Here is a 139,433-nt window from a genome sequence, read left to right on the forward strand (position 1 = left end):
AAACGATAAAGTAATGGAAATGAATGTGGATGAAAAAACAACTTGCCGCAGGTGGGGAACGATCCCACAACCTTCGCATTTCGCGTGTTAGTGTTTGTTGGCTTCCTATGATATGACTAATAAAAATCGGGCCCCTCGGTTAACCCCCTTTCTTCTCGTTTAATACGTAAGAGACTTGTAATTATTAGAAATAAATTACTTGTAATCACTTACGTTCTTTTGGTGAATCTGTAAATTAACGATAAATTTGGTTACTCAGTAAACGTCGTTGTAATTGAATTATCTTGTTAAAAAAGAATTGCATGTAATCAGTTACATTTTTGACCAATACAAGCAACAAAACGCGACGCAGCTTTTGGCATTTAAATTTGGCTAAAACTGTTATGTCAAATGGATAAAAGCACATACGTGGGTTACCGCCTCCCACAATGAGCGTCCTGCAGCTATGCCTCTATCTCCTGAACATGGCAGTGTTGCGGATTGGCTACACTTGGGAGGTTGATGACTGACAGGAAACTCCCGAAGTCCCTATTGCTATCGGGAGCGCTTCCCCTACTCCCAGGACAATGAAACACTTGCGCTTCGTATACGACCCAGATTTGAGCACCGCGGCACTCAGTAACCTAAATTGTGCCCAATTTGGTGAGCAAGGTTTTCGTACGTTACAACGCAGCGCATCCCTTCTCCGGCGCGCACATTGAACGGGTTTTCAGTATCGCTGCCACATGTCTTCACAAGAAAACGAGGGGAGATGATCAAAAAAAATTTGAAGCACAATTCCTGGTGACGATAAAGAACGTGTGAAGGGTTTATAGTGGACGCCTTGAAAGAGCCAGGCCACCTCGTTCCATGTACAGTCGGCGTCGCCCTTGTGTAGAGCGTGCGAACGGCGGCCGCCTGGCCGCTCCGGAGGCAGCCAGCGACGTCTAACGATAACCGCTGGGCTCGAGATAAGAAGTGCCTGGGCACGTGCGGCCGACGCATCTAATCTCGGGCCCAGCCACTACCGACAGACGTCGCTGGCTGGCTGCGGAGCGCCCCGGCGACCGTCGTTCACGCGCTCTACACAAGGGCGACGCCGACTGTACTGTATTTGTGCAATCCTAATAAAATAGGGATTACAGCAACAGCAAAGTAATCGATGACTTTTTAGCAATTGCTCTGTTTTTTCTGGGTGAGTAATTAGTAACCATAATTAATTAGTTTTGAATCACGTAATTGCAATCGCAATCACTTACGGTTTTTGTGTCGTGTACAAGTCTGAGTACAACCCGTCGGTTCTTCTTGGTACCAGCCCATGGAAGATGGCCCCACAGGAGAATATCACACGTGAAGGGCGCCGCGCGTCGAGCATTGGGGTAAATCGCGTGCACAGGCGCTTGCAGTGCAGATGCTGATGTTTTTCGGCTCTTGTGATGTGAGCGGTTTTCGTGGATCGCAATAATGCATCATTTCTACAGATTCCCGTCAGACAGTAACGCTGTACTTCGTGGCAGTTCTTCGCCGCCACACGTCTCCTCGCAAGAAATGTTTCGTTGGCTGCGACAAGAGAAGCACATTGCGCAGTTCGCCTTATGCCGATAAGTGTAATCGTGTTCGTTTTGGACTTCTTGCTTGCACTTGGGTGTCACCCTTATGAGTGCAAGTGCCGCTTTCATCATGGGTGCTAAGCTCTCATGGCCAATGAAACATATCGCTCCGTTTCTTCGTCACAGATGCCAAGAGTTCGCAGTTCTTACTGCATCTTTATTCTCATCACATGATGCTCGTTAGGCTCCGAGGTGAATATTTCAAAAAAGGCTCGGAAAAGTGACGTTTGGTGGTGCCTTTTGCCGACCGGCTACATCCCTGTCAGGAATGCCACGTTTGAACATTATGATTTCGGTATGTTAACTAGCTCGTGTATTTGGCCTGTTCACGTAATCTGCTTAACTAAGCGCTGAAGTACCGCCAACGCGACTTGTGCTATAGTACGCATATGGATGTAATTAAGCAGGTATACGCGCGGAAAACTAATCAGAAGGCAGTGCAGCTTTATCCCGTAAAAAAAAGAAAGAAAAACGAGGAGACAGAGAAAAGCAGAAGCAGTGCTCTTCCTGCATGCGTCTATTAACATGTGTCTGTGTTTAGTCCAGAGCTACGAACCGTGACACACCACCAACCAGCAGTGATCGATCCACGAAAGAAGAAAGTGGTTCTTAGAGAAATGAAGCTCGCGGCAAGCGCCAGCGCGGCAAGCGCAAGGTATTAGCAACATATATTTGCTAATACCTTGCGACTTTAAGTTGTGCCGGCTACTGCTTGTTGCGTAAAGCAAATACTCTGGAATAGCAGATTTACACAAAAAAATAATACAATAAGTAAGGCACAGTTTACACGCTACGGTTCATATACACTCACAGTACAAGTTCATACATGCACAGAGTTTATTTGCGGGTCTGTGTAGAATGATGAATCACATGGTGGCACAAGCACGTGGAGTTAAGGAACATCATCCTGTAAGCATGCAATAAAGGCGATACGGGAAAACAGAGAGAAACAGTGTCCGGTCACGCCTGCGCATAAACACGGTGGTCAACCTTAAAGTTGGCGGGGCAGAAAACCTTCGTCCTTTGTTTTTACGAAGTCGTACGTGCACGAAATGAGAGTTCGAGTGAAATGTAACTTTTATTTCTTTACTCAGATTTTCGAGCGCTTCATGTGCTGGGAAGGGCGCAGAACAACTTCTCGGCTTACATATGGCAATGAGCAGTGGTTATTTGTGGTTGCAAGCTTTGATCCAAGATGAGAGATATAAACTAACACACTGATGTGCGTTGAAAAAGCTGCCGCATAAGTTACGTATTCATAAAAATTGATAATATTTCTACCCCAAAAAGCCTAAATGTCAATTCATATTAAGAAAAATTTCCCCTACATTTCTGGCCATGCCAAGTACATGCTATAAAAATGCAGAAAATCCAACCAGTTGTAATCTATATACAGCGAACTTTTGTGGGCGTGCCTAGAGACTCAACGAGTACACACACGCACACGCACACGCACACACACACACACACACACACACACACACACACACACACACACACACACACACACACACACTTCCTCATTACCGTGCAGCCGCGGTTGCACAAAGGCGAGCTTTCAATCTTTTTTGCTTGTCTTTTTTTCTTTCACCCGCACAGCCGGATGGATGGATGAACGTTATGAGCGTCCCCTTTGGGACGGGGTGGTGGCTTGCGCCATCGGCTCCGCGAATGCGAGCGACATCTCGTGGTGGTGCAAGCACACCAGCGGCGCGCCCAGCGCGCGTACTTTGTTGTGATTGGTGTGCTTTTCCTTTAAGGGAACAGCCGTGCCACAGTCATGGTCACGAAAACTGGCAAGGTTCGCAAAAAAAAAAAAGCTTCGGTTTTAAATTTTTTAAACATTATTGAAGTAGCAAAATAATTTCTGGATTACTTAAGCATTTAGTAATTGGTTAGCTAAACTTAGAACAACTGAAAGGTCGCTGCAGTGTATCCAAAGTATTACTATGGACATTCCGCTAGGTTCCACGCTCTTAAATCAGAATTCTGAAATACCAAACTCCAGGTAGCGGTAATTATGGGTTAAAATTTATGGTGCTAATGTTGCATTCTGCTAGTTCTTACCAGTGAAGGATGCACAAGCCGGACAATATCCAAAGAATCCAAATATCCAAATATCTACAATTTGCATTGAAGTACATGACGGAAGCACCTAGACGAGGTGAGCGAGATGTTTAATGCAAGAGGAGAACTCGAGAAGAAACCGTGGTTGGATCAAGCAGGCAGAGAGCATTTACTTTCACTGAAATGGTGTGGAAGAAGTGCAACAGATGATACATCGAGTGCGACGCGTGCTCGCGTTGCCCACGTTAACGCTTTGGGCAACCAAGCTCGGCGTCTGTGAGACTCTGCACGCTGCGTCCTCGCAGTTTGTCCGGAGAGTGGCAACGGGCGCGCAGCCGCCGGTCCGAGTGGCGCCGAAGGTGGCCCAGCTTGCAGTCGCAGTGGAGGCGGTTGTCTGCGTCGTTCAGAAAGAGCAAGTTTGCCAGCTGGTCTATTTCATTTCGGTAATTCACTACAACACGAGACAAACAGCCTCTTTGAATGCACAATATGAGCATCTACGGTCACGGTGTACATATTTGTGCACGCGACTTGTTCCAGCCAAGTGTCAGAGGGTCGCCCTAGAAAACAACAACAACCCGGAGATTAAGCATTTATAACAGTGTGAAAGACGGGGCAAATATGTAAAAAAGAAAGACTAACGACGACGCGCTCACCTTCAACTTAAATTTATGTTATGCTGCGCACGGAATGTAAACGCAAAAAAAAAAATCTGGAAAGGGGATCGTGACGCTAGTGCAAGAGAGGTTGTATCACTTGCCGCATCCCAGCTACATTGAGCTTGAATAGGGGTAATATGCTCAGAGGCGCCGCGCGAGTGAAGCCGCCGATGTTTCATGAAAGCGAAGGCGCGTAGTAGCTCCACTTGAGATTGAAATGTAGGGAGACTTCATGAATAGCCGTGTTATCGCAGGGTCCTTACAGCAGTGAAACCATTGTTATGACGTCATAACAGTGTGGTAGAGACATTGTACACTCGGAACGCTTGCTGTATTTTTGTGATCTATCTATCTATCTATCTATCTATCTATCTATCTATCTATCTATCTATCTATCTATCTATCTATCTATCTATCTATCTATCTATCTATCTATCTATCTATCTATCTATCTATCTATCTATCTATCTATCTATCTATCTATCTATCTATCTATCTATCTATCTATCTATCTATCTATCTATCTATCTATCTATCTATCTATCTATCTATCTATCTATCTATCTATCTATCTATCTATCTATCTATCTATCTATCTATCTATCTATCTATCTATCTATCTATCTATCTATCTATCTATCTTCTGACCCTCACCAACTGGTCGAAGTTGTCACCAGCTTAGGCCTGTAAGCAGTGCTCTTGGTTGGGATACGGTCGTAGCAATTCCATAGTCGTCAAACTAGCTTCGTAACCACGGTGTGGCATTTCCATAGTCATCAATTCAGCTCCGTGACCTGAGTGATCTGGGTCTCGTCAGGGCGTCGTCGTCACGCCTTCTACGCCAGCGGAGTGGCCAAAGCATTCTAATAGATTGGGCCACTAAGCGTGTGCTCCTGATCGTTATGCCATCGTTTTCATTGCATCATCGCCATTCCAGCTTTGTCATCCGGCTACCGTCATGCCGTCACCTTTATACCATCATCCTCATAACGTCGGCATGCATTCGTTGTCACACCGCCAAAGTGATGCCCTGGGGGGTCGTTCAATCATCCTCATTTGAGCTTCGTGATCTGACTCGTGATCTGTAGACGATCCGTATGTAAAAATACTGAAAGATATCTATAGCGGCTCTACAGCCACCATAGTCCTCCATAAAGAAAGCAACAAAATCCCAATAAAGAAATGCGTCAGACAGGGAGATACGATCTCTACAATGCTATTCACAGCGTGTTTACAGGAGGTATTCAGAGACCTGGATTGGGAAGAAATGGGGATAAAAGTTAATGGAGAATACTTTAGTAACTTGCGATTCGTTGATGATATTGCCTTGCTTAGTAACTCAGGGGACCAATTGCAATCCATGCTCACTGACCTGGAGAGGCAAAGCAGCAGAGTGGGTCTGAAAATTAATCTGCAGAAAACTAAAGTAACGTTTAACAGTCTCGGAAGAGAACAGCAGTTTACGATAGGTAGCGAGGCACTGCAAGTGGTAAGGGAATACATCTACTTAGGGCAGGTAGTGACGGCGGATCCGGATCATGAGACGGAAATAATCAGAAGAATAAGAATGGGCTGGGGTGCGTATGGCAGGCATTCTCAGATCATGAACAGCAGGTTGCCATTATCCCTCAAGAGAAAAGTGTATAATAGCTGTGTCTTACCAGTACTCACCTACGGGGCAGAAACCTGGAGGCTTACAAAAAGGGTTACACTTAAGTTGAGGACGACGCAACGAGCTATGGAAAGAAGAATGATGGGTGTAACTTTAAGGGATAAGAAAAGAGCAGATGGGGGTGAGGGAAAAAACGCGAGTTAATGACATCTTAGTTGAAATCAAGAAAAAGAAATGGGGGGGGGGGCATAGGCAGGACATGTAATGAGGAGGGAAGATAACCGATGGTCATTAAGGGTTACGGTCTGGATTCCAAGGGAAGGGAAGCGTAGCAGGGGGCGGCAGAAAGTTAGGTGGGCGGATGAGATTAAGAAGTTTGCAGGGACGACATGGCCACAATTAGTACATGACCGGGATTGTTGGAGAAGTATGGGAGAGGCCTTTGTCCTGCAGTGGGCGTAACCAGGCTGATGTTGATGATGATGATGAATGATCCATACGGGAGGCGTTGTTATGACCCAAGGACAGTCGCTTTGTGCATTTGCTTATCGCACAACGGGACGCGTTCTAACAAAGGCGTGAAAAAAATTCAAACGATCTTTAACGGCCATTCGGGTGTCTGCCATCGCCAGTTTAATAACTCAATCTCGAGACAGGGCTTTCAACGAGACAGAAGGTGTACAGGGGCAACAATACCACATCGTGCCGCCTATATTATGTCTCTTAGATGCTCGTCTTAGGCGAACACGTATGCTCCTACGTTTGTGAACTGGAAAAAGGGAAAAAGTAAGGCCTTCTGTAATTCTGTACATTTTGATAGCTTCTTCGTTCGCGTCGAAAGCCAAGTTTTCTTTCTGATGTTCTGAACAGGCGCTGTGATTACTTGCTGTCCGAAGCAGTCTTCCCATGTGATGTGTGTTTAACTAAACAAATCATTACCCAAGCACTCCGTACAGATGGTTAACCAGCGAAGCTGAGACATGCGACCCCGGTGTTTATCACTGGGTTAATCCCGACGGTTCATTAAACGAGGGCTTGGTAGGCTGCCTGATCCTCGGTACGCAGTTGCTGCTTGCGCTCGGCTGCACGAACCTGTTGTGCCCGGGCAGCAGCATCGGCACGGCGTAGACGAGCTCGTTCCCGGTTCTGCCAACACCACCTAGATAGCACAAGGCCTGTTTACTACGATCCAAAACGTCACGCTACCTGGCCCTAAGTTTCCATTGACAAAGCTGGCGCGGTGAAAGCGGTGACGTCAAGATCACTGTTGCCTAGTCGGGAACATCCCAATTAGATTCTATGGCAGTCGGGCCAGGTAACATGACGTCATGGATCGGAGTGAAAAGACCTTGTGCTATCTAGGTGGTGTTGGTTCTGCTCGCGGCGTTGTGGCCGCGAGCAGAATGACTCACTACTGGCGCAGCCAATCGCGCACCTCCCTTTATCTCTCTCTCTTTTTTTTTTGCGCATGCGCATATGGTTGCGCCGGAGGAGTTTTCGGCATACAAGCGACAGACGGACGGACGAACCGGCTAGCCATATACAGCTTCGCTATAAAACCCTTAGCACGAAGATTTTGAATAATTATTCGTAAGTGACATAGTTTCGCATCCCAAAGATACGCCTGGAGAGTGAGGAGACAATTGTAGTGTAGGGCCCCGGTTTAGCCTAGATCAGCCTTGATTCCCCTACATGTACACTGATCTTAGAAGATGGACATCTTGCACCCAGCTGTCATGGGAAAGCGGTAGCTACCGGATGGATGGATGTATGTTATGAGCGTCCCCTTTGGAACGGTGAGGTGGGTTGTGCCACCAAGCTCTAATGCTACCTACATGCTAATGTCCTACCTAGGTTAAACAATAAAAAAAGAAAAAAATGCTATGAACTCACACAATCAAATTTTCTTATCCCCAAGTGCGAACTGTGCTTTTGTACGTCTCCTTCTTTTGTCGTTTCCCCGTTTTTCTTCCACCAATCATCCAATCGCCTCTTACTAATGCCTATTGCGGACATGTTTGCTTTACCACTGCTCCTGCTGAACCCAGGGGCTTCAAGGATGCCAGTGGTGCCTAAATCGACCGCTGGGTAGACGTCTTCACATTCTAATAAACATGCTCCATAGTTTCCTTAGCTTTACCGCAGCAAACACATGCTTCTTCCTTCTTGTATCTCGCTTTATAGGTGCGTGTTCTAAGGTATCCCGATCTCGCTACCACTAGCATGAGAAGCCGCCACCTCGTGCTCAATGGCAGAATATGCCATCGCGGGGGCTGCCAAAGGTAGCTAGGGCAATGCCTTATATATTTTGTCAGGTTTCCGCCATGGTGAGATAGGCTGGGATGGCACGGCATGATTTTGCCTAACTGAATGTAAGCCAGTCTTTCCGATAATTTTGTTTATTATCTCCTTTATATTTACTGTATTTCCACATTTTTCTAGCTTCTGCGCGTTCCCTTGTTATCTTGTCGTAGCATAATCATTTTCATGTGTGACCGTTCAAGCATCGCCCTTCGTCCTCGCTAATTATGGCAGTGTAAGTCATATGCTCATGCATGTGATTCCAACGGGTGTGACTCGTTGCTTCACGCCATGGAGCTGCATGAAATGGTGCAATTTCCAGGTCACTGTCTCTACACTCTACATCTATAAGTGACATTCCCTCGTCGAGACTTACTTCCAAGCAGGACAACAGTCCCGGTGTCACTCAGCACACCGGCAAGTTCCTGTTCCTCGATGGTGGTGATTTTGTTTCCCTCCAGGTCGAGGAACGCCAGTGCCGGAAATCCATCGCCGAATCCATCCGGAATGAGGCTCAACTCGTTGTAGCTTGCAGCGAAAGAGAAATGCGCCACTGTCATTTTAGTAAGAAAACATCTAAAACCCATACGTTACCACGTACAGTTCAAAAGAGAGAGAGAGAGACAGGCGATAAGGTTAAGGCAGGGAAGTTAACCAGGATGAGCCCGGTTGGCTACCTTGCGCCTTGGAAGGAGGTAAGCAGACTGAAAGACGATAAGGAATATTTACATTCAGTCAATGCCCGCAATAAAGCGTTCATCGTTAATTTTGTTCGACAGCAGCGCAACGTTGCTACAGGAAGGGGAATGAGGGACAATTAATGTGATGCTAGCACCCATACAGGGAACCAAGGCGCCTATTCCCCCAGAAAAGCTTCGCGAGGGAAAATGAGATGTCAGTCACGCTCGAAAACAGTGTAGAAACCGATCCACTTGATAGGCATTCATGGAGAACTACACAAATTTAACAGAGGGGCTAAAAAAGAAGGCAGCACAAAAGATAAAAGCGGGCACTTGCTGGAACTGTAACGGCTGCTTTACCTCCTTCACTTGTCTGTCCCTGTTGAACTAGCCACAATACAGGAATGAAAAGATTGACATAATATGAGTGAATTTGTCCAAACAAGTTAGCATCGTGACGAGGCCGAAAAACATAAACTGGTCCTGAAGCAGAAGAAACCTCACGTGTGGTGGTAAGCTCTTAAAAAAAATTAAGGCCATTTTACTGCTGAAGCGCACTAGTTGAACATAGAAACTGCGTGCGGCCAACCATTCGCAGAAGGCAGAGCTGGAAAATAGTAACAGAATAAACCTTGTATTTCACTTGAACTATGCGATATCGGGGTTCACGAAATTCTCTGAGATCGTCCGCACCCCCCTGTCGCAGGTGTGCACTGTTAATGAGCTCGAGACAGTCTTGCGGTAGCTAAAAACGTTTACATAAATTACACATATTTCTCATGCTTTCATTTGCGGCTACAAAATATACGCACGCACATTGTATCGTGCCGAAGGCAACACGGATCAATGTGGCCTATAATTGTAACTCTCTACAGCGTGTTAATTGATACATCTGCAATGAGAATAGTAATTCACAGTCGCATAAATAATTATAGTTAACTAATCGAATGTTATCGACAAAATTAGAACTGGTGGCTGCTAGACCCGACTGCGAATATGTACGTGCTTGGTTTTGTTCGTGTAGAAGTGATCCACCTTATTTTCTAAAAGAGTCCCCGGGACTGATAATTGGAACACCCTGTATTGCGGGAACGGTATGCAGTGTACAGAACATGTTATAGGCAAGCATTTTTCTTGCTCTCCGTCCCGCATTCAGACAAGGCTTGCATAATTCACATTCTAGTCGTCATCTGTCGGCGAGGCCAGCGCAGGGATGGCGGGTTTTGTTGCTGATGTCGAGCGAACATGGAGGTAGTAAGTTTAGCAGAAGGCGTGGCCTGTACCGTTACCGAGCCAACCTCGTCTGAAGCCGTTCCCTCCTCCTTTCCGCTCGCCGTTCAGCGCTTCGCACGGCGGGAATTTTCCCCTAGTCGGAGAATGAAAACCAAGAACGAAAAGTGGAACCCGCCTGAGCGGCTGTGACAACTGCGCACCGAGTCCGGGGCTGCGTTTAGGGCTGCGGCGCACCGCCTGCCCTCTCGTGTCACACGATCACGTGGTTACGGTAGAACTCTCGGAAAGCCCCTGGATTTTCCTCCTTTCTTTCTTTCTTTCTTTCTTTTTTCTTGGGTAGGGCTTCAACGTTGTTGCGTAATGTACCCACCTATCTTTTCTTTACTCCGTGGTAGTGGACACTGACGGCAAGCATGCGGTAAGAGCAGGCTGAGCGCTACAACGGCAGTTTGTTCGCCTGTTTTTCCAGTTCCCGACAGAACATAGCTGGGAGCTACGACAACAGAAAATTCTTGTCTATAGGTACAAAAGGGAAACTGCTGCACTCGAGCACACTGCGCGCCTTATAATTCTGACCAGTCCGCCAGGATGAGGGGCGCCCTGACGCTGGCCATCAAGAGCATAAATTTTAAAGAATTACCGACGGCTGAGTACAATATCGACAGGGGTAATTACACCAGCCGTTTTTGTTCTAGAAGCGTTAAAATGACCGCACCCTTAATAAATACAAAGCGAAGCAATAACTAGAGTAATGTTGCTGACTATTTTGCTGGCTCCTTAGTATATCCCGTGGCTTCTAACATAAAGTTGTTGAAGTAGCTGGATTAGAGAGCCGTTACGTAGGCAAGCATCAACATGGATAAAACTCGTAGCACGTACATCGTGCTTGTACAATGCGCAATTTCTTTTAACACGGTCGCCGAATGACGCGTGATATTGCTAAAGATGACATGCGTGATTGCGATACATTATGATACGGTGCAGAAAAGGCTGCAGAAAATGACGAGAAACATCTTGGCAGCATTGTTTCCAGGCATTTAACCGTTAAAATGATGGTGAGCCGTCATTTTGTGAGGCATACACCATGACGCATTGCAAGCGGTATCAAACAAGTTGTATTATTATCACGAACAATTTATTATTATGATTATTATTATTTTCATAGGTGTTCGTAATTCTCGTTTTTTCTGCTTATTCACAGCGATAGAAATGTCTGAATTTCGCCGATGGCTTGTTAAACATAATAAAACTGTGACCAATAAAAGTGATGGCTGTTTTTTTTACAGCGTACGTCATGACAGCGCAAGAAGAATAAAAGTCGCAAAATAGCGGGGACCCGCCGTGGTTGCTCAGTGGCTATGGTGTTGGGCTACTGAGCACGAGGTCGCGGGAACGAATCCCGGCCACGGCGGCCGCATTTCGATGGGGGCGAAATGCGAAAACACCCGTGTACTTAGATTTAGGTGCACGTTAAAGAACCCCGGGTGGCCGAAATTTCCGGAGTCCTTTACTACGGCGTGCCTCATAATCAGAAAGTGGTTTTGGCACGTAAAACCCCATTATTTAATTTTTTAAAATAGCGGGACGCTGGTATTACCGCATGTAGCGTTTCATAGCCGTCGTGTATAATGCGCGAATTGAAAATCTGAGCTCGTAGTTGTTCCTAACAAATGCCCCGCCAGTTGTATTGTTGAACCAGTTGTCTATAATTATGTTTTTCGGGAAAGCGAGACAAGGCTCCCAAATTAGCATCATTAAAGAAATTGTAGATGATCCCAAAAATATTTTAAACGTTGTCATCACACGCAATAGCACACGACAAGTTGTACCGGGTAATCGCGTTTGCTAAGTGAACATCGACGTAGCTTATGGATAGCTCGCGCGTTTGAGCTTCGGATTTATTATAGAGTCAGCGAATGTTACGCAAATGAAGCGGTATAGCTACTATTTTAGAATCTTTTTTTTTCTTTTCTGTAGCGTGAAGCGCAGGCACCTTGCGACGAAGTCACCCCCTCAGTTTGTCAACCGGCATTTCCCACTCCGACGCCCAGCAGCACCGTGCGGGCGCACTCACTCGAGGTCGATGCTCCGCAGCTTGAGCGCGGGCGTGGGCAGCATGCTCCGGGAGAAGCGGGCGAGCTTGGAGTCTCGGATGACCACGTACTCGAGATCGGGCAGCTCGGCGAGCCAGCCCTCCTCGACGCTATCCACGCTCGAGTGCAGCACGCTGACGCCACGCACGGTGCGTGGCAGGAGGCCAAAGTCGCGGTCCAGCCTCAGGCCGCTCATCTTGACCAGCCCGAGAGTCTTGAGGCGCGGCAGCTTGCGCAGGGTCTCCCAGCTGGCTGGAAGCGTGCTGTCGTAGCTGCGCAGGGAACACCAAGACGCTCGGCGTTTGCCTCTCGTGTGAACACGTCGGGCACAACACACAGCAGTCGGACTCTATGTCATTGAACGTAACTAAACCAACTGAATACCCCGGGAAAAGCTTCAAAGAGTTCAAGAAGCGGCGTAGATGCTAGAAATTGGTTAGGCTGTGTCTTTCCGTGGCGTCTATTCTGCTGCGCCGAGGGCACCATCGTGTATTCCTGGTCAGGCCACCTGTCCATTATAACCTCGCCACAGGTCGAAGCGAGCAAAAGTAAAGCCTAAAGAAGTGAGAGAGCAGAAGCAACAAGAAATGAAAGGCAGAGAGATTAACCAGGGAAATTGGCCGTTTGGATACTATGCCAGAGTACTTCCATGTTTCGCAAAATGGCCACGGGACTGGCCGCTCGAGGCCCTTTGCGTGTATTCGCGGGCTTCTTTCACGCTCAGAAAAAACGCTTTTGTGTGACACGTGCTGAGCAACGGAAAGCTGCGTGGGGAGTTTTTCATGTTGCTCTACCATTTTCTCATCGACACTTTTCATCTACTCGTAATATTTGATAAGTGTATAATTAATCAAGACTAATTATGCGATTAGGCGGAAGGCAAAAGTTAGTCTGAGTATTTCTAAGAGACGACAAACAACATTACCTTGCTTCTGACCAGCTATGCGGCATTTGCATATTTTTAAATCTTGGTACGTGAGAGTTGCGACACCCTGTATGTGTGCCTGAACATGAGGCATCTCGCACATTTTTCAACGTTTGCGCCTCTTCCACTTCGAACCTTATTTCCCACCAACTTCAATAGTTTTTTTGACCCACTTACTGCCAACTACCCAGCCATTTGATGCAGTTCGGTAGTATCTGCAAAACGCGTAGAACCTTGTAAAAATAGTCGAAATGGGCGCAGAATTACAGTATTGCTTTAGTGCAAACCACATTGTGAGACAAATTACCGGCTGCCAATGGGGAAGAATAAAAAACACAATTACTTTTCTAGCATCTGCGAGATATTCAAGGTACTCCGTGTATATATTCCGGCGGGTGTTTTTTTTTGTTTTTTTGTTTCGCAACCTACGTTGCGCTCACTGTGGCAACATTCAAATCGTTGGTAGCAAAACTTTTTTTTCTTGAAAACATAGCCAAGGAGGTCAAATAGTGCACCAAAATGATTGCCCGCAATTTTTGGAATAACATTAGAGAGCGTCGAGCACAATGTCTAGGACGTTTGGCGTGGAATCGCCCATTTTGTTTTCTTTTGCTTATCAACCTTCAACCCAACTCTTACAACTTCTCGTTTATGGTCCTCAATCATTTCTTTCCCGTATACTCAATCGTAGTACATACATGCATGCATATAGTACATGGATGCATGTAAGTACCTGGTACACACATCGCTAAACGCACGCATCGACCACACGTATACCTGAAGACCAGGCGCTCGACGGAGGACGCCGGCGCGTCTCCGGCGAGCCCGGACAGCACCGCGTCGTACGACTCCGGCGACGCGAGCGAGACGTTCTGAAACTCGAGCAGAGTGGCGTTCACGCCCTCTAGCCAGCCGACGGGGAAGTCGCGCGGACGCGAATCGCGCAGGATGAAGCTGAGACCCCGCGACGAGCGGGGGACGTGGCCGCGGTCCAGGTGGCGACCGAAGTCCCGCGCGTCCGCGAAGCCCTCGCACGTGTACGACGTCTCGTAGGTGCCGCTCGTGTCCTTGCAGCCGGCCTCGTCGCCCAGGCACAGCGAAGGCGCCAGGGCGGCGACGGCGAGCAGGAGTGCGGCGCGAGCGTGGTGCATGGTGTCGTGGGAGCGAGGGCGATCCCTGGTCCTGTGAAGCCGCGGTTCTTGACGGTTTCGCCGCGCGTTTGCGCTTGCTGCCTCTTTTGCTTGCGCTTTACGGCGTCGCCTCCTGTGCACCCGAGCTTATTACTCGGGGGTTGCTAGCTCCGCCTCCTTCCGGTTGTCGACGGCGGCGGGCGAATCGAGCGTGTGAGTGGGGATAGCTGCGAGAGGGGACACTTACATGAAATTATATCAACTCTGAGGAAGGAAGCAGGAGTGGATAAGGAGCACGAAGCTCTTCTTTCGCTACTTTATCGCGCCGTAGATGAGGCGAAAAAAGAGAGTAAACGCTTCCGCTACTCTCGCTAGCATATCATGAAAACTTATTCGGTTGTGTTTATCCATGATTGTTTATTTCACGGCGCTTTTCTTTTATTTTGCTTCCTTGTGAAAAACCGTTTGAGCGTATGTTTCATTTCCTTCTTCTCCAGTCTCAATTCACTTAGTTGGCAGGCTCCTCGTCTACGTTTGACGGTTGCGTAATCAGCCAGCTGATTACGCAACCGATACTACGCTACCTACGATAATAGAGCTACCTACGCCTTCCGCGTCCAATATGTGACCGACCTTGCTCTCAACGCTGCTAAAAAAATTTAGAGTGGGCATAACCAAATTTTGAAGATATGGAAACCGGAAAACGGTGGGCTCGTTTATCATGCCACACAGGCGCTTAAAAATATATAGTAAACAATAACTCAAGTCTGCCTTAATAACCCAATGAAACAAAGAAATACAAAACTTGCAAAACATATGTGATATAGGTGAATAGAGATCATTAGATAAAGGTTTTAGTATTACTTTATTCGCGATGCTTACCGCTCATGTATACTGTGACGTCAAAGCGATCGAAGACTGCCATTTTTCAACGCGCATATATTCCGTAAAACTCTGTGCCGCGTGATTGGGCGAAAATTTCCGCCGTAGTATGCAATTGGTCAGCCCACTTTTGAAAAAAAGGATAGATTGACTATATAGTCTGCTGGGATGCTGTTGGGGTCATTGCCACATTCCGCAAAATTGTCTGTTCTCATTGGCCCACAAAGATGCTACAACAACGGGGATTGATGATGATGAATTTGTTGTTTTATGGCGCAAGGGCCAATTATGACCAAAGAGCGCCAGGTCAGTGTTGATGGGTTTGCAGTGGGTAGGTGAATTACGTGAGTGATTGTGACGTAAGTTGTAAAGGGTCTAAAAAGCAATCTCTGTAAAGCGCATAAAAGCTATATGTAATAAAGTTATGGCAATGACTAGTCAGTACTACTAAGAACACAAAAGATACATTGTGATAGAATGATGATATTTAAAAATACATGAAGGTAAACGTTTGCAAGAAGCACTACTGCCTAAGAGAGCCCTTAGAACAGAAGGGCCTGAAGGCATGTGCTATACAAAAATATATTATCGCAGCAGCGTCCTCTGGAGAGAGGATGTGCTACAAATTCGTAAGGCTAACAACATGTAAGACAACATCGTTTATGAAATTTAGGACTGCTCTGGTGTCAAACAACGGTTCTTTACCAAGAAACATTACAGGATGAAGGGGGATGTACTGCCGGTATGCTAGCGGAAAGTGTTTCTTTCTCTCTGTTTCGGCTTCCCGACACTCCAGGAGAGCGTGGAGGACGGTGAGCCTTTCACCGCATCTACCGCAGGATGGTGGTTCATTTCCAGTTAGCAGAAAACTGTGTGTGGCATATGTGTGTCCTATTCTAAGACGACAGAATAGGACATCTGTTCGTCGTGTTTTTGTTACGGAGGGCCAATAACCTAGTTTTGGTTTAATCAAGTGAAGCTTATTATTTGTTTCAGCATCCCATAAGCGCTGCCAGTGGCTTCTGAGTTTCTTTCGGATGAAAGGCTTTAGATCTAAGGCAGGCAGTGCAGTCGTAGGATGGATATCTTGTGATGCAATTGATGTGGCTATTTGGTCAGCCAGCATATTACCCTCAATGCCCCTATGTCCGGGTACCCAACATATGACTTGCTGCTGAGACATGTACGATTTGCAAATGACGGAATAAAGCTCGGTAAGTACAGAGTTTCGATGATTGCGGAGGAACATTGGGGCTTTTACGACGCTTAGAGAGTCCGTGTATACAATGGCTTTGTGCAACTTTGCTTTCTTGATTTGTTTAACAGCACATAGAATTGCATAAGCTTCCGCAGTGAATATGCTTGTTTCCGGATGCAGTCCGTCGGACTGGGAGAAGGATGGTCCGATTGCAGCATAAAACACGCCGGCATGCGACTTAGAAGCGTCAGTGTAAAATTCTATGTACGAGTATTTAGATTGAAGTTTCAAGAAATGCATTCGAATATGTGCTTCTGGAGCGTGTTTCGTCCCCTCTACGAATGATATATCGCATTCTATGGGCTTCCACTGCCATGGCGGCAATGGTTTAGCTGGGGCCATCAGGTTTTGCTGTAGAATTGGGAGTTGCATATTCTCAGCAAGCTTTCTAACGCGCAGAGAGAATCGTTCTGTAGCTTCAGGTCGATTATTAAAAAGCATTGCAGATGCCACGTCGTTTATGCTTACATAAGAGGGATGGTCGCGGTTTGCGTTCACTTTTAGAAAGTACATGAAACTGGAGTATGACCTCTGAAGATGAAGCGACCACTCATTAGCTTCAACGTAGAGGCTTTCTACAGGACTTGTCCTGAAGGCACCGGTCGCCTAGCGGATACCTAAGTGGTGGACAGGGTCAAGCATCTTCAAAGAACTTGGGCTGGCAGATTGATATACTATGGCCCCATAATCTAACTGTGTGCGTATAAGACTTTTGTACAGGTTCATCAGACACTTCCTGTCGCTGCCCAATGTTGTATGTGATAAAAGTTTAAGAAGGTTCATTGTTTTTACGCATTTCTGTTTTAGGTGCTATAAGTGTGGAATGAAGGTCAGTTTTCAATCTAATATGATTCCTAAAAATTTGTGTTTGACAACTGGTATGTGCTGTCCATGTAGTTCTACACTGGGCTCTGCAAATAATCCTCTTTTTTGTGTGAAAAGGACTCCAGCTTTTAACTGGATTCAGTTTAAAGCCGTTTTCTTCTGCCCATTTACAAACTTTGTTCAAGCCAAGCTGGACATGTCGCTCACAAATAGAAAGGTTACATGACTTGAAGCCTAATTGTACGTCATCTACGTATACCGAATAAAACATGCTCTGCGGTATAGATAAGCGCAAGGAATTAATTTTGATTATAAAAAGGGTACAGCTTAATACCCCTCCTTGCGGCACGCCAGTTCCTTGTGTATATGGCCTGGATAGAGCGTTGCCCACCCTAACGCGAAATGTACGGTTTGATAGGTAACTTTCAGTTACATTAAGCATATTCCCTCGAATACCCATTTCTGAGAGGTCTTGCAAAATCCCATATCTCCAAGTCGTTTCATATGCCTTTTCCATGTCTAAGAAAACAGAAAGAAAAAACTGCTTATGGATAAAGGCGTCACGAATGCCTGCCTCAATGTGCACGAGCTGATCAGTAGTCGACCTACCCTCTCTGAAGCCGCATTGATAAGGGTCGAGCATTTTATTCGATTCAAGGAAATGTAAAAGACGACGATTTATCATTTTCTCGAAGAGTTTGCATAAGCAACTTGTGAGTGCTATTGGACGGTAACTTGAAACGTCGGATGGGTCCTTGCCTTGTTTCAAGACCGGTACTACGATAGCTTCTTTCCAGTAGGATGGGAGGTATCCAGCAGCCCAAACAGAGTTAAAGAGTGCCAGAAGTGTCATCTGTGTATCACTGTGTAGGTTTTTAATCATGTCATACATGATTCTGTCAACTCCAGGGGCAGAGTTCATACACGAGCGCAACGCAGCTCTAAGCTCGGCAATATTGAAAGGGCAGTTGTACGGTAGATTAGGTCTGCATTCACGGTTTATTGACCTAAGTTCTGCCATTTGCTTATATTTAAGGAATGTTTGTGAATAGTTTATGGAACTTTATACACGAGCAAAATGTAATCCAAGGGCATCGGCCTGGTTTTCCAAGGTATTTCCTCGCTCATCAATCAAAGGGAATGGGTTGATCTGCTGCCCTTTTAGCCTTCTCAGACCATCCCATACTTTAGCCTCCTGGGTATAGGAATTGATGCCTGACAGTAACCTCTCCCAGCTTGCTCATCTAGCCTGCCGTCTCGTGCTCCGTCCTTGCGACTTGATATGTTTAAATGCAATTGTAGCGAAGAGATTGTAGAAGAGACGCTAGTGGGTTCAGCGCTACTGGCTCTAAACGCTAGTGGGTCGAGCGCTCCTGCTCAGCAACGGCTCTCGTGCTTGGAAGCTGTGACTGCCCTGCCCGTCGACGTTGCGCTGCTCCCGAGCTCTGCCAAATAAACACCTTTAGAATTGGTGGAGTGTGCGGGGTAACCTCAGACGATCATCCTGGAACTCCGGTCCCGTACCCTACCATCTGCCATGCCCCAAGACGCCTCCCAGCAAACGCCTCCTCCTGCACCCACTGCGTGTCCCGGGGTGCCTCGTCATCGCGACCCTCCTATCTACACTGGAGCGGACGACACTGACGTGGACGAATGGCTCACGGCGTACGACAGGGTAGGCGACCATAACAAGTGGGATGAAGCAGCCAAATTGAGCCATGTTGTGTTCTACCTCGCTGGAGTGGCCAGCCTGTGGTATAACAACCATCAAGCAGAGTTCCAGACATGGTCGGAATTTAAGACTTCCCTCGCCGATGTATTTGGTCGCCCTGCTGTTCGCAAGCTGCGTGCCGAGCAACGTTTGCGAGAACGAGCTCAACAGCCAGGCGAAACATTCACCAGTTATATCGAAGATGTCCTGGATCTATGCAGGAAAGTCGATTCGACCATGGCGGAGTCTGATCGAATCCGAAACATACTGAAGGGCATAGAAGACGACGCCTTTAACATGTTGCTGGCCAAAAGTCCACGCTCTGTGGCTGAAATTGTCACACTGTGCCAGAGCTATGAAGAACTCCGCAGGCAGCGGTCACTGACCCGTCGATCTCTACCGCGTGACGAACACCTCGCTGGTTTGGCTGCCATGTCCACCCAGGCAGCGTTGCTCGCAGAAATGAAGGCGTTCGTCCGCGAGGAAGTTGCCCGGCAACTCTCGTTGATGGATTTTGCACAGCCGCAGTCGGTACACGCGCCTACGCCAAGTTTTGCGCCTCCGCTTCGCCGCGTCATAGCGCAAGAACTGCACGAGGTTTTGCCTGAGCACCACCAGCGTGTTCCTGCGGCTGCACCTCACAGCTACGCCGAAGTCATGGCCAGGCCCCAACAGATCCCGACGGCTGTGCCACTCAGCTACGCGGAAGTCGTCACCCAGCCTCAACAACTCCCTCAACGGGGACCTCTCACGTACGCCGAAGCCCTCGCTATGCCCCGACAACAGCCTGCTATGCAATCACTTCACCAGGCGCCACGTCCAACGCGTCCTTCCACATGGATGGGCCCTGCCGCAACGACTCGGTGGCGTACAGCGGACAATCGACCAATATGTTTTGCGTGCGGCTATGCAGGCCACGTCGCACGCTACTGTAGTCGCGTGCAGTCACCTAGCGCTACACCTTATGGGCCAAGTTCTATGGCGGGTTCTCCGCGCCCTTATTACGACGACGAACCTCGGGCTGCGTCACCACCATTCCGCCGGTCCGCCAACATCCGCCGCTCAACTTCTCCACGCCGACGCTCCCCATCACCGATGCGGCCTCGTCCCGAAGCTCGGGATGAGGAAAACTAATTGTCGCAGTCCATGAGGCAAGGGCTGCGACGCCGTCGAAACGCGGAAGTCCTCAACGTAGTCCGACCAATGTGATAGACGTGTTAGTTGACGGTGTGCGCACATATGCCCTCGTGGATACCGGAGCCGCTGTATCAGTTATGGACGCAAAGCTTTGTCGCTTCCTTCGAAAGGTTACGACGCCCATTGCTGGATTCGCCCTCCGCACAGCAGGCGCACAGCGTATTCACCCGATTGCGGCGTGCACCGCTCGTGTTCTCATCGAGGACGTTGTATACGCCGTCGAATTTATTGTGATTTCCTCGTGCTCCCACGAAGTTATCCTGGGGTGGGACTTTCTCGCCCGCCACGATGCCGTCATTCATTGCGCACGGGCCGAACTAGAACTGTCGCCGATCTCAGATATGACGCTTGCCGATAATGCTTCTTTTGCAAACAAATTACTCGTCAGACACGACACCAACGTTCCTCCCAACTCGTCAGTGATTGTATCAATGCATTGCAGCAGCCTCTCTGACGCCATCGCACTACTTTCTCCATCAGGCCGCTTTTACACTCGAAAACGTCTGCTGCTGCCTTTTGCGACTGTGAACGTCAAACAGGGCTCCACAGCTATTTTTGTCTATAACCCGTTCTCATACCCTGTGATGCTGCTTCAAGGCGAATGTCTTGGCCACGTGGAAGTGATCGACGCCGTACAAATTACGGATGTTCCCGAAGACACGTGCTGCGCCTGTTACAACACGCTCGGTTCTCTCGCGACGTCCGACCCTTTGCCCACAGGTGTGTTCGATTCATCTATTGCCGATGGCCTCACCCCACTTCAGCGTTCGCAGCTTCTGCGCATCTTAGAAGAATTTCGTTCTTCTTTTGATGTCGAGCAACCTTCCTTGGGCCGGGCGTCTGCTGTCACGCACCATATTGACACTGGCTCCCAACCGCCATTGCGGCAACGACCATATCGCGTCTCGGCCACGGAACGTCGTGTGATTAATGAGCAAGTGGACGATATGCTTCGCCGCGAAGTGATCCGACCCTCGAACAGTCCATGGGCATCCCCTGTCGTCCTTGTTACGAAAAAAGACGGCTCGGTACGGTTCTGTGTAGACTATCGCCGCCTGAACAAGATCACTCGCAAAGATGTATACCCGCTGCCGCGAATTGATGACGCCATCGATAGCCTACAAGGAGCAGAATTCTTTTCATCTCTAGATTTACGCTCCGGCTATTGGCAAGTACCCATGGCTGACGTCGATAGGCCGAAGACAGCCTTTGTCACACCCGACGGCTTATACGAATTTAACGTCATGCCGTTTGGACTTTGTAATGCGCCAGCAACTTTTGAACGCATGATGGACACAGTCCTCCGCGGTTTGAAGTGGCACACGTGCTTATGTTATCTCGACGACGTTGTTGTTTTTGCCTCTGACTTCACCACGCACCTTCAACGCCTACGGCATGTTTTGACTTGCTTAGCGAACGCTGGCCTTCAACTGAACCTAAAGAAGTGCCGATTTGCAGCGCGGCAGCTCATGATACTAGGTTATGTCGTCTCGAAGGATGGAATCCTCCCCGATCCAGCCAAACTTCGTGCCGTAGCTGAATTTCCTAAACCGACGTCCGTCAAAGAACTGCGCAGTTTTGTAGGTTTGTGTTCCTACTTCAGGCGCTTCATTCGCAATTTCGCCGCCGTCATATCACCCCTGACGAAGCTCCTTGGCAGCAACGGACCTCTCCATTCGTGGTCGTCCGAGTGCGACGAGGCGTTCACTAAGCTCCGTCGTTTGCTGACGTCTCCTCCCATTTTGCGCCACTACGATCCAACGGCACCTATTGAGGTACACACAGATGCCAGCGGTGTTGGCCTCGGCGCTGTATTAGCACAGCGCAAAGAAGGGTTTCCTGAATATGTTGTGGCATATGCCAGCCGTATGCTTACTAAAGCCGAGACCAATTACACCGTCACGGACAAAGGATGTCTGGCGATCATCTGGGCGCTTACCAAGTTCCGGCCCTATTTGTATGGTCGCCAATTTGATGTCGTCACGGACCACCATGCACTATGCTGGCTGTCGTCATTGAAGGATCCCTCAGGCCGTCTCGCCCGCTGGGCGCTTCGCTTACAGGATTACGATATCCGCGTACTGTACCGCAACGGACGCCAGCATGCTGATGCTGACGCCCTCTCACGTTCTCCCTTGCCAGACGACAATGCCTGCTGCGCAATATCCCAGCTTGACGTCTCTTCCGTCGACATTGGGACCATCGCTTCTGAGCAGCGCAAGGACCCCTGGATTGCCTCCATCATAGACTGCCTTGCTGATCCGTCATCGCAGCCAACCACTCGTGCACTGCGCCGTCAAGCTCGCCATTTCGCCATTCGCGACGACCTGCTTCATCGACGCAATTACACCTCTGACGGCCGCCAGTGGTTATTAGTTGTACCTCGAACCCTGCGTTCTGAAATCTGCGCATCGTTCCACTCTGATCCACAGTGTGCGCATTCGGGACTTTTCAAAACCTACCAGCGCCTCCGACGACGCTACTACTGGCGAGGAATGTACAACTACATTCAAAAGTTTGTTCGTTCATGCCCCGACTGCCAGCGCCGAAAATCTCCACCCCACCTCTCGCCAGCTGCCCTGCAGCCTCTACCCTGCCCTACCCAACCGTTCGGGCGCGTTGGCATCGATTTGTATGGACCACTTCCCCTGACGTCGGCTGGTAACCGCTGGGCCATTGTGGCAGTAGATCACCTTACCCGATACGCTGAAACCGCCGCTCTCCCAGCAGCTACAGCGCGCGATGTTGCATCCTTCCTGCTTCGCCGATTCATCCTGCGGCATGGTCCACCCCAAGAATTGCTCAGCGATCGCGGACGCGTCTTCCTGTCGGAGGTAGTTGAAGCGATTCTCAAAGAGTGCCACGTTGTTCATCGTACGACTACGGCGTACCACCCTCAAACGAATGGCCTCACAGAACGCTTCAACCGTACGCTCGGCGACATGCTTTCCATGTACGTTGCCTCCGACCACACGAACTGGGACGCCATTCTGCCATTCGTCACCTACGCGTATAATACCGCTACGCAGAGCACCACTGGATTTTCCCCCTATTTCTTGCTGTATGGTCGACACCCTTCGCACACCATCGACACCATTCTTCCATACCGGCCGGATGCATCCGAGTACGTCCCTATTTCTGACACGGTCCGACATGCAGAAGAGTGCCGCGACCTCGCACGGGCCTTTACTTCCGATGATCAAGAGCGCCGGCGGAGCACTCGCGGTGACGCCACTGCCACGGTCACCTTCAATCCGGGAGCGCTCGTGTGGCTCTCAGTCCCTTTAACTGCCCCTGGCCTCTCATCAAAACTGGTCCCTAAGTATGAAGGCCCTTATCGTGTTCTCGAACGCGCATCTCCTGTAAACTATGTCATCGAACCAGTTGAGCCATCTGAAGACATGCGCCGCCGTGGACGAGACATTGTCCATGTCGACCGTTTAAAGCCTTACTACGACCCGCTCATAGTGACGAGCTCTTAGGTCGCCGGACGGCTCCCTTCTCGCTGCCGGGGGGTGGTTGTAGCGAAGAGATTGTAGAAGAGACGCTAGTGGGTTCAGCGCTACTGGCTCTAAACGCTAGTGGGTCGAGCGCTCCTGCTCAGCAACGGCTCTCGTGCTTGGAAGCTGTGACTGCCCTGCCCGTCGACGTTGCGCTGCTCCCGAGCTCTGCCAAATAAACACCTTTAGACAATGTAATTTTCCGCCGTAGGGTATTGGCGCAATCTGCCCCATGCCTTAGTTTGTCTTTTTCGTGCATCTCTGCAGTCTTCATTCCACCAAGGAACACGTTTCTTAGATGAGTGACCATTTGTTTGTGGAATGAACGTTCCAGCTGCACCAATAATAAAAGCGGTAAAATATGCTACAGCATCGTCTATGCTAAAATCGCGCATAAAATCTTGTGATAAGCAAGTACATTCCTTAAAACGCTTCCAATCAGCGGAGTCAAGTTTCCAGCGAGGTACCCGTGGACGAGTATCGGGTCGTGTTAGTAAGCTTAAAGTTATAGGAAAGTGATCACTCCCAAACGGATTTTCAATGACATTCCATTCTAAGTAGGAAAAAAGTATGAAAGATCCAGGCGCTAAATCTATCGAGGAGTATGAATTATGCGCAATATTATAGTAGGTGGGTTTTTTCCTTTTAAATAGGCATACACCGGACGTAACAAGAAAGGATTCGATCAGTCGTCCCCTCAAGTCAGTCCTGGAATCTCCCCAGAGACTGTTATGAGCATTAAAGTCCCCAACAATAAGAAACGGCTCAGGAAGTTGATTAATAAGTTCGTAGAATTCTATTTTGCTCAAATGATAGTTTGGAGGTATGTAGATGGAGCAGACGGCTACTAACTGATCAAAAAGAATTGCGCGAACCGCAACTGCCTCGAGGGACGTCCGAAGCGGCAAGTGTTGGCAAGCAACAGTCTTATTGACAACTATGGCCACACCGCCGGATGAGGTGTAGACCTCGTCACGATCTTTACGAAAAATATTATGTGACCGGAGAAAATTGGTCTGTGTCGCTTTTAAGTGCGTTTCCTGTACACACAGTACTTTCGGATTAAGTTTGTGTAGAAGTTCGGTTACGTCGTCAAGATTATGGATGAGACCTCTCACATTCCATTGTATAATTTGTGTATCCATTTTGGAAGTAAATAGGTGCTGTGTGTACGGAAACGAATGTTATGCCTTAGATTACAGAGCTCTTTCGAGGCCCTGTAATCGGGGTTTTGCCTTTTCTGGAGCGTTCGATCGAGGGAGCCTCGCCGCTCCTTAGGCGCTTGGCGCGCCGTGGGAATAGGTGTAGTGTACATTGCCTCTTGTGAGGCGCGGGACACGTGCTCTTGCGAGCGAGAAGTTACAAGATAGAGTCCCGCCTTGGAGGGCAAGACCCCTGCGCCCACCAGCCCGGAGGTCGATGGGGCTCCCTGAGGGATTTGGCTGCGCCGGCTGTTGCCAGCGCTGGAAGGGGCCGGGGAGGTTGGGGCAGCCTCGTCTGCGCCCACCTTCTGGGTCGATGGCCCCGTTTGCTGAGTAGGCGGAGCAGCGCTAGCTGCAACCACCGTGGGGGCAGATGGCGTAACTGCCGACTCACTGCCTGTGGGTCGGACCGCCGGAGGCCGTTGTGACACTGCCCCCTGACGCGCCACTTCGGCAAAGCTTTTCTTTGGCAGGTATGCTACCCGCCTGCGTGCCTCTTTGAACGATATGTTTTCCTTAACTTTGATTGTGACTATGTCTTTCTCTTTTTTCCAGGACGGGCACGGCCGCGAGTATGCGGCGTGCTCGCCTTCACAGTTTACACAATGCAGAGTGTTCTCGCAAGCTTCAGAAGTATGTTCGTGGGCACTGCCCTTCGTACAGGTTTGACGGCCTCGGCAGCTCTGCGAACTGTGGCCGAAGCGTTGGCATTTGACACATCTAAGGGGATTTGGCACATATGGCCTAACACGGAGCTTGATGTACCCGGCCTCTACAGACTCGGGCAGAATACTTGAGCCGAAAGTCAATATGAGGTGTTTGGTCTTGATTTCTTTGCTGTCACACCTGATCTTAATTCCTTTAACATTGATAACATTCTGGTCACTGAAGCCCTCCAAGAGTTCATCCTCAGTGAGCTCCAGCAAGTCATCGTCCGAGACAACACCGCGGCTTGTGTTCATCGTACGGTGCGGGGTTACTGTTACTTGGGTCTCCCAAAATGACACAAGTTTCGGCAGTTTCTCATACTGCTTCTGATCTTGGAGCTCCAAAAGGAGATCACCGCTTGACATTCTCGACACCTTATATCCTGTACCAAAAACTTCGGTCAAAGACTTGGAAACAAGGAACGGTGGAATGGATCGCACTAGTTTGTCTGGTTTTGCCGAGTGAATTACGTGGAATCGAGGAAAGATGTGGACTTGTCGTCCGAAAAACTGAAAAAAATTCTTCGGTGCGCCCTCGTTTTTGAGGGCGATCAGGTAGTTTAGGAAAAGCATGTTCCATAAGTAATGTTGGGTTTTCGGCCGCGATGCCAACCACCCACCATGGAGCCCAAGAGGGGGACGTGACAGAAGTTCCTGCTAGAGAAACCCTGCCAACGCCAGCCGTACATCGCTGCTATAACCAAATACAGCATAACCAAGGCTGGCTAGCCACACAAGGTTAACCCTTGCTGCCGGGAAACTTGGAAGTGAGGAGAAGTGAAGAGAAGACAGGAAAGATGAAAAAGGCGAGAGAGAAAGACGAAGATGGAGAGGAGGACAGGAAAGGGCGACTACCGATTTCCCCCAGGTGGGTCAGCCTAGAGGTGCCGTCTATGTGAAGTAGAGGCCAAAGGGGTGTGTTGCCTCCGCCAGGGGGCCTTGAAGGTCCAAACACCCAGCATCGGCTCAACCCCCAGGATCCCCCTTTCCCCAGACACGGCTAAGCCGCGCACGGCTACACGCGGTATGGTCCAATCCTCGTGTGCTCGGGTAGGTGGTGTCGCAACACACCAAACGCCTGCTGACGCAGACGCCCCTGCGGGGAACAACGGTGATTGACTCAAAACGCCGACATGGAGGAATTTCGCAACATGGCGAAATGTCCCCAATAGCACCCCTGAGTGACTTTGTATAGCCCGTTGCTTTGGCGTGCGAGGCTGCTTGAAATTAGGATTTATTTATTTATTTGGAATACTGTAGGCGCAAAGGGCGGGTACTTGTAGGAGGGACACCGAAGAGTTCATACAAAAAACCAGTGGTGTAAAACTTCAAAACGGTAGCACATTACGAACCATGAATTGACTTAAAAAGTACATCGTGACGCAACAGTGTGCGCCTGATTAATCGTGACAGAAAATGCTCCAGACATTTTAGTACAGCTCATGCTAAAAATAATTGCTGGGCTAATTGGTCTTGCCTTCAGGAAATTAAATGATCGGGTTTTACTTGCCAAAGCACGATCTGATTACGAGGCACACCATAGGGGGGTACTTCGGATAAATTTCGACCACATGGCGTTTTTTAATGCGCCCCCAATGCACGGGGCTCGGGCATTTTTCTTTTTTTTTTTTGCATTTCGCGTCAATCGAAATGCGGCCGATGCGGCCTGGATTGGATCCCGCGCTCAGCAGGGAAACACCATAGCCGTTATAATCCACTGCCGCGGGTCTGTCTTGCATTGCGTGATGCGGAAAATTAGCGCACCAAAAAAGACAATGCGCTTAAGAAGGGAAAGCGAAGACAAGAGCTACTCACGACTGTTTATTGGCGGGAGGGTTTTCGCCTTTATATCACCTTGTCACGCATGCACGCAATAAAGAATACAGAAACATCGCAAGAAGGGCATTTGTACGTCAAAGAAGGTTGCGCAAGAAGTCAAACTCTGAATTAAGAAGTGCAATTGACTGCTCACTTATACAACGATCTCTGTTGTTCTCGATTAAAAAAAATAAAAGGCTTCCAATGCAAGTGTTGAAAAAATCCTTACCGCTCCTGCTCAGCTTGTTTGTCTACTAGAGACGGGCCTCACAACCACACGCAGTAACGAGGGCCACCATTTTTGCGCGCTTGCCCTATTTCCTACCTACTTTTTGTGCAATAAGCGGTCGTTCACCTAACGTTTGGTTTGGCCGATGTGCACTTTACTGCAGGACACTGGGATGGCATGAACTCCACCTCTGGAGCACTTAAAGACGGGCTTTTCATGCCATGTGCGGCAACCTCGTCTGCTTTTGGAGCAAATTCGAGGAGACAGCAAAAATCAAATGCCCACCTTGCGCCAGCAACGAGGGCCGACAGACACGCGCTCTTAGTATCGCGTTTCAATCGCTGGGCAGTGCTCGGCGGCCGCAAACCGCCAGCATAACATGTGTTTCTTTCGCGACAGGGTGGAATCAATCGTCGATACATTCGATGCCGAGCTGGCTCGAACGCCGAAAATGCACCGTGTGACAACCGTATGACATTCGCGTATAAGACAGCATTTTGACAGGGCGAAAGGGGTCTCCACACCCTCTTTCCCTCTGTTGAGCTCTTTTTTTCCTCTCCCGCGCTAGGTCACGTGGCCCCTATTTAACGAAGTCTGACAACGGCGGCACAAGGTACGCATAAACAACTTTTCTGTTAAAGAAAGGGAAGAAAAAAACTGAAAACGTTTCTTTAACAATGTCTCTTCATCCCCTCACCAAGTCGTGCTTCAACCGCTGCTCCCATAAGTACTCCTTGCCGGTGTCAGTGACAATTGCTTCTATAGACCACTTTTCGCCCCAAGTGTCGCGACAAATTTGCGTTGGCCTTGTGAATAGTGCAGTCGCGATCGTCATAGTATGGCAAACTAGACCAGTATTTCACGATCTTAAGGTTTCGGTAATCACTGCAGGCAGACACCACCCAGTGGGCCGTGGTATCTTTTTAATAAGAAAGAAATTAATAAAATTTTTATGTTTAGCGTGCGAAGACCGCGATGATTATGAGATTGGGGGGACTCTGGATTAAATATTGACCACCTAGGGTTCTTTAATGCGCCTCCAATGCACAGAACACGGGCGTTCTTGCATTTCGCCCCCCCCCCCCCCCCCCCCCCATCGAAATGCGGCCGCCTTGGCCGGGATTTGATCCCGCGACCTCGGGCTTAGCAGCGCAACTCAATAGTCACTAAGTCAGCTCTTTCAAATTTCGTGAGACTTCTTTTTCTGTCGCAAGTAATCATGCTCAAGCAGTGTAGTTGTGGTATTTGCCAGGGATAATTTAAAAAGAATACGTAAAGATAAAAAAAATGGAGTGAATACTTCCGAGTTTGGGTTAAATTTTCGTGATTTGGTTCATTTCTATTTAGCAGGCATAAGTGGCCAGCAGGAAATGGCTACACCCCCCTCCCCCCCCCCCCCCCACATGGACCTCGGCCTCACAAATTTAGGGAGGGCATTTGCTGTTGAAAGTCGCCGACCAATTCGTGAGGCTTAACCGTAACACTTTTATTCCTCTTAATTCTCAGGCCTGCGCGCACACGCTTATTTTGCACGGTATCAAACGCACGTCTACTAGGGTACACATGGAGCGCAGAATACGGATGGTAACCCTCAACAACAAGAAACAACGAAACTTGAAGGAAAAGTGCGTAATGAGTTGGAACGCCTTCCGCTTGTATGAAGACCTCAGACGCGCCACTTGCGCGGTGTCCGGACGTTTAAGAAAGGCCGCCGCACTCGGTCGACGTTGGCGCGAATGACGCCATGTCGCATTAGATTGGCCTACGCGGAAGTGGTCTGAGTCTGCTTGCGGAGACGGGGTCAACGACCTTCAGTGATGCCGCGGGCCTGCACGAAGAGACCGTTGGCGTAAGCCCAGGCTTTTTTTGTTTCTTGTTTCTCGCTGGATTGCACACGCGAGGCAACTCTCGGCTTCGCCTAACTCAAAGCGATGAAGCCAGATGTCTGCGCGCCTGTCCCGACGTGCGTTGCGCCCGGAAGGGCGCTTTCTCGTCTGGAGTGTCAACGATAGCTGCAGCCTCACCGCCATTCAGCGCTTCCTCGCCACTGCATTGAGGAACAAGGCACTCAAGTAGAGATGACGACGTGAAAGCTCGTTGACAGCTGAACCTGCAGTCGTACTTCAATCGCGAAGTATGATGAACCGTCGATTAACATGACAAAGTTGCTTCATCTTCTACCGAGGCGCTGCAGTTTCCGTCGAAAGACACTCGAGGTGGTAAGATGAGGTTTTGAGCATTTCCTAGTAAGTGCTGATAATTACCGAGTAAATAAAATCAATTTATTGCACAGTCAGTTATTTCGTTTTTTTTTTCATCATCAAAAAGATTCAATTACTGGCTCAGAGTACATGCGAGCGGTGAGAGTTTATGTACCGAAACTCTCACAGCAGTCGCCTCCTGATCGCTGCCTGAAATGACGTCAGTAAATGCCGACAGTATGCGTTTTTTCCACTCACAGCAGCCATGGGAATTTTTAGTGCTGAATTTTTTCACAGCAGTCAGCGCCAATATTGACATATGCAAATTCAATGCCGAGCCAGCGGTCAAAGATGCCCCCGTGTCACAGGGGCAATCTATTCAGTTGAATATCTTACGACAGTTAATGTGGCGAGCTGCCATCGCTAACCGCCGGTAGTCAGCTACGTACAGTCGTGTGCAATACGACTTGCAACCCCCTTGTTCGTGGTCGGAGGGGCTCCAGGGCAGCGCGGTGGCTCTGACATGCGAAATAGCGGTTCAATAAATGCTACTAATTGAAGCTGTGTTTAGGCCTGGAACTTACCCCTGTGTCTGCGCAGCCGTACAGTCTTGAAGCCCCTTGCAGGTCATATTGCACGTGACTGTACGTGTGAATCAGCCCGGTTGCGGCAAGGATTATTTTGATGAATTTATCACTGACGTCGCTAACATGCCTAACTACCGTCACAGACTGCCTGTACCAACTACTACTTTCGAGCGCGATCGGGATCGAATTCCCTGATCACGATGCCGCACCTTGTACATAGAAGCACTAATCGTGACCTGGAAATTTATTATCGAACCCGCCATCAAAACTGACGCTTGGTGGTATGACACCGGTATTATTCTGTTAATTTATCTCGCCCCTCGCTAATGTGGCTACCTGCCGCCACCAACTGCAGGTAGTTAGCTAGGTGCCAATCCTCGCAGTTGCAGCGAGAATTACTGTTTGTTTATTGTGACACATTCTGACTTGCTGGGTTTGACATAGCGTTGTCGGTCAAGTTCGACCTGTCCTCGCAGCATGCCATCGTTTCTTGCGCCAGTGTTGTGAGACAAGCCGAGTCCGTCGTTGCGTGGGCGCACAGATCGGTAAAACAACTACCTAAATGCGCGAAATTGTTAAACTACGTAGCAAGCTCAGCGTCTTCGACAGAGAGGCTGAAAAAAAAAAAGAAAGCGTTCCCTGCATGCCACCACGAAAGAGAGCCTGTTAAAACATAGTTATCCATCCGGCCGAGACGGCTATTCTGTGACGTCATTTTACGTAGCGAATGGGAGGCGACTGCTGCGAGAAGTTCGTTGCAGGAACTGTCACGGCTGCCGTGAGAACAGACGCTGTCTTAATTGTTCGCTGTTAACATTACCAGAACGAAAAAAAGTCTATCTTTCTCGTGAAAGGCGAAGCATCCATTACGATCGCAAATTCGTCAACATCTAGGTATACGAAGTAAGGATACTGGTTTTATCGATCGTATAAACTTCTAAACATAGACATACTAACTAAATTAACAAGCATGGTGCCATGCGCGCAAAAGCAAACATGAACACATCTCGCTCGATGACCGCGGAAACTCGCTGTCTGAACGTTGGAGCGAGGAAGCGCGGCAGCAGCAGCGAACGAATTGACCTTCGTGCTGCGTCTCGCATCAACGCGAACTAAGCGGCTAAAACATAGCGGCGGCGGACTCTGTACTTGTCGCAGATGGCTTTGAAGGTACAGCGGCCTGGGCGGGCGCGCGCTGCCGCCCGGGGTTAGATGCCCCCCCCCCCTCTTCCTACCCTCCACCGAGAGTCTTTTGCGCGCAACAGAAGACGGCGCGCTTCCTCGCTTTCTTGCGCGAGATTGAGACGCGATCGCTGGCTCACCCTCGCACGCTTTCACTCGCACATGCAGCATGCGGCACTCGGCGACGATGTTACCGCCCTTGGACTTTATTTATTTCTTTATTTCTTTATTTATTTAAGTACCTAAAGATACCCCTGTTCCAGGGTTTTACATGAGGAATGGTTAAGCGTACATGGAAGCAATTCAACAACAGAAAAAAGGACAAGCTACAAAAATGCAATATAATTGTGAATAACTATTTCAAACGAGTAGCAAATATAAGGCGTATAGCAGTAAAATAAATAAACGTAGACATGTGTAATATTTCGCGCATTAAAAAAAAATGTTTGTTCACTCGACGTATAAATATAAAGATTTACATGCAGCGCGTCACAAAATAGAAAAAGCGAGTAAGGCATAACATTACTTATAAATCAATAAAGGGAAAATTAGACATCCACCCAATGGTAGCAATTGCTACAAAGGAAACTCATACGGGTTCCTCGAAAGAAAAGCCTCGCAGTTTAAGAAAAAATTGTCATGGTTCGGGACTGGAACCCAGGACCACGGCCTCTGCGGGGCAGTCGCTCTATCATCTCCGCTAACCAGGTGGCTAGGAGATGTCAGGGCGAAGTCGAATTCATCGACAAATCTAAGCGAAGGCAAGAGTTTGACGTAATAGTTGACGCAAAAGTTTGACGTAATAGCTTGGCCCGGGATTTTAGTGCTGTGACGCTAGTTAGATAAGAGTGGTCTTAATAAATGAACCTTGCTGCACGATTTTGGACTGATTCCAACGTGTTTAAAATGTTAATGTGATACGGGTCTCAAATGGGCGCTGGCGTACTCGAGCTTCGGTGGTACCAGCGTTTGGTAAGCAAGTATTTTTACAGAGAAGGGAGGGTGATTGAAGTTACGACGTAAATAGGCGAGGGTGCGGTTATCATCATTTATGATAGTAATTACGTGAGGCGACCATCTAGAATCACGAGGTAGGCAGCCACCAAGATACTGATGAGTGTAAGGAAGATATCGAATACGAGGACCTATGGTGGAAGGGAATGAGTGAGTTTTATTTGTGTTAAGGGACACAAACCCCATGTCGCACAATTTTTCGACGCGATGCTGATCATGTTGGAATTCGGTAGAGTCGAGGTTGTTATTGACGCTTCGGTAAAGAACCCAGTCGTTCAGCAGAACCCAGTAAGAACCAGTAAGTTCAGCACTAACGCGCTCCGCGACTTCTGCCGGTACGCTTAGGGAAAACGCGTACAACACGCGCTAAGAAAGTCCTCCGTAGTACCTACTCAGAGTCATATATTCAAGGAGCAAAAGTCCCCACATTTCCTCTCTGGCACCCCCACTCACGCATGCGCGCAAACGTCCGGCGTCTCCGCAAGTGCCTCGACCCGCTTTACGTAACGGTTGCATATACGCGGCGCGGGCGTGCGTGCGCGGCCGCCCGTGCCGTTGTATCCTGAGAGACATCTGCGACGGGGACAGAGGGCGCTGCGCGCTGTGTTTTGGCGGCTTGATTCGCGTTGATGCGAGACGCAGCACGAAAGTCATTCACTCGCTGTTGCTGCCGCGCTTCCTAACTGCAGGTTTTGAGTACGAGTTTCTGCAGTCATCGAGTGAGATGCATTCATGTTTGCTTGTGCGCGCGTGACAGCATGCTTGAGAATTTAGTTAGAATGCCCATGTTTTCAATAAATAAATAAATTATGGAGTCTTACGTGCCTAAACCACGATCTAATTGTTAGGCACGCCATAGCGGATGACTCCGGATTAATTTTGACAATCTGAGGTTCTTAATGTGCATATAAATAAAGTACAGGGGTGTTTCTGCAATTCGCCCCCATCGAAATGCAGTCGCCGTGGCCAGGATTTGATCCCACGACCTTGTGCTTAGCAGCGCAACACCATACCCACTAAGCAACCACGGGGGGTGTCTATGTTTACAGGTGTATACGGCCGATAAAACTACTATCGTTACTTGGTATAGCGGTCCACTAATTTTCTATTGCAATCGATGCTTTGCATTTCGGGCGAAACAGCGACAATTTTTTTTATTGAAAAAGTTGATGGCGCCACCGTCGCCTTCCCCTGAATGAGCGGTACCGCGCGCCGACCGGACGCTTGTCGCGTAGGGCGCCCTACCTCAGCTGCATGGAGCTTTGACAGGTGTTTCACTGTGCTGCATCCAGTTTTGATACTCGGTGGCGAAAACAGTGATTTTATTCCCCACCGATCTGCAGGAAATCAACTGGGGAAATAGCGACGGAAACGACGCCAACGACACAACAATGACAGTGCGTCGAGCAGACAACAGCTATACTCAACCCGTGGGCTCGCCTCCGGGCGCTGCCGAAACAGCCTGAATTTCAGGATATCAGCGCCGCCGAAATATCAGCGCGTCTTTAGTATCACCCTTTAGCGCTTGCCAAGGTGTCCGCTGGACCCACTCCCCTATTCAAGTACACTCTACTGAAACTTCTCTCTACCGGAAACACAGGACACGCGAGAACGACAGCAGTTCGTGATAGAGCTTGAGAGTGTACGTGCGATTGTGGCTAAATGGTTAGAGCATCGGGCCGCTGTGCTTGGGTGCCGACGTTCCATCCGCACCATCGGGCTGCGCCTCATTTGCCTTAGCTGGCTTACAATTGTTGTCGTTCCTACACTTCATTTCAGCGGCCGATGCTTTGGTGGTTGCTTCACATTTCGTCATGCACGCTACCCTACCTGCGAAAAAAGAATTGGGAGAGACTTGCTTACCACATAACACAGCACATGTGTAAAGAGTGCATCGTTAGGAAGGTTTCGTTTCGCATTACAAAATTATTTGCAATGTTTGCTCTACGCACTGCAATATAATATCTTACAAAATGCACTCTACACATGCTGCAATAAACAATGCGAACCTTTACAATGAGCATGAGGTGCTGTGTGTCATTTTCATTTTCACAGTGCAGCATATCTATTACCAGTTGCACCAGTAACAGAATTCATCACTTCATTTCATCCAAATAATGCAGATGCCACGCACTGTGGCAATCCATGTTATGAGGAGCATTTTGGAGTTAGCTGGCTATCTATTATTGTTTGGGATTGTGCATATTGTTAGAAGATAAACCAACGTTTTTTTCATATATAAGGCAAGTAATTCTCTATGTGACTCGAGCGTAACGTTTGGCAGAGAGCTGGAGAAAGTTGAAATTTCGACATTTGATGCATTTCGAACGCCCAAGGGGAAACAGCAAAACCAAGAGAAGAAAGGATAAACAGAACAGAGAGGACGCTGTTCTTCAACTGTCCAGTGGAAGACCAGCGCCATCCCTGTCTTGTTGTGTTTGTTACTCGTGGTATTTTACTGTTTGCCCTTGAGGGCTGGAAATGCATCAAATGACTCTAGCATGTGCGTCAAGACAGCAGCAAGAAGACGGCAATGATGACGATAGTATGACGGCAATTTCATGATGACTGCTTTTTGTACCCTTGCGAACAAACATTGCAACAAGCTTCGTTACGCCATGGGGCGATTCCGAAGGCTGTGCTGTCACAGCGCGTCAATCAGCTAGCTGCCTTGAAGGAAGAATGTGAGGAAGTGGCACACAGTTTTGCAAATCGTTACTGTACGACGTCACGCACGCGAAAGACAGTGGTGAGACTGAGTAAAGACCCCCCCCCCTACCCCCCGCCCCCTCGTCCACGTTTAACTTCTATGGAAAGCCTGCAAGGCCACCTATTACTCTCGCCTTACATCCTCGAGGCCGGGGCTAAGTGGAAACTGGCACCTGTGCATAAGCTCGAGCTCAAGCGTTCCCGCGTGCCGCATGCGCAAATCACCTTAAAGAATGAATGAATGAATGTTTGATGTTTTGTGGCGCAAGGGCCAAGTATGGCCAAAGAGCGCCATGTCCGTGTTAATGGGCTTGCAGTGAAATTGAATGAATGAATGTTTGATGTTTTGTGGCGCAAGGGCCAAGTATGGCCAAAGAGCGCCATGTCCGTGTTAATGGGCTTGCAGTGAAAGTATGAGTTCGATGAAGTTGGTGTGACGTGGCTGTAGAGGGGCCTTAAAAACGGTCGCGCTAAAGGGCGCAAAATCTGTATAATAAGATTATGGCGATGACTTATGACGTGTACTATGAACATTAAGATACATTTAAATAGAATGATACGATGCGTAAAAATATCTAAGGTTATAAGATATGCTCGAGCACTACTGCCTCCTTAGAGCCCTTGAAAAAACAAGGGCCTGGAGGCATGTGCTAGGCAAAACTGTTATCGCAGCGGCATCCTCTGGAGCGAGGATGCTCTACGAATTTCTTGGGCATATAACGTGTAGTACGACATCATTTAAGAAGCTCAGGACTGTCTTGTTGTCAAAAAGCGGTTCCTTACCCAGAAACATAACCGGGTGTAGAGGGATGTGATGTTTGTAAGCAAGCGGAAAATGCTTCTTTCTCTCCGTTTCGGCTTCCCGACACTCCAGGAGCACGTGGAGGACAGTAAGCACCTCACCGCATCTACCACAGATTGGAGGTTCACTTCCAGTAAGCAGATAATTATGGGTGCCAAATGTGTGTCCTATTCTGAGGCGACAGAATAGGACATCTGTTCGCCGAGATTTTGTTGGGGAGGGCCAAAAACCTAACTGCGGCTTTATAACGTGCAGTTTATTATTTATCTCTGCGTCCCACATGCGTTGCCAGTGGTTTCGCAGTTTCTTTCGTATGTAAGGTTTCAGATCTGTGAGAGGCACCAAATCAGTATTATTAACAGCAGGGAGTGCAATTGACGTAGCCATCTGGTCTGCCAAGACGTTACCTTCGATTCCCCTGTGGCCGGGTACCCAGCATATGATGATTTGCTGGTTAGATAGATAAGTTTTGCATATGTCGGAATAGACCTCAGTAAGTACAGGATTTTTATGTTTGTAGGGTGACATTAAGGCCTTCACCACACTTAGGGAGTCTGTATATATTACGGCTTTTTGGAGTTTTGTTTTCTTTATATACTTTACAGCCGACCATATAGCGTAGGCCTCTGCCGTAAAGATACTTGTTTCTGGATGTAGTACATCGCATTCCGAAAAAGAAGGACCGACGGCTGCATAAGATACTCCGGCATGTGACTTGGAAGCGTCTGTGTAGAACTCTGTGCACGAGTGTTTGTACTGAAGTTCTAGGAAATGCATTCGAATTTCTACATCTGGAGCATGCTTTGAAACTTTTAGAAAGGATACGTCACATTCTGCGACCTGCCAGTCCCAAGGAGGTAATAGCTTGGTTGGGCGCATTAAGCGGTGCTCCAGGAGTGGGACATGCATTTCATCGCTAAGCTCCTTCACACGCAGCGAGAAAGGCTGTCTTATAGACGGACGGTTGCGGAAAAGTGTAGCATACGTCATATCGGTAATGGTATTAAGACATGGGTGTTCAGGAATGGAATGCACTTTAAGGAAATAAGTAAAGCTGACGTATGATCTCTGTAAGCGGAGCGGCCACTCATTCGATTCGGCATATAGGCTTTCGATCGGGCTTGTTCTGAAAGCACCAGTGGCTAGGCGGATACCTAGATGATGGACAGGATCCAGCATCCTTAGCGCGCTCGGGGCGGCAGAGTTATACACTACGGCCCCATAATCCAATCGTGACCGTATTAGGCTCTTGTAGAGATTCATTAGACACTTTCTGTCACTTCCCCACGTAGTCTTGGATAGAAGTTTTATTAAGTTCATTGTTTTTAGACATTTTTCTTTGAGATATTTGATGTGTGGAATGAAAGTGAGTCTATCGTCAAGTATAATACCTAGGAATTTGTGCTCTTTGTTGATAGGAATTTGTTGTCCACACAGTTCTAAGCAAGGATCCGGGACCAGGCCTCTCTTTCGTTTAAAAAGTACACAAGAACTTTTGTGAGGATTGATTTTAAATCCGTTTTTCTCTGCCCATTTTGATACTTTGTTTAAACCATGCTGTACCTGTCTCTCGCACACTGCGATGTTACAGGATTTAAAAGCTATTTGAATGTCGTCCACATAGATAGAGTAAAAAATGGCCGGAGGTAATGAAGCACGGAGCGTGTTCATCTTCACTATAAAGAGCGTGCAGCTAAGGACGCCTCCCTGGGGTACACCAGTTTCTTGTGTAAAAGGACGTGACAGTACATTGCCGACTTTTACACGGAATGTGCGATTGGACAAATAGCTTTCTATGAGGTTTAGGATATTACCATGAATGCCCATTTCTGACAGGTCTCTTAAGATTCCGTATCGCCACGTTGTGTCGTATGCCTTCTCCATATCGAGGAATACGGATAGGAAAAACTGTTTGTGTACAAATGCGTCACGGATGTTTGCTTCTATACGTACAAGGTGATCAGTTGTGGAGCGCCCTTCCCTGAAGCCACACTGATAAGGATCAAGTATTTTGTTCTGTTCAAGGAAATGGATGAGGCGCCGATTTATCATTTTTTCAAATACCTTACACATGCAACTTGTGAGGGCTATCGGGCGGTAGCTTGCCACTGAGGAAGGATCTTTGCCTTGTTTTAAAACAGGGACCACAATGGCTTCTTTCCATGCAGTCGGAAGGTACCCTGCGTCCCAGATAGTGTTGAAAAGTGTAAGTAGTGTAACTTGCGTGTCATTGTGTAAGTTTTTCAGCATTTCATACATGATTCTGTCAGATCCCGGTGCAGAGCTCTTGCATGCGCTCAAGGCAGCTCTGAACTCTGCAATACTAAAAGGACGGTTGTATGGTTGATTTTGACGACATTTTCTGTTGAAAGGCTTACGTTCTTCCCTTTGCTTGTATTTGAGGAAGGATTGTGAATAATTTGATGAACTTGACACGTTCTCAAAATACTCCCCAAGTTAGTCTGCCTGGTCTTGTAGTGTATCGCCCTGTGTGTTTACCAGGGGGAGTGAATGTGTTTGCCGCCCTTTAATCCTATTAACTCTGTTCCAGGCTTTGGCCTCATCCCTAAACGAGTTAATACTCGATAAAAACTTGTGCCAGCTTTCTCTTCTGGCCTGTCGGCGGGTTCGCCTGCCTTGGGACTTTATTTTTTTAAAGTTTATAAGATTCTCTGCAGTGGGAGAAGCGCGTAGCAACGCCCACGCCTTGTTCTGATTCTTACGGGCGATCCTACATTCGCTGTTCCACCACGGTACACGTCGTTTGCATGCCAGACCACTCACTTCGGATATGCATTTTGATGCGGCATCTATTATGAATGATGTTAGATACTCTACAGCAGCATCAATTTCTAGAGAAGACATGTCGGCCCATGAGATGTTAGTGAGAGTTCGAAATTTCTCCCAGTCTGCTGTGTCTACCTTCCACCTAGGAGCTTGCGGAGGATATTCGTTTTCTTTAGATGTTCTGATCAGTATGGGAAAGTGGTCGCTCCCGTAAGGATTCTTCGTAACTTCACATTCAAGTTCGAGCAGTATAGACGGGGAAACTATACTAAGATCTATTGAAGAAAATGTTCTGTTTGCTAGAGAGTAATATGTGGGTTCCTTTTTATTCAGCAAGCACGCACCGGAAGAAAAGAGGAACTGTTCAACAAGACGACCTCGCGCGTCTGTACGAGAGTCGCCCCACAGGGAGCTGTGCGCATTGAAATCGCCAAGAACAACATAAGGTTCTGGCAATTCGTCTATAAATGACTGAAATTCATGCTTGTTTAATTTGAAGTGTGGGGGTACATAAAGCGAGCAAATGGTGACGAGTTTATTTAAAAGAACAACTCGAACCGCCACTGCTTCAAGGGGCGTTCGTAGCTGTAAACGTTGACAGGCTACACTTTTTTGAATTATAATTGCAACACCGCCCGATGATGCGACAGCATCATCGCGATCTTTCCAAAACGTAACATATTGTCGAAGAAAGTTTGTGTTTTTTGATTTTAAATGTGTTTCCTGTAAACACAGCACTTTTGGATTGTGTGTATGGATGAGTTCTTGCACATCATCAAGATTCCTAAGAAGACCTCTGACATTCCATTGAATGATTTGTGTATCCATATTTAAAGAAATATAGGTGCTGTGTTTACGGAAACGGAAGAGATGTCTTACATTACAGAGCCCTTTCGAGGCCCTGTAATAGGTGTTTTGTTCTTTTTGAAGCGTTCGAGCGAGTCTCGACGCTCCTTAGGCGTTTGGTGCGCCTTGGGGACAGGTGTAGTGTCCATTGCCTCCTGTGACACGCCGGACAGGCGCTCTTGCGAGCGAGAGGTTTTCAGAGGGAGTCCCGCCTTCGAGGGCAAGACCCCTGCGCCCACCAGCCCGGAGGTCGATGGGGCTCCCTGAGGGATTTGGCTGCGCTGGCCGTTGCCAGCGCTGGAGGGGGCCTCGGAAGTTGGGGCAGCCTCGGCTGCGCCTACCTTCGGGGTCGATGGCTCCGTCTGCTCGGTTGGCGGAGCAGCCCTAGCTGCAACCACCGTGGGGGCAGATGGCGTAACTGTCGACTCACTGACTGTGGGTCGGACAGCCGCCGGAGGCCGTTGTGACGCTGCCCCCTGACGCGCCACATCGGCAAAGGTTTTCCTGGGCAGGTACGATACCCGCCTACGTGCCTCCTTGAAACTTATATTTTCCTTTACTTTTATTGTTACAATTTCCTTTTCTTTTTTCCACGATGGGCACGACCGCGAGTACGCGGCGTGCTCCCCATCACAGTTTACACAGTGGAGAGTGTTCGCACAAGCTTCAGTGGCGTGTTCAAGGGCACTGCATTTGGCGCATGTTTGGCGGCCTCGGCAGCTCTGCGAGCTGTGGCCAAAACGCTGGCATTTGAAGCATCTTAGGGGATTTGGCAGATATGGTCTGACACGGAGCTTTATGTACCCGGCCTCTACAGACTCGGGCAGAATACTTGAACCGAATGTGAGTATCAGGTGCTTTGTTTGAATTTCTTTTCCATCCCTTCTTATCTTAATTCTTCTCACATTGACAACATTCTGATCACTGAAGCCCTCCAGGAGCTCAGCCTCTGTCAGCTGGATCAAATCGTCATCCGAGACAACGCCGCGGGTGGTGTTGAGCGTGCGGTGTGGAGTCACTGTTAATGGAACATCTCCGAATGATACTAGACTGGGCAACTTATCGTACTGTTTCTGATCATGGAGCTCTAGCAGGAGATCACCACTTGCCAGCCTTGATACCTTGTAGCCTGGACCAAGGACATCAGTTAAAGGGCCCCTGAAACGGTTCGGACAAATTTTGTAGACGCGTGGGGTACAGCTTAAGTAGAACATTCGCACCACAATTTGAGTGAAGCGTTACGTATTAATGGAGCTACAAGCGATTAGAAGTAACCCTCCTCCCCATCCACGCTTTTCCTCCTCAACTCGTTCGCCGAGCGAGCGGGGCTACGCTCCGCCTTCACTGGTCCTGCGTCACGATGCGACGTCACATCGTCCACTTCCGTTTGTTTTGGAGCCCGCCCCCGCCCGCGCGAGACCTCTCCGCTAGCCGCTTGGCTGTCGACCCCAAGCGAGAGCTATCGAAGCAGCGTGCGTTGCGAGCATTCTGTCGTAGCGCCGAACGTGTCTGGTATTCCGTTAACCACAGGCAAGCTGGTCATTTCGGCAAATCATTGGAGGCATAAACTCAAGCTGATGAAGGAACTGTGGCGTAGACGTACGTGAGCGGCCTGATCGGTCTACACGGTCCAGACACTTGTTGGCGCAGCGCTTAACCAGCCAAACAAAGCGCTAATATTGCTCTAACCAAGTGTAAAACATTTTAAACATTTATAAAAACAACGTGTCGATGATTACACTCCTGCGAAAAATACGCACCAGCAGCAAAGAAGAATACGCTTCGTTGCTGCTACTGTGTATGGTTGCGCTCTATGCCACCAGGTGGCTGCACCGTGCAGACCATTCACATTTGCCCTTCTGCTCATCTCGGCTCATCCCGTTACGGCACAGTCAAGCGGCCAGACCCTGTCCCCTTGCGCTTACGTTTGCCCTAATACGGGACTCGCGAAACGCTGTTGCGTTAGTAATCTTCCGGTGTAAAGTGACGGCCACAAACGCGCAAATCCTGGCGCCGATCGGATAGCGGTAGTCCGATGCGCAGCAGCCAGTTCGCTCGTACGCTGCCTTGCAGAGGGACACGATGTCGCAGCTTAACATATTGCCAGTCGCCACGTTTGCAGTCCACAAGGCAACAAAGTCGAATCATAGTGCTCGCGAAAAGACTGAGACCAACTGTGACCGCGGAGCTCTCGTCAAAATGGAGTACGTTGTAACACAAGCAGACGACACTTGCTGTGTGCCGGAAGTGCTTAATGTACTGAAAAATTGTTCTTGTGCATTCTCTTTATGTTACTTTCTTTTCATAAAAACAAATTAACTAACATTCCAACTATTACGAAGATTATTTGTTTACCATAAAGTTGGAAAAATTATCGATCACGCGCCCTTGTCAGCCAATCGGATAGCTCGCCCCACTGACGTCGTGTGGGTGATTTCGGTCATATGGGTAGGGGCGGCTTAAAATTCCGCCGAGCAGTGCGCTGCGATCGGCAGCGATGTGCATTTTTAAAACCTTATAATAAATTACACGCTTTACGCAGAGCACTTAGATGTGTCAATTAATGATCAGCAGGACCTACTCTAACGACTCAGTACGTTTGTAGAAAATCGTCAAAAGCGTTTCAGGGTCCCTTTAAGGACTTTGAAACTAGAAAAGGGGAAATGTTTCGTACTTGTTTTTCTGATTTTTCTGAGTGGATCACATGGTAACGTGGGAAGTTCTGTCTTTGTCGTCCAAGGAACTGGAAAACTTCATCGGTGCGCCCTCTTTTGTGAGGGCGATCAGGAAGCGGAGGGAAGGAGCTAGCCATAAAGGAATTGAATTTTCGGCAACAACGCCAGCCACCCACCATGGAGCCCTACAAGGGGACGTTACAGGGACTGTAAAAACAGGTCCTGCAAACGCCAGCTTTACGTTGTCACTATAACCAAATATGAGATAACCTAGGTTGGTTATTCACACAAGGTTAACCCTTGCTGCCTGGAAAAATTGGAAGTAAGCGGAAGCTAGGAGAAGACAGGAAAGATGAAAAGTAAGAGAAAGACGAAGATTAGAGGGAGAGAGAGACAGGAAAAGGCAACTACCGATTTCCCCCGGGTGGGTCAGTCCGGGGGTGCCGTCTATGTGAAGCCAAGGCCGAAGAGGTGTGTCGCCTCCGCCGGGGGGCCTTAAAGGTCCAAACACCCAGCTTCGGCTCAACCCCCAGGATCCCCTTTTCCCCAGACACGGCTAAGCCGCGCACGGCTACACGCGGGAGGGTCCAACCCTCGTGTGCTCGGGTACGTGGTGTCGCAACACACCAAACGCCTGCTGACGCAGACGCCCCTGCGGGGAATCACCTTAAAGAGCCAGTTCTGATGGGCACGAGAAATGTAGGCGTGCGATCGTAGTATAACGGTTAGAGAATCAGGCTGTTGCTCTGTGAGGGAGAGGTTAGATCGCACCGTCGGACACTTGAACGTTTTTTTTGTTGAAGAGACCCGAAACGAAGCTGGAAAGGAACCTACCTACCGCAATGTGGCTGGGATGAGCCAAAGAATGCCTAACGTGAAGAATGTCTTTATCTATTACTTTGTGGAGCCGCCTACCTACATTAATCACGCTGTCACTTTTGTTTGCAAGATGTCGCTATCATAACCTAATTTGTTAGAAATACACGATATAAGAAGGAATAATGTTCACTGAAAGCAAGAAACACATGCTAAATATACAGTGCGAAATTCTCGCCAAGTAGCCAACCATGCGGCATTTGGCCAGCCTTGAACATGTGATGTAGGCTGCAGTCTGCAGTCATGCCAGATGAAACAGCCCTGAGTGCTGCCGGACCACTTGACTGTTATCGGCGGCAGTTTCGGCACCGTTGTTGCCGGCACATTCCCAGAGCTTGTGTAGCAGCGTTGTTCTGTGTCCGCACGCTTCATACGCATCAGTTCGGGTATATATAAGCCTGGGTAACAGTGGCGAAAGACGGCTGGCTGGGTAAGTGTATGTTTGCAGTAAGTGTAATCTGTTATGGCCTCGTTCCTGTTTAATTTAGTCCGTAGTGTTGGGTCGTGTTAATTAGTCTGTACTGTTAGGTGAGGTCTCTGAACGTGGTGAGGCGATCACCCCACACCGTTGTGGTTCTTGTTGTTGCTGCGTTTCTATCGTAGTGTCCCGATCCAGCAGATCCGACCCCCCGCTCACGGGTGCGGAGGCGGCGGCCACATAATCTGCCGCGGATCGGCGAGTGAGACCTCGAGCCGTGGCTGGGCCCGCTCGGTGGCCGCGAGCGGGACGTTGGTGTGAGCCGGGGTCCAGAGTACGAAGACTGTAGAATTTTGGGTTGCGAGGGCGACGTCACGCCACCGTCGTCACAAATTTGGAGTATGCGGGCCGCTTACCGCGAAACACGGCCGCGCGCGAAGCAGTGGATTACCTCCTGCGAGTCACTGATGACAATCGCAGCGTTTGGCAATGCGGCGAGTGCTAGGGCTATCGCGACTTCTTCGGCCGCCTCCGTGGGTCCTGTGGTCACTGTGGCGCTGGCGAGGCATTTGCCCGTGCGGTCTACAACCGCGATCGCGTGTGCGCTTCTTCCTTCTCCTTACCGTGCGCTGTCTACGTACACCGCCTTGTTGCTGTTACCAAACTTCTTTTGAAGGTCGCTTGCTCATTAGTTGCGTCGCCCAACGTGGTGCGTTGGGTGCATGTTCTTGGAAAGCGGCGGGATGATGAGGCCGTCGTGGACCGAGGCCGGAACCGCCGTCTTTTCTCCATGCTGGGTGTGGTACGTGAGGCTGAGCGACTCGAGAATGCGTCGACCTGTCTTTGAGTTGAATAGTCGTTCGTATTGCGCAATGTCGTGCGCCTCGATTAATTTGTGGAGTGAGCTGTGGAGTGAGCTGTGAAGTACGAGCTCTTGAAACTTGTCAGTGTTCGCGATGAGTGGAATACCGACTGCCCACTTGAAAGCTTTTCGTATCATGCACTCGGCCTTGTTTTCTTGCGACCCTATACACTTGAGGTAGGGGGCAAAGTACGTTGTATGTGCGGCTTATCGCGTACGCCTGCACGAGACTGCTTGCCCCACCCACGCCTGCGCCGCTTCGGCGGCTGCTGCCACTTCTGTCCCTCTCTCGCCCGTTCTTTGATTCCCTTTCCCCCTGTGCAACGCGGTTGAGGTGCCCTCTACGGAGAACCAGTAAATGCGCTGCACTTCATCCCACATTTTCAACCCCCTTCCATTAAGATTCTCTTTTGCGCATATCATTGCGTCTATTTGTGATGCAACACAAGAGTTGGATCATGTCATCCACCGAACGACGGTCTTCGCACCGTCTATCCGTTATGGCCATTTGCCTGCAGGTGTAACCCCAGAGTTCTAATTTTGTCTACGTACGATATGGGAGTACCGTCTCGCTTACATAATGCGTATTGCGGAGTATTCCCATTCCTCGTCGCGCAGGGTCTTGCGACCTCTGCTCGTGCGTTTGTAGATAAATAGTTGGGACTTGGTCGCCGAGCACTCCAAGCCCCTTCCTAGAAAGTACTCCTGGACAGCATCTAGTCCCGCCTGCAGCGTTCGCTCGATGTGACCGTAACATCCTCCCTCGGGAACCCAGAGGGTGATGTCGTCCGCGTAGAGACTGTGATACAATCCTTTTATTCTTGTTAATTAATTGGGCAGCCCGAGTAGAACTAAATTAAATAGTAATGATGATATGACGGAGCCTTGCGGCGTGCCCGTTGGACCCGTCTAAAATTCCAGAAATTTCGGCAAGGAAATAGAAATAATTCCCGGACGATTTGGATACTCCGTAATGCGAAATTTGAGCGCAGCTGTATACGAAATGTATCGAAAGAACATGCCAACCACACGATCCTACATTTCTCTATATTGACACGCGTTGTTACGAACGGCCTGCAGAGATACCGACCTACAAATTACCCCAGCCCACCGACCTGCGGAGGCTGGCGTTCTTCGTGGAAGCGACCGACGGAAAGGCGCCACTAGGTCTGCTGCGATGACTCGCTTTGAAAGGACGACCACACGTCAGTCCCCAGACCATCGGCGCCACCATGGCTGCGGCGACAACCTGCTTTTCGAAGACAAGAATGCGCCGCGTCAACCGGGGGACGGCGCCGAGATGGCTAGACGCAGTCGGCGGAGCAAGTATTGTTAGTGTGTACGCAACCGCCTTCACGGTTCGGTTTAGAGCTGGGGAGCTCCTGGAAGATATTTGGCGGTGCCGTCTCACGCAGCTTAGAAGTCGTCAGTGAATGGACGGACGCGGCGGCCATTGTCTGCGGCGTCGACTCTGGGATGAAGAGGCGCCTGCTCGGGTCAAGCACCGTGTCTGCGAGAACCCTCTCACCTTGGTGTGGTCAGTGCAACCTGTGCGGAAGTGAATGCGTAACCCCTCCCCCCCCCCCTCAAAGGCGGGTCGGCTACAATGACTTCTTACGCTCCAAATTGGTCGGTGAACTGTCGTTTTCCCTAACCTAGTTATCTAGGGAGGACAGAGTGTATTTAAGGAGCCATTGGCAGCTCCTCAGGGTCATTCCTCTTTCAGTCATGTTAGACTGATGAACTGTAACGTCCTGATGTAGATACTGTAAATAAATCCCATATTCCTCGTTCTCGATTAGAACAAGTATCTCCCTTCAACAAAGTCCCCAGCGTGGATAAGTTGGACGACGGCATGGGCCAGCTACCATCTATTTTATGCCTAACTCCAACCATCACAGTGTACAGTGCTCAGCGATTGAAACGAGGTACTCGGAGCTTGTGGCTGCCGACCCTTTTTGTAGCGCACTAAAGAAAGAGCCCTTGTGATGCATTGTGTCTGCATACTGACCCCTCCCCCCCACTATTCGAGCGATCGCCCAGCACCCACCGCTGGCGCAAAAAGCGCCGGGTTCCAATCCGTCTGGTGTTACGTTTCGCCTACGACGCGCGGTTTAGCCGGCGCGACTGCAACAAAGCGGCAGACATTTTGGCCCGTTCGGCGTCACCGCTACGCTCCCCGCCAAGCGCGTCCAGGCATGTTCCGATGCCACGTGTCTTCATGTGCGTGTGTGAGTGTATGTCCATTGTGCCCGACCGGCGGCGACACGACAGTAGGAGTCACCTTCTCCTCCCCATTGTGCCCGACCGGCGGCGACACGACAGTAGGAGTCACCTTCTCCCATTGTACAGTCACGTGCTCGTCTATAGAGGGGTTCCTTCTTGCCCTCAACTGCGAGAGTATAAAAACAGCTGCCCCCGGACGCCAAAGGGAGGGCTCCGATTTCTTCTGTTGAGTAAAGTGCACTCCCGTCTCTCTACTTCGGTCGTCCTGACCGCCAACTCTTTGCGATGTTAGAATAAACAAGTTGTTTTGTTGTTACCAGTCGACTCATGCTTTGCCGGGACCTTCGGATGCTTCCAGTTGTACCCCAGGCCGCCAGGCCAACGCTACCCTTGGGGCTTGCGACCCAGGTGCAACAACGGGCGTCAGCGCCGAGTTCCCAACAAGTCGTACCAGCGGTACGACCACAACAACTGTCTGCCAGCGGTGAGATCGCGACAACGGAGGCCAGCAGCGAAGAGATGCAGTTGACTGTATGCTGAGCAGCTCAACGACGATCCGGGAGCAGTGCAACGAGCCCTGTGTGATGACTGGTTGCCTGCAGCGGAACGACTGCGCTGAACACTTGGCTGCGAGGTTTGGTGAGTGCGGGACTTTCTTCTTCTGAGTTTTGCCAGGCTTTTGTTAGTGTCAGAAACAGAGCTGGTAGTTGTGGTTGTCGTTGCTGCCGGGTTAGTTTGCGGCAAGACAATAATAGGCAGTAGAGAAAGCAGCATTCAGAGCAGCCATGGATTTGAAGTCGTTGCGCAAACCGAAATTGTTGGAGCTTGCAAGAGAGTTGGGTCTGGATGTCTCGGACAAACTCAGAAAACCAGAACTGCTAAAGGCTATTCTTGAGTTAGAAGCTGAGGATGACGAGCTGTCGGAATGCCTTGAGACCATTGAGGAGAGGGAGACTGCAAAAAGACAGGAGAGCGAACTTAAAGAACAAAAAGAGCGAGAGCAACAAGAGAAAAAAGAAGAGCGCGACCGTCAACACGCGTTGGAAATGAAGCGTCTCGAGATTGAGATGGAACGCGCTCGTAATGGAAGTCAGGCACACGGTGCAGGAGAACGAGTATTGTTCAAAATGACTGACCTGATGCGGCCGTTTAAGCTTGGAGAGGACATTGGTTTGTTCCTGGTTAACTTCGAGCGAACGTGCGAGAAGCAGGGGTTCTCTCGGGAAACGTGGCCACAGCGCTTGCTCACTTTGTTACCCGGCGAGGCGGCCGACGTAGTCGCTCGCTTGAATAGAGAGGAGGCAGAGGATTTCGACAAAGTGAAATCGAGTCTGCTAAAAAAGTACAGGCTGTCAGCGGAGGCTTTCCGTCGGAAGTTTCGGGAAAATGAGAAAGGCAAAAGTGAGTCATATACGGAGTTTGCGTACAAGCTTATGTCAAACATGCAGGAGTGGCTCAAAGAAGAGAAAGCGTTCGGTGACCACGATAAAGTTCTGCAGTGCTTCGGGCTGGAACAGTTTTATAGTCGGTTGCCTGAGAACGTGCGGTACTGGGTCTTGGATAGGCCAGACGTTTGTACGGTGGCTAAAGCCGCTGAGCTAGCCGAGGAGTTTGTGACGCGTCGGGCTCGCGGAGCTAAGGACGGTCAAAAGGGTGAATTTGGCTCGAAGTTTGAGAGGCCGAAGTTCACACCCATGAGAGCAAAGGGGAACACACGTAGTGCGGATGCGAGAGAAAGCAGTGCGACCGAACCTAAGGAGACGGCGGCAGCCGAAGCCGAACGCAGAAAGCGGTTCGAGACGAGGCAAGCGCGCGTTTGTTATACGTGCCAGAAGCCGGGTCACTTTTCGGCGCAGTGTCCGGAAACAACACCAAAAGTTGTGTTTTTTTCATTATGCAGCACTGACGAGAACATGAAGCTTCTCGAGCCTTACATGCGAGACCTCCTCGTGAACGGGAAAGAGTGCCGAGTGCTTCGCGATTCCGCAGCTACGATGGATGTAGTTCACCCCTCTTACGTAGAACCCCATATGTTCACGGGCGAGTGCGCATGGATCAAGCAAGCCGTGGAAGCTCATAGCGTGTGTCTGCCGGTAGCAAAAGTGCTTATTGAAGGACCTTTCGGAGCGCTTGAGACGGAGGCGGCAGTGTCATCTATGCTGCCCCCACAGTACCCGTACCTATTTTCGAACAGGTCCGATCACCTCCTGCGCGAGAAGGGGCTTTTGTTTGGTGAGGCTAGCGTTCAGGCCTTAACCAGGTCGAAGGTTCGGGAGCTCGCTGCAAAGGCGGTAGTTGCGGGGCCGACGTTATCAAACAATGAAAAAGGGTCAGAGGCGCAGCAAGCCGATATTCAGAGCACGCCTGAACTGAATAAAATTGAGTATGTAACGTTAAAGGCACCAGATACTGGAGAGGAAAATCCCGATGCGGGAAAGTTAGAAGAGCTATCTGCAGATTTGCTCATCGCGCCTACGTCGGATGGACTTAATAGGTTGCTAAAAGTCAGCCGGTCGGCTTTGATAGCCGAGCAAAAAAAGGATGGCAGCCTAGAAAACGTACGCTGCATTGTCAAGGAAGGTATCGCCAAGAAAAATGCTCGCTTTGTGGAAAGAGGGGGAGTCCTGTACCGGAAGTATCTAGACCGCAGGGGAGTGGAGTTCGATCAGCTGATCGTGCCTCAATGCTATCGTCAGGATCTGTTGCGCTTGTCGCACGGGGGTTCGTGGTCCGGACACCTAGGAGTTAAGAAAACTAAGGACCGTCTCTTGCAAGAGTACTATTGGCCAGGGTGTTTTCGGGACGCAGACCATTTCGTGAGGACATGTGACACCTGTCAGCGGGTGGGCAAACCAGGGGACAAATCGAGGGCGCCGTTGAGATTGGTACTTATCATTACGGAGCCTTTTAGACGGCTCGTTATTGATACAGTGGGACCTCTGCCGGTAACAGCCACGGGGTACAGACACATTTTGACTGTGATCTGCCCAGCGACAAAGTTCCCTGAAGCAGTGCCGCTTAAAGAACTCAGCTCAGTTGAGATAGTCAATGCACTACTGTCCATATTTCGCGAGTTGGTTTTCCTGCGGAAATCCAATCAGATCAGGGCACAGTGTTTGCTAGCGCTTTGACGACAACTTTTCTCGAAAGGTGTGGGGTAAAGCTGCTACACAGCTCAGTGTACCACCCACAGTCGAATTCCGTTGAGAAGCTCCACTCCGTCATGAAGCGCGTGTTGAGAGCATTGTGTTTTGAACATCGAACTGACTGGGAGCTGTGTCTGCCTGGGGTGATGTTTGCATTAAGGACCGCGCCGCATGCAGCTACGGGGTTTTCGCCAGCTGAGCTGGTGTACGGTCGCTCGCTTCGGTCTCCGCTTCGCATGCTTCGAGAATCGTGGGAAGGCAGGGGCGACGACCCAGTCGTGGTGGAGTACGTGCTTAAGCTCCTCGAACGCTTAAGAAGGGCACAGGAGTTGTCAGGTGAAGCAATGGCAAAGGCCCAGCAGAGGGCCAAGGTTTATTATGATCGGACCGCCAGGGCCCGTCGTTTTGAGGTGGGCGATGAGGTCATGATATTGCGCACATCGCTAAACAACAAACTAGACGTGCAGTGGGAGGGCCCAGCACGAATTGTTCAGAAACTGTCGGACGTTAACTACGTGGTAAGTCTGCCAGGAAAGCGGAAAGCACAGCAAGGTTACCACTGTAATCTGCTCAAACCTTATAGACAAAGGGAAGCAGTGGTGTGCATGATGGTAAACGTTCCTGAAGAGCTCCCGGTCGAGCTTCCGGGACTAGGCTCAGTGACGAACAGGGAAGACACCGGTCAAGTCATTAGTGACTTAGTCAGTGGAGCATCGCTGTCGCGTGAGCAGAAAACCGAACTACACCAGCTCTTACAAGAGTTTCAAGGTCTGTTCTCTGAGAGGCCTGGTAGGACTTCTGTACTTACTCATGATATAGAACTTACCTCCCCAGAGCCAGTACGATCCAAGGCGTATCGGGTGTCACCCCACCAGAGCGATATTATGGAGGCTGAGGTAAAGAAAATGCTACAGCTCGGTGTTATTGAGGCAGGTGAGAGTGATTATACCTCCCCTTTGATTTTAGTTGAGGTACCGGGCAAGGAACCTCGTCCTTGCGTCGACTACCGCAGGCTTAATTCCATCACTAAGGATCAAATTTATCCGATCCCTAACATCGAGGAGCGCCTTGAGAAAGTTAGTAGCGCTCAGTTTATTTCCACCCTAGATCTTGTCAGGGGTTATTGGCAGGTTCCACTTACAGAAGAGGCTAGTAGGTATGCGGCGTTCATTTCACCAATGGGAACATTCCGTCCTAAAGTGTTGAGTTTTGGTTTGAAGAACGCGCCATACTGTTTTTCAAGCCTCATGGATAAAGTGTTGCGGGGACAGCAAGAATTCGCTTTACCGTATCTAGACGACGTAGCGATATTCTCCGCATCCTGGTCTGAGCATATGGCACACTTGCGGGCAGTGCTAACCCGCCTGCGCGAAGCGGGCTTGACAGTAAAGGCTCCTAAGTGCCAGTTAGCACAGGCCGAGGTTGTCTACCTCGGTCACGTGATTGGTCAGGGTCGTCGCCGCCCCTCTGAAATAAAGGTGGCCGCTGTGCGAGACTTCCCGCAACCGCGCACGAAGACCGATATTCGGTCGTTCTTAGGTGTCGCCGGCTACTATCAGAGGTACATCCCCAGGTACTCTGATATAGCGGCTCCCCTGACGGATGCTCTAAGAAAAACAGAGCCCCAAACAGTCGTCTGGGACGAGACAAAGGAAAGAGCTTTTAGCGCCCTAAAGAGTGCCCTAACAAGCCAGCCTGTGCTACGATCGCCAGACTATACAAAAGGGTTCGTTGTTCAGTGCGATGCTAGTGAGCGAGGCATGGGCGTTGTACTGTGCCAACGGGAAAATGGAGAAGTAGAACACCCCGTCCTGTATGCTAGTCGTAAGCTGACCAGTCGTGAGCAGGCGTATAGCGCCACCGAGAAAGAGTGTGCGTGTCTCGTGTGGGCCGTTCAGAAATTGTCATGCTATCTAGCCGGCTCGAGGTTTATCATTGAGACGGATCACTGCCCTCTCCAATGGCTGCAGACCATCTCTCCCAAAAATGGCCGCCTCCTGCGCTGGAGCCTCGCTTTGCAACCATATTCCTTTGAGGTGCGTTACAAAAAGGGGAGTCTCAACGGTAACGCCGATGGCTTAAGTCGAAGCCCCTAACGTAGGAATCAGCCTCAAAATTGTTTGTTACTGATGTTTTTCTTCCTGAGGCAGGATTTTTAACATATTGCTTTTGTTTAGTGTTTCAAAGTGATGACATGCTTTCTAGTGCAATTTTCCAATTTGTGGACGCGTTCTAAGTGCTGCTAGACTACTGTAAGGAACTAGGCAGTGGTACAGAAGGGGAAAGAGCCTGGCAGGGCTTAGTGAGGGTTGTGCCGTGCTTGCTGACTGAGCGGTTGAGTTTCAGCGTAGTTCTAACGCTTGCCGGGAACGAGAACAAAAATGTGAACTCTCCCGAAGTCACTTTGCAGTGTCCTGTGCGAACCTGAACGAGAGAACGAGGCCTTCTCTGTGCGCTGCGCTCAAGAAACGTCGAGGGACGCCCGACTTCGGTTATGAGCATCATCGAGCGACATCCCTCCGGACAGCGGATGCAGTCCCCTGTCCATCGGGATCTCCTTCCCCCGGCGGGGCGGTCTGTTACGTTTCGCCTACGACGCGCGGTTTAGCCGGCGCGACTGCAACAAAGCGGCAGACATTTTGGCCCGTTCGGCGTCGCCGCTACGCTCCCCGCCAAGCGCGTCCAGGCATGTTCCGATGCCACGTGTCTTCATGTGCGTGTGTGAGTGTATGTCCATTGTGCCCGACCGGCGGCGACACGACAGTAGGAGTCACCTTCTCCTCCCCATTGTGCCCGACCGGCGGCGATACGACAGTGTGAGTCACCTTCTCCTCCCCATTGTGCCCGACCGGCGGCGACACGACAGTAGGAGTCACCTTCTCCCATTGTACAGTCACGTGCTCGTCTATAGAGGGGTTCCTTCTTGCCCTCAACTGCGAGAGTATAAAAACAGCTGCCCCCGGACGCCAAAGGGAGGGCTCCGATTTCTTCTGTTGAGTAAAGTGCACTCCCGTCTCTCTACTTCGGTTGTCCTGACCGCCAACTCTTTGCGATGTTAGAATAAACAAGTTGTTTTGTTGTTACCAGTCGCCTCATGCTTTGCCGGGACCTTCGGATGCTTCCAGTTGTACCCCAGGCCGCCAGGCCAACGCTACCCTTGGGGCTTGCGACCCAGGTGCAACAACGGGCGTCAGCGCCGAGTTCCCAACAAGTCGTACCAGCGGTACGACCACAACACTGGGTATCGCGTTTCAATCCATGAGCTCTGTACGCGTGTCAGTATAGAGAACTGTAGGATCGTGTGGGTGGCATGCTCTTTCGATACATTTACTTGCTGTCCAGGTTACGCTCATGATGAAAATGAACCAAACTCGTGTAGGCTTTCTTGGTATATTACAGCGATCACCGGTATGATGAAAGTTTAAAATACATACCAGATATCTTGCAAAACGTGCGTTTAGTGCATAACATGTTTTTCGAGTGTTCTTTTCTGCAAACGTCGGAGCCACTTATATCGAAGTTGCCTTTAATTTCCTCAAGGATTTTAAAAACGGACCACCGGAGTGGTTCTTCAGTGGGCACGGCAGAGCCGCAGGCATGAGAAATCGTTAAGCTTTTCTATTCTCCTTGGTACAGCTATTGTCAGCCATCACAGGATGCATGACCGGGTCGGCTTGTGGTGCAACGCAATTATTTGGGGGTATCCAGGATACACGCGTGAAATTCCTTATCTACAACTACAGCTTCGACCCGTCTTCCGAGCTTACAAGTGACAATGACGCTACAGCGTTGCCCAGCCTCAGCCACCGAAGACTGCGTTTTCTTTTTCGTGTGTTCTGGCCTGCAGACGCCGACACCACCTTTATCGAGATTGACTATGTTTTCCGGGGGGGGGGAGCACTTATGCACGATGCGTCAGCGTTGTTTTCCAGAGGCCATGGCAGAGTAGCAGGCCCACAGAAGCTTCAAACTTTTCTGTTCTTGGTACAGCTTGGTCATGTTCCTTCATTGCACGATCAACGAACGAGGAATGTGAACCCGACGCTCTTTCAAAGCCCATGTATGCTCTTTGCCCTTATGTGCGATTGTGATGACGTCAGTAAATTACTACTTACGCAGAGATATTCAGGTGAACCCAGGGCTGCAGAAATAAGAACAGAGCAAGAGCGGTATATTTACGAAAATGGTTTTGAAGTTCCGTTTAGGACCCCCATTTACATATCAATAATTAGTCGAATTCAACGAACCCGGTCGTTATTATCACCCTTTAAACGTCGAGCATGGTGATCAATGGACGTGCGTTTCCATATATTCCTCCCTAAGTCTAAGCATGCGTTGTGTCACTCCCGGTGGCTGTTGCCAGCGTGACTCCTCCCTATTTTTCTAACTGTCCTTAGTTTATGCGTGTTATCACACCAAATATAACCACAAAAATATAGCCCGTTCAGATAATGATGACATAAAATGAACTGTTTTCTTCATGCATGTCTAAAATAGTCAGCAGCAGCAACATTACCTGAGCAGCTACCACTCAAACCAGCTCTTCGACGTACTTAGCAACACTGCGCTAGAGCCTGTGTATTTATAAAAGTATTTACGCGTTGATAATACCGCTAATCTCACTTGATCAACCTATGTCGACGTTAGTAAATATGAAAAAAAAAGCAAAAGAGTCGAACTGTGGGCTATATGCTCCACTACGTTTATAATGCCACCATCCTCTCTCAAGTTAGCACTATAGAAAACAATAGTACGAACAGAATTAGAGTTTGCATCTGCCTTATGGGATTCTTTTAACTTTATTACCTCGTTAGAACTTCTCAAAGTTACTCCACTCGCTTTATATTTTCAACTGATGATCGAATAGCTGCCGTAGTCAGAAATAAAACTAACCCTGAATTCCCAACTCTTAAACTGATATCTCCATGGCGACATATATCTTGTTGTATTGATCAGCTGTTTAAAGCAGATATCAAATCTAGTCACATGAACTTTCTTAAGTTCTTTTTCGTATTCAGTGGATTTGCCTCCCCAAAGAAATTCTAAAGAGCACTAATAAAAGCAAGTTTCGTGCAACATGAACTAGCGTACGTTGTGTAATCTGAACTCGTTAATTACTGATTATGTTACTTTATAATTCTTTGCAATGTCAGGTAATATTGTATATCTGTAAAGCTGCCTTACTGGTGCACACTTATTTTTTTCCCATTTACCATCAGCTAAAACTGCATGATTAGAAAGTTACGTTTTAATCATTGTATTATTTCTTTATCCTTCTCCACCCACTCCTTTCCATAATGCCATCGAGCGCTGATGATATAAATAAATAAATTATTAAAGTGTAAAAAAGTATTTTTTTGGATGAGGAGCGCTCACCTCCGGCGTCGCATCATCATCATCATCATCATCATCAGTAGCAGCAGCATCTAATCATTTGTTGCTCCTAGACTTATTTTGCCTGTGTGTGAAAGTCTCTCGTCTCCATTACTGAAATGACAACCTAATCAAGGAGCCCTCAAAACTTGTACCGCAATAGCGGACTATCTCCGAAAACAAATTGCTTATGTATTTCTGGACTCACGCGCTAAAAAGAAGAAAAAAAAAGAGAAAGAAAACATGCGATGTTTCATAAATGCAGCGGATGAAATTTGCTGCGAAAAGACAAAGGCGGGCAACATATTTGAGATTTTCATTTCATGCCTGTACCCAGGAAGTTTGTGCGAGCAGACAATTGTGTAATGACATTCACAAGCGCCTACGGTATTCTCTAGACATGTGGAGAAGTCAATTTAAATGCATGGCCGAGATAACAGCTCCCGCAAAGCTTTCGTTTGGTTTCCTTTTTTCGCTGTTTCTTTTTTCTTATTATTTGTAAACCCCTGCGGCCGCCGGCTTCCGTATAGGCAGCGTTATGTTTCGTGGGTTTCCTAGAGAACCGGTTTGATGAAATAAGAGGAAGCTTTCGCTCTCCTTGCTAGACTCCTTTCCAGTCAGCTCACCGGCATTCCGGGTGAGATGCCTGGCCGAGATAACGGCTCCCGCAAAGCTTTCGTTGGGTTTCCTTTCTTCGCTGTTTCTCTTTTCTTATTATTTGTGAACCCCTGCGGCCACCGGCTTCCGTATAGTCAGCGTTATGTTTCGTGGGTTTCCTAGAGAACCGGTTTGATGAAATAAGAGGAGGCGTTAGCTCTCCTTGCTAGACTCCTTGCCAGTCAGCTCATCGGCATTCCGGGTGAGATGCCTGGCCGAGATAACTGCTCCCGCAAAGCTTTCGTTGGGTTTCATTTCTTCGCTGTTTCTTTTTTGTTATTATTTGTGAACCCCTGCGGCCACCGGCTTAAGTATAGTCAGCGTTAAGCTTCCTGGGTTTCATAGAGAACCAGTTTGATGCAATAAGAGGAAGCTTTAGCTTGGGCCTTTCTTTGATGCCGGCAGCTCAAATACATGCAAAACGCATAAATAAGAGATAGGTCTGCAACATGGAACGCGTAAACCGCTCCCTTTTGGCTACCCACACATCCACATTGAAATCACCGACAACGACAACAGAGGTAGTGTCATAGCAGCTAATTCACGCAAAGTGAGTATTTCACTTGGAACTGCCATCTCATTCGTTGATAATGTCAAATCGATGCACGTACGCCGCTGGGGGGTCGGTTGGGCCGGATCGGTGTGGCACCGCAAGGGATATGTGTGCAACACGGACCGCGTAAACAGTTCCCTGTTTAAACAGTTAAAAATATCCTTAGCAAATTTTAAACTCTGTCCACTTCGAAACGATGCATTTGAGTTCCTGCTTTGCACGCTGTACCGACTAAGGAAAAGCGAGGGAAAGATAACCAAAAAAAAAAAAAGATAAGAATAGTGAAGGGATAGCCAGAGTAGACAAACTCCAGGAGCAATGACCGCTAACAGTCGCAAGCGTTCGCGTATAGTCAGCAGTCGTTTTCGAGAAGCACAGTTGGTCATTGTGGCCTTGAGCATCTATTAGTACGAAGTACAAGTTCCCTAGACATTTTACTCCGAGCGCAGCCTGCCATCCAAGCGGCTAATACTGAGCTCCTGGAGCCGAGCGTGGAGCGTCAGGTGTTCAGCTTCCGTAGATCTAACGAGACCCCTCGGCCTAGAAACGACAGGATGGCTGCTAATGCATTATGATGACTTGGACATGTTTGTCAGGAGACCCCAGACAGCACCTTGTCTGCTAACGTCTTATTATGCTGGCGTTCCTGTAAACTCAGTTCTGAAGGGAAGCGCATCGTAACATGCGGTAGTGTTGCTTACGTTTAACATACGTAATGTATCTCTAATACGTATGTAAGTCGAGATACGCTATTCTAAACTGCCTGTTTAAGATAGCGTTTCACTGAACCCATATTGTTTGTATTCCCACAATCACAAGAGTCAAAAGTGTGACCTGTTCTTTTAGTTGTAAGTTGTCACGATAACGGAGTTGTCAGCGCCTGCCTTTAAGAAATACGCAATCGAGTATGGCCTATGACGAAATAATTGCCAAGAATGGTTTTCAGGAGGTGTTTATTACCATGAACTGCAGGCGCCTATACAACTGCAAAGGAGGGATGTTGGGTGGTGACTGCAATCGTTTGCTCGCCACATGACACATCTACACTGGAATTCAACTGGTTTCACCAACCTTGTATGCACCTCGTATTCTCTAGACCCTTATTTGGAGCTTGGCCTGCCACCAGGACTCTTTTCTGGTGATGTCACTCGCCCCTTTCGCAATGTGCTAAGACTTGCTTCTCCCGTACTCGGTACGACATTTTCTTTATAATTTATTAAATAAACTATTAAGTAATCATTACTAAATATTGCACAATTAATAAATAATGGATGCAGAAAATAGCGCCTCTTCATCTCCGTAATCATCGTCTCTCACGTTGATTCTGTGTATATTTGTGGCAACGCAGAGACAAACCTAGGCCTTAGTTTCTGCACACAGAAATCGTGAATTGTTATGTTTAATGAAAATACGAATAATTACATGGTGTCAATTCAACAGCAAGTCATACCCATAGTCAAACAATGTAAATACCTCTGCGTGTATAAAGGGTGTCCCACGTAACTTGAGCTCCACATTAAAAATATCTAAATGCAACGTAGCTGGGCAGAACGAAGGTAGTGTTGTTTGTCTTGCTTGGAGATACTCAGATATTTTTTTTTCATTCCACCTATTAGATAATTAGTCTTCATTCTTAAACTACTCAAATATTATAATTATATTGAAAGTGTCAATGAGAAAATCGTAGAGAAAAATGAAAAACTCGCGATACAGCTTTCTGTTGCTCCGCTACAAAGAAGTGTTTTTCCGAAAGTGAAAGAAGCCCACGAATGCACCCAAAGTGCCTCGAGCGGCCAGTGTCGCGGCAATTTTGCGTGCATTTGTGGGCGTCTTTCACGCTCCCAAAAACACTTTAATGTAGTCCGTCCGTCCGTCCGTCCGTCCGTCCGTCTGTGTCTGTCCGTCCGTCCGCCTGTCCGTCCGTCCGCCTGCCTGTGTCTGTCTGTGTCTGCCTGCCTGCCTGCCTGCCTGCCTGCCTGTCTGTTGTAATCTTACGCCGACCCAGTGGCGCAAGTAGTCTGCCTGCTTGGGCCTCTAGGTATGTGCTCCTTTCATCCATGATGACGCCAGGAAACCAAGCCTGGTGCCACGAATGCTCAGAAATCTATTAGGGAGAGGAAATAATGCTCCTGCACACCTTTTGTGATGTACCGCAGCGTTGAGGCGTTTCTTCTACAATGTAGGAGAATGCACTGTAAAGAAAGAGGTGTACGGTTGGGCACATGCGTTCTATGTTCATCAACTTGAATTGCGTCAAATAAACCTGGCCAAGAATTCGCACCTTTTTTATCAGAAACCTACTGCACTATCAATGTACAGGAGGTGTATTTAACGGCACCAAATTTTAAGAAATAAATCAATGTAAATCTTCCCGACACTATTGTTATTATCCGACTGTTCAGATGATAACCTCCGGATACGGAGCAAGTTTAGCAGTTGTGTAATTCACGAAGGTATATTAATTAGCTTTTAAATAAGTGATCTTGTGTGGCTAACCCAAATAAGGAGTTTAGAGCCTGCCTTCGAGACTGCGTAGTTGAATGAAATATGTTTATTAAACAGGCTCCTGTAACAGCTAATATCCAATTTTTTGCAATTAAGTCCTCCCTGAAAGCGCAACTGACGCGGAAAAAGATCGTGGGTGACATCGACCTGACCGCTTCCGGCCTTTTGAGATATTGTCATGAATGGTACGGCTCCATGAGCATGTTCCTTGCCGCCAGACGACTGTCGATTTTTTGCAATTAAGTGCTCCCTGAAAGCGCAACTGACGCGGAAAAAGATCGTGGGTGACATCGACCTGACCGCTTCCGGCCTTTTGAGATATTGTCATGAATGGTACGGCTCCATGAGCATGTTCCTTGCCGCCAGACGACTGTCGATATTTATTCACATCCGTTTTTTCCGAAGGCAAGCCGTTTAAAGTTGAAACGTCCATGTCGCAAAGAACATGCGCTGCCGAAAGCTTGCTTGGTCACGGAAACCATACACGATTGAACGATACCCGCCGTGGTTGCTCAGTGGCTATGGTGTTGGGCTGCTGAGCACGAGGTCGCGGGATCGAATCCCGGCCACGGCGGCCGCATTTCGATGGGGGCGAAAAGCGAAAACACCCGTGTGCTTAGATTTAGGTGCACGTTAAAGAACCCCAGGTGGTCAAAATTTCCGGAGTCCTCCACTACGGCGTGCCTCATAATCAGAAAGTGGTTTTGGCACGTAAAACCCCAAATATTATTATTATTACGATTGAATGATAGTGCAGGTTTAGCACGTCATTGCCCTCAAGACATTGCGCTGCCGCCGACGGAAGCAAGATAATGAAGGGGAACCGCTTGACAGCTTCTTACGGGGAAGTGCCGCCAAAGGGCGGCAATACTGGCGTCACAGGCGCTTTCTTTTCTTTTTTGTCAATTTCGCTTTCAGATATAGATAATGCTACTAATTCAGTGTCATTCCTTCTTGTCTCGTGGATTTAAATACGGGTTTTAATGGTCTCCCCATCGCGTTTGTTTCGAAGAGCAGGTGTAAGAAGGAAAATGTTCGCTCACACCCGCAAACACACAAACACCCGCGCACGCACACAGACACGCACTCTATCTTTCGCCCGAACACACCCTCTTCCTCACACGCAGGTACACACGTTCTCCATCGCACGCACAAATATCAATGCGCACACAAACAAGGAAACTTTTGTCCGCAGGCACGCATGCTGAAATACGAACGCACACGGTCGCTCACGTGCACATTAACATGCCGCCATGCATGCACCGCAAGCACGCAAGCGCATACGCACATGCATTAACCCGCGCGCACACGTTCATGCTGTAAGTTTTGGAGTCGGGCATGAATTAGATGGTAGCTGGCCCATGCCGTCGTCCAACTCTTCCACGCTGTGGACGCTGTTGAAGTGAGAGACTTGTTCTCATCGAGAACGAGGAATATGGGTTTATTTACACTATCCACATAAGGACGTTGCAGTTCATCAGTCTAACATGACTGCGAGAGAAAGCACACTGAGGAGCCGCGCAACAGCTCCTTAAATACACTCTGTCCTCCCTAGATCCCTAGGTGAGGGAAAACGTTTAACCAGAGTCATCGCAGCCGAGCCACCTTTGAGGGGGAGGGCTTACACACACACTTCCGCACAGGTTTCACTGCCCCCACCGAGGCGAGACGGTCTTCACAGAACTGGGTCTTGCGTCTTGAAAGGCGTGTGGGATGGTGCCGTCAAATACATTCCCTCAGGAACTACCCCGCTCCCGACAGACCAGGTCGGTGACGGCGAGTTCACTAACAAAGCCTGGTTCACCGACCTCGTCCCGGCATTCCGGCGTCGAAGAGTTGCTGACTCGGGGTATTGTCCTCCTCACACAGTCAGTCACCGCAGCAGACATCGTGACGCCAAGAGGCTGCGGAATGACACCTTGTCGTCCTTTGAAAGCAAGGCTCCACAGTAGACTTAGTGGCGCCGTTCGGCTGGAGACTGACGGTCGGTCCCTAGAAAACGCCAACCCGGCTGCTGCAGCTGGCTCGGAAAACTTTGCATGTCGGCACCTCTGCACGCCGTTCCTAACAGCTCCTCCATGGCCCGGACTGTCCAGCGCTGACAACCGCTGGGCAGGAAGAGAATGGCTGGTGGCAAGGGGGTGATGCATTGGCTTGCAGCGACCACTTGTGTAATGATGTCACCGCCCTAAAACATCCAACAAGGACAGGCAACTGCAAAACGAACTCCACAACACGGCTCTGTGCCGAGATGACGTATCTTGGTTCTCGCTTTAGACCCGCTAGGCTTCAAAGAAAACATAAGTGCAGAAACAAAAATACTGCATTTCATTATGCCTATTTCTTTTTCTTTTTTTAAGGAATTTCGTGCTGACCAATTGAGAAATCATGGAGGGAATCCTGCTAAATGAGAGGGGATCTTCTTGGCTTAACCAAATTAACAATAACAACCCCAAAATTTAGGCTGGATCCCTAAACGCAGAATTCTAATTAGTCTGCTCAAACCATCCGCATTGCTATGCAACTTTCCTTTCTTATATCTAACGGAGAAGTTGTACTTTTGGAGAGTGCGGCTCCATCGGAGCAAGCGGCCATTTTTGCGGGACATTTGATTGAGCCATGTCAGAGGACAGTGGTCGGTCTCGAAGGTGAACCTTGCTCCGTACAAGCAACACGACAACGTCTGGGCTGCCCAAACCAAACAAGCGCATTCCTTATCTGAAGCGCTGTACGCTTCCTCTCTTGCAGTTAGTTTACCGCTGGCATATAGGATAGGATGTTCCTCATTGTCGTCGCCGACCTTAGTACCACGCCATACGTCTGTCGCTTGCGTCGCACTAAACTATGAATTCCTTTGTGTGGTCTGGCGCGCGAAGCACAGGACGAGAAACCAATAGCGTCTTCAAACTTCGGAAAGCGTTCTCTTTGTCCTTATCCCAGTGCACGCTATTAGGTGCTCCCTTTCGGAGGGCGTCCGTTAAAGGACTTGCTATTTGCGATGAATTCGGAATGTAGAGTTGATAGTACCCCACAAGTCCCAAAATTGAACGAATGTCAGTATTCGTGCGCGGCTGTGAAAATGCTCCAATCGTAGCTGTTTTCAGCTCGGTCGGCCGTCTCGTGCCCTGGCCAACAACATGGCCCAGATAAGTAACCTGCGAACAGCCAAATCTACTTTTCCGCTTTCATCGTTAAGCCGGCTTCCCTTAACCGTGAGAACACCGTTCTGTTTGAGGTGCGATACGTGCTGTTCCCAGCTGTCTGAAAAAATTGCTACATCATCAAGATATGGCAAGGCGAACTCCTGCAAGTCTTTTCGGACAATATTCATTATCTTAGAGAAGCTAAACGGCGCGTTCTTCAGCCCGACGCTGAGTGCGAGAGGGCTAGAAGTGCCTACAGGTGAGATAAATGCGGCATAGCGGCTGACACTTTCTGAAAGGGGAACTTGCCAGTATACCCGCACGAGATCTATAGTTGAAATGTATTTAGCAGCGCTAACTCTTTCAATTCGTTCCTCAATGTTGGGTATCGGGTACAGCTGATCGCTAGTCATGGCATATAACTTCCTGTAATCAACACACGGACGAGGGTCCTTGTTAGGGGTTTCTACAAGTATTAGCAGTGACGTATAGTCACTGTCAGCGGACTCAATAACTCCCAACTCTAGCGTGCGCTGTATCGCTGCCTCCATAATTTCTCTATGTCGTGGAGACACCCTGTAAGGCTTCGATCTTACGAGTTCGGTTCATGTCAGCTCTATTTCATGCGTTATTAGTTCGGTTTTACGTGGCCGATCGCTGAATCGGTCGAGATATTCCCCTAACAGCACTCTTAGCTCATCTAGGTGCTCTGGTCTAAGAGAGTGCAAGGTTACTGAATGTTTTACCACTTCTTCCAGGCTGATTTCAGAGTTGGAAGTCGTCTTACACTCATTAAACTCGGTACTAGTGTCATCCTGCTCCTTGATGGTACCAGTTAACGACTCCGCTCCGCTCTACGTACGGCTTCATCAAATTGCAGAGGTATATCCTCACCTGCTTCCTGCTACCTGGTTTTCCCGAGCGCTGAGAGGCGTCGCATGATCTTACAGTTTTTTATGTCTTTGCAACAGCCAGGCCAGTAGTATTCCATAAGCAATCTTTCCTTTGATTTGTTTATGCCTAGGTGGTCAGACCACCAATTTCCATTACAGAGACTCAGAAGGTCCTCCCTTTACCCATTATAAAGGTACGACTAACTGATCTAGAATCCTGCCTTTTCGGTCCCTGCAGTGCCGATGCAACAATCCTCCTTTCTCTTGTATCATCACGTTGCGCCTAGCAATGCCAATTCTGTAGCTGTGTGATGTAATTTAGCTAAGCTGTCATCATTCTTTTGCTCGGCTGCCAGTGGCTCTGTCCACTAGTAAGAGCTGATCAAAGTTCTTTGAGGCCGGTGATAGTAATGATCCTGTCTCGCTTGCGATTGCATCAGCTGGCTCTTCATGCAGGCGTGAACTTTGACACCCTAGTGATACGCTCTCATTGAGCTGGTGAGCTGGCAGGCTTTCCTCAACCGTCTTTTTTCCCTCGAGCCTAGCTCATGCATTTTCAGCCGAAAGCGACGTGATTTTACGAGCTTGGCCTCGCGTCAATGCCTGTACTACGCCCTCTCCCAGTTTAAGCGCTTTGACACGCAGTAACTGATCCGACCCATTCGAAAAAAGTGTAAGGGTACTGCAGGGACAAAAATTTGGAAACTGCAGCTTCGGTAACGAGCTCCCCGAATGGTTCACTGATTTTGACTTTGGCCATGGGAAGACACACGCTGTGTTCTTCTACAACCTGTTTAATACATGCTACTTCTCCAGTGATGTCATCTACCGTCACATAAGACGGATGGACAATGTCCATAGTGGCGGCACTGTCTCGCAGCACCCGGCATGGGTTGCCATTAACTTGCAGGTCGTGAAGGTATGGGCATAAAAGTTTCATATTCTCGTCTTTTTCAAGCACGTAGGAGAAAACTACGCTAGGCTTCCCGTAGTTTACCGCGATATGTCCTAGTTTGTGGCACTTGTAGCAGCGAATCGGTCTGAAAGATTCAAATTTTCTTTTCTGCTCTTTTCGTACGGTTTCCCCGTTTGATTTCCCCTCGCTCTTTTCTGAATGCTTTTGCTCCACTTCTACAGGCTCCGATCGTATAGTCTGCAAACCCTTTTTGAACGGAAATGGTTTCCGCGGTCCATTTCGGCCGTCCCCTTTTCTGTCCTCGGCGTTAAGCTTTCTACGCGTTGCGTACTCTTCGGCTAATTCAGCCGCCCTTTACACAGTCTTTACATTTCCTCTATCTTGCACCCACAGTTTCACAGCTTGGGGGATGCTTTTGTAAAACTGCTCTAGACACATGCATTCAACGATCATGTCTCTGCTGTCGTACGCTTCTGCGCTTTTCAGCCACTCGACTAGGTTTGCCTTTAAGCTATATGCAAACTCCGAATAACCCTGGCTATCCTTTTTGCCTGTGCTTCTAAACCTCTGCCGAAAAGCTTCGGCTGAAAGGCGGTACTTATTCAAAAGACTAGCCTTAACTTTCGCATAATCATATGCGTCCTGCGCACTGAGTCTGGCGATTACTTCCGCAGCCTCGCACGGCAACATCGACAGCAATAGCAGTGGCCATGCACCCGGAACGAAGTTCATCATCTCGCAAGTCCTTTCAACATTTCCAAGGAACAAGCCTATGTCGTTCCCGACCTCGAATGGCTTTGACAGACTGTCCATGGGGTATGAGTCTGCATCACTTGATCGTCCCAGAGCCCCTTCACTTCCTTGAGACAGCTCCAAACGTTTGCTTTCAAGTTCAAGTTGCATTTTTCTTAACTCGCGATCTTTCTCGCGTTCCTCTCTCTCTCTCGCTCTGTCCCTAGTTCTCTGTCCAGTTCTTCTCTCTCTCTGTCCCGCTTCTCTCTTTCCTTAAGAAGTTGCAACCCAATTTCAATGTCTTCCTCACTGGCCTGTTCGAAAATTAGCTGCAACAATTCCGATTTTAGCTTTTCCTTGCGTACCTCTAGACCCAGTTCCTCACCAACAATCAACCATTCGTCTCGCAGCAGTGTCCTTAACTCCACGATTGCTGCTGTACTGCCTTGGTCCTGCTCGCTAAACCTACCTAGGAAAACACAACCTAGCTAAGAATCAACAATCTAGCTTCCCTACTGTTCTAAACAGAACAACCACAAAATGAAGCCTAGAGAGTCAAACCAAGAACCAAGCACTCACCGCAGACACAGCAACACGTCGCAAAGTTCGTCTCAGCGCTGTCAGTCAGTCGTAAAGCTAGGAGTCGGGCATGAATTAGATGGTAGCTGGCCAATGCCGTCGGCCAACTCATCCACGCTGAGGACGTTGTTGAAGTGAAAGACTTGTTCTCATCGAGAAAGAAGAATATGGGTTTATTTACAGCATCTACATAAGGACGTTGCAGTTCACCAGTCTAGCATGACTGCGAGAGAAAGCACACTGAGAAGCCGCGCAACAGCTCCTTAAATACACTCTGTCCTTCCTAGATCCCTAGGTGAGGGAAAACGTTCGACCAGAGTCATCGTAGCCGAGCCGCCTTTGAGGGGGAGGGCTTAGACACAGACTTCCGCACACGTTTCACTGCCCCCACCGAGGCGAGACGGTCTTCGCAGAACTGGGTCTTGCGTCTTGAAAGGCGCGTGGGACGGTGCCGCAAAGTACATTCGCTCAGGAACTCCCCCGCTCCCGACAGACCAGGTCGGTGATGGCGAGTTGACTAACAAAGCCTGGTTCGCTGACTTCGTGCCGGCATTCCGGCGACGAAGAGTTTCAGATTCGGCGTATTGTCCTCCTCACACAGTCAGTCGCCGCAGCAGACATCGTGACGCCAAGAGGCTGCGGAATGACGCCTTGTCGTCCTTTCAAAGCAAGGCTCCACAGTAGACCTAGTGGCGCCGTTCGGCTGGAGACACTGTCGGTTCCTAGAAAACGCCAACCCCGCTGCTGCAGCTGGCTCGGAAAAATTTGCATGTCGGCACCTCTGCAGGCCGTTCCTAACAACGCACGCCCGGATGCAGGCATGCACACACGCCGCGAACGCTCACACACGCATACACGCATTTGCGCGCAAGCATATGCAAATACGCATGCACACACACACACACACACACACACACACACACACACACACACACACACACACACACACACACACACACACACACACACTATCTCTGCCTCGCGCTTACACACGTTTTCTCCACCTCGCCAACAAATGCAGTCTCCCTCGTACAGAAACGCACTCTCGCTCACACGCATAAGCACCTCAAATAACCTCCGAATCAAGCATTTGCTTAGTGCTCAGCTTTGCCTCATTGGCTATACCGCGAAAAAACAAAAGCGCGCGAAACATACAAAATACGAAATAGATAGGCGCTCGCGCGCCGCTACTCAAGCGCTCCCAAGTGAATAGCCACGGATACGCGGCTTTACTAGTCGCGGCAGCTCGATACAAGGCTTCACGCCGTGCGATGGTCGCGGCACCAAGAGAACACGCCGCTGACGCATTGATAAGCGTTGCGGAGCCTTGTACGATGTGGTGATAACAGAATGCAGCTGTATATCTTTCAATGGTTGCTTGTAGGCGCTTGAGTAGCGGCGTGCGAGTGCGCATCTATTTCGTATTTCGCGTATTTCGAGGGCTTTCGTTTTTTATTGGAAAAAATAACCAGGAACACTTCAGCACGAAATAAATGCTTGACTCGGAGGTTATTTAAGGTGCCCTACAAATTTGTAATTGATATGTTTGCGATTCAAGCAATAATTAAAGAGTTCACTAATTAAAAGTGAATAATTAAGTAATACTTCGTGATGAAAAAAATGCTGGCCGTAAGTACATACGACTACGGCTACTATACAGTCTGTACGATTTCTCTAGAGCTTTTGGGTATATTTAAAATCTTGGTCCAAGTTAGCTGGGACACCCTGTATACAATAAGGGGCTCTGTAATTTCGACCGTGACTTGACGTAGATACCTTGTCGTGCTTGTTATAATCCCAGTCAGCCTATACTCACACATACAGCATTATTAATCACATCTACCATAGCCTCGGCTACATCCCAAGAAGCAACCGCCTACCTCGGTAGGCGTAACACAGGTAGGCCTAATACAGGCCGAAATTCTAATAGGAATGCGCAGTACCAAATTGGTATGGAATCTTCGGAATATGCAGTACACGCGAGTCTGTGCAGTATCGGATGGTAAGATCATTTACTCTGACTATTCATTTATCACCAGTGCCACTAAACAAAAAGCATGCTGAGCTATCGCTAATTTTTTTTAAACTCTCTTTTTTTGTACGAATACTACGCATGCGGCTCCTAGTAATTGTGATACTTTTGTGTATTTTATTTGCGCAAACTGGACGCTAATTCTTTCTTTCTCGTATGTTTCATGTAGCACAAGAACCGCACAACCGCGCCTTTTCCATGACACAGCTGGATAGGCAAAAGCATTTCTCAGCAATATCTTCATAAATCTTCGCCTTAAGAAAGAAAGGAACTTTGAAAACACGTTATCGGGAGTTATTAAAAAATGACGTTATATCTAAAGTGCAAAGGGAGTTTGGAAGCACGTTCGCATGTTCACGAAAGCAGCCAGCTATTTTTTTTTTGCGAAAATGTTGGTTTTGGGAAAACAGAAAGAAACAAAACACGAACCTGCATTTTTTAATATACCATCTGGCAGAAAAGTGCCAGACTAACCAACGACAAAGCGATGAATAAAGAGGAAGGAGCAGCTGGCTTCGAACCGACTGACGCGTGCTCACGGTATCAGTGTTTTCGATCTGCAATTGCTTAGGGCGCTTGGCTATCACTTCAACCGGCTGCTGTAAGCAAAACCACCTTTATATACTTACCACAATAAATTACGCGCATTGTTTTGAAACTGCAATTTTGGAACAACTTTTTTGCCATTTCAACTGCTGCTACTGCAACCAGCTGAAAGCTGAGTCATTCAAGTTGATAAATCCCCGGGAATATACGAATCGATGCAATAGTTTCATTGCAAACCACTTTTTACTAGCCAAAGAAATTTCATGGGAATATTTTGAAAGATGGCTTCCATTATTAGCCATTCGCGAAAAAACGACGCTCTCCCATAGAAAACGCGCCGATTTCCAGGTGCGGCCGCTAGAGGCACTGTTCGCCGATGTCCTTGCTCCTGGGACAGAAATGTCCTGGGACAGAAAGAGCGTTGACTCACAATGGCATAAAAGAACTAGGAAGCTAACCAGTAAGTATGCCAGACACGAGGACGAAGAAAGACAGAGCATAGAACGACAGGTTAAAAACGCGGAAGGAAAAATTGGATAAATTCAATGGAAAAGAAGCATAGCATGGAACTATATCCATACTGGAAACAGCAGATCAGCAAGGAAGCGTTTTATGATAACTCAAGATGCAGTGCCCTACTCTTTGAAGCTAGATCAGGATGTCTTAGAACGCGGAGCTATAAAAAGAAATTTAACGGAGAAGAAGACACATGTACTGTGTGTGCTAAATATGTAGAAACAATGGAACACCTCATACTAAAATGTGATGGTAAAATGATGGCCCGATGTCGATGCGGCCACAGTCACCCTTCCTGAGGCCCTAGGGTTCACAGATAATAACAGTCATGTAAATAAATATGTGGTGGAAATTAGCAAAAGGCGATTGGAGGATTGGTGACTCAAAAGCAGAGAGGTGACATAAGGTTAAAAGGGTAGGAAGACGTATTTAAAGAAAATCAAGAAATTCAATAACACACAACACAGATAAAAATAAAAATCTGAGCATGGTGGCAACTGCCATCACCCCGTTTCAAAGGGAACGCTCCTACCTTCCATCCATCCATCCTTGGTTGCGATGTCTGACGATGTTACTCTGACATACTAAATTACCATAGAGGGACGAGGATCAGATATCCCCCGCCTCACAATACACTCACTCAAGAACAGGCAGTTTACTGGCGAAAGCTGCAGACAGGAACTTTCCCAAATTTACATAAACTATACAAAATGTTCCCAGGTCAATACAGTGACACATGCCCGTGGTGTGGCGCAATACCCACACTTTATCACATCACATGGGAGTGCAATACGAATAAGGCATTCCACAAAATAGAAAATCCGAGTGCGGAGCAGTGGCAGAGCGTGCTCTCCAGCGGCGACCCTAGCCTCCAACGGAGGCTGGTGGATCATGCCCGAAGAGGAGCCACGCTCAGTGGTGCCCTGGAATAGGGGCACCAACCATGCAGGCCGGAGATCGGCATCAACCAATAGAAGATGAAGACATCCGGCCCGACCGCTGAATTACTCTTTCTAGGGCACTAAAGTTTACTTCCTCCTCCTCCTTCCTCCTGGTTGGTGGTTGCGCCACCAAGCTCTTGCTTGTGGCGCAACCCACTGCCTTCTTCCAAAGGCGACGCTCATAATATCCATCCATCCATGCATCCATCCATCCCAATTCCTGGTCATGTAAGTGTGTCCCAAAGTGCGTGTCCGTATCTATCTCGAGATGGCCGCCATCACCGCCGCAGCCGCAGCGCCACTTACATGGCGATAGGGAGGAAAGTTCCCCATTGACCTCGCCGGACCGGTTGACCACGTGGGTCGCCAGAGCGTGATGAGGGACGAGGTTGCCTCGGCGAAGAGCAGAGTGGTTTGGTAGACGGAGCAGCGTGGTCGTGCACAGAGAGACAGCTGAAGATGTGGGCGACAGGCTTAAATCCCCAGGCCGAAGTCTTCGCCGGTAGATCGACAGACGGTGCTACGTGCCTCCGAGCCAGCAGACCAACGCGGCTCATCCAGCGCGCCGTGGAAGCCGCGGCATCCCAAGAGATTCCCGCCGACCTCCTCTAAGCATGCGCAACCGGTCCTCGGACTGGTGCCCTCTTTTTTGGCGAAATAAAGAGTTCACCACCACCAGACGGTGCAAGTCCGTCAAGACCTTCGGCAGCGAGGTACCAGCAGCCCGACGCTTCTTCAGATCGGGATCTCGGCGAGCACGCCACAGATAAGCCTCGTGTTCCAACCTGCTCTCAGAACTTTCCGACGCACTCATTTTTTTTAATCGCGTTTCATCTTTCATTTACTTATTCATCGCGTGTTGATTCTTGTATGTTGTGTTAGTGTAGTGCTTTCCGCGTTTATTGTCGCGTGTATTTTGCATTTGTTTAGCGGAATTGTTTTTTATTTCGAGAGTGTTAAAAATTCCCACCTGGTGGGCTTTGTAACGCCCACCACGTGGGAGGTCAGAGTTGGTGTTGTGTGTGACCCGCACGCCTTCCGCGAAGCTTGGCACCATCTGTTTGCAGTTTGCTTATTCTTTTTTTATCATGTCGTTGGCGTGATCTTATTTTATTAAACTGAGTGTTTGTTTGTACGTCGCCTCCCGTCTCATGCCTCTGGTCCACGGTCGATCAGGCGTGGACCTTTTCGCCGGTCAGCAGTCGAACCATCCATAAATGCCCGCGGGGTGCATTTCTTGTCGCCCCATCCCCTCCGGAACGGAGAGTGGGGTAATCCAACCACCAATGTTTGACAGAGTGACGACCACTTGATTACGATGGAATGCCCAAGAATGACTGACGTGGGAGAAGGTGGTATGACGACAGCCGCATAACGACAAAGATGTAACGACGACTGCGTGACGACGAAGGCGCGGCGACGACGGCATGACGACAGTCGGATGACGAGGTTAAAATAATGATGGATGGACCTTCGACGGTATCACATCAGTATGGAAAGGAATGCATGATGGTGACTGTGGGATGACGAAGGGATGACGACGGTTGTATAATGACAATGGCGTGACGAAGGCTACATAGCGAAGCCTGTATGACGACGATGACATGTCAAGTGTCTGATGACGAAGCAGGAGTGACGCCGATGGAACGATCACGACAGCATCCAGATGGTGGTGTGACAATGAATGTAGGACTGTCTGACGACGATGGCGCGACGGTAACAGCGTAAGCACGGCGGCATGGCGACGGTTGGATTACAATGCTGGAATGCAACACGACAGCTGGACGATGCAACAACCACGATGGCATCCCGACGAGGAGCACGTACCTAGCGGTCCAAGCTATTATACAACGTGGGCCAATGGGTCAGCGTAGAAGGCGTGACGACGACGGCTTCACGGGAGTTAGATCACGAAGCTGGAATGACGACGATGGCATGACCACGATGGCATCACGACGAAGAGTAGCCCAAGCGGGCAGACAACTTGGGTGACTGTGCTAGTGTAGTGGATCGATAAATAGATAGGCTCAAAACCCCTGAATAGGCAAAAAAATCCTAATGAAATTAGAAGTCGTGTAACCTATCATTTAAATATGTGGTCATCTTTAGGGCCACATAACCCGTTTTGCGCAACCCCAGAAACTTCCTCAGACAAATTTTTTTCCAGCAATATGTGTGCCGGCTAACGGAATTTGTAGCTAAGTACCATGCGCCGCGAATTCGCGACATAACCACAGAGTTCATAGCGAATTCAGCCTTCACACAAATTACCGGTGGCACTTTGTTACGAGGGTTAAAAGAAGTTAAAATCTCGGGCATATTTTTTCCTGCCGTGCCTACAATAATTCCTGGCATTAATGAAATTTCGCACCTCTGCGTGACACACAATTAGTCATCTACGGCGACCAAATTTGAAAGACGTATTTGCAGCAATCCCGCGGTGACGCTGTTTGCGTCGGAGCACCGATAGATAGCCGCTGCCATCAGCGGACCGGCGAGCGCGCGACGTTTTTGCATTATCTGGTCGGTCGCGCCTCTCAAGCAAGCCGAGAACGGTCCCCGCCTAAAGAGTGCATTGCTTACACTGTGCACTGTAGTGGGCGACAGGCGCTCTAACCTGAAACAGCTTTAGAAGGTACTGCAATAGGGCAGTTTTTATTTTACAGAAAAAGTTCCGTTTTGTGCTTTACGCTTGGCTAACGTGGCCGATTTACGAGCTGGGACGAGCGTCTGTGTTACTTTTTCTTGTATGAAAGCTTAGTTCGTTCTTTTTTTGTTTTAGTTGTGCTGCTTAGACCGTCATGTCGCCTGAGGAAAAGAGCAATGGCGCCGAGTATTGGAGGCGTCGCTGGGCCAACCGCATCATTCCTTTTCACAGGCCTTCCCTTCACCCGTGAGTGCAGTGCTTGTGTTTAAGCCTGTGGCGTCCTTCTTGTCTCTTGGCATATATATATATATATATATATATATATATATATATATATATATATATGTGTGTGTGTGTGTGTGTGTGTGTGTGTGTGTGTGTGTGTGTGTGCACACGCTCTTCAGATTTAAACACGGAAAACTGAATGCATAGCCTAGCGTATAGTTTTTCATACGCTGGAGAAAGTTATCAGTTGTGGATACTTTAGCAATGCAAACACTGATTATTACGTGGTAATTACCTCCTTAGAATTTGGGTTGTCACGCGAATAACATTTCAACACTTTTTTGTACAAGCGTCTCTATAGCCATAAGTGAAAAAGAGCATGTTCTAATTTTCCTTGATGTGGAAGTGTGTGCAACCATTAAATGTTTACCCAACGTTTTATAAAGTGGTTAGGTCAAAGCTCTCTGTCGTGCAACCATTTAGTACACTATATTGCACGGTAGCATGTAAACGGAGTTTCTACGTTTTGCACAGAGTTTGTGTAAGTTTTTGTAGTTATCGATGATGATCGGTCTCACCTGACACGCAACGCAAAGTTGTGTTTCAGGTGAGAAACAACTTAAGCTCGTCAATTTGGAATAGAGTAGCTCTAAAAATTATAGTTTTATTCGTATTTTACTCACCGCCTACAATAAAACAAAGTGATTGCATCATACGAGTTGGATTGTAAATGCAGAACAAAGCAAAACCGCACTGTTATTTACCGCACTTATTTCCGGCACGCGAAACTCATATGTGTAATATATCTGGTTTCAAGAATGAGCATAATTCGCTTGTAGCATTCCCCTCCCCCTCTCCCCCGCGCGAAAGCTGCTCGAGGCACTTTGCGTACACTCGCGAGCTTTTATCACGCTCGGAAAAAACACTTATGTGGCACGTATCGAGCAACGGAAAGCTGTATCGGGAGTTTTTCGTGTTGCTTTACAATTTTCTTATTCACACTTTTCATCTTATTATATTTGAGTAGTTGATCGATTAATCAAGACTAATTATCTAATTAGGCGAAATGAAAAAAAACATTATAATCTGAGCATCTACAAGCGACGGCAAGCAGCGTTCCCTTGGTTCTGTCGCGCTGCGTGACATTTTTGCATATTTTTAATGTTCGACTCAAGTTACGTGCGACACCCTGCATATGCGCACAGGACCTGAAATATCAGGCCATGCGGTTGAGAGAAAAATAACAAAAGAGGAAGAGGAAAAGGCTTGCAATGCGATGGTGCAGAGGAATAGAAAATACATAAATCAGATTGTACTTTAAAATATTAAATGCATGGTGTCATATGTGTATGCGGAATTACCGAATCTGATGGAACGGCATCTAACTGCTTCGATGTTTCTTTTTTCTTTTTTGAGGTATGCTTGGCGGGCACCCGATATGGCGCGACTATATAGTCTAGTTTCGATCTGACAAGTGAGCTTTAAGCTAAAAATTTTGCATGAGGTGGCACAAGTGGCGCTTCAAGTATGCCAGGCTTTGGGTAGTAGATGCGATAACGTTTAGTAACAAGCTCTCGCCAAGACAAGTGCCCAGAAAGGGTGACACCAAGATATCTGAAGGACAAGAATAGTTGAACGGGGACATTAGAAATTTTGTAGGAAACGTGGAGTTTGCCGGTGAGTGAACTTTACATTTATTAGGGTCAAACGTCGCGAGCCACTTATCACACCATTCCTTCACGTGGATGAGATAAGTTTGGAGGACGGGTTGTTCTAGTCGTTAGTGATAAAAGAAATTAATTACGAGGTTTCACATGCCAAAACCACGATCTGATTATGAGGCACGCTTTAGTGGGGGACTCTGGACCACCTAGGGTTCTTTTACGTGCACACAATTCTAAGTACACGGGTGTTTTCCACCTATACCTAAATCATGTTTATTTAGCGATGCCCTGAAAATGCGCCCATGTGGTTTTTTTTCAAAGAATGGACATATAAGTACACGGGTGTTTTCGTATTCCACCTCCACAGAAATGCGGCCGCCGTGGCCGAAATTCAATCCCGTGACCTCGTGCTTAGCAGCCCAACACCATAGCCACTATGCAACCACGGCGGTTAGCTCTAGTGATTGTACGGTTTATAGCACAGTCGTCGACGAACATGTGCATGTTGCAGGAAACAGATAGCTGTAAACTGTATATGTAAATAAGGAACAGAAGAGGACCAAGAAAGCAACCTTGGGGGAGGCCTGACGTAACTGAAAAGAGGTTACAATGCTGGTCATTTATGACTACTGACCGAGAGCGGCGTGTTAAAAATTCTCCGATCCAGTTGAGTATGCTATGATGTAAGCTAGATTGTGAGAGCTTCAGCATTAGGCCTAAGTTGGGTACTTCGTCAATGGCCTTTACAAAGTCCAGGAAGATCTCATCTATTTCAAGGCTACAATGAAGGTTGCAATGGGTGTAGTGCGTGAAGATGGTCAGGAGAGTTTCGCGGGATAGAAGTTCGCGAAAATTGGAAAGAAATTGTTTGAGGATGCTGTGACGTAATCAGTCATGAGATAAGTCATTCGCATGGCATATTCGCGTGCTCGTAAGCTACTGTTGCATGCGCATGCGCCGAGAGATAGCGCGTGCTTATACACGGGCCCCGAGTATTTTTATGGGCTCTGTTGTTGAATTGAGGCTGCCAGCGTGCGCCTCGATCATCTCGGTCTTTCATCAACATTTGCTGTTGTAGATTTCGCCTCCTTGAGCAACGTGCCGGCATCAGCTCCCTCGAATGAAGCGCCCCTCTTGCATCCTTTCACCATAGGAAAACTTCCAAGGGGAGTCTCGGACACCGACAGCCGAAACATTTTCTCGAGCGGAATTTTATTGCGATAGCAACTATATGGACACTCCAGGCGCATTTCTGCCGTCGGCGTCGCCGGCGCCGTGAGGTTCCATGTAAAGTCCGAGGGTGATAAAATCGTCGCTGCGCGCCGTATACTGTATGCGCGAGGATAAGCCGGCGATCGCAGCTCAATCTGGCGTGCGCGAAGGAAGAAAGCGCAAGGCAAACGCGCCGTCTTACGTCGCGCGAAAGGCCGTGGAGGGATTGGAGGGAGGTAGGGGGGCGGCGTAGTGCTCCGGTAGCAACTGCGCATTTCGCGATAGGGCGCAAGGGGAACTGACGATCGTGACTCAATCTCGCGCGACGTATATGCAGGAAAGCGGGGGGGGGGGGCAACGCGGCAGAAAGGGAGGGGGGGAGGGCGTCCTCCAGTCTGTTACTCCGCCAACAAGTGTGTATGTTGCACGGCCGCGGGCGGCAGCGCGCCGTATCTTGAAAGGGATCTTCAGATGGCCTCATACCTTTGTACGCGCTGTATTCTCGCTGCTGTTATGTTCAAGCGATAGAGCACACGAAGGTCACTTCGCACGCTGCTACTGCCGCGCTTGCTCACACCAGCGTTTTGACAGCGAGTGTCCGCGCTCATCGAATGTGATGGGTTCAACTTTTGATTGTCTGCGCGGACACCATGGTTGGTAATTAAGTCGTTAAGCGCATGTTCCCAAGTTTACAGGGCTGATAAAGCTACTGTCCTTACTTCGTATAGCTGTCTGCTAACGTGCTATCGCAAATCCATGCTTCGCTATTCGGGCGAAACTGCAACTTTTTTCGTGAGACCTCACACAATGTTAATAAAATCGCAAAACAATCCCAAATTCGTGAAGGTTACGAAAAATGCGGAGGAGTTGACGGGTATGTTACAAGTGACATGCTGTTGCCTTTAAATATAGTGAATGATACATTACTGGTATCGGGGGCACAACTAAAGGCGATTCACTAGTAAACACACATATGAACACAAAGGATTACGAACAAGTTAAGTCAGGGCGCTCTGGTGCCTCTTTCCAAACATATCTAATCCAAGACAATCCATTAGTAGCCATTGTGCAGTTTCTAGGGCGACTCGTCTTGTTAGGCCTACGGACGCAGGAATCGCCAAACGATCTCAGTGATTTGACGCGCAATTTACTCATAACAAACGTTTCAGGTGAGCTTGGAGGAAGGGAATGCTACTTTTAAATTACTATCGATCAACGATGGCGAGAGTGTATCTATCATGAGAATTCACGCTGAAGCGGAGGCCGTGACTGCCTCCATGTTCGATAAGGCTATTTCTTAGCGTACTGACGTACGACAGACAGCTTTAGAATAGCGTTTGCAACCAAAAGTAAACGCACCATAACGTTCCAAAATGTGCTTGCATTTAGCGTACATAAGGCGACAAGCGCTGTTCGAAAGCTGTCTATTAAATAGCGTACGTAGACCGCAGAGCCGAAATAACGTACGGAGCATGCGTAGTGAGGATAACGCTATTTATTTACAAGCGTAATGCATTTACAAGTGGTTGCAAACGCTAATTGTAAAATTCGGTAATATCAGTGAATAGCTTCTACATCTCGATGTGGAGACGTGTTCTTAGTTGCTTCTACGGTATCAGTTCGTCAGGTGCCGAGTTTAGAGGGGAAGAGACCTGAGATTCACTGTAGCTGGTCCTTTTATTCCCTCCTTGGGCGAGGGCTGCTTTCCACGAACCCCGCCGCGTGTAGCCCTCTTCAGGTAGAACGACCGGTCATCCACCCCTTGATGGCCGGCATTATAGGGGTGAGGCTCCAAGTTGCGTAGGACACGTGCTCCTGTGTAGGTTGTCTCCGGCAATGCTTTCTCTGCTGCCGTCAAACACTTTGCGAAGAAAAAAAAAAGAGGTCGTTCGCGTGTTCAATATTGTTTTACGATATCTTTCGTTAAAATAGGGAGAATCGATAATGGTATGCAATTTATTATGTTTTTTCTATCACCACCATTCTGGATAATATACACTTTGGCAACTTGTAGACTCCTTGGAAATGTTCCATACAAAAATGTTAGGTAGCACGCAAGTCTACCAGCGAACATTGATGCCAATAATGTGCTAACGTGCCGTGCGTTGATGCTGTTTCTTTTATGTGGAGAACAATTGTTGCATACTGGTTTGAATTTGTCATTTAAAATAGCGTAAGCCACATCCGCGTCACTGCCGTGAAAAGGATATTCACAATTGAGTTTAACGATGCCCTTGCAGCATGTTCCCATGTGATCTTGCTTTTGCGTCTAAAACATTTAATTTACTTGTGGAACCTCTAAAACTTCTTTTTTTATTTCAACCGGTGAGTACATAGGCAGGTCGCTAAAGCACCGGAGTAAAGCGGCTGATTGATATTGTTAGTAATGAATACGTAAATCACCATTGATTAGATTGGCTGGTTGCAGGTTGGTTGTTTTAAGCATCAAATGCTTTTAGCTCCCGTTGACGACGACGTTCAAGTGAGCTCGAGCCAAAAGCCAGAGCCGTATCCGGGCACTCAAACTAAAACATCCGGGCATGTTGTGCGAACAAAATGAGAACATCCGGGCAACCAATCAAAACTTAAGGAAAATATGTATCTGGCCCCCAACACTTTGCACAGGACCGCTTTACAAAGGTTAGTTACTGTCCAAACAAGTTACAAAAACTATTGCTACAATATCACTCAAGGTGTAACTTCTGTACGCTGAAGTTTCATTTGTGATTTCCAACAGGCGACGTTCATAAGGCGGATACAGGGCACCATACACTTCATTATCATTTTTTGGCGCTGAGGCGGGGTTGCCTGTGCTCTTTTGAACGTCAGCGGTCCGTTAGTTATGCGGCGCGGGTTTACGTGTCGCCTCTAGAGATGGCGCCACGCTGCATGGCGTCTCCTTCAGGCACTCTTCTACTTCTAGCTGGGGAGTGCACTTTGTCTCCTTGGTATCTTTCCCTGCCTGTCGTGCGGCCTTCAGCCGAATTTCTTCTAGCTGGGCAGCGTCCATATGGACCAGAACGCAGTATCGCGTGGTGTGGTGTGGTGTAGTGTGGTCTGCCGTCGCCAACATGCACTCCACCCATTTTAAGATTGTGGATAGTATCATCTTCAACTAATCTGCTTTGCCGGTTGCCATTTCATGCTTACATCTACTCTCGATTATGGGAGAGCCAGCAAGCTTTATCAGATATTTCTAGTGCATGTATTTCAAGTGCGTTGTAGCAACTTGCACAGTGAGACGATTGATTAAAAAAACTAATGTTAGTATTACCGCCAAGTATTATTTTTGTAACCCGTCCAAAGAACATATCTAAGGCGAAACGAAATCAGATATGTTCTGCGTTGGTGGATGGGACGGAAAATGCAGCGATCACTTTTTATGTCCAAACTTCTTAATCGCCCTTTATATCAGAAATAAGTACGAATTATTTCGCAAGTGAAAGCATTACTCAACCATAACATGATGTTGCCGCCCCTGTGATGTGATCGGTTTAAGAAATGGGAAGTGTAGCCTGAAATTTCGAGTGTAGCTTGAAATTTCCACATTCTATCATTCTCAGAGCTAATCTTGGACGCATGCACAAACACTCAAGAAAGTGGACGATGGTTTGGTTACATGACACCTTAACTGCTAAAGCACTGCCCCCAGAATGTGATAGCTGTGCCTTCGGCTCCCCCCAGCGTCACGTTATCTTTGCGTACACTTTCAACTCCCCTCCTTGTCTTAGTTATCCATTTCAAACAAACCTATAAATTAAGCTCCTCTGGGACTGCGCTGGCGTCATTTCATGATTTTTCGTATGGTTGTAAATAACGAAAAATCGAGCGCCTTGGATCTTCTCATTCTTCTCATTCTACAGAATAAGCTAAAGCAGGAAATACAACTTTACAGTCTGCTTTCTTGGATATTATTTGTTTATGTAAACCCCATTCGTAACCGCCAGTCTGTTCAATGACTCAACGAGCGCCTAAGCCAACACCGCAATTCATTGAAAGGTAAGCCAACTTCCAATTTATCTCGGCATTGTCGGGTGTGCCGCTGCTCCCCAAGCCTGGAAAAAAACCAGGATTCTGTATAAACGCACAAACCAGCTAGCGCGGGAAATTGTTCAGATATTTAATAGGAGAAAACACGGACACATGTGTGAGCCAGATTTGTATGACTTTGCACCGTTGCGAAGAAGACTTCTTGAAGCGTGAGATGGGGGCGCAATCAACCGGTAAATTGAGGTTTCGTAATGTTGCCTTGTCCGTTTGCTGACAAGCTGTCACTTGAAATGGGCACTCATTCAGGTCTTGATATATATTTCAGTTTCAAATACAAAATTCACCGACGATTACGATACTCCCTAATGCGCAACTTGAGCGCAGCTGTGTACGTGTTTTCATTTCGCGACATATTGGCTGGCGCGGACAATCTGTCTCATGCGGCACGTTGCAAACAGAGCGAAGTGTAACGTGACTACCTCGCTAATGGCGACAGGTAGTGCGTGGGTGGCGCGTGGGGGCGATTCAGAGCAGCCGCCGCCGACAGACCTCCCCTCACGCAGTGTCGTGTTCACATATACGGTATCGCTTTATGCGCTCGCCACATGTCGTCGGTTAACAGACGACGGCGCGCTCCTCTGGCACTATCTGGTAACGGTGGCCGCAAGTCTTACGCGGCACTACGCTTTTCTTCCGACACTCCGCTCGGCGTTCGCTTTCATCTTTCGCTGTGCTCATTCGCTCGGTTACGCCTAGGGACAACGCCGACGCTCGCCGCATGAACGGGCGACTAAGAGCTGCGCTCTCAAATTTTTTATTTGTTGGGAGGCGTTCGTCCTGTGTCGCTCAGTCTTCCTTGTCCGTTCCCACTTATAAAAATAATTAACGCTCACCAAATCGCCCAGTTTGCCATTTTTTGTAAACACCAAACTTGCATTACACATCCTGAAGAGTGAAAGGCTGGGGGAAGGCAACATCACGCTACTAAAGCGAATGCAGTCAAACTCCTGTACAACAAAATGACTTCTATAACGAAGGATTAGGTAACTATACCCTTGCCAAAATTACCATCTTTTATGTTTTTTGCAAAAATTATACAACAGAGACCACTAGAACAAATCTGAATGCACATCGCCGGAATTTAGGCGTCCCCGACGGCTGAATTGTTCCTTCACAAGGAACGCCATGTAGCCGCGCTGCTACTGTCCTCCGAAGGCGCTACTCAGCTGCACGTGCACTCTGCTAACGGCCGCGCCAGCGACGCACTTGACCCACGTGTCGATATCGGCGACAGGGCCGTATATCGAGGCGAGGGGGCATTGCTCCACGAACGCATGCATCGACAAGTGGCATAGAACACTCTTACGAATTTCTCGCGGGCAAGCGAGCGCGTAGATACGCTTGGTGTGTTTTGATTTGGCCTTACCAAGGCGAAGTTAGAACGCAAATGAGAGCTTGCGCGGACGACGCAAGCAGCCAAAAAATTGCGTATGCAAAAACAGGGAGAACCTTATGAAGGGGACGTGCTGAACGCAAGCGAACTTGTTGGCGGGCAAATTATGCAAGAAAAAAAGCACTACAGCAGGATTTTCTTTCATTTACTGAACGCAAGACTGCCAGTAAAAACCACTTTATTGGGAAGATCGTCATGGTGTGCATGGTATATCTTGGAATTGCATATTTCTTAAAGTACGGCAGCCTTGGTTTCAGCGGTAGAGTATGTAATGTATTCGCCAGTAATGATCAGAAAGAATACTACGCCCTCTACGAAAATGCCCCCCACTGGGATGTTTCTGCATTAGTCATTTTTCCCTTTTTCTAATTACGACAACTCAACCAAGACCTTTCCACAACAGCGTTGTTGAGATATAGTCAAAGGATAGTAGTCTTCTTGGTTATATTCGACGAGAGGAGTGTTGCGTTCTAGGTTTTACGTTTAATAAAAAGAAACAGACATTAAAGGGACACTAAAGCGAAACAGTAAATCAATTCAGACTAATAAGGCATTGTTTGAGAACCCTTCAGGCAGTAATTTCAATACAATAGTTTGATTATTTGAGGAGAAAATGAAGGTCGAAGTATCAGTATTTAAATTTTGCCCTCAAACCCCGACGCCAGTACGTCGGTGTGACGTCAAGGATTCCAAAGTATATTTTCGCATTTCGGCCGCGTTGGCTGAGTAAAGGTTCCCGAAACTTGCCATATCTAATATTTGATTCCTTTAGAACACAATATAGTCAATCTGTACCGCTATATAAGTAGGCCCTAGAAGATCCCATCAAAATCCCTTACGTCACAGCGACCAGGTGCGGGAATTTCAAGGAGGCGTCGCCACCCGTCTTTCGTTCTTTTGCTTTTTCTGGTTTACCAAGCTTCTTATCGTGGTTAGAGTGGTGTTTTTGGCGTCATAGAAAGGTAATGTACTGATGCAGAAGAAATCATTTTCTCTTTAGTTTCCCTTAAAGAATCCGAGGACAAGCAATTATTATCGGTTGTGAATGCGAAAGCAGTAATTTCCAGTTGAACGCCGCTGAGCGGTCCTTCGAGCAATGAACTCCTCGCGGCCAAGCGAGCGTGTTGAGACGCTTGGCCAACGCCTCCTAGATAGCACAAGGCTGGTGCACTTCGATCCGCGGCGTCATGCTACCTTGCTCGACTGCCAAAGTATCTATTGGGCTCCAAAGTAAGCCGTGGTGATTTCGACCTCACCGTTTTCGTGACGCCGGGCTTGGTAATCAAAATTTCTGCCCAAGTAGCATGACGTCATAAAGCGAAGTGCACAGGCCTGCCCTGTAGGAGGCTGGTTCAGCCCAGTGGGTAAGACACTCGACTTCTGAGCGTGGGGTCGTAGGTTGAAAGTCACAACCGTCGACGTTCTTCCTTTCGAATTAGTTTTTTTAGCTTCCTTGTTGCTATTACCAAGGCGAAGTGAGAATGCAGGCGAAAGCTTGCGCGGAAAAGGAAGGCGCGGATGACACAAGCATACAGAAGGAAATTTAACATGAACGCACACTCCCATATAGCCCAGCGGCTGAATCGACTGTAGCGCTCCAAGCCGCCGTCATTATTCCTGAACCACACTTCCGGTTTCGATTATGGGCGCGCGCGTGTTAACGCGATAGCGTTAAGGAGCTCGCGTCGCAGAAAAGCCGGTGTTGTCGGCGTCGGTGTCGGCGTCCGTGGCGTTGGCCTCCGGAGACCCTGGTTCGATTCCCACCCAGCCCATCTTGGAAGTTGCTTTTTATTTATGAAGTGCCTCCCGTGAGCGATAAATCACGGGAGGCACTTCATAAATAAAAAGCAACTTCCAAGATGGGCTGGGTGGGAATCGAACCAGGGTCTCCGGAGTGTGAGACGGAGACGCTACCACTCAGCCACGAGTTCGATGCTTGAAAGCGGTACAAAAGCGCTTCTAGTGAATGCGGGGTTGCCTTAGAAACGTGCCGTAGAAAGTTATACTGCGGTGTATATCGGTAATTATGAGCATGTAACTTACGGAAGTCGCAGTTACACGAGTAGCGAAGTACGTTTCCGCTACATTTCTTCTGCGCTTACCGCACACGCAGAGCCATCTTGCGGCAAACACAGAAGACCCCCTCCTCTCAATGAACGGCGCTGCCCCGACAGGTGAGCGCTACGCGCGCATTGGGGCTGTGCGGGGACCGGGGCCAGGCACGTCGCGGCCCCCACTCCCTCTCCCCTGACGATGCTTCGCCGTGCTCCCACACGGGTTGCAGAATCAAGCGCCGTTCCTTTCTTTAGATTACTATCTATCTATCTCTCTGCCCGTGCCGATCATGACGTTTTGCTGGCGTAGATAGTTTCCCCCTCCGAGACACCGAGTTCTTTGGTTCGTTCCGTTTGCTCAGGCGCACGTTTCGTTGCCGCGCCGAACGCTGCGTTGCTCGACGCTCACCGCGTGATAGGTGGGCGAAAAGTCCGATGCGGGGCGCAACGGCCGATCCACACGACGGACCAAATTGCTCTTTTGGACCACGGTCCGCGCATCACGTGATAGGACGTCACCAGTTCGTGCGTACCGCCGTTGGCCCGCGCAAGACCGCGGCCCTCGCGGTCCAACAAATCGTTGAGGCTTTTCCCGCTTCAGTTTGTCCGGCAACAGAGTGTCCGGCAACAGAGTGTCTTCTATTGTCCGGCAACAGAGTGTCTTCAGCCAAATCCAATCTAGTTTTCGGCTCATCAAAAGCCAGTCAAGCCAGTCGTTTCATGTACGCCGTTCCGCCTACACGTGCGTGCAGCAGATATATTTTTTAAACACCGTGTCCTCTTGGAGTGACGAGGAGGTTTCTTTAGTTTGTATCCCTCGTTGAGCAGTTCACGACTGTGTGGGACTCGAGCCGGAATGATAACAATGATAACACTCTGGCCGAGAGTGCAGCTGGTTGGTCTGCTCTGCCGTCTGCTATGGCGGTCCGCCGTGTGGATGTGCTCTGCGCCGGACTAGAACACCATAGCCGGACCGGACCGTGGCGGGCCGTGACGTCGCATCACGTGACCGATCGGCCCGCAGACTTGGTCCGTCGTGTGGATCGGCCTTAAGTGATCGCTGCGCCGTAGAGCATTGTCTTACACCCCTTGGCGGGTCGACGGGAACGCTGTCGCGTTCCACTCTTGAAGGCGAAGCTTAAGCGTCCTGCAATTTTTGAACGAGAGCTGGAATGCGTTACGCCGGCTGTGCTGATCGGAGCGACATTTTTTAATCTTTTTTCTTTGCGTCTACTCAAACGCGCGCGGTCTTCGTGCCAAGTCGTTTTATTATTAGGCAAAAATGATTGCGAACGATATTTACAAGCCTGCAGTGAATCTGCCACATGCAATTTCATAAAGTACACGTAAGACGCCTTGTGAAACTAAGAAATTTATTATTTGCTCTGTATAAATGCTCGTTTCGGGCTTTTGGTGCATTCATGTAACGTTGCGGCACCAGCTAAGCAGCAGTAGTTTCCGTACGAAGCTCCACCGGAAGGCATCAGCTGAAAAAACTAAATTACAAGCCTGTGTCATTTTGACATTTAACACCTTATGGAATACTGCGTGTAGAAACGAAACGTGCGAAAGTGGTGAATGGGCGCTATGACAAACAAAAGTTATTAACTTTCATATACATGCCCCAGAAAATAAATTACCAATACCATACAATACTAACGTAAAATATAAATAAAACATCTGATTTCCAAGCCTTTACCCATTCCCGAGCCCTATTTCCTTCTCTTTTGGAGCCCCCGTAGGGGCTTCTCCGTCAGCAGGCGTTTGGTGTGTTGCGACACCACGTACCCAAGCACACGAGGGTTGGACCCTCTCGCGTGTAGCCGTGCGCGGCTTAGCCGTGTCTGGGGAAAGGGGGATCCTGGAGGTTGAGCAGATGCTGGGTGTTTGGACCTTTAAGGCCCCCCGGCGGAGGCAACACACCTCTTTGGCCTCTGCTTCACATAGACGGCACCCCCGGACTGACCCACCCGGGGGAAATCGGTAGCTGCCTTTTCCTGTCTCTCTCTCCCTACAACCTTCGTCTTTTCCTTAATTTCCACCTTTCCTGTCTTCTTCTGGCTTCCTTTCACTTCCAATTTTTCTAGGCAGCAAGGGTTAACCTTGTGTGAATAACCAACCTAGGTTATTTCATATTTGGTTATAGTGGTAATGCACAGCTGGCGTTTGCAGGCTGTGTATCCCAGGTCCTGCAGCGTCCCCTTGTAGGACTCTACGGTGCGTGGCTGGCGTTACTGCCGGAATATCATATATCTTTATGGATAGCTCCTTTCCTCAACTCCCTGATCGCCCTCAGAAAAGAGGGCGCACCTATGAAGTTTATCAGTTTTTCGGATGCGAAGTCCACAACTTCCCACGTTTCCATGTAGTCCACTCGGAAAAACCAGGCAAACCAGTGCGCACCATTTCACGTTTCGTTGTATCGAAGACTTTGACTGATGTTTTTGGAGCCGGTTATAAGGCGACCAGGATGGCAAGCGGTGATCTCCTCCTGGAGCTCCGCGATAAGAAGCAATACGAGAAACTGCCTAAGCTAGTGTCATTTGGGGATAACCAACTAACAGTAACTCCGCACCGTACTATGAACACCACCCGCGGCGTTGTGTCGGATGATGACTTGCTGGAGCTCACTGAGGCTGAACTCTTGGAGGGCTTCAGTGAACAGAACGTAATCAATGACAAAAGAATTAAGATGAGGCGAGATGGCAAAGAAATCCAAACCAAGCACTTGATAATCACCTTCGGATCAAGTGTCCTGCCCGAGTCAATCGAGGCAGGGTACATCAAGCTCCGTGTTAGGACATATGTGCCCAATCCGCTCAGGTGTTTCAAATGCCAACGTTTCGGCCACAGTTCGCAGAGCTGCAGAGGCCGTCAAACCTGTGCGAAGTGCAGTGCCCATGAACATACTTCTGAAGCTTGCAAGAACACTCTCCATTGTGTAAATTGTGAAGGGGAGCACGCCGCATACTCGTGGTCGTGCTCATCCTGGAAAAAAGAAAAAAAATTGTGAAGATAAAAGTAAAGGAAAATATTAGTTTCAAGGAGGCACGCAGGCGGGTATCCTACCTGCCCAAAAACACATTTGCCGAAGTGGCGCGTCAGGGGGCAGTGCCACAACGGTCTCTGGCGGCTGTCCGACTCACACCCAGTGAGGCGGCAGAAACGCCATCCGCTCCCCCTCCCCCCCCCCCCCCCGGCGGCTGCAGCTAGCGCTGCTACGCCAACCCAGCAGAAGGGGCCATCTACCTCCGGGCAGGTGACCTCAAAGGCCTCGTCCAACGTGCCGAGGCCTTCACGCCAAACAAAGCGCTCGGAAGAGCGCCGGTCCAGCGCCTCGCAAGAGGCGATGGACACAACCACCAGCTAAAGGGGCTTTACCACCAGCAAGACGGCGTCACCAGCGCCTAAGGAGCGGCGAGGCACTCTCGATCGCTCCAAAAAAAGATAAAAATCCCGTCACGGCGCCTGAAAAAGGCCCGTGAGCTAATCCTCGTGTCTTAAACACACAGAACTAAACACAAATAGCATAATGGATACACAAATACTACATTGGAATGAACGAGGACTTCTAAATAACCTTGACGAAATTAGAGAACTACTACACAAACACAATCCGAAGTTGCTGTGTGTTCAGGAGACGCATATGAAACCTACAAACACAAACTTTCTTCGCAATTGCTTCATCTTCCGAAATGACCGCGATGAGGCTAACGCCTCTGGCGGAGTAGCAATAATAGCGGACAAGTCTGTAGCTTGCCAACACGTCGCCCTTCAGGCGACCCTTGAGGCGGTGGCAGTTCGGGCCATTCTTTTAGAGCGCAGCTCTTTGGCGTCCGTTCCTGGGTTTCGCGTCGTCGTCGGCGTTGTCGTCGGCCTCGTAACCAGCTCCGCCCCCCTTTCATCCCCCCAGCGCTAGCAGCGACCGACTGATACCGCTGGATTCCGCTGACGCCGCTAGAGAGTCAAGATAACGTGACTGCATAGAACACCGTCGCCGCCATGCAGAAAGAGGAGGAAAGGGTCCCCCCCCTGTTCTTGTGTGGCGGATAGGGTGCTCTTCAGTTGCCGACGCGCCGGTTATTTCACGTAGGCCCCGGCACGTCGACGAATACGTGACCACCTTCCCACGGCTAGACCTGGTTCTTAGCGCTGCGGAAGCGAGGGTATCATATTGTTTGTGTCGGCATCGGCGGCGTTGTCCCTGAAACCAACTCCGCAGCTGGGGTTGACTCACTATCGGCGTCAGCGGCATCAGTCAGTCGCTGCTATCTCTTCCCTCCTCCCTTTATCGTGTTGTCCGCTTGCTGCGCGCGCTTCTGCCCCCATCGTTTGCCGCTGGGTGTACACGCCGCCCCCTCCCCCCTCTTCCTGCGAGTCTCCGGTTGTCAAAGCGCCGGCTCGAACTTAATTCCTTTCTTCGCTCTTCCTCCAATGCAACCCCTGTGCGGTGGCAATCAGAGAGCCAGATCGGTGGCGGCGGATCTGTATATGTGCACCGCCCGAGCCGAAATTGCCGCTGCCGTTCGCCCTGTGCGGTGGCAATCAGAGAGCCAGATCGGCGGCGGCGGATCTGTATATGTGCACCGCCCGAGCCGAAATTGCCGCTGCCGTTCGCCACTGCGAAATTATCTGCCAGTTCTTTCTGAGCCATGAGCGAGACGACCGATGGAAGTCCTCCGTCTGCTGCTGCTGCTGCTGCTGCTGCTAAACGAGCTGCCAGAGCAGAGGCCCAGCGCCGTCGCCGTCAGAATCCAGAGGTGCGTGCCGCCGAAGCAGAAGCTTACCTAGTGGAGTCTTTGTTAAAGGAATGTGTGAAAAATAAAAAAAAAATTCTGTGATAGCGCATACATGTGTTGCTCGATTTCTTTGCCTCAATCTATCGAAAAGGTGAAACAGCTTATTTGCTGCGCTCAAATTTCGCATTAGGAAGTAACGTAATCGTCGGTAATTTTTTAATAAATTAATCACTGTCTGTTCTATTTATATACCCCCGAACCATCATCTAAAAAAAAAAGAGACTTTTACAACCTTATTATCCAACTTCCCGAACCTTAGATACTTGTGGGAGCCTTTAATGCTCACCACACGATGTGGCGAGAGTCACGATGCGACGCGAGAGGTCGATTAGTAGAAAACTTTTTAGTAAACACGGGAACATCTCTCTTCAATAAAAACGAACCGACTCATTATAATATGTATCACGATTCACATTCTTCCATAGGCCTATCTATTGGCTCCGCAGATCCTTTCCCTTACCTAGAGTGGAGTGTTATTAAAGTTATATACGGAAGTGACCATTTTCCAATACTTTTAAACTTAATTGAAGAACATCAATGCCCTTCATATACGCCTCGGTGGAAGCTAGCTTCTGCCGACTGGGAGCATTTTAAGGAATCGACTTACCTATCACGAGATTTTATCACCAATTTTAGTATTGACGACGCGGTATAGCGTATTTTACCGCTTTAATCATCGAGGCAGCGAGTAACTTCATCCCACAATCAAAGGGTACCTCATCCAAAAGATGAGTTCCGTGGTGTAATGTGGAATGCAAGGAGGCACGGAAAAAACAACATAAAGCGTGGGGCATACTGCGCCGATACCCACTGCAGAAAATCTGATAGAAGTTAAAAACATTAAATCGCAGGGAAGGCGGACGCAAAGGCAAGCAAAGAAGACACGCTGGGAGAGATTCTTGTCCGGTATTAACTCCTACACAGAGGAGGCAAAAGTATGCAACGGGCTGGGGAGGATAAAGGGACAACAATTTCAGCCATTGCCCCTTGTTGACAAAGAAGGAAACAAGTTGGAAGACCAGGCTGATGCTCTCGGTGAACATTTCGAGCGCCTGTCTAGCTCCACTCACTATTCGGAGAACTTTCTTAAGCATAAATCAATAGAAGAACTTAAGCCACTGAATCGGAAATGCATCCCAAACGTTCCTTATAATCGTCCTTTTACCACTGCTGTACTTAAAGCCTCCTTGTCAGTATGTCGGAGCTCTGCACCGGGCCCCGATAGAATCATGTATGATATGCTTAAGCACCTGCACTCCGACACACAAATCACGCTACTTACACTTCTCAATACTATCTGGGCTGCTGGTTCTCTCCTATCAAAGTGGAAGGAGGCTATTGGGATCCCTGTTTTGAAGCATGGTAAAGACACTTCATTGCTTACTAGCTACCGTGCCATAGCGCTTACAAGCTGCCTCTGTAAGCTTTTTGAACAAACGATCAATCGCCGCCTCATAGATCTCCTAGAGTCCAGTAAAATGCTTGAGCCATTTCAAGGTGGTTTTAGGGAAGGGCGATCTACAACCGACCATCTCGTGCGCATCGAAGCGAGCATGCTCCTGAGCTTGAAATTACCATGCGTTTCCGGGAGCTTCAATTGAAGTAGTCCTGCTCCGAGTTTTAGACAGACGCATCAAAATCACATGCTGGCGTATCCTACGCTGCTGTTGGTCCCTCTTTTACTGAATCTGACGTGTTGAACCCCATAACAAGTATTTTCACTGCAGAAGTCTACGCAGTACTGTGTGCAGTAAAACATATAAAGAAACAAACTTGACAAAGCCATCATATTCACAGACTCGTTAAGTCTTGTAAAAGCCCTCATTTCTTCTCAAAAGCATACGAATCCTGTCTTCAATGAACTCTACTCACTCTCATGTAACATATACCTATCACATAGGCATGCAGTAATATGCTGGGTTCCTGGCCATAGAGGAATCGAGGGAAATGAGCTTGCCGACGAGATCGCCAAATCAATAGCATCGCAAGGTATTCGTTCTGCTGCTGTCCCTGCCACAGACATGAAGCCTTTCCTGAGAAACAAACTCCGAAGCCACTGGCAACGCTTGTGGGTCGCAGAAAAAGGAATAAGCTTCACCCAAGTAAGCCGAAGTTAGGTTACTGGCACTCCACTACGAAAATACGAAAAACAGATGTCCTGTTCACTAGACTGAGAATAGGACACACATTTGGAACTCACAACTTTCTCTTGTCCGGTAACGAGCCTCCAACCTGTGGCAGATGTGGCGACCGGCTGACCGTCCTCCATGTCTTCCTGGAGTGCCGGGAAGCCGAAAGAGACAGGAGGAAGCATTTCCCTTTTGCATACCGCCATTGTATTTCCCTGCATCCGGCTATGTTTCTTGGTGAAGAACCGCTTTTTAAGACCAAAGCAGTCCTCGCTTTCTTAAAAGATGTTGTGCTACATGTTACAAGCCCCTTCATTTCGTAGCGCATCCTCTTTCCAGAGGATATCGCTAGGATAGATTCCCTGTATAGCACATGCCTCTAGGCCCTTGGGTTTCAAGGGCCCCGGTGAGGCAGTAGTGCTCTAGACAATTTTATACATCTAGATAATCACATATTTTTCGCTACTCACGACCAGCGTGAGTAGCGAAAGAAAGTACAAGTTGTTGCGGGGCCATAAAAATCGTCACAAGTTTGTCCCACTAAGATTCAATACACGCCAAACTAACTTGGTCGCCATGGCCAAACTTCTTTCCGCTAACTGCGCCGCGACAGGCACAACGAGCGTGCCTCAAAATTATCCCAAAAAAGTAACGAAATTAATTGCAATAATTCTTGGGGTCAGAGAAAAGCGTCGCGAACTTGTCCCAGTAAGATTCAGTACGCGCTAAACTGCGTCATACGACCGAGCTGCTTTTCACTAACAGCGGCACGGCGTCAGGCGCGGCGATCGTGCCTCAAAAGTATCCCAAAATATGACTGAATTAATTACAATCTTGCTGGGAGTCAGATAAAAGCTTCACAAACTTGTCCCATTAAGGTTCAGTACGCGTGAAACTGACCGCGTCACACGGCCTAGCTGCTTTTCGCTAACTGCGTCAGAATGCCATGCGCGGCGAGCGCGCCCAAAAAATACCGAAATAAGTTAAAATTGTGTGGGACCCACAGGAAGCGTCGCAAACATCTCCCGGTACGAGTCATAAATTCAAGTTAACTGCGCCAGGACGGCTGAGTTGTTTTTCGCTAACTGCGTCACATGTCTAGGTTCCGTGCCGTAAGACTAAATTGCTTGAAATGTCCGCCCCCCCTCACCCTGGCAGGCTGTCAGACTTCTCACCTTGCTGTAGTCCAATAGCGCAGTGGTGCCATGTCGAAGTGCAGAAGGAACGCAAGAATACGCCGGGAGCCCAGTATACCAGGCTACATCAAAGAAAAAAAAAACAGAGAGAGACGTGTCGCCGAACAGGCAAACTTCACAAGCGCAGCCAAACCTGCTTGCTTCCGTCGCGTATCGGGCATATCGGGCGCATGACGAATGCATCTGGCTCGTCTGGCATGCCGTTGGCTTGTTGCTCGGTGACGCAAGGAAAATAAGTCGCAAAATATAAGTTCAATTATATGCCAACGTTTTAGTTTTAGAGGGAAGCAATAAAAAGATAACACAATGTATGTTAATTTCATTTCACTTTTTTATTTTGCGATGCTCGCGGCAGCTAACGGATGGCATAATACTAGCGTGACGTATGTCCTGTTGCCAGTTTTGCGCCGAGTGTCCCCTCTTGTTGAATTTCTTCCTCTATGACACGGGCTTCTGAGAGCGAGGGCGGCGTGCGTCGGGGTGATACCCTCTCCGCTCATGCAGCACCTGTCGCGCCAAGGGGGCACTAGGGGTCCTTTCGCTCGCATCTGCTCCGTCAGGCGAGCACGTGACGTGGCGTCGCAGGTAACGGGAATTTAGGTGTGGTTTCGCCGCTCCATACGAAAGACGCTGGTTTTTCGCTCGATGTGCCATTTGATGATTTCGCATGAATAAAAAGTATGTGCCGTTTACGTGTCAAACACATGATATTCTCACGGAAAACTTCACATAGACTTTAGAGCAACGATAGTTCGACGTTGCTGTTTTACTTTTCCTGCGAACAACGAAATATTTTCCTTGCTCGCTCCGAATGACAGTCACAGGCAGGATTCAACGTTATCCACAGGGGTGTGGCATTACTCTCCTCCTTGAAAGCATCAGCTCGATGTTAAGGGGGCACGCTTAGCAGAAAAGAGATGCAATGAGACGGAAAGGAAAGCAAAACTAGTCAGCGACGAGCAGAGCGGTGCTGTGAGCTGGATGAACATGAACAGAGCTGAACGGCGTCTGATTCACGTCATAGGCATGAACGGCGCGGCGGATCGTGCCTTCCTCTTAATTAAGAAAAGAACTTCATAGTTGACGTCACTAAGTCCTCCGTGAAACCAGTAAGGGTTAAAGTAGCGACGTTGAAGTTTATCCAATCGACCACGCTTTCATGTACTTTACCAACAGGGTGATGCGTGAGGTCTCTGCGACGAAGGTTGTATCGATGCGCGTTGTTGCGCTGATGATGGCGTATACGCATCTGCGCAAGCTGATGAGCTTCTTGAGAGCCTCGAGCCAATTCAGCAGCTTCTGTGATCATGGTGCGGGAGTCACTGGGTAGAAGCAAGACTTCCAAAGTCGTTGTAGCCGCGTGGCCATGCAGCAAGCGAAATGACATGACGTCGGTCATTTCCCAAACTGCAGTGTTGTGGGCGAACGTAACTTATGGAAGAGCATCGTCTCAGTTTTTATGGTCGCCTCAACATACATGAGAACATGACCGCTATGCTTTTGCTCAATCGCTCTATAAGCCAGTTAATTTGGGCATAGTTAACTGTGGCTTTTCGGTGAACAATGCCACTGAGTTTTATAATATAGCGGATCAGCTGAGAAGAAGAAACTCAGCAGGAGAATCGGGAGTGTCGAAGGTGACCCAAGGACTTGTCAGTTCGAGGAAGGGGACAAACGTACTTGTCTGTAACGTTGTTCAGCTTGCGGTAGCTAACGCTAAAACGCAGTGTACCATCTTTTTTTTCAGCAGCGCAAATACGACCAGGAACTCGTCGAAGATTTAATGATGTCGTCGGCGAGCATTTGTTGAACTTAGTTCAGAATGGCGTCTCGCTCGCGGTGAGAAACGCGGTAAGCCCGATGACGCGCGGGTATTTCATTGGGATTAGTCATAATCCGCCTTTTTCATGTTTCTGAGCTTCCCGCACGCGGCTGGAAACGTTTTGGAAGGGTGCCGGGGCTTTCGCCAGTTGATTTGTGTACCTGCGGCCATGTTGCGCGTGCGTCGGTTGTGCGTTTTGTTGATCTCAGTTAATTATAATGGCAGCATGCCGTTCCTGAAAGTCATGTAGCACTAATCGACAACTGGGTGAGCAGGCCTGAGTGCGCTGTTGTGTTAACAATGTGGCCGACAGTTCCGTCTGCCAACGAGGTTGCCTTGGAGTTTGTTGTCACTGATGTCTGCTCTTGCACCTCGCTTTTTGTGTTGCTTTCTTTTGACACATTCTTCTGACGTTTTGTATGTTCAGGATGTCTTAACGTACAGCCTGCCATGTCGGTTTTTCGAAAACTGTTCATTTGTTTAGATCGATATCTACAGCCACAGATCGTTGTTAGCTCCGAATATTGTGGAAACGGCGCATGGATGATATGAAATAATCTCAAAAGGTAACAAAACATATCTGCGTATATGAGCCGCTTTGTCCCACCCTGACACGAGTCAATTGAGCATCCGAGCCATTTGAACAATGGCAACTGTGACCCAGATACAGATTGCGTGCTGTTGTTACTGATTCTCGCTTTTCTTTAACTTCCTCATACTTACAGTTTGCGCGTACCATAAAGCATAATTAGAGAAAACCGGCCTCGGCATAAGCGCTCAATTATAGGTCATGTAGTTCTATCGAGAAAACGCGGATTCCATCGACGATACCGTTGGTAACTTTCCACAGCGGTTGTTTATGCTGCTGTACCGAATTCACTGTCTCTCGTTTCCAGTTTGACACAGAGGTAGACAGTGCTTCTCTGAAATTAAGAAATGTGTCACCATAACAACACGTACAGACCCACCGATCTACGTAGCGAATGCGACCCACAGCCTTCGGGGACGCTGACAGACAGATGTTGGCCCAGCGCTGTGTTCCCGTTTGCCTCCTATTGCGTACGCGCCGCGCGAAGAGTAATCAAATCGTCATAGGGCCACAACCTGACCATAAAAGTTTCCTTCGTAGTAACTGCCTATGTTTAAGTTCAGTCCCACCGGTAGGGAGTGCACGAACTCGACGTAGCCAGGCCTAACCGAACCTTCGCTGAACATGATCAGCATTTGCTCAAACTTCATGTGTACAGCTTTAGAGGACTGAAGCTTCTGCATTGCAACTTCGAAGGCACGTTTCGACATTTTGAGCGCGAACAATTGTATATACAAGCGAAGGGGCAGCGGCTATCGCGTTATCGGTTCGACGGCTGTTCGCGTGGGGTTCGGTCGAACGATCATGTCGGCATGGTCTCTCTTGTCGGCGCCATCAATAAGAACGCCCGTCGCGCTATACGACAACTCGCGCCCATTGGTTGTGCCGTTGTGGGCGCAACGTTTTTTCGGTCTCGTTGGTCTCGAATCGAGCCAGTTTTAATGCACCTTAAGCGAGTGCGCGAAGTCAGGCCCGCGCTGCCACCACCAGCAAGAGATGGTCTACCCTGCAAGAAGACTTTGTCAGCAACGTGATGTTTTTGAATCGCCGCCCAAGTGTAACGCAGGCGCATTTCGATAAATTCGTTAGCCATCAGTGCAAGGCGGCAGCTACGTGGTTCACAGTGCAGTCCGGACGCTGCCCTGGCCGCTTTCTGTTTCAAAGTAGTGTTTCAGTGTTACGCTACGCACGTTTTACGCACCGCACCGACGAAGAGCTACGAGCGGAGTTCCAACGTGGTACACGGCACGAGTGTTTGTTGCTGTGCGCATCCGCAGACCGTTTTTTTTTTTTCAGGGGACGTTCCCCTGATTTCAGGTTCCGCGGCCGCGCGCGCGTCCCTTCCAAAACGTTTCGCAACTAATCCTCCAGGGCAAGGTGCATGCGCCATCGCGTCGTGAAAGAGGCGGATTCTGTGCTGCGTATTCGGCATCTGTGTGACTTTTGACGTTGAGACGAAGCAGTCAGCTACGCATTGCAGACGCCTTCGAATGCCCAGTGGCTGGATAGCCAATAGTTTAACATTCACATCGATTTGACCGATGCTCGATAGGTCACGGTGGGAAGCTTTAGAAGTTCGTCCACTTGCGAAACAAACAGCACGATTGCTGATCGGCTACAAGTAGGCAGTTGCACTCCGTCGGGTGAAGTGCTGGTATTCGAGACTGAAATTGTCAGCTGCAAGCACCACAGACATTGCAGATCACCCGAGACACTAGCACTTACAGGTTGCCTTCATCGATTCTGACACAGAGAGGGTCGGCGAGGTTTAATCATAGTCCCGTATTCTTCAAGGAAGTCTATGCCGATGATGACATTCTTTGAACACGCAACCAATACGATGAATGCACCGACACAGACCTGAACCCTCGTACATCTACCAATCGGTGTCACAAGATTGGGTGTCACCACCCGCTGTATGGAGCTGAGGTCACGGTCATAGCGCCGTCGCCTTTCGCGGTCGAGTAAACCAGTTCTCATTCGTGACAGAGTAATCGGTACCAGTATCAACAAGAGCGGTCATCGGATAGCTGTCAGCAGAAACAAGGGTGCCGGTAGAAACACTTTCTTCATTGTCGCAGGAAGAAATAGAGATAAAATTTTAATAATACGAAGGCAGAGCGATCGATCGGCCTCAGGTACAGTCCTCTAGCCAGATACTCTGCGCTAGGGTAAGGAGAAGGGGGAAAGTAATCAGTCGTCGGCCTGTCGCAACGGAAGATGTTTGAAGCTGCGATTGACAGGGGCGCCACCACCGATGTTAGCTGTTTTTACTTGCCCCGACTAGGAGGCTTAGGGCTCAGGAACCTATGGCCAACGGAAGCAGAAAACGGAGGGTGGCGGCTCGGTGATGTCAATCACCGAGGAAATGGCGATCGAGACTGGCTGCGACAAAGAAACTACCACCGATGATAACGCCCACGCATAAAAAATAAATAAATGGGCTCACCTTTGCAGCCTCGTTGGAGCGTGGCCGAAAAGTGAGGCATATGATAGCTTTCATAATGAGAGTTTTAAGATGGCTGGTTTTTTGCCCACCACCCCTGCTTTGGAAAATGGAATGTGCCTAGCACTATCACTATCGGTGCGCTCTCTAACAACAGCGCCGCATGTTGAGATTTTGCCGCTCCGGCCAACAGTCACTTGCGCTAATCTTTTTCCGCTGGGACTGTGCTCATCCCTGTGCCTGAAGGATTCCTGGCCTAAACATTACCCCGATTCGCAACACTATCTTAATGTACCGGGGAAAAAATACGGTTACAGGAGCCTTGAAACTCATTTTGTGGCTGAGAGCGCTGTGTGTGTCCCTGTGTGTCTTCTTTCGTCCCGTCTTTTAATCGCGCTACCGTACACCCCTTGAAGATGCATTACCAACAAGGCCACATTGCAACCCTCGTGAGAGAAGGGGCACGGAATCCACTATATGACTCCACAATTACCACAAGAACGACGAGCTGGGAATGCAATATGAATACAATTTCGATTTTAATATTACAATTAAACAGACCGTAGGGATAACAATAGAGGGTCTTTAAAATGTGCTAATTTTTTTCTGTTGAAGATAAAATACAGCGACATGATTTTTGAGTACTAGATTTATCATTACTGCGAAGGCATTCTCGAAAATTGGAATTCATATTGCTGTTTATGGCCCTTCTTAAAAAAAAAAAACGCCCTTAACATTGTCCAATTTTCGCTACTTTTGCGATTTTGGCGTTTCCGGTATTTTTAATAAAGTGAATGCACAATTTTGCAGCACTTCGCGCTAAACTTCAGGACACTATTTCAAGATTGCTCAGAAAATTTTCCAGCTTCATCACCTGAGCTAAAATGGTCCCACAAAGCCATTGAGTTCGAGTTGAGTGATAGGCGCTTGCTCCAAAAGCAAATTTCATCAGTGTTAAAAAAATACTGGAGTCGCCATAGGTCTACATTTTCTTGGGCCAGTAGTTTCTTGGGCCATTGTTGAGAAATTACGGAAAAAAATGTTTGGCGGTGTCAAATGTTTAAGCTTTGGAGTATAGATCTTGGAAGTTGTAAAATCTGCAAGTAGCAAAAATGCTTTTCGCCATCGTTAGTAGATTAAAAATGGCTCTGAATATCCACGCTTTGTTTCGCAAGACAAATGTTGACTACTGTTTGAAGAGGCATTTTCCCATCTAATTTAATATTTTGGCTGGAAATAAGAAATAGTCATCCCTCTGCTGCAACTTCTCGTGTGTATTTGCAAGGTGCGCACGCCCATCTGGCATCTTTTCACCTTGTCTATCGCTCTCTTTCTATTCTTCCCTCTGCCTTGGCCACTCGGATTCTTATATATACGCTCTACACTTGTGAACAAACGTTCTGCTGGCTCGGCTTATGCTTCGATGGTGCGGCGCTGCTGTAATCGCGCCCGGGGTTTGCAACACTTCCCTAAGCCTGGACCTGCAGTTGAAACTGACATACAATAGATAAGGGGAAGATATCTGCTACACCACTGAGCGTAACGCTTTAGGAAATCGTTTGGGGCGTCTTTAGGGCTTCCAGAATTTTTTTTGTGCGTGTGGGTGTCAATTGCGAATAAAACATTAAACATTCCTGAGGCACATATGTTTGGTGGACTTATGCTGGGAATCTGAAGAAATGACTCAGTGAGGAAACTCGTTACCTGTTTTAAGTAGCGCCTGGAAGTACTTATAATATCGATTTCGTTCAACGACTATTTAAACGCCAAGCAGTTCCTTGCCTAGTCAGAGCCAAGTTTAAACGCGAGGCCATTCAAGGTCACCGAGTTTGTCGCTGATGCGCGCGCACCCCCATGTGGTCGGTTGCTGGCCGTTATTGGCTTGGCGGCTTCTTGCTCCACGCCACCGCTGGCACACCGCTACTGGCTTGGTGCTTCCTCTTCTTGCGCCACTCGCTGGTGCGGGTGCGCGCGCCACGAATAGCTGTGTCTCGGTCGCTCTAGCTGCGCTACGTTGCACCTAGGCCTTTTGTTGCGGATACAACAATGAGCCCTCGAAAGTATCAAGCGTAAGAGTGCAAGTGCTCTGCACAGACTTCGAGATACAGCCGTCAGCACGCTTATCACAAACGCTCCGCAGCGTGGCCGGACCGGCTTGGACTGATGCCAGCGCCGCGAAGTGGTGTGCTCTGTTATCTCGGTATGTTTGCGGCGGCTTACGATAGCTGGAGCGCAGCTCGATTTGACTGCTCGTCTTGTCTTTCGCTTGTGCCTGACCGGCGGCGAGAGTGCGCTCACTTGACATGTCCGTTTCGCTCGTGGCTGCGGTCTCACGCGCGTCCGGAAAACGCGTTGCAGTTTGCTTATATCGGCAAAGCGATATGGCGGGCAACAGCTCGCGCGCCTTTCGGGCTTGGCCTCAAAGCTGGCGCTTTAAGGAAATGCTCAATAGGAAAAGGAGAGCAAATGCAGGTTTGTGGCGTTTGTAAAGGTTGGACAATAAATAAATCTGCGAATCCGGTTGCATAGTTGTTCATGTTCATTTCTTACATACTCTGACAGCAACGATTATGCAACGATCTGATATGACGTGTGCACACCGATTATGCATGAATACACCGAACCCACCACAGTGGCTTAGCGGCTACGGTATTGCGCTACTAAGCACGAGGTCGCGGGATCAAATCCAGACCGCGGCAGCCGCATTTCGATGGGGGCGAAATGCAAAAACGCCCGTGTTCCGTGCATTGGAGACACGTTCAAGATACACTTTTCGTCGAAATTAATCCAAAGTCCCCCAATACGGCGTGCCTCGTAATCAAATCGTGGTTCCGACACGTAAAACCTCAGATTCAATCCATGAATGGACTGAACAACAACAACAAAAAAAAAGAACTCGTTTCTGATTTCACACCTTTCTCGCCATTAGCACTCCACTATTTGTCAAATGTTTTCGGGTTGCGCCACATCGCCAGTCTGTCACGCGACGTCACCAAACCGAAAAAATCTAGGCACGCCAAAGTGACGTGTATGCGTCAAAGATGCAATAAAATGCCGGACAAAACTGATTTCACTTTTAAATAGCCGGAAGCTGCTTCGTTCCAAAGGAATAGAGGATGTCGCTCACCTGTCGCTCTGGTACTGGCTACTCGCAGATGCCGGGGAGAAGGGATTTCTTTGCGTATGAGAACAATTTTTTGCGGGGCATTGTAACGTATCGAGCCCTTTCGTCACTTTTACGACATCGCTCTGTCAAGTCACCTTCGCCGAGGATCAGTTTTAGCAGTATTCGTAACCTTCCGTTGCACGCCGCCGCGATTTTCGATCAGCCACCGCAATCTAAGCCAGGGTAAGCAGGCCAATCCCAGATGCTGGCACCACCCTGCTCCCCCGGTTATGTAGTTTCACTGCGCTAGCTCGGCCCCACCGGAGCCTTCTCCGCTTCTGCCCCCTCCTCGTGTCTTGTGAGCTAATTGGATAAGAAAAACAAGCCAAAGTAGGCAATGCTACTATAGCAAACAAAAGTGGCCTCCTATATACGAGGAGAGCGTTTAATTAATTTCATTGGGCAGTTCAAACAACGCTGCGGGTCAAAGCCCGATGCTTGCGCTGACGGTTACGTAAATTGGACGTCAAGAGATTAACAGCTTTGCGACATAGGGTCCCTTGTCATGACTTGCACTGTTTTCTTCAGCGCTATCCCTCAGACTTTTTCTTATATCTCGAGTTCTTTTAGACACGTATTTCCCAATAGACAGACCGGCATTTTTCCACTTGGTGGTGGTGGTGGTAACAACTTTATTGAGATTCTGCTCAGTTATCTGGCAGGCCCGAGTCCTAGGATGGCCCCTCACGAGGAGCGACCCTTTCGGCCCAGGCAACGAGGGCTTTTTGTCGTTTTTCATCCGGCGTTCTGAGCAGCTCCTCCCACGTCTGTTGTGAGGGAGCTGGCAGGAGCGACCTGGGAGGGGGTAAGCCCTCGCACCCCCAAAGAATGTGATTTTGGGTAGCCAATGTTTGATTTGTGCAATTTTGACATATTGGGTTCCATTGCCCGTTGGTAATTATGGATAGCCAATGTGGGTTGGGGAACGATTTAGTTTGGATTCGACGCAGGATCGAGGCTTGCGCTCGCGTGAGGCTTGCGTTTGGAGGCGGGTAAATTCGCCTTTTTTGCTTGTAATAGTTTGTTATTTCCTGGTATGTCGTCGGTGCCTCATCCATGGGATCCGAGTCTGAGGGGCACATCTCCCGGTTGATTAGACCTCGGGCTACCCAGTGCGCCTCCTCATTCCCTTGATTCCCCGAATGGGCAGGGACCCATACGAGTATTATTGATTTCTGTCTTGATTCGAGAAGCCTAGGTATAACCGTGCTCTATTTGTGGTGACCTGATTTGGTCAAGAGGATGAACTCGCTCTGTGGCGACGCGCGGCAAGCAAAGAGTGTCTTGGATAATCGTTATATTTAGTTTGTTCTAGCTTCTTGCTGTTTTCGCCCTCTGTTTCCGTTATGCCGCAAACTGTAGGGTTTGATCTTCTACTCTTGTTGTACAACGCGTCCATTCCTTTTGCCGGTTTTTCTTTTGTAACCTGATGCATGTCTTCTATTTATTTTAGGCATGATAACGTCTTCGGTTCAAGGCGTGAGAGGGCATCTAGATGTTTCTCTACTATGTCCACAAGCCGTCCCTCTTAATTTCTTTTTGTAGGCTGCAACTTCTTCCATGTTTTTTGCAATTTTTGTTATATCAACGCCTGGATTGTTTTCAGTATCCCCTGCGAGTGAAATCAGTTTCATTAAGAATAGCGTCATGTCAATAAGCATGCACAAAAGCGCGGGCACGGCAGCGCCAGTAAGAACTGGCCACTAGAACGGGTGCAGTAAGCATATCTTCTTCGTACCTGCACGATGACGACAAACAGAGTGGTGACCGCTATTACGCTGGTGCCACCGTGCCCGATGGTGGTGGTCACGTGGGTCATCAATGCCGTCCTTGTCGCATGATGGGGTGAGTAGTCCCAAGGCACGGAACGTATTATTTCCGCCACGTGGAACTAGGGTAAGCTTGTTTCACGCGCACATCTGGACGCCTCGGCAGGCAAAGCGAAATTTATGGAAGTTTTTTTTATGGTTAGATACGAGGCGAAAACTCATTCAGGACTACTTGGCTGGACTAATCTTACATGACTGTTATGATTTTATCAGGAAAGCTGCTTCAGGCACAGGTATATGGGTGAATTGCATGGCTTAGTACAGCACTCTGCCTGTTTAATATATAATTGCCTTACATTTCAGGTACCTGAGAGAATTTGGCGATCAATTCAGAACGTCGAAGAGAGAACTTCGTGTCTTTTTTCCCATGTGTGGAAAAATGCTCGAGATGAAATGGTGAGCCTCTAGCTTCAGCTTTGTTTGCCAGTGTAAATGTCGTTTCTTCATTATTTTGTTCATTCACAGGTTCTACGAGATAGGTCACACTGTCATCGCTGTAGAAATTACGCAACAAGCGATCGATGAATTTTTCTGTGAAAACAACCTCACGGCTACGGAAAGTTATTGCCCCACCACCAAATGCAAAATTTTTCAGGTAAATCATAAAGTTACGATATGTTTAGTTAAGATTTTGAGTTAATGAAGTCGCTCGTGCGAGAAGTCGACAACAGAGCCTGCAACGGAGCGGGCTGTCCAAAGCAGTTCGAAAAAAACAACAACAGGAAAATGCCGAACGCACACGTTAACCCAATAATAGGTGCAAACTAGAAATATTTGTGCTGTGCTGAATAATGCAGTCATCAGAAACTGCTGTATGCAATGTCGCAAAGCACCATGAGAATCGCTTGTTTTTCTTGTTGCTTGCCCAAGCCTGCTTTGCTCCTAATTTTCATACCTGCCAGAATTTCGGAAAATTTATTTATCAAATGTGGTCAAATTTGATCAATCCGCGAACTATACGCCAATAGAAGTGCTAGGACTGCGTAAAAAGGCTGCCTCCTGATTAGCTGACAACACCCGCATCCCCTGGCCCCTGCGTTCTGGCAGCGGCACAGTATATGAGACACGTACAAACACACCACGATCATCAGAATCGTTATGAAAATTTGACAGTTAGGAAATTAGGGAAGAACAAAAAATAATACAGTGCATCAACGCGTGCAAATCACCAACATACCAAGTTGGTGTGTGAATTGCACGGAGTCTGCTGTAATAAAATATTCCCGTATTCGATAACTGGTTCATCGGAACTATTGCCATGTGACATGTCAGACCATCCATGCTCGCTACCGCCATCTTTTCGCGCTAGCGCCATCAATGAAATGTTAACATATATGGCAACCCACGGCAAAATCTATTCACAACACCGCGTTAATTTGCTAGTTTCTATCGCGAGAAAACGGGAATTTCATTGGCCTTGCTTTAACAGGTGACGAAAAATGTCGTTGTTTCATCGAAAAATTGCAATATCCCGTAAGAGAAGCTCAGTAAGCAAATGGTTCACAAGTACTCGTTTCAAAACAAAACTGTAACTAATAAATTCCCTCCTCAGATGCATTGATCATAAAAATTATATATACAGATTACAAAACTGCGCATATAACACCAAACTTGAAGCTTTTTTAGAAAAAGTAGAAATATTATTTTGCGAAACTATTAGAATATTATTAGAAAGAGTGCTTTCACAGAAACATAACGCAAGCAGTTAACGATAATAATGAAAATATGGGTGGTCATAAACGAAGCTCCTAGCAAGAAAAGAGAAAAAAAGCCAATAATACCACGGCAATCGTGTCCAATAAAGTAATAGACAACCGCTTAATAACGGGTAATAAATTATACGGCTGCTTTTGCAGTCTGGCGTCCTCCATTGCTATCACTGAAATACACGTGGGCGAGTGGCCTTATCCAGCTGTCGACTGCAGCACTTACTCCTTACTTTTATCGCAACCCGGTCCCTAAAAATGAATTGGCTAGCGCGATAGTATCAATGAAGAACCCGGGTTATTTTAGTTTCCGCACTATGATGGTGCGGAAACTAAATTATTTGAATCTGTCGTTGATTGCATATCTGCTACGCTCCGTGATTTCATTTCATTTTATTTCCTTAAAGGCCCCATTGAAGGGGTATTACATAAGCGGTGGGCATATACATACATAAAAAATTGAAGGCCATATTTTTATTACAGCGTAAGATAATTTGTTACGGTGTTTAAAAATGTGCTAGGACAGGTTATGACTATGATTTCGTTGGAAAGGCCGTTCCAGTCTGTTGCTGCACGAAGAAAGAATGAAGACGAAAAAGTGACAGTGCGTGTACGTGGGCGAGCAACTTGTTGCGGGTGACCGGGTGACCGGATATGCGTGCCGGGGGGAGAATGTATGGGGCTTTGCCAAGTGAGCTGTAAAAGAACTTATGAAAAAGACAAAGACTAGCAAGGCGGAGGCCAGATGCAAGCAATGATAAGCCGGATTCTGTTTTCAGTGCCGATATACTGATGTCGTAGGGGTGCTTAGAATGAATAAATCTTGCAGCTCGATTTTGAAGCGATTCCAATTGATTGATGAGACATACTTGATGAGGGTTCCAAATGGGGGATGCATATTCTAATTTCGCCCTGACGAGAGACTGATAGTCTAGTAATTTCACTTTCTCATTTTCATTGCGTTAGCAAGATTCCCTATGAGTAATAATATGGTAAAAATAATTCCAGTATTTAAAAGGAAATTCAGTAAACGTAGAAAACTCTATCAGTCCAGTGCACTTTGTCCCTGATATCTACGGCGATTGAAACACTACTGCTTAATCGTTGAATTTTTTTTCTTAATGAACCGCGTTATCAATGATTCCCAGTACGTCTTCGTCTACGGCAGATGTAATTCTGCACACTGATATAGCCGTTGGTTTTGCTTTTCGTAGCACGTTCTACAGCAGTGTAACAGCTGGCGGCACAAAAAGCCGTTGCGTGACTGTTGTAAAATTAGGGGGAAACTGATTATGCACATGTGTGAGGCAAAAGACCAGATTTCATAATGTTTGCAAGCAGGAGTGCTAACATGTATGCTTGCTTTCAAACGGCATTATAACGCAGACAAGCTTGAGAGGTAGCAGAAGTACTAAACGCAAGAAACGCAAGAAAGAGTGGTCATCAAGGTTAATCACATTGGTTGAACTAGCTGAATATGACCCAAAAGTTGTGCGTTACACTTTCTGAATGCCAACAGGGTTACCACTTTTTTTCCAGACAATGGACAAGCGACTGAGCATCTACTGCTGCGACGTATTTGATTTCTTGAGGTAAGGCCCGTGTGGATTCAGCATTATCTTACGTATGGGAGCTTAACCTCAACAGGAATCTGGGCGAGTGGGATCACTTCCATTTTGAAGCATTGCACAGTAGAGATAGATGCAGAGAAAACGCCCGCCGTGGTGCCTTAGCGGCTATAGTATTGCGCTGCTAACCACGATGTTGCGAGATCAAATCCCGGCCGCGCCTACCGCAATTCCGTGGGGACAAAATCCAAACGGTCCGGGTTCCGCGCATTGGGTGTACGCTACAGAAACCCCGTCTGGTCAAAGTTAATCCTGAGTGCCCTATTACGGCAGGCCTAATGATCAGTTCGTCGTTTTCGCACTAACATCCCAGAATTTAATAGACCGTCTTATTGAGGGCGCCGCCATTTTGCGATCGCAGCGCCGTCTATCGTGTTGCGCCATGCTGGTATGTGGGATCGCACTGGAGGGTGGACGGGGAACCTGCATGCTGTTGACGACCAGTGGCAAGTTTTCGCGCTTTCCCGAGAAGTGTCAACAAGTTGTTTGGATTGGGAAACTTCTTAGCGTGTTGTCACTAAGCTTTTAGCTTCGGTATAGCCGCAATATCGAACGGCGACGGGCCTAGAGGCGTTCCCGTAGCTGTCCCCACGATCGAAATAGGAGGCCAGTCAAGTCTGAACACTGTCGATACGTAACGTATACATGTAACGTGTTATTATTGTATGTTATGTATGCATGTTGTATGCTATTAAGGTATCACTAAGACGACAACATTGAGAGGTGTCTCCATGTGTCCTGCGGTGTGTCGCACTAGCGTACACCCCAATCCAGGTAACAGCGAAGCTCAGAGGAAGAACGTTTTGGTAGCTTTCGTGGGCCTAAATTTACGCGGTACGATTTCCTAAACATTGATTATCTGGCACGCGGGCATCAACACTTACAAAATGAAGAACTATAACATAACTACATCGAAAGGGCGGTTAACATGGATAATGTGAGCTGATGATATCGACAGTGCATATGCCACGATCAACCAGACGCACGCGACGCGTTGAACCCTTAGGTCTCGAATGGTGCCTGTGCGTGCCAAGACACCTCGCCTACTCGAGTGAGTTGAAAAACGAACTACTCTTTGCAAGGGTAACGTTATTTTCTTCAGTAATACAGCGCGCGATGAGCAGCGTCGACAGCTTGCTGGCGAGATTCGGAAGCACGGAAGAGCCCAAGTGAATTAGGCCGGCCGACACACGGCCGGAAAAGAGCACACCTTCATTTCTTAGTCAGCACGTACTGTTTTAATAATACGCCCTCGGTCAACTTCCACCAACACGTTGGTGGCCAAGCATCATAGCCTTAGAACACGTTTTAATAGAATAAGTTTAATGTGGGTGCACGAAGGTGTAGCTTCGTCCATTCGCAATAGTTGACCGAGTCGAATACGCGCTTTTCCTTCACATCGCTGTTTCTTCAGGGGTGCCGAGTTCGTCCCCGTGCGCTCACTGGGAACAAAACCTTCCGAACGGACACGCGATGGCATCAATTCCTTTCTGTTTATGGTGGCAATACAAAGCGGACGCTTCTCTGCTATCGCGGCGACGGTGTCCACGAAGTCTCCGCAGCTGAAGGTGCCCTTCACGCTTGCTTCCTGAAGTTATTTTTGCAGCCGAATACAGCAGAGTGGTAGCCTGTCGACCTTGAGTCATCTGTCATCGCAGAAAAATCCCAGACGAAACAAGCTAGAATAACACTAATTCGCAATGAAACCGCTACCATTCCAAGCTGTCGCTGGGAGCAAACGGAATCTGCACATACCAGTGCGAGGAGGAGAGCGGCGCGGCGCGCTGGTTCGAGGCTACGTTCCTCCTCGCGGATAAAACGGAGATGCTGCCACAGAAGCGCTATTTTTCAAATGAAGGTTTATTACAGACACGCAGCAAATATAGGATCAGCGTACAAGTCATACAGCTGAAGCATTTCAAACCCATAAATACCCGCATGTGTGCACATGTCATTCCTCTGTTTCGATAGCCAGGGGTGAATGTGCATTTTTCACTTCACATTTTTTCCCACGGGTTTGCTGAGGTGCTGTTTTAAAAGAAGGTTATTCGGTTATTCTTTTTTTATAGAGTAAGCATTCTTAGGCTACTCACCCTGAAAATCTGTCCGTCGGTCTGTCTGTCCGTTCGTAACGCCTAACGCGGTGCGCTCTATAGAGAGAGAAAAAAGAATAAATTCGAAAGGAAAAAAAAGTACACGCAGAATCTTTTGTGGGAGTTAACTAAATGATGCGTAAGCATTTGATACTAATTACCTGCTGCGTCGCCGTATGCTTCCGTGTTTGGAATAATTGCGAGAAACACCGAGGAAGAATCGTGAAACGGAGATGGCGGTTGCATCACCGAAATCTTAACTGAGACCAACATGAGAAGATGAAGAAGAGGCGTGTAGTAGCAATGCTCACTTGTGTTATAGGTAACTCCCAGAAGATGTGGACGTGGGATAATATGGCGAGATAGAATTTGTAAATGAAGTAAATATATACAACATTTATTATGTTCACTGCCTCTTGTTTAGGCCTTCTCGTTGCGTTTCTTCTTCATCTTCAAATTGGATGATGGTGTGTTTGCATGATGCCACTGCTTCTTGGAAGATGGGCACTGGCCAATGCGTGTTGTAACACGTGACGCAATTGAACCATGTCACGTTTGGCAGACCTCGTACGTAGACGTGGTCGATGAAGACCCGCCGTGGTTGCTCAGTGGTTATTGTGTTGGGCTGCTGGGCACGAGGTCGCGGGATCGAATCCCGACCACGGCGGCCGCATTTCGATGGCGGCAAAAACACCCGTGTACTTAGGTCGAAATTTCCGGAGTCCTCCGCTATGGCGTGCCTCGTAACCATAAAGTGGTTTTGGCACGTAAAACCCCGTAATTTAATTTTTTGGTCGATGATGCTGCCTCCTCTCGATGCGAACCATTATCAATCGTGCTCAACCGTACTCCGGCGGCGGCTGCGTATGGCGCGACCACGTGGGCCCCGTCTTGAACGCGATCTGCGATGGGGACACGGTATGCCGGGTGCTGATAGCTTCTTACGCACTATGTTCTCGCCGCTCAGTTTGTGTTGAAGCGAGAGGCAGGACGAAGGTCAATTCGCTCGCTGCATCGGGCCCCATCTTGAAAGCAATCGTCCTACGTGACGGACGAACAGAGGGAAGGGCGGAGAGATTTGCTCGTTGGGTAAGCATAGAAATTCTGACGTATTTAAAGATGCAGTAGATCCAACCACTTGTAATCTATATAAAGGGAAGCTTTGTGTGAGTGCATAAGAAGTCGAAACACATGTTCGTGTTTATTGAGTGTTCGCACAGAGTGACCGGGAAGGCTTTATTCAGCCATTGTATAGAGGCTAGTGCAATGCCGCTGCCGCGGATGCGCGGAGGCGAGCGCCCTCTGGTGGGGACGCAAAGAAGGCAGCGGTGCAAGTACTACATTGTGATTGGTTGGCCTATTCGGCAAGAGAACAGCCAGGCAGCTGCACCCACGATCACGAAACCAGGTGAGATTAGCAAAGCGAAGGTTCACTTTTAAAATTCGAAGAAAAATGTTGGCGGTGGTGAGTGTCGAACCTATGACCTCACTTCAGAAAGACGAGTGTCTTACCTACTGGGTTTAACACCCACGCTTGCAGAAGGCAGATATATCTTAGCCACATGAATGTGTTGTACTGCGTTGTCTGTGTTATCGCGCAACACAGGTAGAGAAGCAGCCAATGAATTGATAAGGATGGTAAGTAGGGATGACGGGTTATATGGGCGTGATCGGGGTTTATAATGGTTAGACGCGGATGAATAAGGAGATAAACGGCGATAAGGGCTTAAATGTTGTGAGCAATTCTGATGAGGTTGATAAGGATCGGATCAAATCCGATAAGGTTGATAAGGACCGATAGGGTAGGATTATGTGCGATAATGTTGAGAGCGCTGATAAGGGTCGGATCGACTCCATTAAGATTAATGACGTCGTATAGAGTCTGATATGGTTGATAACGAACGATAAGAGGTTATAAGGGTCGGATCACGTCCTATAAGGTTGATAATGACATATAAGGGTTCATGAGGGCCGGAGCGATTACAAAAACTTGATAACGACAGAAAAGGGTTGATAAGGTCGAATCAAGTACGATAATGTTGATAACGCGCGATAAGGGTTGGTAAGGGTCGATAAGGGTTGCATCGATTTCAATAAGGTTGATAACGACTGATAAGGGTAGATAAGGGCTTATACTGGTCGGATCAAGGGGCAAAACCGATTCGAAGGCCAATAAAACATACATTTAATGAACCGTCTACTGCTTCGCCAGTAGCGGCAAACAACGTATGTCCTGTCGTATGTGTGGAGTTGAAGTTCAATGTTTGACGGAAGCCCGTCTGGTCGGGATAAAACATAGTGAAAAGGTAGACAAAACCTGGGGCACTACGCCGACCAAAGTAAAATTTAAAAGAAGGCGTTTCGACTGCACGGGAGCCTTGTGTGAGCAAGGCTCCCGTGCAGTGTTGTAGCCGAAACGTCTTCTTTTCTTTTAAATTTTGCTTTGGTCGACGTAGTGCCCCAGGTTTTGTCTACCTTTTCACCATGTGTGGAGTTGAGCAAGTGGCACAATGCTTACGCATACAACTCCACTGGAGTTAATGCATAATTTTTCTCTTTCTTTTTTTTAGGCCTGGTCTGCGTTACATATACATATGTACTAATCACTTGCCGGTATTAACCCTTTGAGACGCTGTCTACACAATTGTGCACAGCAAGAGAGTGCATTAATAGCAAAAGCGCTGATGAAAGTAATGGTATTTAAAATGCGTTTCATACACCGTGAAACACTTATTATTGGAACTGTGCTGCACTATTGACTAACGTGCGGAATGTTTTAGCAGAATGAGTGGGAAGGTAGAGAGCTGGGTGTCTTAATCTGTGTCAGTATGTTGTATGTAGCAAGTTCACTTCTTTCATTGTTTTTTACAATGTCATACACCAGGCATAATTTTCAAGTGGCTGTATAAGTGCTTTTCAAGCTTTTCAAAACACGATATAGTACATGTTCTCATGTTTTGTGTTCCTATAGTGAGTTTTCGCATGGAGTCGAAATTTTGTAAACTTGACAAAACTTTCTAAACAATTGACAATTCTTAATATTTTCTGCAGGTGTACACTTTCTACGATTCTGAAGATGCAAGAGATGTGGTGAAAGTAACTTTTCACGAGATAAAGTGGCGTCTGAAAGGGTTAAATGTTCAGTTGAAAGAGAGTGCTTCTGCTGTTCCTTCCATTACTGTTTGTGCCTGCTCTTGGCGCTGGTAGGTTAGGAAAGTATGGGAGATTCTTTAGTCAATACTGACAGCAAGTTACTTTCTGTAGTTTGAGAAATATTAATCACTTGCCTTTTAGAATATCCGTATTTCACTAAACACGAATTCTGCCTAATGATAATAAGGTAAAAACGTTACGACTGATACTCCCTACAGAAGGACGATCGTCGTGCTAAGCACTATGTATTGCCTCCTTGTTTGCGTGTTTGCGGTCTGAACGTTCTTGATTATCTTCTTCCGTTAGATTCGAGTAACTCTGCCTATTCCTGGCATTTCTGGCGCCTGACGCAGAAGCATCACCCATCATTCGTTGAGGCATGTTTGCATTCCGAGAGCAGCTCCTAGGAGCTGTGGAGGGGATGGCGAGCGGCACCCGGTGCCCAATTATTGCACCAATGAGCGTGCGCTTCTGCTCCAGGTGTGCGCCATTTGCTCGGTAGCCGCTCCTCCATCTGCAGTGCATGAAGACGGCGGAGCTTAGGACTGTTGCGGGTTGCGCGGTCATCGTGCCCATAGGACCCAGAACCCCCAAATTCTCCTACCATCACGTGACTCACCTTAAGTCAACGCTTACTGCATGGACAATGCAGATTGGCTATTTTCAATCTGCTAACGAAACCAAGAAATTGAGGTTTATTTTTAGATTTCATTCATTACCTACTGCATATATCCTCATGAGTTTTTATTATGAAAGAGAATATTTGGTTTCCATCAAGATTGTTGCACTATTCTGCTGTAGTTGTACGCGGAAAATTGATTTTTTAATATGAACCAGAAAAGTGAAACTGAGCTTGCATGCTCTTCGTGAGCGCTTCCTATACGAGGCTTCGCATTGAGAACATACTAAGAATACAGAAAATAAGAACGTTACCATCATATTCATTTGGGCTTGTTGATTGCTCGTCGTTACAGGGGTACAGCATAGATGTCTAACGAAAAGACGCGCAAAAAAGGCACACACAGCCCTGCAATTTCAGCAAAACATTACCTTTTTCGGCAATCTCTCTCTCTATCTTGCCGACAGTAGTTCTCTCTCTTGTTCTTATGCATGCTGAGTGCGTTCTCTTTTGGCTTTCAGCTCGAAACCCAGTCTGATGGACGTGGTGTTTGATCGGGCTTCACTGTGCATCATGGAGTCACAGGTTGATCGGCAAAGGTACGCCATGTTGAAACGCTATGGTGAAGTTTAGAACCACTGAAAGTTAATCAAGTCGGTGGTGATTCAACTTCTTGAAAGCCTAGCGTGGAAGCGCTGATACAGAAAGTTTGTGTTAAGTTGTTTTTTTTTCGTTTCTTTTTATGTCCGTGTTCGCACGCCTGCGTTTCATTAAGCCCTCGAGCAAACTAGCTGTGCGGTGCCTTGCCGCCTGCCGCTTACCGCTCTCGCGTTACTCTTCTTGGTACTTTCCTCACGAAGCAGCAAGGGTTTGCTACGGCTGAAAAAAATCTGTTTTATTTATTTATTTATTTGCAATACCTACAGTGCTCGTGTGGGGCATTAGTGTAGGGGGAATATTAACATAAAAAATACAAATGCATAACAAAGCGCAGATCGGTAAAAATAATTTAAAATTGTCTACAGGACAACAACTTTGAAATGTGGTTTAAAAATAACTGTCTGTTACGCGACGTCACGAAAACCACGATAGCTCCTCATCTGATATGACGTGTACACACTGGTTATGCGTGATTGGACCGAAGAAAAGAAAAGTGATTACTTCTGATTCGACGCCTTTTCGCCATTAGCCCTCTGCTATTGGTCAACAGTTTTCAGGCTGCACCCACTTCACCTGCCTGTGACGTGACGTGACAGAACCGTGAAGCTTCACCACTTCAAACTGGTGTGTACGAGCTAAGGATGCATTAATATGCCGAACAAAACTGAATTTCTTTTTTCTGAATAGCCGGAGGCTGGCCCGTTTCGAAAGGAATAAAAGATGGCTGCCGCCGATCCCTCAGGCACTGGCTACTCGCACCTGCCGGATAGGATGGGCTTATTTGCTTATAATAAAACTTTTTGAGTGGCCGTGTAACGTTATCGAGCACTGTCGACACGTTTACCACATCGCTTTGCCAACTCTTCATTACTGAGAATCAGTTTTAGCGGCATTCTTAACCTTCCATTGCACGCCGTCGCGATTTTTGACCAGCCACCGCAACCTAAGTAAGGGAAAGCGCACCAATCGCAGATGCGGGACCACCCTCTTCATCCGGTTATCTATTTGCAGCGCGCTGGCTCGGCCTCATCGATACCATCTCCATTTGAGCGTACTCCTGGTAGCCAATCAGACAAGAAAAACCGCTCAATATAGGCAATTGTATTCGCTTTGAAAGGAAATAAAAGTCACCGCCTATGAACGAGCAGAGCGTTTGATTGGGCTGTTCAGACAACGCTGCGGGTCACCGCCTGGTGCTTGCGTCGGCAGTTACGTAAATTTGACGTCAGGAGATTGGAATAAGAACATTCGAATAGTTTTACGTGATTATAGGGCTTATAATCTTGCTGCAACCCCATTCAATGGCTTGACGAACGCCCTCGTTGATGCATTAAATTATTCTTGCACTAGGGTGGTTGCTTGGGCTAGTTGGTAATTCATGATCAAAAATAACGTACAGCGCAAAGGACAAGGACAGCGATGTGTGTATGTCATCTATCGCTGTCCTTGTCCTTTGCGCTGTACGTTATTTTTTATTCTTGCACACTAGTAAGTGCGGCTTCCCCACAAGGCTTCATCAGTAGTAGGCAAGAAGTGTATGCAGGGTCACCATAGATGATAAACTATTGTCCTTGAACCACTTATTCGAGTTTTTCTTAGAAGTGCCTTTCACCAAAGATTTCTCTGCACGAAGGGTATTAAAAGGAACACAGTTGAGGAAGTAAACTCACACTGACGGCACACGCTTGTGTCCATCTTATAAAAACTGGTAAACTGCAATGCGTCACAAACCACCATGAAAAGCAAACAGAATTGACAAAGGCCTCCACAGTAGAAAGAAGGGTTTCTCGATTTTGAACGACACCTAGTTATGCCAATGCATGGATGACTTCAGGGCCCAAAAGAGACAAAAGACATTCTGTTTACGAAAACATATCTTGAACATCTACAGTGTGCATTTTATTATTCTTACGCAGTCTCAAAATAACAGCAGTGGGTAGACAAGACTTAGAAGAGCTATTAGCATCGTGTCTGCTTCCAAGATACGGGCCATCTAGGTCGCAGGCGATTCCTTTCAGGCACATAAGCGCTTAGTACTTCCATACATGTACCCTTTAGTTAGCTGAGAATGAAACCCTGGTGTTCCGTGGGTCTGCATATACGCCTCGCTATTCTATCGATAAAGGTCCAAAAATGCCTAAGTGCCGTTCCTCTTCTGTAGACAGCCTGTAACATACCTACATGTAAATGAGTTAGTAGAAAACTTAATTTAAATGTACTCATCCGTAGGGCAGAACATTCCTGACATGGGCCAACATACATGCGATGAGCGCATGAAAGCGCTTTTTGAATAATCAGAGTGGCAAAAACAAAAGCGCTATAGCTCTAATTAAAGCATTTCCTGTACACAACGTGAACGTCTGTACACGTAGAACGTCGATTGAATAAATGTGGACAGCTTATCGTTCGCGCCACGGTTTGCATGTAATTTCTCCCACGTAGGCGCAGGCGAACATTTTATATTGAGATCAAAATAGTGTACGTGCATTTTGAAAACATAAAAAAATAAAAAAATAAGAACGTATTTTGTCCTTTTCCCACAAGGCAGCAGTATTCAAACAATGGTGGCATGTCAATCATCCAGCAATATTCCGAACCTCTTCTCTAATGATAGAAAGCCATGTTTGCGCTTGACATAAGTGTGTAATAGCTGCTAAACAGCTTCTGGATGTGGCACAACATATGCGGGCACGCAAGCTGGCGTAGAAACGAACACAAAGTTTCGGAGGCCGACATGCGCACACCTTGAGCACTCATAATGCATTGTAAGATCTGTACGGCCTTGAAGACGATAGGAGAATCAGCCTTTGAAAGCGGAAATAGGACCGAAAGGTTTGTACGTCTCAAGAGGTGGTCTCCTCAATCCAGGTACAATTCCCAAACCATCTACACCTAGACTCTTTTGTACACATTACCAACGCTTCAATATCTTCCTAGCTCAGTTCCGCAAGACAATAAAAACCCTAAAGAACACTGTGATGCGTCATGGTGAGGCTTAATCTTGGAAACAATCGTTACCACTGCTTAAAAAGGAACCACAGCTTCGTTCATAACTTGACGACTGATCACTGGATTGGCTTAGTACATTGTCACAAAGGGCGCCTGCTTGGGATTGGCTTGGTACCTATGGGATTGATTACTAACAAGCAGTTGCTGTCTTTAATGAACACTCCGGGCGCTTTTCCGCCGTCGTCGTCGCCGTGATGTTTCATGTAAAGTCCAAGGGTGATAACATCGTGGCAGCGCCCCGTATGATGTATGTGTGAGTAGTGCGAGGGTGAACCGACGATGGTGGATCGATCTCGCGCGCGCAAGAGAGGAAGGAGGGGAGAAAGCGCGTCGTTTTCCATCGCGTGCTAGGCACGAAGAGGCGGGGGTTCTACTCCGGCGGCGGCTGCATATGGCGCGCCCGCATGGGCCCTCTCTTGAAAACGATCTGCGATGGGGACACAGGGTACCGAGGGCTGATAGCTTAGTGTGCTCTGTGTTCTTACCGCTTAGTTCGGGCTAAAGCGAGAGGCAGCACGAAAGTCATTTTGCTTACTGCTGCTACTGTGCTTCTTCGTGCTAGTGTTTTTAACAGCGAGTTTCCACGGTCATCAAGTGAGATGTGTTCATGTTTGCTTGTGCGCGCTTGACACCATGCTTGGTAATTGGAGATTGTTTACACCTTTAAACGGCCAATAAAACTACTACCCTTACTTAGTTTAGCTATCTAATAATTTGCTATCGCAACGGATGCTTCGCCTTTGTGTCTAAACTGCGGTGTTACGTTTCGCCTACGACGCGCGGTATAGCCGGCGCGGATGCAACGGACGCTGGGGCTTCGTTCAAAGCGGCAGACATTTTGACCCGTTCGGCGCCGCCGCTACGCCTCCCCGCCAAGCGCGTCCAGGCATGTTCCAATGCCACGTGTCTTCGTGTGCGTGTGTGTGTGTATGTGCATGTTGGTGCCCACGCTTGTCGAAGCGCGGCAGCCGGGGAGAGGAGCTCCCCCAACTGTGAAGCGAGGAGGTCTGACGGCGCCGGCCCGGCGGATGCGTCACCTACTCATCCCAACGTGCCCGAGCGGCGCCGGCCCGACGGCTGCGCCACCTTCGCTTCCCAACGTTTCCGAGCGGCACAGTCACGTGCGCGTCTATAGAGGCGTTCCTTCTTGCCCTCAACTGCGAGAGTATAAAAGCAGCTGCCCCCGGACGCCAAGAGAGGCTCCGATTTCTTCTGTTGAGTAACGTGCACTCCCGTCTCTCTACTTCGGTCGACCTGACCGCCCGCTCTTATGCTATGCTTGAATAAACAAGTTGTTCTGTTACCAGTCGACTCATGCTTTGCCGGGACCTTCGGATGCTTCCAGTTGTGCCCCAGGCCGCCAGGCCAACGCTACCCTTGGGGCTTGCGACCCAGGTGCAACAACGGGCGTCAGCGCCGAGGTCCCAACAACTGTCTGCCAGCGGTGAGATCACGACAACGGAGGCCAGCAGCGAAGATATGCGGTTGACTGTATGCTGAGCAGCTCAAGGACAATCCGGGAGCAGTGCAACGAGCCCTGTGTGATGACTGGTTGCCTGCAGCGGAACGACTGCGCTGAATTCTTGGCTGCGAGATTTGGTGAGTGCGGGACTTTCTTCTTCTGAGTTTTGCCAGGCTTTTGTTAGTGTCAGAAACAGAGCTGGTAATTGTGGTTGTCGTTGCTGCCGGGTTAGTTTGCGGCAAGACAATAGTAGGCAGTAGAGAAAGCAGCATTCAGAGCAGCCATGGATTTGAAGTCGTTGCGCAAACCGAAATTGCTGGAGCTTGCAAGAGAGTTGGGTCTGGATGTCTCAGACAAACTCAGAAAACCAGAACTGCTAAGGGCTATTCTTGAGTTAGAGGCTGAGGATGACGAGCTGTCGGAATGCCTTGAGACCATTGAGGAGAGGGCAAAAAGACAGAAGCGCGAACGTAAAGAGCAAAAAGAGAAACAGGAGCGCGAACTTAAAGAACAAAAAGAGCGAGAGCAGCAAGAGAAAAAAGAAGAGCGCGACCGTCAACACGCTTTGGAAATGAAGCGTCTTGAGGTAGAGATGGAACGCGCTCGTACTGGAGGTCAGGCACACGGTGCAGGAGAACGAGTATCGTTCAAAATGACTGACCTGATGCGGCCGTTTAAGCTTGGAGAGGACATTGGTTTGTTCCTGGTTAACTTTGAGCGAACGTGCGAGAAGCAGGGGTTCTCTCGGGAAACGTGGCCACAGCGCTTGCTCACTTTGTTACCCGGCGAGGCGGCCGACGTAGTCGCTCGCTTGAATAGAGAGGAGGCAGAGGATTTCGACAAAGTGAAATCGAGTCTGCTAAAAAAGTACAGGCTGTCAGCGGAGGCGTTCCGTCGGAAGTTTCGGGAAAATGAGAAAGGCAGAAGTGAGTCATACACAGAGTTTGCGTACAGGCTTATGTCAAACATGCAGGAGTGGCTCAAAGAAGAGAAAGCGTTTGGTGACCACGAGAAAGTTCTGCAGTGTTTCGGGCTAGAACAGTTTTATAGTCGGTTACCTGAGAACGTGCGGTACTGGGTCTTGGATAGGCCAGACGTTTGTACGGTGGCTAAAGCCGCTGAGCTAGCCGAGGAGTTTGTGACGCGTCGGGCTCGCGGAGCTAAGGACGGTCAAAAGGGTGAATTTGGCTCGAAGGTTGAGAGGCCGAAGTTCACACCCATGAGAGCAAAGGGGAACACACGTAGTGCGGATGCGAGTGAAAGCAGTGCGACCGAACCTAAGGAGACGGCGGCAGCCGAAGCCGAACGCAGAAAGCGGTTCGAGACGAGGCAAGCGCGCGTTTGTTATACGTGCCAGAAGCCGGGCCACTTTTCGGCGCAGTGTCCGGAAACAAAACCAAAAGTTGTGTTTTTGTCATTATGAAGCACTGACGAGAACATGAAGCTTCTCGAGCCTTACATGCGAGACCTCCTCGTGAACGGGAAAGAGTGCCGAGTGCTTCGCGATTCCGCAGCTACAATGGATGTAGTTCACCCCTCTTACGTAGAACCCCATATGTTCACGGGCGAGTGCGCATGGATCAAGCAAGCCGTGGAAGCTCATAGCGTGTGTCTGCCGGTAGCAAAAGTGCTTATTGAAGGACCTTTCGGAGCGCTTGAGACGGAGGCGGCAGTGTCATCTATGCTGCCCCCCCAGTACCCGTACCTATTTTCGAACAGGTCCGATCACCTCCTGCGCGAGAAGGGGCTTTTGTTTGGTGAGGCTAGCGTTCAGGCCTTAACCAGATCGAAGGTTCGGGAGCTCGCTGCAAAGGCGGTAGTTGCGGGGCCGACGTTGTCAAACAATGAAAAATGGTCAGAGGCGCAGCAAGCTGATATTCAGAGCACGCCTGAACTGAATAAAATTGAGCCTGTAGCGTTGAAGGCACCAGATACTGGAGAGGAAATTCCCGATGCGGGAAAGTTAGAAGAGCTATCTGCAGATTTGCTCATCGCGCCTACGTCAGACGGATTTAATAGGTTGCTAAAAGTCAGCCGGTCGGCTTTGATAGCCGAGCAAAAGAAGGATGGCAGCCTAGAAAACATACGCTGCATTATCAAGGAAGGTATCGCCAAGAAAAATGCTCGCTTTGTGGAAAGAGGTGGGGTCCTGTACCGGAAGTATCTAGACCGCAGGGGAGTGGAGTTCGATCAGCTGATCGTGCCTCAGTGCTACCGTCAGGATCTGTTGCGCTTGTCGCACGGGGGTTCGTGGTCCGGACACCTAGGAGTTAAGAAAACTAAGGACCGTCTCTTGCAAGAGTACTATTGGCCAGGGTGTTTTCGGGACGCAGACCATTTCGTGAGGACATGTGACACCTGTCAGCGGGTGGGCAAACCAGGGGACAAATCGAGGGCGCCGTTGAGATTGGTACCTATCATTACGGAGCCTTTTAGACGGCTCGTTATTGATACAGTGGGACCTCTGCCGGTAACAGCCACGGGGTACAGACACATTTTGACTGAGATCTGCCCAGCGACAAAGTTCCCTGAAGCAGTGCCGCTTAAAGAACTCAGCTCAGTTGAAATAGTCAATGCACTACTGTCCATATTTGCGCGAGTTGGTTTTCCTGCGGAAATCCAATCAGATCAGGGCACAGTGTTTACTAGCGCTTTAACGACAACTTTTCTCGAAAGGTGTGGGGTAAAGCTGTTACACAGCTCAGTGTACCACCCACAGTCGAATTCCGTTGAGAAGCTCCACTCCGTCATGAAGCGCGTGTTGAGAGCATTGTGTTTTGAACATCAAACTGACTGGGAGCTGTGTCTGCCTGGGGTGATGTTTGCATTACGGACCGCGCCGCATGCGGCTACGGGGTTTTCGCCAGCTGAGCTGGTGTACGGTCGCTCGCTGCGGTCTCCGCTTCGCATGCTTCGAGAATCGTGGGAAGGCAGGGGCGACGACCCAGTCGTGGTGGAGTACGTGCTTAAGCTCCTCGAACGCTTAAGAAGGGCACAGGAGTTGTCACGTGAAGCAATGGCAAAGGCCCAGCAGAGGGCCAAGGTTTATTATGATCGGACAGCCAGGGCCCGTCGTTTTGAGGTGGATGATGAGGTCATGATATTGCGCACATCGCTAAAAAACAAACTCGACGTGCAGTGGGAGGGCCCAGCACGGATTGTTCAAAAACTGTCGGACGTTAACTACGTGGTGAGACTGCCAGGAAAGCGGAAAGCACAGCAAGTTTACCACTGTAATCTGCTCAAACCTTATAGACAAAGGGAAGCAGTGGTTTGCATGATGGTAAACGTTCCTGAAGAGCTTCCGGTCGAGCTTCCGGGACTAGGCTCAGTGACGAACAGGGAAGACACCGGTCAAGTCATTAGTGACCTTATCAGTAAAGCACCGCTGTCGCCTGAGCAGAAAACCGAACTACACCAGCTCTTACAAGAGTTTCAAGGTCTGTTCTCTGAGATGCCTGGTAGGACTTCTGTCCTTACTCATGACATAGAACTTACCTCCCCAGAGCCAGTACGATCCAAGGCGTATCGGGTGTCACCCGGCCAGAGCGATATTATGGAGGCTGAGGTAAAGAAAATGCTACAGCTCGGTGTTATTGAGGCAGGTGAGAGTGATTATACCTCCCCTTTGATTTTAGTTGAGGTACCGGGCAAGGAACCTCGTCCTTGCGTCGACTACCGCAGGCTTAATTCCATCACTAAGGATCAAATTTATCCGATCCCTAACATCGAGGAGCGCCTTGAGAAAGTTAGTAGCGCTCAGTTTATTTCCACCCTAGATCTTGTCAGGGGTTATTGGCAGGTTCCACTTACAGAAGAGGCTAGTAGGTATGCGGCGTTCATTTCACCAATGGGAACATTCCGTCCTAAAGTGTTGAGTTTTGGTTTGAAGAACGCGCCATACTGCTTTTCAAGCCTCATGGATAAAGTGTTGCGGGGACAGCAAGAATTCGCTTTACCGTATCTAGACGACGTAGCGATACTCTCCGCATCCTGGTCTGAGCATATGGCCCACTTGCGGGCAGTGCTAACCCGCCTGCGCGATGCGGGCTTGACAGTCAAGGCTCCCAAGTGCCAGTTAGCGCAGGCCGAGGTTGTCTACCTCGGTCACGTGATTGGTCAGGGTCGTCGCCGCCCCTCTGAAATAAAGGTGGCCGCTGTGCGAGACTTCCCGCAACCGCGCAGGAAGACCGATATTCGGTCGTTCTTAGGTGTCGCCGGCTACTATCAGAGGTACATCCCCAGGTACTCTGATATCGCGGCTCCCCTGACGGATGCTCTAAGAAAGACACAGCCGCAAACAGTCGTCTGGGACGAGACAAAGGAAAGAGCTTTTAGCGCCCTAAAGAGTGCCCTAACAAGCCAGCCTGTGCTACGATCGCCAGACTATACAAAAGGGTTCGTTGTTCAGTGCGATGCTAGTGAGCGAGGCATGGGCGTTGTACTGTGCCAACGGGAAAATGGAGAAGTGGAACACCCCGTCCTGTATGCTAGTCGTAAGCTGACCAGTCGTGAGCAGGCGTAGAGCGCCACCGAGAAAGAGTGTGCGTGTCTCGTGTGGGCCGTTCAGAAATTGTCATGCTATCTAGCCGGCTCGAGGTTTATCATTGAGACGGATCACTGCCCTCTCCAATGGCTGCAGACCATCCCTCCCAAAAATGGCCGCCTCCTGCGCTGGAGCCTCGCTTTGCAACAATATTCCTTTGAGGTGCGTTACAAAAAGGGGAGTCTCAACGGTAACGCCGATGGCTTAAGTCGAAGCCCCTAACGTAGGAATCAGCCTCAAAATTGTTTGTTACTGATGTTTTTCTTCCTGAGGCAGGATTTTTAACATATTGCTTTTGTGTAGTGTTTCAAAGTGATGATGTGCTTTCTAGTGCAATTTTCCAATTTGTGGACGCGTTCTGAATGCTGCTAGACTACTGTAAGGAACTAGGCAGTGGTATAAAAGGGGAAAGAGCCTGGCAGGGCTTAGTGAGGGTTGTGCCGTGCTTGCTGACTGAGCCATTGAGTTTCAGCGTAGTTCTAACGCTTGCCGGGAACGAGAACAAAAATGTGAACTCTCCCGAAGTCACTTTGCAGTGTCCTGTGCGAACCTGAACGAGAGAACGAGGCCTTCTCTGTGCGCTGCGCTCAAGAAACGTCGAGGGACGCCCGACTTCGGTTATGAGCATCATCGAGCGACATCCCTCCGGACAGCGGATGCAGTCCCCTGACCATCGGGATCTCCTTCCCCCGGCGGGGCGGTCTGTTACGTTCCGTCTACGACGCGCGGTATAGCCGGCGCGGATGCAACGGACGCTGGGGCTTCGTTCAAAGCGGCAGACATTTTGGCCCGTTCGGCGCCGCCGCTACGCCTCCCCGCCAAGCGCGTCCAGGCATGTTCCAATGCCACGTGTCTTCGTGTGCGTGTGTGTGTGTATGTGCATGTTGGTGTCCACGCTTGTCGAAGCGCGGCAGCCGGGGAGAGGAGCTGCCCCAACTGTGAAGCGAGGAGGTCTGACGGCGCCGGCCCGGCGGATGCGTCACCTACTCATCCCAACGTGCCCGAGCGGCGCCGGCCCGACGGCTGCGCCACCTTCTCTTCCCAACGTGCCCGAGCGGCACAGTCACGTGCGCGTCTATAGAGGCGTTCCTTCTTGCCCTCAACTGCGAGAGTATAAAAGCAGCTGCCCCCGGACGCCAAGAGAGGCTCCGATTTCTTCTGTTGAGTAACGTGCACTCCCGTCTCTCTACTTCGGTCGACCTGACCGCCCGCTCTTATGCTATGCTTGAATAAACAAGTTGTTCTGTTACCAGTCGACTCATGCTTTGCCGGGACCTTCGGATGCTTCCAGTTGTGCCCCAGGCCGCCAGGCCAACGCTACCCTTGGGGCTTGCGACCCAGGTGCAACAACGGGCGTCAGCGCCAAGGTTCCAACAGCGGTTTTTAGTTCTAGGTGCACCAGGAGAGTTTACGTACATTTGCGCTTGTGGAAACTAAAGGGCTGTTGCAGCGCATGACGCAACGTTCCGCCCCGTACGTGAGTGTAACGTACCAAAGTGCACCTACGCGAAACTGAAACTGGCTATCGTTGAAAGCTTATGAGTAGCACTGCTCAGCACAGAAAAAACATTATTGGAGAACAGAGCGAGAGAAACTTCATTTTGACGGGGCAAGGAGAGGGGTGGATCCCTGTGATAGGTGAAGCTCTCAGATCAGGGTCTCAGTGGCAGTGGCAGCGCTTTGGGCTCTGGCCATCAGTTTTCGCACATCTTCCAACGCCGAGCTGATCAGCACCATATTCCACTGCTTGTTCGTTGCTTGTGGGTTGGGAGGATTATTAGAGATGTTATGGCAGCCTCATGTGGTCTGGTATAGGGTTGCTCGCTCTGTACAGGAATGACCAAGGGGTTGATAAAGAGTTGAGTACTTCGCGTGGAGGAGCGTGAGGTCAGAATAGGTGTTTGTCAAGGGTTTCCTCCACGCCGTGGCTTCAGTAATCAAAAGACTAGCGCAAATAACAGGGACATAGACAGAGAAGACGACAGGACGATTACAGGATGACAGGATGACACGACGACAGGACGACAATTAGCGCTCATCCTGTCGTATTCTATGTCTGTGTCCCTGTTATTTGCGCTAGTCTTTGGATTAATGATGACGCACCAACTAGTCCAGCTTTCTGCCGTGGCTTCAGCTCTGGAGAGGGATGGGTGGAGTGGCGGCATCATTCTTCTCTAAAGGCGCTAGTGTCATGGTTAGTGTGTGGTTATCGTGAGCTGGGTTCTCTGTCGTCTCTTGCAGTGCCCTGTTGCAATGACCTCGGGCAATCGTGTGCGCACGATGGCTTCCGCTGACGGCTTTGGGCACTGATGTCTTTAGTTTAGGCAGTTGAGGATATGGCATGGTACTTCATGCACATGTGCGGTCGCGTATGCTCGACATGCTGATTCACAGTCTGTGATAATATTATTACGATATTATCGGTAGATACCTGAGAAACGAACCGCCGCGAAAACGACGACGAAGTGAGTCTGTGCCCTTGGCGCGAGAAAATGTCGGCCTGGCGCTCTGGCTCCAGTCCAGTGTAAATAGCTTGTAAACAGCCTCTTCCGTCTCTGTCTTTGGCTTAGACCTTCTCGGCCCATTTCCGGAATCTACATCAGGAAACAAGTGGGTTGCAGTTGCGGCTGACTACGCGACCCGCTACGCCGTAGCCCGCGCTCTTCCGACCAGTAGCGCAACCGACGTTGCGGACTTCCTTCTACATGATATCATTTTGATGCATGGTGCTCCGCGTCAATTGCTAACCGACCGTGGCCGTACGTTTTTGGCGAAAGTCATTGACGACATCATGCGGGCCTGCTCCATTCAGCATAAATTTACTACCTCCTACCACCCTCAAACGAACGGCCTCACTGAGCGTTTGAACCGCACCCTTACAGACATGCTATCCTAATACGTTTAAGACGACCACCGTGACTGGGACCTGGCTCTAGCCTAGATTACCTTTGCATACAACTCTTCCCTTCTCGAAACTGCCGGCTTTTCCCCGTTTTACCTCTTGTATGGCCGCGAACCGACGCTATTACTAGACACCGTGCTTCCGTCCACCACAGCTTCAACTAGCGCTTATGCCCGTGATGCAATCGCCCGTGCTGACCATGCTCGTCAACTTGCGCGCGTTCGTCTACAAGTCTCTCAAGACAAACAGAAGCGACGCTACGACCTCCGTCACCGTGATGTCCATTTTGCGCCCGGCACCCTCGTGTTGCTTTGGTCACCATCGCGTAAAGTTGGCCTTTGTGAGAAATTGCTTTCCTGTTATACCGGCCCATATCGCGTGCTCCGCCAAGTGACCGATGTCACCTATGAAATTGTTCTAGGCACGCCCACTACGTACTCCGGTGTGACAACCAGTGACATTGTCCACGTCACCCGACTCAAGCCCTACAACTCTCCACGTGCCTTGGATATTTAACAGCACCGTGACGGCGCTTTTGCCGCCGGGGGGTCGTATTACGATATTATCGGTAGATACCCGAGAGACGAGCCGCCGCGAGAACGACGACGAAGGGGGTCTGTGCCCTTGGCGCGAGAAAATGTCGGCCTGGCGCTCTGGCTCCAGTCCAGTGTAAATAGCTTGCAAATAGCCTCCTCCGTCTGTGTCTTTCTACACATAACAATATGAACTTCTACATCCTGTCTCGATGGCGAAATGGCGAAATGGCGAGAGCGATGGCGGCCTCTTCTACTGCGGCGACGTTGTACATAGAAAGCGGTCCATGAAGATTGTCAAAGTTAGTGCAAAAATGAAATGGATGCATTACCAGTACTTCAGAAGTATAGTGCTAACGTAAACAGCAGTGCTTCGTCATGGCAGCACAAATTACTGTTTTCGTATTGTTTTCGCATATGTATTCATAGAAAACATGGCAGCGTGACGACAACGACGGGGGCCAAACAATGGTGGTATAACGACGATAGAATGCAAACAACGGAGATGATGGCGCGACGACGATAGCAGTGTGACCAATACGGCATGACGACAACAGAATCACCACAGTGCGACGAAGATAGCGGCGTGACGGCAAAGACGGCAGTGCGACGACAATGGCATGACAACGAATGTGCACATCCGTTTTCTTTTCCACGTTTTTAATGCGTGAGTATTTCTATGCTTACTCAACTAGTAAAACCGTCCGTCCGTCCCGTAAGACAATCGCTTTCAAGATAACGCCCACAGCAGTGAGAGAATTCGCCTTCGTACTGCCTTTCACTTCAACGCTAATAGAGCGGCGAGAACACAGCGCCCACGAAGCTATCAGCACCCGCGGCACTCGGTCCCCATCGCAGATCCCTACCAGGATAGGGGCCCACGCGTCTCACTTCAACGCGGACTAAGTGGCGAGAACACAGTGCACGCGAAGCTTTCTTCACTATGCGCTCTCTGCCTCCAACACAAATCGCTTTCACGATAGGGCCCGCGCAGGCGCCATGCGCACCCGCTGCCGGTGGTTTGACGGTTCACAATGGTTGGACGCGGATGATTAAAGCGCTAAAAAGCGACAACGGCTTATAATGACCGGAACGTCATCCCATCAAAGCTCTCCTTCCTCAGGCGGCCGACAGACCTTGAGTACTGGCGGCGCCGTCGGGCAACCGGACTTCCTACAGTTGGTTCTCCGGGCATGCACTGAGCAGCGCTGACTCCCACTGCTCCGGCGCGGTGATTTTAAATGTAGTGTTGGCGCTGTGTTTAGGGGTTTGTGTCGCTGCGGGACAAGCCCAGATTATGTGGTCGAGGTCGGCGCGACCCACCCCGCACGCTTTGTATTTAGTTGTGTAAACATCCGGGTAGATGTGACTGTACAGCGAGGTTGTGGGGAGCGTGCGTGTCTGTAATAATCGCCGTATTGTCGGTTGGTACTTATTTAGTGACTTGACAGGAGGTGGGTAGTTCATTTATGCCTTACGGTAATGCACGAGGATGTCACCATACGTAACCATTCTGTCTTTCGCGTGGCCGCGCCAGGAGATGACTGCTTCGTCTCCAGCTTGCTGGCCTTCACGATACACACAGGGGACTTGGGTGACGAACGCGCCCCGCAACCATCAGCGCCATGCGGCGGGGAAATACCATGCACCATCGCCACCGTCCACAGATGCTAAACCATGATAAGACATAACAAAACTGTCGCATTAAATTCCGTATGCCTCAAAGTTGTAGTGGCGTTCGGCGATGTACGTCAGCTTTTTATCTACTGTGCATGGACGAAGACGCTACGCCATGACCGCTCTTAGAACCTGCTACTCGAACCAGCGAGTAAGCCTCCGCTATGTGTATTGTGAGGTTCATTGTTTCAAATCTTTTAAAACGGAGAGTTTTTGCCGAGTTCGAGGCATTTGTATACCATAGAGTTACTATACTGACCCTAGAGGACAAGCTACCCATAGGGCCCATGCATTGAAATCGGGAACCGCAAGAGCGCCGCCATGTTGCTACGCGCCGAGGTTGCCAGCTCCTGAGACGCTTGCTAGACTTGGTGACAGTAGTCAGTTTTAATCCGGCAACAGTAGCAGCGTAGCAGCATGGCGTCTCGCTTGTACGGTCGTGATGTGTGCGTGCAGCCGTGTGTTTGGGCTTTATAAGTTGGTTCTTTATTCTATGTTGCGGGACGGTGCGGGTGTGGTCCATGTTGGCCGTACAGGTGGCATTTATGCAACCGAGGGATGATCCTGTTGAAGTTTCCGGCGGTATGCGGTTTTCAGCGGTCACGCCTGTTGCAGGAGTGTCACTCGACGAGGTTACGAGCTCGAAGCTTTGGTCAGATTCCTCGTTGGCGTTCCGTAATTCTCTTCGCACGGGCGCGGTATGTTGCAAAACCCGCTTTCGCGATCTATCGTCGCGATGATAGATCGGTTTTTTTTTGTTATTATAAGTACTGATCCAGCTGTAGGGCACATGTAACCGACAAACGGAAGTCTCAGGAGAGCACCTGAGCTTATAATAAAGCAGGCGGCGCAGGAACTCCAGGGCACCCAAAGGACAGTGGGGGGTCAAAGCTCGAAGCAGAGCGTTACGTAGGTTGGGGCCGCCGAGGCAGGTGTGTGCCAGGGAGTGTTCGCACGGACAGCTCCCTTGGCACGCGCAGCAGTGCCTCGCAAGGTCGAGATACCTTATAGGCACCTGCGCCCATGATCTTTCTTTCGCCTCGGTGCAGTGAGCACGATTAAAGAGAATAATATGAAGGGCATCCGGTGCAGTCGCGAATGCGTCATGGCAAATGTAGCTCGCGTCGCCTGGCGTGTGTAGTAATATCAGAGTTGGTTGTATGAACTTTAGGCATAATACGCTTTGTTACGGTACCTTAACGGAATGGGTCTAGAGGACGGTGTTGGTACATTTTTTCGTGCCGCCCTAATCTATACCTCCCACTACAAACACACACACATACCCCCCGTTTTTTATTTATACATACAATTCCTTGCCATGACGGATCGTAGCCTCCTTTATTTTTGAAAAATAGAGGAGGCTATGGACGAATTGACCAGTTCAAGTTGTCAACGTGTCAGTAACTGTCATAGGAATCACTGTAGTAAGCACAATTCCACAATCGGATTGTTTACTTTCATTTTTTGTTGTAACACCGAGGACTACATAGAACTTTATTTTGTATATGTGAGAGAAGTATGTGGATATCACGAGCTTAAGCCACTGTTCGATACACAGACAAAGCAGCTGCTACAACATGAACTGCATTGAGGGCCATACAACACATACGTAATTAATGGTGCAAAATATAGGGGGAAGCTTCAAAATACGTTCTGTAGCGCTGCAAAGTATAACATATATTGTATGTGTGCAATAAATGTTCAAAAAAACAATGCATCAATGTCCCATTTGCCTTCAAGTTTATTACTAAGTTCAAGTTCACTGAAGTTTATTATGAGCATATGTACAACAGGAATCTACTGACACACCCGCAGTCAAGGTGGCTGTTCGAGGTGTGCTGGCTGCCTCAGTGTGAGAAAAAGAAATTGGGTGAATGTCGACACCAGTGCCACTGCTTCTTGCCTCTGACCTGCACGTGCCTCCACGGCATCTTTGTGCACAAGTGTGCTGGCGTGGCGAGGCATAGGAGTCATCCGAGAGAAAGAGTATTGTTTACATGGAGAAGTGGCTGTTCACAATGCCTGTCGCTTTCCCTCAAATGTTTCCTTGGTGACTAGGGTGACACACCCGCAGTCAAGGTGGCTGTTCGAGGTGTGCTGGCTGCCTAAACGAAAGAAAAAGAAAGAAATTAGATGAATGTCGATACCAGCGCTATTGCTTCTTGCTTCTTATCTGCATTTGCCTCCACGGCCTCTTGGCTTGTGGAGCCTGTATGAGGGAGCTGCTGTGGCTAGGCGTAGGCATTGTCTAAGCAAAAAGAAAAGGCCATTCAAATGGGGAATTATGGAAATAAATGCAGTTATGTCTGCTTCTTGCACTCTTCTTGCCTAAACCTTTTCAAACATAGTGTCCAGTACACACCAGCACTTTGACTGCTTCCGCTTTTTACCTGCAGGTGTTGCTGGCAGATCCTTAGTATGGCTGCGTGCAGCATTGTAACACTTGGTGGAGGCATTTGAAGTGGTAGCCAAAAATATAAAGAATCATCCTTGTCTGCATGAACGCTTTCAATTTCTAAATGCAGTGGTAACTATCACTATTAGTGCAAGGCCCCCACATCTATGCGGCAAGTGCCATAGCTCGAAACTGAATTTTTCCTTTAGTGTTTCACAAGGCGTCTGATATGTCCAGATTAGATGTGATGTGTTTGTTTTTATTTATCCCAGTGTGGAGAGAGCATCATTAAATTGTTTTTTTATTTTTGCGTGTCTTGTTTTTTGGTTTATTTCTGAATTTATCAAGCAGCAGTCTCATGATGCTAAAGTAACTTATGTAATGGCAATCAGCTTTTGTTTTGCAGAAAAACAACGCATTTCCTGACCCATTGTTTGACATCCCCTCACTCGCATAATTTTGCAGAGTATTCTACCTATATTGACTTGCTTGACCTCCACTAAAGAGTCTTGCATTTTCTAATACGACTCTTTCCTTGAAATCATTCGGCACTTCTCATAATTTCTGTACCTTGGGCTTCTGATACTCTGCATTCACCATTTTTGCTTGTTTCTGACTAGAAATGTCTTCTTTCATTTAGAGCTTAAATTTTACCTTTGGAACACACGGAAGGGCTTGCCATTGCATATCTGCATAAAAGGGAAACATGTTTCATTAAACATTTCCAAAATCCAATTGAAGATTGATGAATGCAGCTTGCAGTGTGATATGACTGAATGAGCCATAAAAGTAACTCATCTCACTTGGTAAATTAAAGCACATATTAGTGTGATGAACAAGATATGTTACACTAACGTCGTGCGTTTTCTTGCTTATACAGCAAAATAATCGGTGCGCGAGAAAAAAATTATTTTTGCGTACCCCTTGTACACACTGATTTAAGGAAAATGAGTTGGAGCTGTCCACATGATCTACTTATTTTACCTGCGAGTATGGTCAACAGAAATGTGTCCCAGCTGTTTAATGGTATTTGAGGTTATGTCAGTATTGCATATGGTGCCTGTTGGCTAAAATAATTGAATTTTGAAAATGCTCGCAGGGATCTGATGTGCATATCTGCAGTTTATGGATACATGTAAAAGACTCAGCATCAAGGGCAAGTGAACGGTCCCACAGGCCCGGAGTCGATCATGCAAATAGATTCGCTGCACAAATTTGTGACGAAGAAAGATATTCCACATGAGATTGCATGCAAGGAAGCGTTGAAAATATTGTACAGTTAATAAAACGCCTACGCTATCAATATGTGGGTTGATGCACTCGTTATGCAAAACGGAGGTGAGGCGTGCAGACAGGACACAAGAGTAGAGTATTTACAAGCAAACAACACGAGCGCCGCCCACTTCTCTACTCTTGTGTCCTGTGTGCACGCCTCACCTCTGTTTTGCATAATGAATCCTTACCAAGTAACTGAGCTTTCTGCCGTTCTAAGTCTCGATGCACTCGATTTCGTCCGCATTAGGCACTCGCCTCTTGATTACTTCGTGGCACAGAAATACTCGGCATCATGGCTGTTTTTCTGCTGTGGCCTTAGTAGAAGCATGATTGTTCAAAGTGCAACAATTAAACAGATTCTTTGGGTTGTTTGTGGCTTCACCAGTACAATTCCGGTGCGCTGGTCCGCCTGTCCAGCAATTTCCTACTGAAGGGAAACCAGCAAATAAAAACACCGCTCCGCATGTAGAAAAATGCTCTACTGTGACGCTTCTCAAACGATTGTGATGCACCACAAGAGCTGCCTACTCGCGTGATACTCTCAACCAGGAGATACATTCGTTTACTTACATGCGAAGGTATATGCCAGAGCACTTCGGGGCTTCGGTGGCACATAAGGCACGAGTGTGCCATAGCGTCCGATGTGAACGCGCGATCGCATGTCAAACCAACGCCTCAAAGCTAAAATGTACGAAACTACTACGCATCCAAAAAACAGATTCGAAACCGAAATTCGCGTCATCCTTTATTGCATGAAAGCGTACATCGTGTTTTACATAAGTCACGGACTTAGCGATCGCTTTCTATAAGCTTAATATTAACGCACCACTTTCATAAAGCCAGCAGGTATGCGTATTTAGATGACAAAGCTTAAGGTGATCTGTACTTGTTTTCAGCTTTTTCAATAGTAATTGCGCTGGCCACATTGACCAGTAGCAACAGGGCGGCGCCCTAGCGGTTCCCACTTTTCCGGCCCAGCTTTTCCTCTAGAGTTGTTTTACTAACTCTATGTTTTATACGTATCTGGCCTCAATACCGAGCGTGTTTAACAGGATGGTGGCGCCATGTAGCAACCTGATGGCACACTAGTAGTTTAGAAGTTTTAAGCATAGAGTTTGATACAGTCACTATTAGGCGGAAATGCGACGCTAATGTCTACGCCAGGTGCAAGCAGGGCGATTCACCCAGCATTGGAATGATGGCTAGTACTTCGATTTACCTAAGCACCATCTTTGTGGCTTCAAACAGCTTTGTGACTATGGAATTGCTGTTTATGAACTAAGCCTAGTCACGGTAACCCCCCCCCCCCCCTGCTTCATTACCTCTATTTTAGTTTCATCTTCATATAAGCGGGGCTTTCCTGCTCAAGGGGTTCCGAAAAGTGACAAGCTCCGAGGATATTTGCAAAAAATACTCGGATATCCTGCAGCATTACAAATTTGAAAGAAAGATATACCCCTTACTGCACCAAAGTCTAACTAGAGAAGAGGCATGTTTCTCTTCGGCGTCCTCAAACAAACTCCTATGTACACGGCATTATAATGCATAGAATGTACCCGACCCAATTCTCATAGCTTTGCCTGTCCTGCTGTGCACCGGACACCATTTATCACAGGTTGATGGGGTGTCTTAACCTTTCCTAACCAAATAATCAAGAAGCTCAATCAAGAACTGAAAACAAAAGCACAGAAGATGACCGCCAAGAATCATGGGATGCGATGCTCGCGGCCGCAGACTTGGAGGACCAGCGAAAGCTGGTGAACCAGGTCAGGGAAGCAGCAGAAGCCAATGGCTACCTGGACTGAGGAGGCCACCCGCCTTGGGTGAAGAAAGAGCTCTTTCTCACTGATTCGGATTATTAAACGTTTGTTCGCTCTCACTCTTACTGTTCTAAACCTGCACATTTGTTTGCAAGAAGCAGCCTGAAATGGTCTGCTTTTACCATTATTGGGTCTAGGTTGGCCTGTTTCTTCCTTAGTAATTTTCCTCTTTCTCTTTTGAAACTTAGAGGAATCCTAGACCTCACTAACCGATGGTCACTGCCCTTAACCCCACCTAACAATCCTACATCCTGAGCTATATTGGGATCAGCAGAGAGTATCAAATCTATGTAATCTTTCTTTCTTCGTTAGTGCTTTTCCAGGTCCACTTCCTGTTACTGCACTTCCTGGGGAAGGTATTAATTATTCGGAGTGTATTTCTTTCAGCCAATTCTAACATCTCTCTTCTGGTGGTCCTTAGAATCGATGGCGTGGTTGCTAATTGCTAGATCACCAGCCTGCTCTTCCCTCTTTTGCATTGAAGTCGCCCATGACTACAGTATACTGAGTTTGCACCTTTGTCATTGCTAATTCAACACCTTCATAAAACTGATCGATTTATTCAAAGGCATGACTGGAGGTTGGAGCGTAGGCATGTACTACCTTTAATCTATACCTCTTATTTTGCTTTATTACGACGACTGTTGCCCTCTCCATGCTGTAGAATTCGCCAATGTTACCCACTATGTCCTTATGGATTAGGAGTCCTACGCCGTGTTCTCTGTTATCTAGGTGGCCTCTGTAGCAGAGGACGTGGTCGTTAGTCAGCACAGTATAAGCCTCCCCAGTTCTTCTAACCTCCCTAAGGTCAATAATATCCCAAGCATTGCCTGATAATTCGTCAAACAGCCCTGCTAAGCGAACCTCACTCGAGAGGGTTCGCGTGTTAAACGTCGCCAGGTTCAGTATCCAATGGCAGCGTGTCCGAATTCAGAGATTTTTAGCACTCTCTGCCACGTCGCAGATATCACTGCCGCCTTGGTCAGATTCTACGTAGCTGCTGGGGACTAAAGGCCATGGGTTGATTGCAAGATTCATGAGGGAGTTAGTAGTCGAATACTGCACCGGAGAGGCCAATTCCTGTTCGGGTGTGGGAGTGTCCTGGTTGAAGCTTAATGGGCCTTCCTAATTAAGTTGCACCTGTGCTAGTATCACCCCACTCGCTCTCAGCAATTTTTTGCCGGTGTCAGGGGCCACTCCAAGCCTGAAAATGTAGTGGACTGGAGAAGGATTCCGACTTCCGAGCTTCGCATTAGAAGCCTAGTGTTCTACCTCTGCTCCGCGCCACCAAGACTCCTAATTACTGTAGTGCTCGCTTTCGATGGCTATGGTTGGTGAGAACCATGAAGCAATGGTTTGACACTGCCTTTATCTTGCCGTCTTCGGCTTTATCTCGCCGTGCAGCAAAACGAAATAAAATGTCGATTGATTGTGTGCCTCAGGCAGCAGGGATTGGTCACTGAGTAGGGATCACTACCGGGCATGATAAGGAAGTCGCCGGCAGAGTCGAGTGACACTGTCACAGCTCCCTGTATCCCAGCTAAAGTTTCAACCTTTTCAAGCATCTTTAGTGTCGAACGTATTTTCCACGAATAAAGTATTCACACGGAGAAATATGTTCTGTCCACGTGTTGCGAGCGCCGAAGCAACGACCTACTGTCATCTCAGTTTGTTAATCTAGAATTTGTGTCACAGTAGATCACGTGGCGTCCCTCTACTCGCAGGTACGCTATACTGATGAGGTCTGTGCTGGCGCCAGCGTACACCTACATCCTCATTACTTTCAAACATGATGACCAAACTTACAAAGGTAAGAATGTGCGCAGTGAACGAGCAAGTTGTGTTGGAGTATAACAAGGTAGAGAACTTGATTAGTTGAGCACACCATTTAACTGGTTGGAGGTAACCAGCGGTGAACAAAGTACCGAAAAAGCCCTATGCGAAGTTATACATGTCATAGGTTGAGAAAAATTTAATGAAGATAGAAGCGAATGGACAGCTAAAAAACCAGGTCAGGCAAGTGATGCTGAAGGTGTGATGAATGTTGAAGCAATTTCATTTGACAAGTCCACATTTAGAATCGACGAAACGAAAACCGCAGGGCATAAATGATTGGAATCAAAATAGCCCGCGACTAGATCCAATGATACTGGTACAGATTTGCTGCGTCTCTACTACTCCGTGTCTGTCATTGTAGTCCTTTGTATAGGATATTTAAAGTTAAGCTATTTTATCTCCTAAAACTGTGTTGTACCCACTTGAACAACTCTAAATTATTTCCGTCCAGATAATGTACTACTTCCTTCTCATCTCTATGAGCAATCCGGCCCTCTCAGCACTTTCGCTATGAGGAACTTCAATTCTATGCCTATGTGGCGTCTGTGCTTTCACAGCCACATCTTCTGGTATTCCTTTACATTTCATGGTCTACATTGTTTGAGGGTTCTCTGATGTTTCCAAAGTAGAAACACCTAATCTAAACTCCTGATCTAATTGTCTAGAGAGATGGTAGGAATGAAGAAAACAGCTAGTTTCTGAAACAAACGTTAAACAGGTGTTTGACGGGTCGATCACCTTTTGATTGAAAACTTCTGGAGTCATGAAATTACGCTTAGCTTAAGCTACAGCATCGGCACTTTCGATACGGCAGATGTTTAAACTATGAATCAGCGTCAGCAGCAGGCCCTGGAAGAAATCTACAATTTTAAAAGTCTTTACACCCTATAGCACTTGCGTTTCGCAATCGCTGTACCGTTTGAGTATGTGTATTTCAGAAATTTCGCGCCTTGTTTGTACACTGTATATAGGTACTGGCGGAAATATTACAAATCAATCTACCTTGGGCTACAAAGTTACGGAACAATTTTCTCTTCTTTCAGGTTTACCGAGAAACGTCAGTGACTGCAACGTGACGGAAATTTTCGGTAAGGGATTGTACGCAATTCTTTTTTCTTCTGTACTACACGCAGAAACCATGACAACTTCAAGAACAGAACACGTCAGCTGCCTGTAGTTGGTTCCTCCCTAAAGGAAAGCAACTGCGCGCAAAAGCAAGACGATAGCAAAAAGGTGCACGAAAGTACAAGATAGGGCCATGATTGCTACCTTCATCGTTGAGCATGACACGCGCTAAATACGCAAGTAAACTAATCACGCACGCAAGTATTCAACAGAACATGGAAAGAGTACGCAGAACGTGAAACTCAGTAGTCATTATGCCCATATCTTCCTTGAAACGTTCATGATAAAAAGCGCAAATTAAACATTTAAATAACAAGACACGTCAGTAAAATTTCGAGGGCACATAAGACATAGGGAAACTGCATAAAATCACAAACAGGATACTCCAATATATTGAACGGTTCACTGAGAACCAGAGGTGCGAATCAGAAAACCACCGATAGAAAAAAAGAGAAAAAGTATCGTCGTATTGAAAGCTACAGCTGTGATTAAATTAGGTGCATTTATTTTTATTATTACACCCATCCTATAAAAAGCCTCAACAGACGGTTAACAGTATGGCTGAATTTTAAAAAAATTTAAAAAGATCCAACTATACAAATTGCTTTGAGCAGAAAATGCATATTGGTTAGAGCCCGCTGGCGCATGAACAGGAAACTTAGACATAGCTAGGAGAGGTCTTCGTCGAGTAGTGGCTGGAATAATTACAATGATAATGATAATAATAATAAAAATCGCGACAAAAGCACGCGGACAGAAGAGTTGTGGAGAAAAAAATTCCTGGCAGAACCCATCTCACCATTACTGCTGACTTTCATGCAATTAGTACTTGCACAATGTAGTGACAAAGCCTATTGCCAAGTTCTTCACTTTCGTGTCACCTAATTCTTAACTTTCTTTTACCAACATCTTCTTCACTTCTATATAGGTGAACGCTCCTCGTTCAGCGCACGTTTTGGTTCCATTCTGTTCACACCACGTCTTTCTCCGCACTCGGCTGCTTTTGATGCAGACTTTTTCACTTCTCCGTAGCTGACTTCTTCCATTTCTTGTTGCCAACTTCTTCACTTCTTCCTTCGTATACTGCTTGTCTGTAAGGGCACCTACCAAGCATCACATAGCCATTCTTGAGGACTGGCAAACAATGTTGGCATACCCTATAGTGTCAGATGTTCAGGTGCACATATCCGATGTAAAACTTCACTAATGCCAAGTTATTCATTCGGGTTCATATCGAGTGGCACATATACAGTGTCCGAAGTTGGCGTGAAAGGGGTTAGATACGGCCATTATACCAAAAAGGATGTGAAGTTCCCGAAACCTCCTAATCGCATGAAGAAATAGCAGACTTGTGTAACCCTACGTAATCACAACCCAATCTCTAGTGAAGCTGTTTTTCTTTTCGATCCGTTTAATGATCATTTCAGGTGCTTGTGAGTAAATCACTTAAAGCGTTACCTGCATAGGACCAACCAGTTTATTTATTTATTTATTTATTTATTTATTCACTTATTTACTTAATTACCTAAAGCGCCTAATGCTGGGCATTAGAGTAGGGATAAGAATATTTTACATATGTACAAATATGTATATTATTCTTTCAGATTAATATTCTTTGAGTTTGAGACAGAATTACAGAAAAACGTTTATATTAAAAATAATAGCTATCAGTAGAAAACGGAACCTTTGTTTTGACTGTACAGTATGAAACCTAGCCCATCATATAACCCTTTCGTGTACATTATAATATTTTACTGCTACAGGAATTAGATGGGCACTCCAGACGCATTTCTGCTGCCGGCGTCACCGTGAGCTTCCGTAGAAAGTCTAGTGGCGATAACACCTTCGCGGCACGCCGTATGCGGCATGTATGGATGTTCACTCGCACATACAGAGACGGCGCGCGGGGACAGTGTTAGCACCACGCGCGCGAAGGGAGCCTACGATCGCGGCGCAATCTAGCGCGCGCAAAGGAGGAGAGCTGAGAGGAAATGCATCGTCTTTTGTCGCTCGAAAAGCCATAGAGGCATGGCAGGGAGGAGGGGCGGCGTTGGACTCCGACGGCAACTGCGTATTTCGCCACCAGGCGCAAGGGGAACTGACGATCGCGGATCAATCTCGCTCGCGTAAGGGAGTACAGCGGGGAGGAAGCGCGGGAAGGGGGAGGGCGGCGGTGTCCTACTCGAGCAGGAACAGAGTACTTTGCGCATGGGACGTTCGAGAGATCGCTAGCAGTTTGTGCGCAGGCGCGAGTAAGATCGGGCGTGAGAGAGCAAATCTGGGGGCTTTTGTTCCTTGAATATAGGGCTCTGCCTAGACACTACTAGAGTGTACTAGAATATGGTTGATAGGCACGAGCGGCTGGGGGCGGCACGTGCTTTGCAGTAAGGCGCGCGAAGACGAAAAATACTGTGGCGGCGCTGCGATCGAAGTGGACTGGGCCGCGTCAAGGTCGCGCCGTTATAAACTGCTGGCGATTCTGCTCGGCGGGTTCGTTCGTGTGGCTTCGCGCGCCGCTGTTCGCGATCAGACCGCTCAAATGGTGTTTACAATTGGATGCCTTAGGAATGGATGCCCTTCTTTCTCTTCTTTCTTTCATTTTATTTATCTTAAATGCTGCTGGGTGACTGCGCGTGCATTGCGGCCGCGGTGTCGGCTTTCATTCTACTATGTGATTGTACGGTTCCCTTCGGAGAACAAGAATTTTTCTTGTTCTTTAAGCAGCATGAATCTCTTGTGTGTATTTTTGCGCATATAGCTTTCCATCAGTAGGTCTTGCGAAACGCAGATGGGAAAAAAAAACTTATGTAAACTTCCTGCTTGCCGCTTCAAACAAATAAAACACATCGGCCCCATCCGGCACCATGTACTCAGATTGGCGGGAAGTATTCTTATAGAAAAAAAAAAACTGCAGTGCAACATTGCATTCATGTCTCCGTCTTCCTCGCGTAACAGAACGCGGAGTAATTGGAATGAGTTCTTTTATTGCGAAAGCAATACTGCTCGCACTTTCGGCCCATCGGTGGTCGTGGCGCCTCCTTACACAGCTGCGCTTCACGTGACCGTGTGACGTCACGCCAGTCCGAGAGACGGGGCCCCAGCTCGCGGCATCGATGGTGGAGACGAAGCCTTGCGCACCGCTGCAGCGGCGCTACCGAAAGAGGGCGCTCGCTGGTGTGACGTCACGCTAGGAGGATAAATGGGGCTACAGCTCGGCTCCTCGCAGTGGTCGGTGCGCTGCCTTGCGCTATGTCGGATGATGTATAGCCATAAGTTTAACAAAGGCCAACCATGTCCACACCATCAGCCGAACCAAGGCGCAGCCAAGGGTATTGCTTTCGCAATATTCCAGGCTTAACCAAGCTAAGCCTTCAGCCAATTTTTTTATTGCAGTCGGCACTCCGGCGACAAAAACAGCTTTAGGTAACTATTACATATGCTAATCTCTGGCCCCTAAGCCGTTTGGAATTTTTTGTTTAGTACAAAAATCAGTGCCCTTCCACTTTGTGTAGTGTTTTGATCGGACTGCTGGTACGATCTGTTGGGAACTCGGCGCTGACGCCCGTGGTTGTACCTGGGTCGCAAGCCCCAAGGGTAGCGTTGGCCTGGCGGCCTGGGGTACAACTGGAAGCATCCGAAGGTCCCGGCAAAGCATGAGTCGACTGGTAACAACGAAACAACTTGTTTATTTTAACATCGCAAAGAGTTGGCGGTCAGGTTTGACCGTAGTAGAGAGACGGGAGAGCACTTCACTCAACAGAAGAAATCGGAGCCCCCCTTTTGGCGTCCGGGGGCAGCTGTTTTTATACTCTCGCAGTTGAGGGCAAGAAGGAACCCCTCAAAAGACGAGCACGTGAATGTACAATGGGCTAATGGTGACGCACACTGTCGTAGCGCTGCGCACGATCTCGTAGCACCCTGTCGTGGCGCTGCGCACGATCTCGTAGCACCCGGTCGTGGCGCTGCGCACGATCTCGTAGCACCTGGTCGTGGCGCTGCGCACGATCTCGTAGCACCTGGTCGTGGCGCTGCCGGTCGGACACAATGACTGGAACGAGATCCCTGCTTTGGCATCGCCTGTTTCGGGCACAATGACTGGAACGAGATCCCTGCTTTGGCATCGCCTGTTTCGGGCCCAATAACTGGAATGAGATCCCTGCTTTGGCATCGCCTGTTTCGGGCACAATGACTGGAATGCGAGGAGGATCCCTAGGCGGTCGCATCGCCGCAGACGCGCCTGGAAACACCTGGCGATGAGTGTTGCGGCGACGACGATCGGGCCAAAATGTCTGCCGCCCCGCCGCAGACGCGCCGGCAAAACCACGTGTCGCAGGCGAAACGCAACAGACCGCCCCGCCGGGGGAAGGAGATCCCGATGGACAGGGGACTGCATCCGCTGTCCGGAGGGATGTCGCTCGATGATGCTCATAACCGAAGTCGGGCGTCCCTTGACGTTTCTTGAGCGCAGCGCACAGAGAAGGCCTCGTTCTCTCGTTCAGGTTCGCACGGGACACTGCAAAGTGACTTTGGGAGAGTTCACATTTTTGTTCTCGTTCCCGGCAAGCGTTAGAACTACGCTGAAAACTCAACCGCTCAGTCAGCAAGCACGGCACAACCCTCACTAAGCCCTGCCAGGCTCTTTCCCCTTTTTATACCACTGCCTAGTTCCTTACAGTAGTCTAGCATCACTCAGAACGCGTCCACAAATTGAAAAATTGCACTAGAAAGCATATCATCACTTTGAAACACTAAACAAAAGCAATATGTTAAAAAAAATCCTGCCTCAGGAAGAAAAACATCAGTAACAAACAATTTTGAGGCTGATTCCTACGTTAGGGGCTTCGACTTAAGCCATCGGCGTTACCGTTGAGACTCCCCTTTTTGTAACGCACCTCAAAGGAATATTGTTGTAAAGCGAGGCTCCAGCGCAGGAGGCGGCCATTTTTGGGAGAGATGGTCTGCAGCCATTGGAGAGGGCAGTGATCCGTCTCAATGATAAACCTCGAGCCGGCTAGATAGCATGACAATTTCTGAACGGCCCACACGAGACATGCACACTCTTTCTCGGTGGCGCTATACGCCTGCTCACGACTGGTCAGCTTACGACTAGCATACAGGACGGGGTGTTCTACTTCTCCATTTTCCCGTTGGCACAGTACAACGCCCATGCCTCGCTCACTAGCATCGCACTGAACAATGAACCCTTTTGTATAGTCTGGCGATCGTAGCACAGGCTGGCTTGTTAGGGCACTCTTTAGGGCGCTAAAAGCTCTTACCTTTGTCTCGTCCCAGACGACTGTTTGAGGCTCTGTTTTTCTTAGAGCATCCGTCAGGGGAGCCGCGATATCAGAGTACCTAGGGATGTACCTCTGATAGTAGCCGGCGACACCCAAGAACGACCGAATATCGGTCTTTGTGCGCGGTTGCGGAAAGTCTCGCACAGCGGCCACTTTTATTTCAGAGGGGCGGCGACGACCCTGACCAATCACGTGACCGAGGTAGACAACCTCGGCCTGTGCTAACTGGCACTTAGGAGCCTTTACTGTCAAGCCTGCTTCGCGCAGGCGGGTTAGCACTGCCCGCAAGTGTGTCATATGCTCAGACCAGGATGCGGAGAATATCGCTACGTCGTCTAGATACGGTAAAGCGAATTCTTGCTGTCCCCGCAACACTTTATCCATGAGGCTTGAAAAACAGTATGGCGCGTTCTTCAAACCAAAACTCAACACTTTAGGACGGAATGTTCCCATTGGTGAAATGAACGCCGCATACCTACTAGCCTCTTCTGTAAGTGGAACCTGCCAATAACCCCTGACAAGATCTAGGGTGGAAATAAACTGAGCGCTACTAACTTTCTCAAGGCGCTCCTCGATGTTAGGGATCGGATAAATTTGATCCTTAGTGATGGAATTAAGCCTGCGGTAGTCGACGCAAGGACGAGGTTCCTTGCCCGGTACCTCAACTAAAATCAAAGGGGAGGTATAATCACTCTCACCTGCCTCAATAACACCGAGCTGTAGCATTTTCTTTACCTCAGCCTCCATAATATCGCTCTGGCGGGGTGACACCCGATACGCCTTGGATCGTACTGGCTCTGGGGAGGTAAGTTCTATATCATGAGTAAGTACAGAAGTCCTACCAGGCCTCTCAGAGAACAGACCTTGAAACTCTTGTAATAGCTGGTGTAGTTCGGTTTTCTGCTCAGGCGACAGCGGTGCTTTACTGATAAGGTCACTAATGACTTGACCGGTGTCTTCCCTGTTCGTCACTGAGCCTAGTCCTGGAAGCTCGACCGGAAGCTCTTCAGGAACGTTTACCATCATGCACACCACTGCTTCCCTTTCTCTATAAGGTTTGAGCAGATTACAGTGGTAAACTTGCTGTGCTTTCCGCTTTCCTGGCAGACTTACCACGTAGTTAACGTCCGACAGTTTCTGA

General features: G+C 48.4%; 2 protein-coding genes across 2 annotated transcripts; one reads left to right on the forward strand and one right to left on the reverse strand.

The window, feature by feature from the left end:
- Window positions 1–3,807: 3,807 nt before the first annotated feature.
- Window positions 3,808–14,371, reverse strand: LOC142567923 (uncharacterized). Its single transcript, XM_075678012.1, has 4 exons — window positions 13,937–14,371; window positions 12,216–12,506; window positions 8,605–8,756; window positions 3,808–4,050 (listed from the first exon to the last, which is right to left on the reverse strand). Exons 1-4 carry the CDS (start codon window positions 14,308–14,310, stop codon window positions 3,902–3,904), a joined length of 966 nt encoding a protein of 321 aa, XP_075534127.1. The 5' UTR covers window positions 14,311–14,371; the 3' UTR covers window positions 3,808–3,901.
- A 41,972-nt stretch (window positions 14,372–56,343) lies between these two features.
- LOC142567988 (thiopurine S-methyltransferase-like) lies at window positions 56,344–110,388 on the forward strand. The gene is made up of 6 exons (XM_075678082.1): window positions 56,344–56,529; window positions 72,118–72,228; window positions 100,860–100,952; window positions 101,022–101,151; window positions 103,802–103,854; window positions 110,277–110,388. The coding sequence occupies exons 2-6, from the start codon at window positions 72,137–72,139 to the stop codon at window positions 110,386–110,388; spliced, it is 480 nt and encodes a 159-aa protein (XP_075534197.1). The 5' UTR covers window positions 56,344–56,529; window positions 72,118–72,136.
- The last annotated feature ends 29,045 nt before the right edge of the window (window positions 110,389–139,433 follow it).

Source organism: Dermacentor variabilis, unplaced genomic scaffold (genome assembly GCF_050947875.1).
Source record: "Dermacentor variabilis isolate Ectoservices unplaced genomic scaffold, ASM5094787v1 scaffold_15, whole genome shotgun sequence".
Lineage (NCBI taxonomy): Eukaryota > Metazoa > Arthropoda > Arachnida > Ixodida > Ixodidae > Dermacentor > Dermacentor variabilis.

Coding starts and splice junctions, on each gene's coding strand:
- LOC142567923 (XM_075678012.1), bottom strand. CDS start 14,310: ATGCACCACGCTCGCGCCGCACTCCTGCTCGCCGTCGCCGCCCTGGCG. Junction 12,507..13,936: donor GTCGAGCGCCTGGTCTTCAG/GTATACGTGTGG, acceptor TTCCCTGCGCAG/CTACGACAGCACGCTTCCAG. Junction 4,051..8,604: donor GACTGTTGTCCTGCTTGGAA/GTAAGTCTCGAC, acceptor TGAACGACGCAG/ACAACCGCCTCCACTGCGAC.
- LOC142567988 (XM_075678082.1), top strand. CDS start 72,137: ATGTCGCCTGAGGAAAAGAGCAATGGCGCCGAGTATTGGAGGCGTCGC. Junction 72,229..100,859: donor CACAGGCCTTCCCTTCACCC/GTGAGTGCAGTG, acceptor CTTACATTTCAG/GTACCTGAGAGAATTTGGCG. Junction 100,953..101,021: donor AAAATGCTCGAGATGAAATG/GTGAGCCTCTAG, acceptor GTTCATTCACAG/GTTCTACGAGATAGGTCACA.